This window comes from Phyllostomus discolor, chromosome 1 (genome assembly GCF_004126475.2).
Source record: "Phyllostomus discolor isolate MPI-MPIP mPhyDis1 chromosome 1, mPhyDis1.pri.v3, whole genome shotgun sequence".
In the NCBI taxonomy this organism is placed as follows: domain Eukaryota; kingdom Metazoa; phylum Chordata; class Mammalia; order Chiroptera; family Phyllostomidae; genus Phyllostomus; species Phyllostomus discolor.
The window spans coordinates 143,628,657-143,763,285 of NC_040903.2; the positions used below are offsets into that span (position 1 = coordinate 143,628,657).

Genomic DNA, 134,629 nt, shown 5'->3' on the forward strand with positions numbered 1-134,629 from the left:
AAAGAGTGAGGGCAAAACTGGGCAGAGGCCAGTTTTGTGTAAGAGGCCCTTCTCCAAGCTTCACAGCTACCCTTTGGGACCCCTTCTTTTCCAGTACACACTTTTCCTTTCCCTAGGTGGCCCAAGGTCTTCCTTCATGTCACCCCATTCCGGCAAGTCTAGCCCTCCCCTATCCCCTCTTGCTCCATGGAGACACTTGTCCCTGGGGGCTCCCTCTCTCTCTGTGAGGTGATACTTGCTGATCTTTCAACCTGGTCCAATGCAATAATGTGAGTCTTTTCCTGAGCAACATGCATTTATTTTTAACCTGGGCAGTTCACCTGTCTTAACCTTGTCAGCCACTTTAATGCTAGGAACTCAGATGCTCAGACCTTAGGGAACTTGGGAGACTTTTGGAGGTCACTGAAATCACAGCTGCTTAAGCATTCATTTATTAATATAGTCACACAACAAATCTTTGTGTGACCATTGTGTCCAAGAATCATTCTATGTGCTGTGGAATAGCAAACTTATTCCTGAATTTTCCAACTCAGCACAGTCTTCAAATATTTTGTTCATTTTCCCCATAAGAATATTCATACTTGTCCACCCACTTGTCCTGAATTTTAATTCAGGCAATTCAGTCGCTACAGCTGAGGAGGTCCAAAAGGTGTATCTGACTCTTCCTTCAAGGAGCAGTAGTCTCTGAGCAGACGAAGGCAAGACCACAGATGGCACAGATGTGTGACCTTCATGGCATCACTGACTGGGACCCGATGTGGCTGGACTCCAGCTGCTGCAGGCCAGGGCTGAACCCGCCAGATCCCCGGAGCCCACGCATTGCCTGGTCCCTGAGTTTTCAAAAGCATCTGTCAAATTGAAGCACCAGAAGAGGCTGCAGACAGTGTACATCTGCTTAGGAGACACAGATAAACTGCAGCGGGTGGACAGAAGAAGGGCAGAACGAGACTGAATGTTGCTTTCTGCACATTATCTTATTCAAAGTTTAATTAAACAACCTGACCAAGTAGGCACGACTACTGCTGTTTTACAAGATTAAGTAGCTTGTCCAAGGCCATCAAGCTGGTGACAAAGGCAGGAGTTGAGCCCAGTTATCTCTGACACGTACCTCACTACCACGCTCAATCGCCTCCCTGTTGGAAAGGCTTGATGAAAGAGGTGGCTTTGAGCTGATGCAGGTTAAGAGTCAATAAAATAATACACATGCATTGCTTCAGTTAATACAAACAGGTAGCAACTGCAGGGGCAAGGAGAAGATTATCCTGCTGACCAGGGAGGACTTCTTTCTGCTCCTGAGCAGTTATGCAGTACCCAAAAATCCCCCAGCCCTTGACTGGCAATACTCTCCCCACCCTCCCTACCCAGCACGCCCTCCTCCCCTGCCCAAATACCCAGAGCACCTCTCGCCCTGCCAAACCCCTTGGTTACCAGGACACACGATGCCAGTACGCCCGGAACTTCAGCCTGCAACCCGGAAGGTGAGAGATGAGAGATCATTATCTCCCCACAGCCAAGCAGCAAATTCGCTCATTCCCTGCCCCCGGCTGTTTGCACACCTCTCTGCTTTCCCTAGCGCCAGTTCCCTCACTGCTGATGCCTTCCTGCTCTCCCAGGGTGGCGGACTGAGAGCAAAGAAGGCTCTCTGAGTCACAGAGCTCCCCATTTCTCTATCCTTACTTGCCAGGGGGGGTTTCAGGAGCTGTCCCATTGCCCTTTCCCTCACGACCTACACAACATGCTTGGACGACCTCGGGCGGCTCTGCCCCTCAGCTTTGTTTTCCTCATTTGTAAGGCAATGATAAAAATACTATCTGTCTTGCTTACCTTCCTACTTAATTCACAGGGAAACTATCAACATGAAAACGTGTAAGTCTCAAACACCAGAAAACGCCAGGCTTTCACCATCATCACTAGTATTTCAAAGTTGGGGAGGGACAGAACTTTTCCTCCAGGCCTTCCTGACAAGGCCCTGTCAGCCTGCGCACCCTCCCTATAACTGCACCTCAAGTCCTCTTCCCAGTCATGTTCCCTCTTCCTCCTTCCCCACGGACCGCCGCCCCCCCCCCCCCACGCCTGTGTCCCGCCCCTCCCCCCCGCCCCCTGCCCCACACCAGGGCTGTAGGAGGCTGCCCTCTGTCGGCAACCTGATTCCAGACCCCAGCAGCCCCTCAAATCCGCATTTTGGAACTATATTGCCACCTAATGGTCCGCAGAGGCACTGCTGCCAAACCGAATTAGCTCAGCTGTGGTACCTATTGCCACAGGGTCTTTAGAAATAGGGAAAAGGCAGAACAAATTTCCCCATCTGGTTCCTGAAATCTGTCTCTGGGATGTACGAAGATCTTCCCATGCTAGGTCAGGGCTTTTAGGGCTCAAAACCTGCACGGGAAGCTCCTGGGGTATTGTGCAGGTGGGGAAGAAGGGAGGAAGAGCATACTCCCTAGAGGGGTAACTTGCCTGACTTGTAGGCAGCCCTGTTTGCCTACTTTATTGTAGTGTTTAATGCCACTGCATATCCCCTCTGCATTTGCCCCACAGTGGCCTGGCCCTTGGTGTGCCTGACCTATAAAACCTCAAGCTCCTCACAGGGACCTCCTCTCCCCCACCCCACCCCCCACTCCCAGCATTTGCTTATAGTAAAAGAGCCAGTAACACATTTCTATTGTGCCTTTCTTCACTGAACCTATAGTCCCTTTTACAGATGAAATTCACTCAAAAGGTAAAAGCAGGGTCACAAACAGTGACTCTGACAGAAGGGAGTGGGGAGTACCCAAAGAAAAGGGAACGGAGGGGAGGCCTCCCATGAGACCAAAGCTACAGAGAGAAAGCCCTGAGCTTCTCCTGAAGACCCTGAAACAGAGCCCCAGGAAGAGGTGATGACAAAAGACAAAGGCTTCTCAAGCCTCACAAGAGGAAGTGGACCCAAGAGACATGCATCGAGGTCAGAGAATGGCCATGCAGAAGGAAAGACAGCAAACCGAGCTGTAGCGAGCGCCTGAGCCCTGTGGCCAGGGCACAGGAAATGGGGCAGAGCCCCAGGACCAGAGCAGGGCAGAGTTGCAGCCTGAGACTCTGGTAGCACAGGGCAGCTGGAAGAGAGAGGCTCTGGAGCCACCAGAGTGTGACAGTCAGTCCTTGGGTCAGTAACTTGCCTGGGCCTGGGGCACAGGGCTCAAGTCCTGACCAGGAGCTTCAGCCAAGTCCAGGCAGGCCCTCAGGGCCAGTGCCAGGCTGCTAAAGCTATGGGAAACGTGAGTGTCTGGGCTAATGCACAGGCCTTGTGAAAAAAACTAGCAAATGAGCAAGCTCTGAGCCACGACACAGTCCCCCTGCATCACTTGGTCTCAGAACCTATCAGTACTTCCTAACTTCCTAAACCCCTCAAACACCCCCTAGCCTGAACCAGGAGAATGCCCTGGAAGGTGGGGCTACAAAAGGAACTGACTGCCCCCAGGGTTGGGTGGAGCCCAGCCCTTGGGGGGGGGGGGGCAGAGAGAGGTGTGTCAGGGGAGGAGCTCAGCCCAAGCTGGGGGTCGGCACCGAGGAGGGTGTTCTCCGTTCATTCTGACTTGGCACCTCATTCTGCACAGAACTTTTTGGAAGTTGGAGGGAAGAGGACCCTCAGAGGGAGGTGTTGCCCTCAGCAAGGACTCTGGAAGACCCTGGACTCAACGGGGACTGGGAAGGCGTTCCCAGAAGCATCAGCTCCTGGGCAGCTCAGAGCTCTGGCTTGAACTCTAACCAAAGAGTGCCCCAACCGCTGAACAGGCTGGGGGCCCTATTTCTCTAAGGCCTGTATCCCTCCCTTGGGGTGCGCCCTGCCCTCCCTGAGACACCCCAAGGAGAGAGGGGAAAAAAGGGAAGAGAAAAGCTGCATTGACTAGAGAGGAAGGAAAAGGAAACAGCAGAGGAGGGAGGAGAGAGGCCACATAGGAGTGGGTGACAGAAGAGACTGAGAGGGCAGATCTAGGGCAAATCTAGGGCAGGGAGAGATCGAGAAAGGGCAGGCCAAACATCCCAAGGGTGCCCCTAGAGCAGGGCTCAGGGGCGGGGAGCCCAGGGGGCGGACCAGCCATGTCTCATGGACCTACTACGAGTGTGAGCCCCGGGCTGGCCAGCAGGCACTCGAGTTCTCAGGGGCCCGAGCGGGGCCTGGGGAGCTGGGGGACATGTGTGAGCATGAAGCCTCCATCGACCTCTCTGCTTACATCGAGTCTGGGGAGGAGCAGCTCCTCTCTGACCTCTTCGCTGTGAAGCCTGCACCGGAGGCCCGAGGCCTCAAGGGCCCTGGAACCCCCGCCTTCCCTCACTACCTGCCACCTGACCCTCGGCCCTTTGCCTACCCCCCACATACCTTCGGCCCAGACAGGAAGGCCTTGGGGCCTGGAATCTACAGCAGCCCAGGGAGCTACGACCCCAGGGCCGTGGCTGTGAAGGAGGAGCCTCGGGGGCCCGAGGGCAGCCGAGGGGCCAGCCGTAGCAGCTACAACCCGTTGCAGTACCAAGTGGCACACTGCGGGCAGACAGCCATGCACCTGCCCCCGGCCCTGGCAGCACCCAGCCAGCCCCTGCGTGTCCTCAAGGTAAGAGCAGATCGTTTCTCCTTGGGGCTGGAGAGAGGCCGGTATGGATGGGGAAACTCTGAGCTTCCTGCTTAAATTCTTAATTGGTCTGTGTTTGGCGTTGCTTTGTGAAATTGGCCCATCCCAAAGCCCTCTGCACCCACCACCCAACTATGACCCTGCTTTCCTTCTCTGTGAGTTCGCTCCCACCCTGGAGCCTGCTGTGTCCTGCAGTCTCTGTGCCCAGCTGAACTGCCTTGATCTCAGGCCTCCACCAGCTTCTCTGCTGCCCACCTCCTCCTTTTTCTCTGGAACCTACTTCTAGAAGAAGAAATGCCCGCTGATCATAGAACTGGAAACAAGATAGATTGAACGAAAGCATCCTCAGAGTGTGGGAGCATGAAAGGAAGTTTTAGTCAGAACAGGGACCCTGGGTATCTAGCAGGGCCAAGGCTGTTCTGACCGGGAACCAGGAGCTGGCTCTGCAGCCCACATCCCTTTGAGGCCTAAGTGTGCTCTGGCTGCCAGCACTCTCACCCTGCCGCCACCCTGCTTCCTGGCCAGCCCTCACCTCTTGTCCCTCCGTGCCTTCCCCACCAGGCACCTTTGGCTGCTGCTGCAGCCCCCTGTAGCCCCCTTCTCAAGGCATCCTCTCCCGCTGGCCCTTCGCACAAGGGCAAGAAGGCAGTGAACAAAGACAGCCTGGAGTACAGGCTGCGGCGGGAGCGGAACAACATTGCCGTGCGTAAGAGTCGGGACAAGGCCAAGAGGCGCATTCTGGAGACACAGCAAAAGGTGCTGGAGTACATGGCAGAAAATGAGCGCCTCCGAAGCCGCGTGGAGCAGCTGACCCAGGAGCTGGACACCCTTCGCAACCTCTTCCGCCAGATCCCTGAGGCCGCCAACCTCATCAAGGGTGTGGGGGGCTGCAGCTGAGCCCTGCTGGTAGACTGTGGGTACCTGGAGATCCCTGCTGGGGTCCTAGAACCCCTCACAGGCCAAGCCTGAGACATGGACTGTGGACAAATGGCAGTGGGTGGCAAGGGAGGAGGGCAGACCTCAGCATATGATTCTACAGCTGAATAAAATTGCACTGTGACTCAGTACTGGGGCTGTACACTGGGCCTGGGCCTGTGTGAATGTATGTGTGGGGAGGGGGGCATGGCCCTGCAGAAGGAAAGACAGCAAACCAAGCTGTAGTGAGGGCCTGGGAATGCATGTGACTACCTCTTGACTCCATGCCCAAATGAATATTTGGGAATTTTCCTGAATATTCAGCAGACATGCTGCTCATAGCTCTCCCCCAAGACAGCACCTGGCCAGACAGCATCTGTCACTCTGTTCTTCACCCCCAACCCTACTCTGTCCTCTGGGCACTGAAAGCACCTTCCTGCCACCATACAGGACCTGGCTCAGCCTCTGGTTACTGTCCTAACAGAGCTCTGTGGCTTAGAGGGAGATCCAGCACCACCCAGTCCCTGCTGACCCCAGCCCTGTTCTCCCTCACCTTGAAGTAGCATCTGGGAGCTCCTGCCCCAGGTGACCAAGAAAATTCCAGATGACTCTGCCATATTTGTGGACCATTAGCTCTTCATCCAGGACTCAGTCCCCTATCTCCAGATCCTTGACTTCAGTCCACCAGATTGACATGTCCCCATGGCTCCCTCCCACCCCCTCCCATCTTGGCCCTCACCCCCTGGGGCCCCAACACATGAGCATTTGAGTGTTTGGGAGAGGAATCTGTTGGAAGAGTCCTGCTTGTATGTGAGAAAATTGATAGCGTGGAAGATGACAGCTGCCTGTACCAGTGAAAGTGCGCATTTAGAGCATTTTCCCTTCCACAGAACTCTCACCTAGGAAGCACAATAGTATAGTGCTTGAGAACCTCCGTTTGAATCTCCCTCTGCCACTTCCTCGCTGTGTGACCAGCAGCCAGTTACTTCCCTCTGTGCTGCAGTTTCCTCATCTGCAAAATGGGAGCAGTGCTGTTCAGTTCATAGATAACAGGGCCTACCTACAACAGGGCCGGTGTGAATAGCTGTTATTATTCCATTCTGCTAGAACTGAAAGGACCTCAGAGATCTCATCTACACTTCTCATTTTGCAGGTGAGAAAACTGAGGCCTCAGAGAGGGGAAGGGATTTACTCAAAATTACAAGATTGGTTAGGGGCAGAACAGAAATTAGCTCCATAAAATCACAGATCAAAAGAGGTGCTGGGAAAGACCTCAAGCGATCATCCGATCATCCGGTGGGCTTTGCCCTCAGAGAAGCAAGATAGTGTGAGCCACATTTTATAGATAAAGCAGTTGAGGGGAAAGAGACATTCTCCCGAAGCTCACTCAGCCCCTTTGCTATCTCAGCACAGGGCACCTGCTTGTGTACCCGGAGCTCACACCTCCCCTCAGAGGCACATAGCACAGGGCAGGGCAACTGAATTTCCGTCACAAGTGATCAGGAATGCCCAGCAGAGACAGGAAGAGAGACACAACACAGGCTAGAATTTCTCCTAGACCACCAGTTTTCTGAAAGGCAGAGAAACTGGGGTCTGCACCCTCACTTCCTCTCTCTGTCTCTCTCCCCCGCTCCCTCTCTCTCTCCACATTCCCAGTGTCAGAGCCTTTCCACATCTTGGGCATTCTTGTGTGCCATGACTGCCTTTCCCAGGACTCATCCCTCTCCTGCCTTTGCCTCAGTGTCTCTTGGCACTGGCTGCCCTACATCTGTGCCCTGGATCCCCTGCCCCAGGTCTGGTTTGGGCAGCCAGATCTGAACCCCACCCCTGGAGCTGCCTGAATTTGGAAGGGGGAGGTGCCGATTTCTGTGGATGCCTGGAAGAATCCTGCACCTTCCTTTCAGCCCAGGGGGATGGGTTGCATGGCGGGGGGGTTGTACAGAACACACTGGGTGACTCAACCTCTGGATTTCCTCCTCCTCGTTCAAGACCACTGCCCTGTGACTTATCTTCAGTGTCCTGGGTGATGGGACCTGGGTTGCTTCAGCATCACCCCCAGGCTTCTTTCCCACAGCTCTGAAACATGTCTCCTCCCAGCTCCGGTTGCCCCAGTGGTTCCTCAGGGCAGGTGGCTGGCACCAGAACTGGAGAAGAGCCACAGCCCCAGTAGGAGAGAAGGGCCCAACCAGCCCCAGTGTGACACAGAGTGGAGAGCACACCCCAATCCTCTGCAGCAGATCATATCCAGGGCGGGGGTGGGTACAACAGGTAACCAGATGTCATACTTTGTGAACAAGGCTTTTACCCTGACCCCAACTGATTTGGGCCAAAGTAACTTACCAGGCAAGTGTTTGTTGAGCATCTTTCCTGTGCCAGGTCCTCGCAAGGTGCCCAGACCACTGCGGTGACTAAGACAAATGCAGCTCTTAGTTGAAGGAGCAGAAAGAAAAAGACAACAAACAAGTGTGTGGAGCATCTTCTCTGTCCCTTCTTGGTCATCCTGCTATGCACCAGGTGGAACAGGAGAGTGCGGTGAGGTGCTGGTCCCGAGCCCCTCCCTGACAGCACAAGTACCCTCCACAGCTCCTCCTCACAGAATTCCTGCCCTAACAGCCTGAGGAGGTGAGGGCCCCCCTGCTGCTACCACCCCATGCTGCCTCCCCTTAATCCTCTTCGTTCACACCTCTGTAAAGCACCTTTGTTACGTTCATTAATTACTCAATTTGAATAGGCCCAATGGGGAAACCGAATAAACAAGCAGGTGGGAAGGCTATTTTTAGCTGGAGCGGCCAGATATGGTCTCTTTGAGGAGTAACATTTAAATCGAAACCTAAAAAATCTCAATAAAGAAGCAGATGTGCTGTCTTGGGGAAAAGGGCGAACAGAAGGGAGAACGAATGCCAAGGCCCTAACGTGTCGGGGTGATCAGGAAAAAGGAAGGAAGCCTAGGGAGGCTGGTGGAATGGAAAGAAGGAGAAAGGGGATAAGCAAGAAAAAGACCTCCCTTCCTCCCTCCAGACACTCTTATCCCTCTTCTGGGGAGGACCGTCCCTAAGAAGCTGGGGTGGGACAAAGAGCAGGCTTGTCTCTGCTCCCACCAAAAGGCAGAGCTAAAGCCCACGGCCCAAAGGAGGAGTCCCCAGGAAGGGAGGCCGGTTACCCCCGCCTCGGCCTGGGGAAAGGCCCGAGACCTGGAGACACAGTAACTTGGGAAAACCTGCAAGTCAAGGTGCAAACAGCACACACAGGCATTCCTTTTGGTTTAGAATCTACAGCTCAGGCCCACTTTTCCTCCATGAGCATAACTGGGAGCAGCATAAGAGTTCCGAGCTGAGAGATAGGATCTCAGGCCCCAGGGAAGCGGCCCAGGAGGAAGGCTGTTTGGAGATACTGCGGAGAGGGGGAAGCTGCCCAAGGTGAGCCTGCCAAGGTCAGTCATGGTGGAGGCCGCTTGTGAAAGCCTCTCCCCCTGCTCCGTGCACACCTCCCCACCCCACCCCCACAGATTGCCACACTCCTGGGCCCCCAGGGCCCCCATCCCAGTGTTGCAAGATCCCGGTTGGGGTTGTGGGGGTGGAAAGGCGCCTCTTCACCTCCACCTCCTACCCTACCCCATGGCAGTGAGGGGACTATGGCATGGAGGGGACCGCACAGGAGATGCCAAGGCAACAAGAGCCAGGGCTGGCTAAGGGTCTGTGCACCTTCTCTTCCACAGCCAGTCACTTCCCAGCACCCTCACCGGCCCCCAGCAGGCAGACCTCTCTCTCCTCTTTGACTCAGCCTGGGCTGCTCCAAAGTGGGAATGGTTCACCTGGACAGGACTCCTAGCTGGCCACTGTCAATTTCTCCTATAAGCAGGCCCGGCCTGGCCTCAGAAAAAAACTTCCATGGCACGTAAAAAAAAATTTCCCAAGGCTAACCCACGGGGAGATGTGTATTTTCAGAGGAAAATGTCTGCACCTGGCCATCAATTCTGACTTCAGGGAGCAGCAGAAGTATCCTAGGACTCAGGAAAAGGAAGACTTCCTTAAATAGGGACAGACCCACCTGCAGAGCCTCCCCTTTCTCTTGTATAACAGAGATCTGAGGTAGGTAGAGGCAAGCCATACACAGATTGGGTCCATCCCCCACGCCTCAGAAGCCAAGCTTCCCCCCAAGAGAGCCCCAAGCTGTCCAAACCCGCTGCCCCCACACCTAGCACTGTCACCCCTGGCCAGACCATCCAGCCCTGCTGCAATCGGGACGGTTTGCAAAACGCCTGCTAGCTCCCGCTTTGTCACCATCTGAGGTTAGGGCTGTCCTCGGGAGATAAGCCCCCGCCCCGCCCGCCCGTCCCAAGTGAGACTGCCGGCCTGCTGCAATCGGGACGGTTTGCAAAACCCCTGCTGGCTCCAGCTCTGTCACCATCTGAGGTTAGGGCTGCACCCCAAGATAAAGTCTTACTCCGCCCACTGGCTCTGCCTTCAAACCTCACAAGCAGCGTGGCCAAGAGACAGAGTTCCTGGGAAGTCCACTCAGGGTCTGGGGGGCTTACTCAGGCCCAGTGAAGACCCCTGGTCCTTTCCCCACCTCTTCTCCCCTCCATCCCTAGCCTCACCTTTGCTCATTGTCCTTGTCACCGTCCTCACCCCTCACTCTCCATCTACTCTCCTCACCTGCCAACTTCGATCTTCATCTTTCCTCCTCCCTCAGCTCCATCCTGCCTTTTCACTACAGTCATTCATTTGCTAAAAAAAAATACTTAATAACACCGACTCCATGCCAGGCACTTTGCTTCTTATGGGAGCTATGGGATAAAGAAGGAGGACGGCCTCTGACCTTGTGGGGCTTACAGATTCGTGAGGGGGACAAACAGAATCTCGCAAAGAAATATATAATTCTAAATTGTGGACAGTGCTATGTGGCAAAAGTAAAAAGGTGATTGTGACAGATATTTAAATGCATCAGGAAAGGCTTCTTTGAGCAAGTAACATATAAACAGGTATCTCATGGATTGAGTGCCAGCCTGCAAACCAAAGGGTCACCAGTTCAATTCCTGGTCAGGGCACATGCCTGGGTTGCTGGCCAGGTCCCCAGTTGGCAGTGCACGAGAGGCAGCCATGCATTGATGTTTCTCTCTCTCTCTCTCTCTTTCTCCCCCCTTACCCTCTCTCTAAAAATAAATAAATAAAATATTTTTAAAATATAATAAAAGGTAAGTAGGAGTCAGTCTGGCAAATGTGGTTCCCAGCAGAAAGAAGTGTATGCAAAGGTCCTTAGATGCAGACCCTTCCTGGCAGACTGGATTGAGTGGGGAGATGAGGGCAGAGAGGGGCTGAGACCACATCTCACTCCGATGGATGGGTCCAGAGCACCAGCGGGAGAAAACACCTTCCAAAGGAAGAAGACATTTCCTCTCCTAACGAGAAAGAAGAGGTGGTGGTAGACACAGGTAGGAACACAAACAGGTTTGCAGCAGGCTGGGGCTGACTCCTATTTCACCATGAAAGAAGAGGTGATTGCAAACGACTGAGCAGGAGGCTCAGAGAAGGAGGCTTGAAGGTATAAATTCCTACTTGCTGAGGATAGAAGAGGAAGCTGAGTGCTGAGATTTCTGGCTTGGGAGCACCTAAAAAATTTAGAGTGACAGCAGTCTGTCCTCTGGGCAATTTCCTTCAGTGCTCCTTAGCTGCTCCGCAGCAGGTGGGGCTTACTCAGGGAGGCAGGATGGACAGGACAGACTGGGAAGGGGAGCTGAAGGCACTTACAAAAGAGGGATTTAGTGGTAAAGCTGGAACCTAAAGTGGACAAAGAGAGATGAAAAGACAGGAAGGGCTAATGGTTCTTCGATGAGCTTGTAGAACAGTTGCAGTGAGCCGACTTGAGCAAACACAGGGAAAGGAGATCATATCAGAGAGTGGGATGTTTGATTCAGTTATTTCATTGGTGCTACAGTTTCTGGTGATGATAAGGCTCTGGGCCTGAGTCTGGGAGTGGCTTGCTAAGGTGGAATGGAGAAAAGCGTTAGAGATAAAAGGGTGAGGGAACCCAGAGATCAGCGTGCTCGATAGCCTTACAAACGATACACAACCTAGGACAACTGCTCCGCTCAGCTCCCTCCTCTCTCCACCTCACACGCACGTCCTCCTACCTCCCACAATGTTTCCTCCACTTCCACCCCTTCCTCATCGACACCCCTTCTCCTTATCCCTATCTAACTTCCTATCCCTAGCTCCACACCCTTTCTCACCTTCATCCCCATCCCCTCTAACTTCCATTCTCCTAACTCCACCCTCTTTTACCATTGCCTTCACCCTCTCCTTCTCAGGATCTCTCCTCACCTCTACCTTTTCTCCTCAACCTCATCTTTCTCATCCTGTTCCTCTCATTGCAGCTTTATTTCTCCTTCAAGCTGTGCACTTAAGAAGCACTATTGCATGATGGGTTAAAGCCTGTGCTCAGGAACCTAACTATGTGGATTCAAATCCCACATTTTCCACCTACCCATGTTGACAAATTTTGCTGTGCCTCAGTTGTAAAATTGGGACAGGTTGCTGAAAGGATCACATGAGTGTAAAGTGCTTGGAACAATGTCCAGGCACAAAGAAAGTGCTCAGTAAAATGATTGTGATCCTCACCCTTTCTCCTTACCTCCTTGTTCTATCCTCACTTTCATCTCTTGCCTCCACTACTTCTCGGCAACTATTTCGCACCTTTTCAAAGAAGCAGGGATGAGTCAGACTCAGCCCCTGCCCAGAGTCTAACAAGGAAACAGACACAAAAATAAATGTCAGGAGAGTATAATAAGAGCTACTTCAAAGATGTGAAAGAAACGCTATTGGAGAACAGAGGATATGCAAACTAACTCAGCCTGAGGAGGAAAGTCTCAACAGGCAGATAACCTCTCAGCTGGATCTTGAGAGATCAGGAAGAATTTGCCAGGCAAATGTAGGAGAAATGTATTCCAGCAGAAGAAACGTGAGGTGTTTCTTGGACTTCCTCTATAAGAAGGCATGATGTTCTACTAGCTGTTGTGAAGTTAGGGTGAACCCCTACCCTGGTGGGGCACACCGTGCTCGTTATGGCCACAAGAGGGCAGCAAAGCATAGGAGCCAGAAAACATGAAGTGAGCCCCACAGACCTTGGGGTCCATCACCCAAATCCTGATCGGAAAACTTTGTTCACAGATAGCCCATCCCAACCAGGAGATAGCCCATCCCAACCAGGAGAGAAAAAGATTCCAACACTTGGAGGGAAAAAAAATAAGTTTGTAGCCCTGGCTGGCATAGCTCAGTGGATTGAGCATGGGCTGTGAACCAAAGTGTCGCAGGTTCGATTCCCAGTCAGGGTCCATGCCTGGCTTGCAGGCCATGACCCCCAGCAATCGCACATTGATGTTTCTCTCTCTCTCTTTCTCCCTCCCTTCCCTCTCTGAAAATAAACAAATAAAATCTTTTTTTTAAATAAGTTTGTTTTACAGAAAGAACAAGAGTCCCCTAATGATTTGTACACGTTGATAAGAGGAGAGTATTTCTCCAGAGTTAAAGCGTCTCTAGAATATACACACTTTACTTGACTTTGTTTTTATGAGCCAGACATTGTTCTCAGCACTTTGCAAATCTTGCTCCTCATAACAACCCTATCAGACAAGTGCAACCATCCCCACTTCTGCGAATGGAAAAGCTGAGGCACTTGGCCAAAGTTGCATAGATAGAAAGGGACAGAGTTGGCTTGACTCAAGTTTGGATGCCTCCCTTGTAATGGCTAGTGCCAGCCACAGTTCTGGAATGTCAAAGTATAAAATTCAGCCTCCCCAGCCTTGTCCGTCACTAATTAGCTATGTTGCCTTAGTCACTAAACCCCTCATCTGCCTCTTCAAAAGTTAAATAATAGGGTTAGGTTCTGTTCCTTTGTCCACAAAATGAAGACTAAGTCTTCTGGTCTATGCTGAGTGCTGTGGACACAAAGCCAACCAGGATGCAGGCCCACCTTGAAGGAGTGCAGGATGTGGAGGGAGAGCCACTAAGCCAACAATTATAAAAGACATGACAAATGTTCTGTTTAGAGCAGTAAAGAAAGGGCACCCTCCCCCTCTGGCAGGTGTGGAATTTGAGCTGCAGGTGTTAAGAAAGACTTCCCAGAGTAATCACAGGGAGGGTAGAAATTAAGCAGGCAGGCAGGGAAGGAGGGGTATTCAGGCAGGGTCAACAGGATATGAAAGCACAGCAGGAGCAAAGAAAACTGAGGGAGTTCCAAGGGTTCGGGAAGGACATCTTTGAACATCTTCACTTAGTGTCCATTTAAAGAGTTTACAGTTCACTTTCCCTCCTGGATATGCCTATTGGTGGCTTCTGTGAGGCCTCACAGAGCTAACACAGCAGCTTCTCGTTTGGAAGTATCAGTCAACCAATGTCTAGTTTACGGTACCTACTAAGTCCCCTACACAGATGGAGGAGATGCCTACATGTCTGGCAGTTTAGAGTCCATCCGGTTCTCATGTGGGGCTAGTGAAGTGCAGGAACTTTGTTTGCCCATCTCTGTGAGCAAAGAATGCCCAGCTACACACACACACACACACACACACACACACACACCATTATGTTAACACCCATGTTTTAGTTCTGAGAAGGTTCCAAGGTTGTCCACTCAGAACATCAGGGGAATTAAGATGAGAGAAGGAAACAAGGTATTTGAGTTCCTTCATTGGTGGGGCAGGGTCCTCTTTGCAAAGGTCAGTTTAGGCCCTGGGAATAACACTGCCCTTTCCCCAGCTCTCCTCCACTCCTGGTGCCCTGCACCCCCTACCCCCCTACCCCCCTGGGGCGGAGGCAGCTTTGGCCTTTGTGGTTCACATCCGACCTCCTGGCAGGAATTGTAGTTAACACTTAAATCTTGAAAAATAAGCAAAAGTGGAGGAGGGGACAGGTCCAGATACAGAAGAGAAAGGAAAGTCAGAAGTGAGTGAGGCAGGGAAGGGAACACAGGCAGTACCAGGGCAGGCTGCAGGAGACACAAGAAGGGAGAAGATGCTTCTGCTGCTACTCCTGGGGGCTGCCGCAAGCAGATGTCTGCATGATGAGGCACAGAAGTCTGTGAGCCTTCTCAGGCCCCCTTTCTCCCAACTTTCCTCAAACTTCCGCTCTTCCTCCCTCACTCTCCCTGGCTCTCATGATCCTCAACCCCTCCGAATCCAAACCTGCTATATAAGAGACCCTGTGTCAGATGGAGCTGGGGATCCTGAGGGAGATGGGATGAGTGGGGAAGCCCAAGCCCTGGCCGCGGTGAGAGAGGCTGCTCAGCAACTACAGGGTGTCCTAGCAGGTAAGTGGGCGAACAGAGGAGTCGGGAGGGGTGAGGAACAGAAGGATCTGAAGCGGACGGCCTCCACAGAAAAGGAACTGAAACTCTAAGATACTGAGGTAAAATGGACCTCTTGTCTTATTAAGTGCTTCCAGTGCAAGGACCCCTGCTTCTGAGCCGAGACCCTGCACAGTACTGCCATGCTGTCTGGGGAGACCCAGACACCCCAAACTACCACAGGTGAGTTCATATCATTGTGAGTGTATACAATTCCTCTTCAGGGGTACCCAGTCTCCAGCTCACCTGCAGATATTCATTCTTGGCAGGTGTAGCCTCTTGAATCCAGGGTACAAAGGAGAGAGTTGCCTGGGTGCAAAAGTAAGAGCAATTTCTCAAATTTGGGGATCTGAAGATCTTCAGCCTGCCTAGACCTCTGCAAGACTACCAGCATTGCAATTACCAAATGTGCTCCCTAACAATACAGCCCTGAACCCCCCTCTCCCCCTGAATTTATTAAGTAGGAGATTGGTGGTGGGGATGCTAGAGCTCCCTATTCTAGCCAGCTGCCTCAATGACACTAAGGCAGACTAAAGATAGAAACTCTCCACCCCTCACTCCTAGTACCTAGTTTCCTATGGTCCTATCCTTCCAGCCCATCTACTATCCTTGACACCACATTTCACTCCCTGCCAGATCCCTGAAGCCCATCTCCGCGGTTATGCCTTGTGGCCAGAGCAGGGTCCCCTGCAACCAGTCCAGCCAGATGGGCCTGGGGTCCAAAACACGGATTTTCTCCTGTATGTGCGGGTTGCCCACACTTCCCAGTGCCACCGAGAGGTGAGGTTCCAATCAAATCCCTTTTCCCTACTCTGCTTCTCTGAATCTTAAATATGAGGGGTAAGGACATAAAGCAGTTTTTATTAAATTGTGTTTATTTGAGGTAACTTGGGGCATGTTGATGAAGTTTGGATGGGGATTAAAAACCCTCTCTTCCATTCCTTGGTACCATTGGACCTTCATTTCCAGGAAGATTTCTCCTGTGTTATCTTACTTCTCTCCTTTCCTCCCCTGCGTTGTCCTCACCCATCCACAGCCCTCTCTCATTGCCTATGCTGCCTGTTGCCAGCTGGACTCAGAAGACAGGCCCCTTGCTGGTACCATTGTCTACTGTGCCCAGCATCTCACCAGCCCCAGCCTCAGCCACAGTGACATTGTCATGGTGACTGCTGCATAATGACAGGTTGGGGGAGGTGGGGAAGGTCATGCAGCTTTTCCACATGAAGTGGAGGAAACTACTAAATATGGAACAGGAGATGCCTCAGGTTCTAAGTGCTGGGGCAGAGGGGCTGTGGAGTGGCTGGGCAATCCTGCTGCAGACCCAGTCTCCCTCACTCTGCTGCCTCTGTCCATAGGCCACACTACATGAATTGCTCCATACCCTGGGTTTCTCTGGACAGCTCTTCAAGAAGTGGCGGGATTGCCCCTCAGGACCCAGCGGTAAATGAGAGGAATGAGGAAGAGGTCTTCCCACGATGTTGACTGGAGGGAATCACTGCTATCTCCTGAACTTCTTCCTTCCAACTCTACCTCCCCCTTCCTAAGTTTTCCTCTCCTCCCATTGCCTCTTCCCCTTTCTCTGTTCAGTTCGAGAGAACTGTTCTACAAGGCAACAGGTGACAAGGCGAGATGAGTGGGGACAGCTGCTTCTCACCACCCCAACTGTTAGCCACAGCCTGGCCAAACACTTGGGAGTGCTAGGAGTTTCCCTGGGTGCCCCCTTGGAAGAAGAGGTAAGAATAAGAACAGCCTAGGGTGTTGGAAGGAAGAAGCAGTAGCCAGGTGGCAACCAGCTACCTCCTCCAATAGGGCCCTTTGTCTTCACACTGGGAGGCCCGACTACTCCAAGGCTCTATAATGACTGCTACCTTTGACGGTGCCCAGCGTGCTCGACTAGACCCAATCACTCTTGCTGCCTTCAAAGACTCAGGCTGGTACCAAGTCAATCACAGTGCTGCAGAGGAGCTGTTGTGGGGCCAGGGTGAGAAATAAGGGAAAAATACAGAAGGGCACACATGGCCGGTCAGCTTGGGGAGAGTGAGAGGCTGGACACGATTATCTACAGCTTAAGGTGGAAGGGAAGTTGTAAGCACAACCAGCACTGAGGGATGTCTGGGTCTTTATTTGTCCTGAGGGCTCTTTCTTGTCCTCTCATGCAGGATCTGGCCTGGAATTTGGCCTGGTGACCACATGTGGTACTGGCTCCTCAGACTTCTTCTGTACTGGCAGGTGTGTGTGCTGAGTCACTGAGGGACTATGCGGCTGTCAGTGATCCTAGTGTCACTCTATCATCCCTTCCCTACAGTGGACTGGGCTGCCACTACCTGCACCTGGACAAGGGAAGCTGCTCCTCAGACCCTGTGCTGGAAGGCTGCCGCATGTACAAGCCCTTGGCCAACCGAGTAAGTAGACTAGAAAACAGAGTGAAACTGAGTGGGCCTGGCGAGGAGTCAAGTTCTAAGACATCGATATAGACACTATTTTACCTTCTGCCCTGCTCTTCAGAGTGAATGCTGGAAGAAGGAAAATGGACTCCCACCTGGGGCAGCGAATCCCCATGGGGAGATCTACCATTCCCAGAGTCGGTGCTTCCTTGCCAACCTCACATCACAACTGCTCCCTGGGGACAAGGCCAGGTTTCCCTCTCAGATCCCACACCTGCAGGAAGCAGAGCTCGCTGGCCACTGCTACTTACATCAATGCACAGAGAGGGGAGCCTATAAGGTGCAGGTGGAGGGGTCCCCCTGGGCCTCATGCCCTCCAGGAGAGGCTATTCAGGTGGGTGTTATAGGTGAGGAAGCTGTAGCACCCTTGCAAAAAGAAGTTTGGAAATGCTTATACAGTGGTCCTACCCAATCTGTTTTATGTTCATTTTTTTACTAAGTACCCACAGAGCCCATGACTTTGACATAGACTTTACATTTTCCCTAGAAGGAAGGTTTGAGCAGGTAACTGAGGCTCTAACTATACCCTGCTACGTTTCCTTGTAGATACCCAGGTACCATGGTCTTCTCTTCTGTCCCCGAGGTCGGCTGTGTCAGACTAATGAAGGTACAGATTCTGCTGTTACTACCCCACCTATGAGTCTTTCAACCCAAGACCTGTTATTCAGGCTGTCTTTAGGATTAGCTGGACCCCCAGGCCATTCCCTGGGGAAGGAAGAACGAGAAGAGTTGACTGAAGCAATTCTACAGGCTCTGGTGAACAGAGGCACTAGCAGGTAAAGGGACAGTTTAGGCTGAGGATTTTTACTATGTGCCAGGGAGAATGCTAAGTCCTTTACTTCACAACTGTCCTCTGAGACTTTCTGTTCATCCCACTCCTAAGCCTGCATATTTCGTAAGACTATCTTCCAGTATACCTCCATTAAGAGACCCAAATGTCCATTTAGGTGCTACTTCCACAGCCCTTCAATTACCACTAGCCTGGTATTCACTGTACATATATGGAAGTCTCCTGGTTGCCAAGGACCTTCAGTTAGTATGCTGCACAGGGCTCTGACCCTGACTCTCCAGAAGAAGCCTCTAGAAGTATATTATGGAGGAGCCAACTTTACCACAGAAAACAGCAAGTAATATTCCAAGTAGTTTTCTTTTTCAAATTCCTAGATTCTAGATATTTGAAATTGCACTTACTAAGCAGTTACTCATTTCAGAAAACAAGGATCCCTGACCAACATTACCTCAAGCCTATCATTATGGGACACTTCTCCACTCATGAGTGGAGTCCCCCCAACTCTAGGAAATAGGGGTCCTAGCCCCCTTCCTTTCTTATGTAGTACCTAGGCATCATGTCTAGCTACCTAAACACCAGTCTAACCCTTCCCTTAAGCCACTTCCCTCACTGCCAGGTTAAATCTCCTTCCAACAATCTAAGTTGCTGATGAGTTGGAATTTTGTCTTATTCCTACTTTCAGATTCTATAGTCACTCTGATTTCCTGTTTAGCTCACTGTTTGGATGAAACAGGGTTTTATGAGCTCTGTGTATTATAAAGGTAAAGCCCTTCACCTCATTGGCCTAGCCATTACTCCAAGCCAACTGTTACTTCTATGTTCCCAGGTTGCTGGTTACCTCGGGCCATAATGCCTCCATGACCCATCTAGGTCTGTCCACAGGGGTCTGCCTAACACTGCTTATCCTGGTGGGTGCACTGGGAACCGTGGCCTATCAGAAACGAGCTACTCTTCAGGTGGGCCCATCTGCCCCTTACCATTCACCAGAGGTCCAAAACACAAGGGGCTTAGCTGGAGGAATAAGGGAGGTGTGATATTACTAAAAGCATGATGGGGCAGGACACAAATTATTTCAAGACAACTGAGTGGGCCCTGGCTGGTATGGCTCATGGACTGAGTGTCAGCCTGTGAACCCAGGGCTCGCTGGTTGATTCCCAGTTGGAGCATGTGACTGGGTTGCAGGCCAAGTCCCTGATTGGGGGGCATGTGAGAGGCAGCCACAAATTGATGTTTCTCTCCCTCTCTTTTCCTTCCCCTCTCTCTAAAAATAAATAAATAAAATATAAAAATAAAATTAAATTAAAAAGACAGCTGGATGGGAAGTCAATCTACTATCTACCCTTAAGTTCTACTTTTCTCCCAGCCAGGGTATATTCCTGAGTTGCAGGCCAGAACCCCCAGCAACCGTACATTGATGTCTGATGTCTCTCTCTCTCTCTCTTCTTTCTTTCTATCTATCTATCTATCTCCCTCCCTTCCCTCTCTAAAAATAAATAAATAAAATCTTAAAAAAAAAAAAAAGTTCTACTTTTCTCAACATACCTCTTTTCATACTGGGTTTGCAATGGAAAAAAAAAAGGTAGACTTATCATTCTGAAGATTCTTTATTTTGATACAAAAAATAAACCCTTCTACCTCTAAAGAGTATCATTTGTTCTCATGTTGCTGTAGAGCAAGCTTACAGAATAAGAACATCTGCTAGCAGCTCCAAGGATATCACATATGCTTTTGAAAAAGTCATTGTTATTTGGCTTCAAACACACATCAGTGTGGAGGAAGGAGTAATTAATTATCTCCCTCTTCTAATTTTTCCATAATTTTACTGTATCATCACAGGAAAGCTAGTGGTCAGGATGTCACATAATTATGCCAGAATCTGCTAAAGGTGGTGAAACCAGCCATCTGAATCCAGCTAAATATAAAAACATGACCTTTTATTGCCCTTCTCTTCTGTTTATGGAGTAGGAGGGCTCTGCTTTATAACCCCATGGGCCAGTAGTAGGCTTGAGTAACAATGTGTAGGTGCCTTTTGGTTATAGTTACAAAAGAAGCCATTAAATTCTTGAGGGTTTGACATCTCTTCAGGCAGACTGCTGATCTGGATTTGCTTAGATTGAAAACATTCACACTAGGAGTCCAGCTAACACTGAAATAACCAGGCCTGTGGTGTTCAGCGACTTTAGTCAGCAGTTCAGGATACCATTCCCAGACCTTTAAGTGACAAACCTGAAGTTCTCACTGTCAAGTTGTGGCTTTGACTCCATCAGCTCTGGTTATCTTCTCTGATTTTAATGCCTATCAGTCTTTACCAGCTGTAGCAGCCACTGCTTGGTAAAACTTTGCCACAAAGTCTGGCTCATTGATCTCCAGCTGCCTGACAAATTCATTGCGTTCCTCCTCAGCCCAACCTCGAAACCACTGATCCCAAAGACGTAGCTGGCACTCAAAGATACAAGGTGGCCGGTTTCCTCCAGACACACTAAGCTGCTCCAGACCTTCTAGCAATGGCTGTAATTTTCCTGGTACTGCTTTAGCTACCAGGTCCTGTAGGAAACGTTCACGCTGAGGACCTGACCAACTGGCAAACCAGTGAAGAATACACTTCATTTCCTGGGAAGTGATGTAAGACATTGGGGGAGGGGAAGAGTTAGTAAAATTGTCTGGCACCGAGGGTAAAGGTGACGGGAAGGACAGTTGCATTGATGATGAAGATGAGTCCAGTGGCATCCTGAAACATAAAAGCACGGTTATATACTCTTTAGACAAAGCAACCAAAATACAACTTCCCAACAAGAAATCTTATCACAATCAGCATCTATAATGACTTTTCACCAATACAATTTACAATAATTAGGTTATTATCAAACTACTTTAGAGAAGTCATCCAAGAATAATTTTATTTTATACTTGCCAACCTTCTTTTTCAAACCAATTTCCCTCCCCAACCACTGTTTCCCTCCATCATTCTTTTTTTTTTAATATTTTATTTATTTTTAGAGAGGGAAAAGGAGGGAGAAAGAGAAACACTGAAACATTGCTTGGTTCCCTCTCACATGTCCCCAACTGAGGACCTGGCCCACAACCCAGGCATATGCCCTGGCTGGGAACTGAACCAGCAACCTTCTGGTTCACAGGCTGGCACTCAACTCACTGAGCCACACCAGCACCAGCCAGGGCATCATTCTTATTTAAAAAAAAAAATCTAAAAATAACTTTTTTCAAGTGACCAAAAATTTTTGACTAACCATGACAGTCTCCTCTGTTTATTAGACTTTGGTGATTAAAAACAAGCAGCCTTATACTGAACAGTGAAAATGCCAAGGGTGAGGGTAGCTTACACTTTTACTGTAGGATAAATATATGTTTTTTTTTTTTAAATTGTGCATTCTACTAATGTAAACTCTTTACATTAGTATATACCATGGCTGCTATTTTTTTTTTTTTAGATTTTATTTATTTTTTAGGGAGGGAAGGGAGGGAGGGAGAGGGAGAGAGAGAGAGAGAGAGAGAGAGAGAGAGAGAGAGAGAGAGAGAGAGGAGAGAGAGACATCAATGTGCGGTTGCTGGGAGTTATGGCCTGCAACCCAGGAATGTACCCCGGCTGGGAATCGAACCTGGGACACTTTGGTTCCCAGCCCGCGCTCAATCCACTGAGCTACGCCAGCCAGGGCTGATAAATATATGTTTTCAAATAACATCTCTCCCTTTGGCCATATCAGTTCAGATCATCCATATATACATTTTAAAATCACTTCTTCACTTCTCCAAGATCTATCATCATCTATATCTGGCCATTTTTCCAAAATGACATCAATGATGTAACCTGTAAAGCCTCCTTGAATGATGATTTCATCTTCCAGTTACTGAGGCACTACAGAATTTTTTAGCAAAAAAATCTTTGTGCTTCTTTTTAAGATCAATTTCAAAAGTTGCAAGGCCACATACTCTCATTTTAAAATTTTCATCTGAGGATATATTTACTGATTTGGGCAGGGGGTGGGGAGAAGAGAGAGAAAAAGAACACTGATATGAGTAAGAAACATCAATTAGTTGTCTCCTCAAGCGCCTGAACTGCAAATCAAACCTGCAGCCTTTTGGTATATGGATGACCCTTCACCAAGTAAGCCACCCAGCCAGAGCAAGGCCACATACTCTTATATAGTTCTTCTTTGCTCTGGGAATTTTGGCTATCATAACTTTTTTGGGCAATCATCTTCTTTTTTGTTGTTTGACCACTTCTACATCTCTTTTGTTTTTCCTTTTCTTCCTCTTCTGCTGTTCCTTTACCCTCAATAATTCCAGCTTATCCAATACATTTTTCATTTCTGCTTCCTCTTCTGCTGTTCCTTTACTCTCAATAATTCCAGCTTATCCAATACATTACTCATTTTCTCCTGCCTATTTCTATGTTCCAGGTTGAGTAAAGAAAAAAATGATTAATGTTGGTCCATCTTATCTTCCCTAAGTGAAAAAAGGTACCCGTTTTTTAACCAAGTATATACAACTGGTCAGGGAAGGCCCAATGCTAACCATTCCAGAGCCATCAACAGTGGAGGAGAAAAAATACATCACATATAATGAGTCTCCTTTGCAACATACACATAGCTTCTAAAATATGCCAACAGCCCTGGCTAGTGTGGCTTAGTGGATTGAGCACTGGCCTGCAAATTGAAACATCATTGGTTCAATTCCCAGACAGAGCACATGCCTGGGTTACAGGGCAGGTCCCCAGTTGCGGGCATGAGAGAGGCAACTGATCCATGTATCTCTCACATACTGATGTTTCTCTCCCTCTTTCTCCCTCCCTTCCCTTCTCTCTAAAAGTAAGTAAATAAAGTCTTTAAAAAAATAAGCCAAGAAATTGATAACATCCATTGCTTCTTCATATTTCCTGTAAATCACTAGGAAGAAGGGCAGAAGTGATGGGCCCTGAATCAAAATAAGATAACACAGAAAACCAAAAGGATAGTCACGTGTTTATACAAGACTGAAAGAAAGCAGAGTTGGTTTGGTGGCTTACGGATCTAACAGATCTAACAAGTGTTACACTGCTGCAGATGTATAACAATTCACGTGTTTCAACTGTTTTCCCGAATGTTCAACACAATGCCTACTGATGCCCTATCACTGATGTGCATCACTAATGCAACTATGAGGTCGGCCAACCTGAATAGTTTTCAAGGACCACAGTTTGAATCTCTAACAATAAAAACCTTAAACTACTACTGTATATAAGCTATTGTACTGTTTGTGCCAAATGGATTATTTTTAAAGAGAAAGGGACCTCTAAGCAATTAACATCAGTTCTGTACCAACGAGCCCTGCAAGGCTGTCTTTTTTTCCGTGGCCCTGCAAGAAGCAATTTCTCCTAAAAGAACTGTATTCCCTTATTCGGGGAAGTGAATTTTTCCCGAGTCTCCCGATATGACTTCCACTGCAAACTCAAGTTCACTAGTCATGAATTAGTTCAGTCTGAGTCCGAAGGCACGCCACTGCCACTTTCCCACCTTGGAGGCCCACAAGCCCGGCATTTCGAGGTCCCAAAGAAAAACGTAGCCTTAGATGGGAGTGGCGGGGATTAAGAGGACGGGAGGCAAGATCTGTTTCCGTAGAAGAAATTTGCTCCACGAGGGTGACCCGCAAACACCGAGTCTGACCCAGCCCAGACAAGGACTTCTACGCCGCTTACCTCCCCTTTCCTCTCACAGGGAACCGAGAGACCATCACAAGAGTACTTGGGCTCCATCTACCGCCACTGCTTCCATGTTTCCTGAAAACCCTAAGCAAGGCCAACCAGGCAGCCCACGCACTTCCGGTCCCGGACCAGCCCCAAACACCCAAGCGCCCCAGCGTTTCGGCGTTAGGTCCGGAGAGAGCCGAATAACTCCGATCTTGGTTATGCCAGAGTCGAGGGCTTCCGAATACATTCGATTCAAAGCCTCGGTAAAACGAAGATAACCGAGCTCTGAAAGAGGGATGAGGGAGGGGGGAAGCGTCTGACAGGATGGAAAGAACCGATTGGTGCCGATGTGGAGACGGAAACACCCGAGCAGTTCCGGAGGAACTCGGGGAGTTCTGAGTGGTAATCGAGGGGTGGATTATGGCAGTGGGCGGAGTCAGATCGGTACGTTCGAAGGGCGTTAGCGGAAATTACCGAAGATGCCCGAAGCCTTCGGGACGGACCCGAGTACCTCACGCAAGATGGCGGAGCTGGAGGAGGTGACTCTGGACGGGAAGCCTCTTCAGGCGCTGCGGGTGACCGACCTGAAGGCCGCACTAGAGCAGCGAGGCCTAGCCAAGAGCGGGCAGAAGAGTGCCCTGGTCAAGCGGCTCAAAGGGGTGAGGAGACGGCCTTGCCGGAGTGTCGGAGGGGAGCGGACCCGGTAGAGACGAGTCTCTGCTGCGGCGCAGGCGCAGTGTCCGGGCTCGGCGCGAGCTGGCTCAGGCCGCCAGCGCGAGCCTCCGGAGCCGTGCGCACGGAGGTTGGCGAGGCTCGCGCTGGTATCGAGATAGCGCCAGTTCCCGCCTTAACGGCAGCAGCGCGAGCACAAAATGGGAGGGTGCGCGCTACTCTCCCAGAGTGTCTTAAGCTCCTTCCTTCTTTCCCCACCCCCTCCTTGTTTGTGTCTGTGGTTTCGGCGCATGCGCTGCAGAAGGAGTTAAATCCCACTACTACCGCCGGTGTTGCCGGCCTGAGCGGGGGGGGGGGGCTGGTTGGGCTGGGTGGGAGTTTAGGGGTATAGTTGCTGGGAGAGGTTGATGGGGTTGGTATCGATATCCAGAAAAATAAGATTGGGGTAGGGTAAAAATGTCTGTCTGATTACATTAGGAGCTGTGATGAAGAGAATCCTTAATTTGAAGGGATATGGTTATAGAGGGGTGTATAATTTATAGGGCATCCACAGCAATTTGGGTAGATTAGAGTTTGATGACTATTGGTGAGAGAGGTGAGGCAGGTTGGTATATATGTTGAGGGTTTTGAATCGGTTTGAGTAGGTTAGGGTAGGATAGTCATGAGGTGGATGTATGGATTGGTGTGTATGGGATTGGTGTAAACGGAGGGAAGATGATGTCTTGGTTTTAAGTGGGGTGAATTAGGATATGTGGTGGGTAGTACAGCTTAGGGCTGGGTTGGCTCAAGGGTTGAGTTGGCAGATTGTTGCTTTATACATAAACTGACAATTTCATGGGGAGGGTCATTAAGTCAGACCACAGTTTACAGGTTCTCATTTTGTTCTGTAGTCTCTTCTTTAAATTTAGTAAATCTAGGTGCCACTCTTTTGGAAAGAATCTTAAGTAGATCTGGTCCTGGGTAACTAAATGTAGTCCTGGTTAACTGTTTGACCAAGTAATTCAATCAGACCAAAACCAGCAGCCCCATGGTTTCATGTATTTGGAGCTGGTTTGAGTATTTGAATTTTACCTGCAGTGTCAGGTTTAGAAGGGGCACTAGTCAGAAGTCCAAAAGACTATAGAGGTTGTATTGTAGTACTGACTCGGTCACTGTCACTGATTTCGTTAGGTCACTGATTGTCTCATGTGCCTGCATTTTATCTCTGTACATTTGGGAGCAGTAACCATGGCTACCTTTAAGGGTCTTCTGAAGATAAATGAGAACAGTATTAGTAAACGGCTTTTAGGTCCCTGGAAAGAGTACAGTTTAAGTGTTTATGGGTAGTTGTTGCATTTAATGAAGAGATTGGGGGAGGGGTGGCCTTTTTCCACCTGATTTCTGACTTTTTGCCCTTCTTTACACCAGGCTCTAATGCTAGAAAATTTACAGAAACACTCAACACCCCATGCTGCATTTCAGCCAAATTCCCAGGTAAGAAAGAAGGTTCATTAGAGGGGGTAGGCTCTTTGGATACACAGACACATGGAAAGACATGACATATACTTGATCCTTGATTTCTTACCAACATTTCTTAAGTTCCCTGGGTCAGAAGTGTTCTTATACCAGGAAAGTTGAATTCTAATAAAAGAATTCAAGAACAGAATCAGAATCTTGTTAATAACCAAGATCAGAGCAGAATTAAACAACATAGAGACTAAAAGCACAATTCTAAGGATCAGTAAATCCAGGAGCTGGTTCTTTGAAAAGAGAAGAGCTATTAGTTCATTTCTAATACATACTTGAAATGGTGTATGCAGAAAGATGTGGCTCCAACTTAAGTGTTGTACAGGGATCTGAAGCCATTTATTTGCCACTGATTTGGGGGATGTAGTAGTCTTTGAATGTGGAAATAAAGTAGACAGTCACTAGGCAATGTAGGAAAATACTTGCTGAGGAACTCTCGTATTGACTTAGATTTTTCAAGAATTTGGTCCTTTGGAAATCATCCACCATTAAAAGTGCTAATACTCACCATGCAGTTACTCCTAAACGTAATTAGTTGCTCTGTTACTTAAGGCAAAATAATTCACCTTTGAGGCCTTGGTTTCTTCAGTTTCCCTATGTGTAATATAAGAGGTTGGACCAGATCCATAGTTTTATACCTGCTCTGCTCAGGTTTTGTGAAGCTGCTTTTGGCATCTTCCTAGGAAATACACCTTTTTCCCAAGTGAGCAAGGGTTCACACTCCGCTCTTAAACTAGATCAGATGATCTATTTCTGTCTGCTTTGTATATTGAGTTTTTGCATAAGACTTTAGAAGTAATCATTTTACAGTTTTCTTTTAAAATAAAAAACCGTAAAAACTAAAATTTTAGCACTATTTTAAACTGCATAATCTCTTAAGATTTTTTTCAGTTTTAAAATTCCCTCATTGTAGTGTATCATGCATTTAAAGGAAAAATCCAGATCTTTGTTAATGCAGTAGTGTGCAGCTCAAGTCCCAAGATACTGTGGAAAAATAAGAGAGCCTTCCTCCTACCTTGTTATCACCTCATTAAATTGTATCTTAATCCAGCCAGTTTACATAGGTTTAGTTAAGTACTTTAATAAGCATTAGAAACTGTGTAAGTTAATCAGTTTATGATTATATTCCTTTTGCATTTTAGTCTTTGAAGCTTTGCTTTTATTGACATAGGATTTTTTTTTTACATAGGATTTTTTACAAGATTTTATTTATTTACTTATTTTCAGAGAGGGTAAAGGAAGGAGAAAGAGAGAGAAACATCAGTGTGTGGTTGCCTCTAACGAGCCCTGGGGACCTACCTGGGCCTGCAACCCGGGCATGTGCCCTAGGCTGGGAATTGAACCAGCAACTCTTTGGTTTGCAGGCTGGTGCTAAATCCACTGAGCCACACCAGCCAGAGCTATCATAGCACTTTTGCAACAAATATATGTATTCTCTAATACATGAATTCACACTTCATCAATGTCCATTGAGTACCAAGAAACTATTTCTACTTTAGGTGAAAGCGAACATTTACCATACTTATGAAAGATAACTAGTAATATAGAAAGTATGTAGACTTTTTTTCCTTTTTCTGGAGTTCTAATAGGACTTGCCCAACAAGAATGTTCTCAGGAGGAAGATTTGTGAAGAGAAAGCTGAAGGACAAAAGATTGATGTGGGGGTCTGTGTTGCAAAAAAAAAAAAAAGCGGGGAGGATGAAGCCTTTGGATTTTGAATATTGTTACCACAGATTTCTTATCACCCAAAGAAAATGGAGTTAGAACTCTGTCTAAAAGTTGAATGGACATCCTTTTTTTAATTTCTTGCTTTCATACTTTTAAGTACTATTCTTGCATTTTAAAGATGTTTGTCAAAATGTTGCCTGGATAGGTTGAGATTGGTCTTCTGTTAGCAACAAAAAATGAACTAGAATTTTTTCGTTTCATTTCTTGATGTTACTATCATAAGAAAAATTTAGATTTTCCTTTTAAAAGGTTTTATTTATTTATTTCTAGAGAAGGGAAGAGAGGGAGAAAGGGAGAAAAAATCAGTGTGAGAGAGAAACATGGATCAGTTGCCTCAACCGGGGACAAACCCAAAACCCAGGCATGGACCCTGACCAGGAATCGAACCAATGACCTTTTGCTTTGTAGAACAACACACCAGTCAGAGCTAGATTGTTTTTAGATAATATTTTTTATTATCTAAAAATTTAGATTAAAAGATGTAGTTTTACAGGAATTTATTTCTTTTATGTTATTTATGCATCATTCTTTGGATGGGAACTGAATATTAAAATTAAAAAATTACATGAAGTTCCGCACTTTGCCATCTTTTGTGGATCACAGGGCTATTTATTTTGGTCCTCAGCATAAAAGTAGCTTAAAAAAGGGCCATCTAACATTTTAATCATCTTTCTTGAGTCCAGTAAGGGGTAAGACCTTTGGACCATGGAATGTTTTTCCTTGCATTTTCCTAATTTGCCTTCCTAGACTTTCCTTTTCCATGTCCTGTACACAGATTGGCGAGGAAATGAGCCAGAACAGTTTCATAAAGCAGTATCTGGAAAAGCAGCAGGAGCTACTTAGGCAGCGTCTGGAACGTGAAGCTCGAGAAGCTGCAGAACTTGAAGGTAAGCCCAGAACTGTCACTTCTTACAAGGAGTTCTTCATTCTTATTCCTGTAACCGAGTAGATCGGCCTGTTTAGGCAATTCCAGGAATAAGTCAGTCTGAGACTAACTACTTATTTGTTTTGGTAGTTTATGGAGCCAAGAACGTTACTATTTACTTTTTGTCAGGGCAGAAGACACTTAATTTGACTATCTTATTAGAAGAGGATTCCTGCCACCAGGAAGAGTTATAAGTAAATTAAGCCACTCTTTAGATGAGGTAGAGCTTAATCCTAGGGAGTTTTTCTCTATGTACAGCGCTCTTTTTAGTAAATACTCTGTATCCGAGACTTTGCCTGACCTCCTTCACTCCTACATATTCCCACATGCTGAGCCCTTCACTCCCTCCCTGCCCCGACCCAATCTGTACTTTGCAGAAGCTTCAGCTGAGTCGGAGGACGAGATGATCCATCCTGAGGGAGTGGCTTCCCTGCTGCCTCCTGACTTTCAGAGCAGCCTGGAGAGACCAGAGCTGGAGCTCAGCAGACATTCGCCCAGTACGTATCTCCCTCCCCACTGCGCTGTTTTGTCAATCCTGCGTAGTTGGTGGGGGGAGGTAGTTACACCTCCTTTCCTGCTAAGCCTCCGTTAGTTAAAGTCCCAGGGAAACTGTGACTTGATATTTGACATGTTTTTTATGGAAACTATGTCCTTTTTGAAGTCTGCTTTCACCACTATGTTGTGTTAACCTCTCAGAGTGTTTTATGAAGCAGTTTGATTTTTCTTTTCCTCTGTACCTTTTCAACCTCTTCTGCCTCTGAATTTAGCAACAGTCACAACTTTTTTTCACCTCTTTACCAATTATGTATGAGGTGCGCATCCCATCACCCCCAAGAGGGCATTTACTACAGTTTTTTAATTCATAATTTTTATTGAGCATCTGTTTATGCCAGGCATGTGCTAGGCACCAGGAATATATTAAAGAAAGAGCGAAGTCTCTGCCCTAATGAAACATATAGTCTAGTGAGGAAATGGACATTAAACAAATTATGACATAATTAATTACAATTGTGCTATGTGCTATGAAAGTCAGTGCAGAGCATTATGTGACCCAGTATGTGGACTAGGTTCAGCAAGATTAAATTTTTCACATTATTAGGCAACCAGTTTTGCACAATATCTCATGCAAAAGTATAAATGCAGCCTTTGTCAGGAAATACTTATCTAAGTATCCTTTCAGAAGAACATGTGCATAAGACTTGTGTACAATAAATAGCTATATTTTTATAAAGTTTTTATAGGGAAAGAGAGGGAGAGAAACATTGATTGGTTTCCTGTTGCATGTACCCCAACCAGGGACCAAACCCACTACCTAGGCATGTGCGGGAATTGAACAAGCGAATCAGTTTATAGGACAGTACTCGACCAACTGAGCCACACTGGTCAGGGCAGATAACTATATTGAACCAATGCATAAATTAACAAGTTTTTGATTGATTTTTTTTAAAAAGATTTTATTTATTTATCTTTGGAAAGAGGGGTAGGGAAGGAGAAAGAGAGCTAGAAGAACATTGATGTGTGGTTGCCTGTCATGAGCCCCCCACTGGGGACCTGGCCTGCAACGCAGGCATGTGCCCTAGACTGCCAATCCAGCTGGCAACCACACATCAGGCCCACGCTCAATCCACTAAGTTATGCCAGCCAGGGCTGAATCATTAATGTTAGTGGTCATGGTTAGTTGCTGGCTCTTCTGATTGATACAGAATTTCTTCTTTTTTTTTTTTTTTTTTTAAAGATTTTATTTATTTATTTTTAGAGAGGGAAGGGAGGGGGAGAGAGAGAGAGAAAAACATCAATGTGCAGTTGCTGGGGACCATGGCCGGCAACCCAGGCATGTGCCCTGACTGGGAATCGAACATGCGATGCTTTGGTTCGCAGCCCGCGCTCAGTCCACTGAGCTGTGCCAGCCAGGTAGAATTTCTTCTTGAAAATAGGTTTTTAGGAGGTGTTTAATGGTTGGAGAGAAACACACTCTTTTAGAGACTTTCTTCTCAAATATAAAAGTGGCAGACCCTCAATTGATTCATTTAGCTCTTAGCACTCTTTTTTCCCTGATCGTAAAGCCAGGAGTAGGGGGGAAACTCTTATAAATTAGTTGTCAGTATTTCTTCTCAAATAAAAACCACTCAAAGTATTTATTGATTTCTGCTATGTACATATCTCCATACTAGAGTGTATGGGGAGTTAGCACATTTGTAAAAATCTCTTTAGGGAGAGAGAAGACAATTGCACATAAAACTAATAGTAGAAGACGGTATTTTTTTTAAAGATTTTATTTATTTATTTTTAGAGAGAGGGGAAGGGAGGGACAAAGAGAAGGTGAGAAACATATAAAGTCCTCTTGTAGTTCTGTTCTTCTGGGACTTGACATTTTTTTAAGTCCTCTTACTGTTCTGTTGATCAACTCAATTTATGAATGACTAACTGAAAGAATAGTTTTTCAGTATGTTTAATCATGATCCTGGGTTTATATTTCAGCAGCCTCCTATCTATGTGCTATAGACAATCCCAAATAGGAAGGAGTTGGTTTATAAAATCCTCCCTGACTCTCCTCCTTGCCTTCCTGTCTATCACTTTCTTCAGATTTTCTTAGGTATTGGGAGTCAGTACCCACCCTCTAATAGTCAGAGGTTGTCTGGAGTCCCTTTTAGATCATGACTGGGTATACAAATATCATATGTTAACTTTTTTCAAAAAGAGCCCAATCTAGGAAAATTAGGAGGGAAAAAAATGCCAAAACATTTAAAAATGAGTGTTTAGAATACAGGTTCTTTAACAAAGGAGTAGCCCCAAGGGATCTTAGCGAGGCTTTTGCTTACAGAACATGTAGTGCTTATTACCTTTTCTCATATTAAATCTGGATGCTGAGATGCTAGAGAAATGCTAGATAATGTTTAACGTAGACAGCCACCATGACTCAGATTTAGGTTTGGCATCATTGCCAGGTCTCCATTCTTTTAATTCCTGTATCTTATTCAAACCCAGATACCCTTTGGCTACAGGGTTTGCTGTTATCTTTTATTTTTTAAGGCTTTATCTATTTTTTTAGAGAGAGGGGAGGGGGGAGAAAGACAGGGAAAGAAACACCAATCAGTTGCCTCTCACACACTCCCAGTTGGGGATGTGGCCTGCAACCTTGGCATGTGCTCTGACTGGGAGTCAGACCTACAACCTTTTAGTTCACAGGCCAACACTCAGTCTACTGAGCCACGCCAGCCAGGGCTTGCTGTGATCTTTAGCTACCTTACTGGGGTCCTGTAAATCCCCTCTAGAGATTTGTCTTCTAGGGTGAAGACCCTACTCTCCAATATGGTTTTTCCATTTTTCAGTTGAATACGTTATACATTGTCTAGCAGCTAGTAGCCAGCCACCTTGTCCCTTGTCCTGAAGGCATCTGGCTTTGGAATCTTGGAAATCTTAACATTTACCCTGACTTGCTTTTCAATTCCTAAAATAGATTCATTAACCCATCCCCACTGTTTGCTCCACCTTTTACTAAAGGTGCTCAGTTTCTACACATATTATTCACATCTGGCTTAGAACACTTATGTGGCCCTGTGCTCATAATGAAAAGATGGTACCTTTCCCAAAAGCTTGTCTGCATCGTATCAGCTTTATACAAAGAACTAGAAAGAGATTCTTCATCTCTTATATTTTGTTTTTCTTACTAAGTAAGCTCTTGTTTCATATTGTCACATTTTTTTAAGGGGGGGGAGAGATAAATGTTCGTTTGTTCCATTTATTTATTCATTCATTGGTTGACTTTTTTAAATTGAATTTATTTGGGTGACATTGGTCAATAATAAAATTATAGATTTCAGGTGTACAATTCTGTAATACATCATCTGTATATTGTATTGTGTGTTCAGCACCCCAAGTCAAGTCTCCCTCTTTTGTTTATCGCCTCTTTACCCTCTCCTACCTTCCCCAACCCTCATTTCCCTGTGGTAATCGCTGTACTCTTGTCTGTCTAGGAGTTGTTTTGTTTTGTTTTTGTGGGGGGGAGTGGTTGGTATTTTTTTCCTTACCATTTACCTCCCTTGTATCCCACTGCCTGCAATCATCACACTGATGTTCATGTCCATTAGTCCTTTTGCCTCTTTCCTCACTCCCTCTACCTCGTAATCCCCATCCTGGAGCTGTCGCCTGCTGTCTATGAGTCTTTCTATTTTGCTTGTTAGTTCAGCTTGTTCATTAGATTCCACATATGAGTGAAATCACATGCATTGGTTGACTGTTATATGTACCCTGACCTTACCCACAACCTTGCTTTATTCAGACAACACTCCAGCCAGGTGAACTACCTCACCAGGGCTATTTATTGATTTCTTACAAGTTATTCTAAACTGTTTACTAAAAAAATATGGCCTGGTACTGTATATCTTAACCATACATCCTGTACACACACCTGTAGTACAAGTCTTTATTCACTAACCCAGATAAAAAATGGTGTATGTGCACAGATCCTGTTAGTTAAGTGATCATAGAGTAAAGTTTTACAAAATATGTGCAGTCTTCTAGTTCATTTTTATAACTTTCTTTTTTTAATTTACTGAAGCAAAGACTAGTTCATTTTAGATTGTTGAGATACAGAAATAAGAGGAGATCCTGGATCAGAGCTCACACCACCTGCTTTATTTACCACCATTTTATATACTATTATTGTAGAGCATAGCTTTGTGGATCGTTTAAACCTTTTGTACTGTATTAAAATGGAGCCCAATCTAGCTGGGTGTATATCTGGAATGTAATGTTCTTTAGGCTGTCTTCTATATACTGTGTTCTCATCAGTATTTGCATTGATGCTCTATTTAATGTTTTTTTTTTTAAGATTTTATTTATTTATTTCTTAGAGAGGGAAGGGAGGGAGAAAGAGAGAGAAACATCAATGTGCAGTTGCTGGGGACCATGGCCTGCAACCCAGGCATGTGCCCTGACTGGGAATCGAACCTGCAACACTTTGGTTCGCAGCCCGAGCTCAATCCATTGAGCTGTGCCAGCCAGGGCTCTATTTAATGTTTTAATACTTGTAGAAAACTTAGACATCTTCCAGCCCATTCCCTCCTTTTTCTCAAGTCAAGTCATTGTGACCAAGTTACCATGCTTTGTAAAATGTGAGAAGAAATTTTTCCAGTTTTACATGGAGTATTTGCAGTAACCTACACTAACAGTTTTCAAGCTTTCTTTTAGTAGAACTTATTTTCCCTTAAAAAAAAATCTCACCTTGAGTTCCATATATAAAACATAATTGAAAAGGACTCTTTCTGAAACCCTGTCCAGTTTGCTTCTAGTAATTTCTAAGTACTTTAAGGCCCTGAAAACTGTTTAAGTACTTACTTCATTAAGATTGTTATTTTACAAACTGGTACATTAATCATAATGTATTGGTCAAAACTAGTGGTAGCAATCCAAAAAAATAGTGAACATAGTGAAGTCTTGAGTTTTGATTCAGATTAAGAAAACATTTTATAGAAATAAGTGCATTTTGTATTTGTACATCTCTGCTAGACAGTTTTAATGCCCTGGTAGTTATTTTAATTTATTTGAGTTATTTGTAGTAAGTGAATTGGTTTTGATATACTAAAAATATTCCAGACATACACAGCAGGAATTATCAATAATACCCTGACCCTTAGGGCTTTATAAGTCTTTTCTTCTGCATAGAAGTCAAATAAATTGATACCAGTATGTATTGATGAGCTCATGTGCTATGATTGACTGAATTTAGAAGAAAGCAACCTTGAGCGAATGTTCATGTCATGAGTCTGACTTGATTTTCTTTTGTTTGATAGGGAAAAGCTCCTCTATTTCTGAAGAGAAAGGCGACTCTGATGATGAGAAACCAAGGAAAGGAGAAAGACGATCATCCAGGGTCAGACAGGTAACTCAAATACCTCCTAAAGCATTCATCACCTCTTTGGGTAATGCTTTGGATACCTCCTCCTTTCCTTCTTCCTCAAACTATTTTAGAGTTGGCATCTCTAGATTTTTATGCATTCATCTTCTCTTTTTCTTCTTTTTTTCATTTTTTGTTTTTTAATTTAGATCTGCTCTGGCGTTCAGATTTCTGAGTGAATATATAAAAAATAAAACTTAATTGTGAAAGTTAGTATTCTGGTATATATTCCTGGTATATAGTCTTTTCCTAAAGCACAGTATTTAAAAACATATAATTAATTATTCAATTAAAACCTTAAAACTATTTGATATATTAAGTGAGCAAATATGAAAGTATATGTGTAGTATAATTGTGACTAGAAACAATGGGAAAAATTAAATATACCAAAATATAAAAAATAATCACATTAAATGATAATAGGCCGATCCCCCTTCTTTCTAGATTTTAATTTATATTTATTTTTAAAGCTTGAAGCTAAAAAATAAACTGGAAGTTTTCATTATTGTATTTTTTTTGGTCACTCTGATTCAGTAAGAGTCCATGTTTGTCATGTTTGTTTACTGTCATACATTTCTGTGTTGCTGAAAAAGACATGTGTCATTTGAGTTCCTCCTTCCTGTGTGTTTCTCGTGAGATTTTTTTTTCTCTTTTGATAGTGAGCAAATATACTTGAAACCATTGTAGATCTATTTTTTTTTTTTTTTTTTTTTTTTAGGCAAGAGCAGCTAAACTCTCAGAGTGCAGCCAGGTTGCTGAGGAGGAAGAGGATCAAGAGACACCTTCCAGAAATCTGAGGATCAGAGCAGATCGAAATTTGAAAACAGAGGAGGAAGAAGAGGAGGAAGAGGAAGAGGAAGAAGAGGAGGAAGAGGAGGAAGAAGAGGAGGGAGTAAAATCTAGGGAAGCACCAGTTCTGAAACAGTTTGAGGAAGAAGAGGGGAAAGAGATGCTGAGAGCAAAACCAGAAGAGGTGATGGATGAGAGACCCCAAACCATAAGATCACAAGAACAGGAGGGGTTAGAGAAAGGAGGGAGAGTTACAAGGTCCCAGGAAGAGGCTAGTAGAAAAAGTCACCTGGCCAGACATCAGCAGGAGAAAGAGATGAAGACAGCTTCTACCCTTGAGGAAGAAGAAAGAGAAACAAAATCTTCAAAAGTCTTGGAGGAAAAATCAAAGTCTCCTTCCCCTCCTCGATTGACTGAAGATCTGGAAAAGGCCCCTCTTATGCTACAACCAGAACAAACTGCCAGTGAGGAGGAGACTCCCCCACCTTTACTTACCAAGGAAGCGTCTTCACCACCACCTAATACACAACTTCAGAGTGAAGAAGAAACAGAGCCCATGGAAGGCCCAGCCCCCCCTGTTCTCATTCAGTTATCTCCTCCTAATACAGATGCTGAGGCCAGGGAGCTATTAATAGCTCAGCATACTGTCCAGTTGGCAGGAGGCTTGTCTTCGTCAGGTCCTGCAGACACCAATGCAGAATCTCCAGCTGAGAAAGTGCCAGAAGAGAGTGTCCTGCCTCTAGTTCAGAAAAGCATACTAGCTGACCCCTCAGCCCAGAAGGGTCCTGAAACTGAGTTGGACAAATCTGCTCCACCACTCCCTCTAAAAATTGAGGAATTAGCACCAGCCAAAGGGATCATTGAGGAATCTCTGAAACAGCCATCTTTGGAACAGAAGGAAGGCAGAAGGGCTTCTCATACCCTTCTCCCAAGCCACAGATTGAAACGGTCAGCTGACTCATCCTCTAGCCGATCCTCCTCATCTTCATCTTCCAGTTCTAGATCAAGATCTCGCTCTCCTGATAGTTCAGGCTCTCATTCTCACTCACCTCCAAGATCTAAACAGAGAGATATAGCTCATGCCAACCCTCGTGGTAGATCCAAGATGGGCTCCAGATCAACATCAGAGTCCAGGTCACGTTCCCGTTCACGTTCAGCATCAAGCAACAGCAGAAAAGTAAGTGTGGGAGTATCCTGGGTGTTTTGATGTTCTGTCTGTATGCCAGTGTTTTTCAACAGCAGGAGAAACTATCATTTTCTGGCAGAAATAGGAAAAGCTTCCTTTAGTTGCTAGTTCAGTGATTACTTTTCAGAGTCTAATTTTCAATTAATTGATACCTAAATAGGGTCCTTTTTTTCTTTTTTGAGCCCCTTTACAAAAAAAAAGAATTTGATTTACACACATACACACTTCATTTACCCACTTTTTCCACTAGACTGTAAACTTCTTAGGGATATGGACATGTCTTTTTACATGTGTATTCCAGTACCCAGCACCTGGTTGGGACTTAATAAGTAATTTGTGGAATAATATAAGAAGTTAGGGAGATCACTACTAACAAACAGGAATAAACACAGGGACAAAAAATTCCAAAGTATTAAATTGGGTCAGCAGAGGTTGGAAAACTCAGTGATCTACTGAACATAGACCACATAAAATAATTTGCATTATGTGTTTCATTTCTTCAGTCTCTGAGCCCTGGAGTCTCCAGGGACAGCAGCACCAGCTACACTGAAACCAAAGATCCCTCTTCTGGTCAGGAGGTTGCAATTCCACCAGTGCCACAACTGCAGGTCCTTGAGCCAAAGGAGAGGACTTCCACCTCATCCTCTATTCCAGTGAGGCCTATGAGCCAACCTGAGCCAGCCGAAAAGCATGTGACACAGAGGGTACAGCCTGAGCGGGTAGGCTATATTCCCTCTCCCTAGAGGGAGATGGAGGATTAGGCATGATTTTCCCTTTTGTCTTAACTATAAAACTGAAAGATCAGTCTGGACAAGATTCACTAGAAATGTAGAAGGTTGGGGGTACCTATTAGATTCCACTTAACTCATTTCCAACTCCCTGGTTCATGAGGCTGAGTTCTCAGCTCCAGGAGGATGCTCAGGGTCAGTTATTCCACAGAACTCTTCCCCCCCCCCCCACCCACCCACCCAAAAGGAAGCCTTTTCTTGTTCCTTTCATAGTAGAATTCTAATAAAATGATTGCTGACATAGAAATTTTTAAAGCAATATTCCATTCTATTTTGTAAAATGAAATAAAGATATATAGGGCTGAGTGCAGAGCTGGTGTATGGTGTATGCCCTGCTCTGCCTTTTACCAGCTCCAGGTTAAAGAAAAGGAACCCAGCAGATATAAGTACGTTGCTATGTTTGTTTTGCTATGTTTGTCCTGACAGGGGAGTCCAAAGAAGTGTGAAGCTGAAGAGGCAGAGCCACCAGCTGCCACACAGCCCCAAACCTCAGCAACTCCAACCTCTCACCTACCAGAATCAGAAAAGATTCATCACACTGTGTAAGTGATATACCTCAACTGGGGTATAACAAGGAACTAGAAGTGTGGGATAGCTCTGGATAGTTCTTTTCCCTAGGGTTCTTCGACTAAGCGGTTCTAGTTTTCTTTTAAAACATGAAGGTAGAGCTTTATCTGGACAAAGGCTAGACTTCAGTTACTATGTTGGGACCTGCCACCAGACCTCTTAAGGTAGTCTGAAAAGTGATGGTGAAAGCATAAAGAAACCCATATCTGGGATCATCTGACCAAAATAGTCAGTTTCTTTAAGAAGACAGCAGAGGCTTCTGTTACCAAACTCAAGACAGTGTAAGGGAATTAACCCAGGACATCTTAACTGAGTCTGTAACTCACATTTACCAGTTACATCTAAGCCCAGGAATATGAGTTAATAAAGCATATGGAGGGTCTACAAAGAAAGGCACAGGAGGGTGCTGCTGTGTTTTGATTTCTGTATTTTTCTTGTTTATTAGCTGTCATTTTATTAAACACAATCTAAGTTAGCTCTTACACCTTACAATAGAGCAAAAGGTGAAGTCCATATCAAGTCGGAGGTTTATTCCTCATCTCAAAGACCTTTGAATTGACTTCATCATTCATACAATTAAAATGAGTTTTCTATTCCTTACATTAGTTCTAGAAAAATACTTATAACAAATCTGTAGTTGAATAGTTATCCATTATTCTAAGCTCTTAAGTATTACAAATTAAGAAGCAATTGAACCACAATTTCTGGCTTCAGATTCTCACGGGAAATGAAAAAGAAAAGCATTGTGGAAATAAAATGCTTAGCTTTTAGACATCAGGAGTCTGGTACTGCTTCGGTGAATGTTCTTTGTAGACAGTTGGCCTGAAGTCGTTCCATGTGTTATGTGTCATTTTAACACTATACTGCCAGTATGATTTTTCCCTTTATGTAAAAGTCTAATAATTTACACTCTTCTAAGAGCTTTAGACTATCTTTTTGCTTCTGATTTTGGAGGGTGGTGGGCCGGTGACATGATTTTATTATCTCATTTCCTTATGACTTTAATAATAGTTTTGTACTCTTTACTAGATAGCTCTTGCCTTGATAATACCCTTGCAACTGTCCATTCCAATATTTTTGCCTCTGCCGCCATCTTGTGGCCATTTCATTTTGGGTTTAAAAGCCAAAAATTCGTTCTACTTCCTTTGAAAACTTTTCGTTTTTCCTTTTTTGGATGAGTACATTCTCCTTTGGAAAAGGGTGTTTCTTCTAGGACCATAATGTGAAAACCCAGCGGATTCTGGAAGTGTTCAGGATTTCCCCAGCTACACACCATCGATGAGGAAATGGGGTGACACCTTCCCTTCCATATCAACCAGAGATAATACTTGCCCCCCCATCCGAATCCCCATCCCTTGGGGGTACAGCATGTCCTTTGCATAATGGCAATTTCAAAGTAGGTGTTGACAACCTGTTACTAATTGGGCATGAGGAACTGCCTCCTCTGCACCTTGAGAAGCAAGTAATTTTCTAAAATGCTCTATGCTTGCCCTTAAATTCTGTGGGTCTATGAGGTCCTGGCAACAGAACGGTACTTTATGCTGTTTTGAAGCACCTTTATTTCTGGACTTTTGCATGCAGTCCAGGACAAATAAGGCTTGGAGTCATATACAATTTTTCTCTCCAGGTAAAGGTGGCTTTGATCTTCATTTTATGACTAAGGTAATCTACATGATTCTGGCAAGGTGATAGGCAAGTGGCACTTTGCGTAAACACTGAGATTGTTCATTGTTGCCTTGGCAAGGTTCAGTGGAGGAGCCTCTAGATTAGAAATGCATTGAGAGTTTAGGAGTAGCTCACACATATCCCTCTTACCCACTTTCCTTCTGCCTGCCTTTCAGTTGGTTTGTTCAGCAGCCTAACAAAAAGGCATACTCAAAGGCCTAAACCCATAGACTATTCTGGGATTGGATTTGGTAAATAAACCTTTGAGAAGGTTGCCTACATTTCTGGAAGTCTTGATACAGTTAATTCACAACACTCTAGTCTTTCACCAGCTTGAAGTCCTAGTGTTCAGTTTGGGTGATCTCGGGAACGCTGGCCAATTTTAAAAGTGGGATCAACAGTTTTAAATGGAAAAGACCGTTTGTAACTTAACCTTGGTTTTACTGTCTGTCTTGATAAGAAGTCACATGACTTTAATAAAAACAGGGCCTAAGGCCTGTTGATTCAGTAAAGTGTTAAAAAAAATTAGATTTTTTACTTCAAAGACCTCTCATCACTTGGAAGAGATTTCCTAACTTTTTCATTGTGCATGGTTAAATCCATCCTGATTCTGATTGTTCCCTGAGGAGTTTTAGATTTATGAGGTAAAGTATCTTTTTCATTGTTTGGAGCATTAATTTGTGAGCCCTCAGTTCTATTTCAGCTGATCCCTATTCAAAAATACAATCTTTTTTTTTTAAGATTTTATTTACTTCATTTAATAGAGAGAGAGGAACGGAGGGAGAAAGAGAGAGAAACAGCAGTGTGCAAGAGATGCATGGATCGCTTGCCTCTTGCACACACCCAAGCAGGGACCTGGCCTGCAACCAACATGCCCTGACAGGGAATCAAACTGGTGACACTTCGGTTCACAGGCCAGCACTCAATCCACTGAACCACACCAGCCAGGGCCCAAAATATAGTCTAACACTTGCTTTGAATATAACAAAAATGTCCTCATGCAGCAGAAAGTAATGGTATTCTGTTTCTACATTTTAAAAAAATAGGAAAGGCAGGGGAAACTTTATATGGGCAATTGTATCATCTAGCAGTAGTTAATTCACACCTGAATTTTTCTAAAGACAACCTTCCTGTGTATACAAACCTTGAAATAGCAATTTAGGGCTCTTGATACTATGTATATTTTATCTCTTTGCCTGAGTTGGAGGAAGGATATGGGTCCTTTAAGCCAATATAACAGTGTAATTGATACTCCCCACAGGACCTGCAGGGCCAATACGCCAAATGATGCATAATAAAAAAGTAAAGTTTACTATAATCATTAGAGATTGCTCACCGAGAAATTGGTATCTAAGGACATAATCCACCAAGTCCTACTGTCCTTGGTTGTCATGGAACTAGTATGCTCCTGAGGATATTCTATATTTAAATCTCACTGCCTGGGATGGTTAACTTCCACTATTTCTTACTGACTTTCACATCAGGTCCTCACCTCCTCATGAGTTTTCTACAAAAACTAAAATTCAAACATACGTGCCTGAAAAATTTCATTTTCCATTAGCCTATCTGAATCTCATTCATATTCACTTATGAACTGTATGTGATGTTATTTAGCCCCCAAGTAGTTCTATCCTTTTATTCTGGGTTACAAATGCTTTATGTGCTATTCCCACCCCCTTACCCCTACTCAGCTTCACATGTATTTCAGAGATATCAGAAACATTTGTGTAAGAACTTAAATAAGTGGGAAGGGAGATTCCTTTTGTCTTTTTAGAGACTACAAGGAGAAGCTGCGTGGGGCTCTGACGTAGTTAACAAGGCTTCAGGACTAGTCCTGCAAGTAGGTTGAATCCCCTTTTGCGGCAATTTTAAGGATTCTTCTTTTTCTTATGAAAATAAAGCCTTGGGGATTTTTGGATCCCACAGAATTGATCATGGGGAAATAGCACAAACTTGCTGTGTCTTAAGGCCAAGGATAACATGGTAAAATTCTTACTCTTAAAAAAATGAAGTACAATTTCCAGTAAAAGAAAATGTTTTTCTCCAAGGAAACTACTTCTGGAGAGGCATATTGGCAGCTGAAAGCATTTTAGGACAGTTGATGGACAGGGAACATTTATTTGGATATATAAAGGTAACATTTTCTATGGGAATTCCAGCCAAAAAAAATTATTTGAGATGAAAACTTTTAGTTTAGCAAGCACGTATTAAAGTGTCCACTTTGTACCCAAAATGACAACCTAATTCAGAAATAGTCACTGAGCATTTCTCTGTGTTAGGCCTTGAGCTAGGGGCCAAGGAATACAGTCTCTAACCCTCAGGAGTTCTGTAGGATGAAGATGAGGGGCAAGTAAACCATGGATTGTTAAAAGAATGATAGGGGCATTGCTGAAAACCTGTCAGGCAACTTACTGAAAGTCTTCATATCAGAGAGAGCATCCTACTCTTTGAGGGAGCCAAAAGTTCCATAGGTGGCATCCAGTGAGATAATAGCCTAGTAGGACAGGTGTTTATGCATATCCTTACCTTGACTGTGAGTGTCATTCAAGCCAGACCTTTAAGAGTGAACCTTTATCACATTGTTCCATGAGTTAGGTATTGTTGTTATCCCCACTTTACAATTAAGAAGCACAGAGAGGGTTAGGAACTTGCCCAGTCTCACACATCTTGTGTGGGGGTGGGACTGAGGCCAGGATTGGGCCCTTGCCAATTTGACTCCAAAGCTCTGTCTTACTGAGGAGAAAGGGGACTTTTACAGCAATATATAAAATAAACTGCATGACCTTTTTAGCATGCATTTGGCACATAGTTTAAGACTTTAAGCGGCAGAGAGAAAATTTTATTCCTGGTTATAAGCTCTGGTATTACAAATGAGATAAATAATAAGGTTGTTTTTTTTTTAATATTTTATTTATTTTTAGAAAGGGAAGGGAGGGAGAAAGAGACAGAGAGAAACATCAGTGTGTGGTTGCTGGGGGTCATGGCCTGCAACCCAGGCATGTGCCCTGACTGGGAATCGAACCTGCGACACTTTGGTTCGCAGCCCACACTCAATCCACTGAGCTATGCCAGCCAGGGCCAATAAATAAGTTTTTGGTTAAGCCCAGAAGCTTGTCTTAGTGTTAAACCTCTACTGCCACTAGGATACAAAAGGAGCACCTTTGGAGTCCACCAGTGAGCATTTTGAGCATCTGCTGAGTGCTTTATGAATGGTTAGAATCAACTTTCCATTTCACATTTATGCTAATGAAGATGCCCATAATTAATTTCTATTTAATCACTTTCTGCCCAACAGGTAGCCCCCACCTCACATAACAGCTCTCTCTCATTTCAGTTTCTCAGCTACTTCAGAGCCTTCACCTTGGAGCCCTCACTCCAAGAATTGCCTTTGTGCTTCAGCTGCCCAAGGTCCCCTTGCCCTGTTTATCTTTCTTTTTTGTGGCTCCAATGGACTCTGGGGCAGGGTGACCTTATTAAAGACTCTGAAACAAAGTTGTCTGTCATCTCTTCAGAGACACCTCTCCCCCGCCTTCTCCCCCACTAGTAATTCAAAAAGGGTCTCTGCTTATCCACTTCTTCCAACATCCCTGGCAAAATGGACAGGTTAGAGTAGAAACACATGGTCAATGGTAGGGATGAGCAGCCTGTTATTGTAGTGATTGGATACTGCCAATTCTCATCCCACCTTGACCAGCTGATTGGCTGATCTGGTTTCAAGGTTTAATGCCTGGTCTCTTGGGGAGAGGGAGGTGGGCATAAAAACTGGCCTAAGACTCTCCATTCTGTCTCTCAATTCTGACTTTGTTATCTGCCCTCTTTAGTTGTTTTTCACTCCCAGCTCTGCTGTTTTCCTTACCTCTATTCTCTGGAATCTTCCAAGCAAGCAGCTGTAACTTTGTATGTCCTCTCTACCCGGCCCCTTCCCCGCCCTCTGGGAAGATGAGAGAGCACCCTCTCCCTGCGGGGTTAGGCCTTAGCTGTTGTAACCTGAGAAAAGAAGGAAAAAGGCCATACCTACTGAGCCAGCAGTGAGCTGCCTGTGGCCTGCTAGAGGCTAAGAACCTTGCTCACTCAGGGCCCTCCCTCTTTTCTTTCCCCTCCCCTGCTGCAGCAGGGCCCTCCCCCATCCGCACACACAGACTGCTGGGTAAGTGGCAAGATGGCTCCCCTGCATGTCTCCGGCTGATCGCCGCTGCTCCGCTAATACAATAGAGCCAGCCACTACCAGCAGCCTGGCCCTCTCCTTCCTCCTTCTCCAGAGAGACCAATCCAGCCGAACTCGGGGTTTGCCGTGAGGACTTAACGCTTATCTCTTAAAAGCCAGATCTATTTTAGTCTCCCCTCACCACCACCACCTCCCCTTCCATTTACCATTTTTTTTGGATCCCCAGTTGTTCCATCTCAATTTTCTCTCTGGATTGGGTGGCTGGGGAGGAGGTGGTGGGATCTTGGGACAAGGAAGGTGTTTTGTTTTGTTTTGTTTAATTTTTTAGGATTTTTTGTTTGGTTTTTGTTATTTCTTCCATTCCAGAAAGGGATAAACAGCACTTCCAGGGGGAGAAAAAAAATCATGATATCAGAAAGCAAAGAAGGGTGAGAGCTTCACATTTCCATGTATCCCCTTTCCCTACCACTCTAGCCCACCTCATCTTCCTCTCTACTCCATCCATGGGTTTCATTCTGTTTTTCATTTTGGTTTGTTTTCAGTCATTCTGCTTTCCCCCTTTGTCCTTCCTGCCTGATTTCTAATTGGCCCCACTTGCCCTCTCTCTGTAGGAAATAGGTATTTTTTTGATAAGCCTTTTTTTTTTTTTAGATTTAGAGGGTTGAATCTTGTGTTTCTGTGGGGGCCTGTTAGCTGGGGGCACAGTTCTGACTTTCCCCTCCCCCCCCCCTTCCTGTGCATCCCTGCCTGCTCTGGGAAAGCTGTTCTGACCTCTGAGTGTCAGTTCGCCTGTCGGGAATGCTGAATTTCCTGGTGGTGGCTATCAACCTGGGGAGGTTTGGTTTCCCTTCTGAGATTTAGGCCCTGATCTTCTCGATTTGAAAAAAAATTTTCTTAACCCTAGTGTTAGAGTGGGAGTGGGGGCGAGATTAGAGGTAGAAGTTAGAGATGAAGACAGAAAAATAAGAGAGGAAAATAGTTTATCTGAAGTGTATCTGTGGGATTCATTGCCTGAAATGAGAGATAACTTGTGAGGTTGGAGAGTGGGTGGAGTGGGTTCAGTGTTTGTGGGGGCAGAATGCATGGTCGGGGGAGGGTGTATCCTGACTGGGAGGCCTGCTCTCTTTATCTTTTGGAAGTTGGAGTGAGGGAATGGGAGAAACTGGGCGAAAGCAGAATATAAGAACAATTCCTACACCTCTGAGCAGGTAAAAGTAGCCTGAATTTCTTCTCTGAGCTTTCATACTTTCTCCAGCAGTTTTAGTTTCTTCTTTTAGATGAGAAGGTGCTTGTTGAAGCTTGAACCTTCACCAGCCCTACTTTCCCTGTTGCCTCCACCCTACCATCTCCCTTCTGGTGTCTCCAGATCCTATGGGTCAGTAGGCCTTATTAAGCAGTTGATTAAACATAAGTCTGGGATCATTCACCATGGCTATGGTCGTTTTTTCTTGTCTTTTTAAAGAATCAGATTTCTCTTAGTTTGTCATGCAATTTTGTTAAATAAAGGTGCCTGTGGCCACGGGACAGAGAGGCCAGAGTTTGGGGGCAAATCACAGTCACTTTTGAGGGCTGTTTTGGGTGGAGGGGCTGTTTGTTTTCATGTAAGAGTACTTTGGTTAATTACCTAAGAACAAATGGACCCCAGACCCAACAAATCACAGCTTTATCCCATCCGGGCTGTGGGTGGATATGGTTGCCTTGATCTTGTACTTCCCCAAGGAAAACAGTTTCCCACTTTCCTGAAAGGAAAAGATCTCTAGTCTGATGTGAAAAGTAACTCTCCAAACCCACTCAAGTGATGAGGCCTGGGGGTTTCCTGACCCAAAACCTAACATTTTGTTCTCTTTTTTTTCCCTTGGTTTTTTTCCTGCCCTTCCCTCCCACCTCTCCCCATACTGTCAGTGAGGAGAAGGAGGAAGTGACCATGGACACAAGTGAAAACAGACCTGAAAATGAGGTGCCAGAGCCCCCCATGCCTATTGCAGACCAAATCAGCAATGATGACCGCCCAGAGGGCAGTGCTGAAGATGAGGAGAAGAAAGAGGTAAATCTTCAAACTACTCGTTGGGGTGGGTGGGCAGGCAGCAGTGGAGCTAGGGGAACGAGTGGACCAGTCTGATGATCCCTCATCCACAGTTGGATAGCTAAAGAAGGGGATAGGCAGAGACTCCCATCAGGATAGGGCCATGGGAGAATTCGCTGGTTTAGCAAGGGAGACCCTTTGTGATGGGGAACAGCGCTCATTCTTACCCCTTTCCTTAATGGGGAAGTAGTGCAGTCCAGACTCTGGAAGTTTGTAACAGGAAAACAGTTAATGACTCTTTAAGACCCACTCAGCTTTCCCTGCCACTACCTCCAGCCCCCACCCCCCCCACTCCCCCCCTGCACTCAACTGCTTTAGCTTTCCCTCCTTTTTAAAAGCCTGCTGTTAGCTAAACGCCATCTAGTGGGCTTTGGTGGTTTTCAGCTGACCAGCCATGCTGTGGAATTTTTGTTTGGCATCTGCCCCCCAGTGGTCTCATTACAGAGATGTAGCTACTTAGAATTCACCTAGGGTGATCCCAAAACCCCTTTTCCATTTCTGTGACCCCTCTACCTACTTTTTTGGCATATATATTATCTAGTATTCTGCACCCGATTCAGGGGCCTCCCCCATCAGAGCCAGCGAAGTCTACTTGGCTCTTAATAGAAAAAGCATTAGCTGGGTTGGGAGTGGGGTAACAGGGTGGGAGGGACTGTTGTGTGTGTAGCCTTTCTTTGATGTGTGTTGCGGGGGTGGGGGCCGGTGAAAGTGATTTGATGTGCAGAATATTATTTATTACAAGGTCCTTCTTAAAACTTTGTCCAAGTACCTCATGTACGGTAATCCGCCCGTAAAATATAACCCTGCCCAACTGGCCAATCGCTGATGCCGCCTCTTCCTCTGGACCCACCCGCTGCTACTGAGCTGCCCAATCAGAGCCGAGTCTGCTATCCAGGCGTCTTGGCCAGAGGGGGGCATGTATATGGGATCCTGTGATGGGCCCCCTTTTGCCTCCCTGCCTTGCTTACATCAGGGGGCCAAGAAGAGCACTGTTCTGGAGAGACTTGTATTGAGAAAGCAAAAAGCATTTGGAAAGGGGTGGACTTGCACCATCTCCCTATTTGGGACACCCCAAGAAGAGCTTGTGTCAGTGCTGGGGCGCCTGCCCACATGCCCTTACCCTTTTGAGGACTGTGGGTTATCTTGTTTGCTACAGACTGTTGGGATCCCCTTCTAGGGCACCAAGACCTCCTAAAGAGTCAAATGTTTGTGATCACAGTGCCATGCTGTAAAATATCGAATGGGGCTCTCGGCTTAAGCAGTGACGACTAGGAACCCTGCAGAGAAGTCTAGGGTCTGAGCCCAGGGATTTAATGCTGATGACAGCCCAGCCATGTATCACCACTTGCTCATCAGATGGACTTTCCTTTGGTCCCTGTTATCCATGGTGAAGGGCACCATGTTGGTTGCTCCAACTTCTCCTCCATCCCTGGAGGCAGGGGCTCATTCATCCACCTGACTGGAACCACTGTCACAGCTGGAGTCCCTGAGGAGATGCCACCTACAACTCTCAGAAGAAAAGCATTCTGACCTTGCTGCTGAATGTGTCCTGGGGCTATCCACCTTCTATCCCCAGGCTGCCTTCTGCCTTCATCAGAGGTTCCATGATCCCACTCGGTGAGAGGACCCCCCTCCCCAGTTACAGGCAGGGGAGAAAGGGACTCTGGAGTCATCACCTGAATTCCAAGTATTGGGTGGTGGTATTGCTGCAACTTGCCACTGGTGGACATAGGGTCCTGCCTGCCTCTCACGTAAAAGGCCAGGACCATTTCTGCTACTCACAGGCCATCTCATCAGGGACTGCAAGATGATGCCCCTACAGGGCTGGGACTGATGTCTCTGCCCCTTTTCCCCTCTGTGTACCCCTCGCTGAGCCTGACCACCACCAGTGAACTGTCTTGACATCATGGAAACTGGGCAGCGTCCCCCCACACGTTTCCCTCCCGCCCCCCCTGCGCCCCTGGGAGGACTCTGGCAGTGCCGTGCTGACTACCACGCCGTGCGCCCACATTTTTGCCAACCCAACCCCCCACCAATTGCACAGCGCCTAGCAGGGAGGGCTCATTCTGATTGGACCGGCGGTTGACTAGATACAGTACACAGTGAGGTGCGATTGGCTGAACTGAAGATCCCAGGTGTGAGATGGTACCTGGAACATTTGTCATATTCCTAGTTTATTTTCCTCTTTATTTTCTTCTTTCTTTTTTTTTAATCTTTTATTTTATTATTTTTTTCTTTATCTTTATTTTTCTGATTTCTTATTGGATTTATTTATTTGGTTCATGTTTTTCCTGTTCTAATTAAGACTTTTTTTTCCACTAACTTACCCATCAAGAACGGTCTGGCTAGGGGTCAGGCTGGCCCTTAACAGAGACCAAGGAGACTTGGTTAGATGACACAAACGGGGCTGGGGGTGATGGGGAAAGGGGGTTTCATCAAGAGGGTACTGCCCTGCCCTTAATAAGGGTGGTGGTTCTTAGTTTTTCCAGAAATAAGCATTAAATCTAAAAATGCTCTATTCCCCTTTTCTCCTCTTCCTCTTTTTGCTTTGTCCATAGTCTTTCCTCTTCAGTGTTTGGGACAGAAGCTTGCTTGAAAAGCAAGTTTGGAAGTTTCTAGTCCTTGCAAGAGCCCCTAAGGCTTAAGCTCTGGGTGGGGAGGAAACAGGAAGGTTTTAATAGAGCTCCATACAGTGATTGGAAGGTCTGAGACTCTCCTTGGTGGGGACAGTCTTTCATAAAAGTCTTCCTTTACTGAAGACACCTTTAAATTCTTTCTGGGGGCACTTTGCTCAGGGACCTTATCTGCATTGGCTGTCCTTTTCCACAGCGTGATGGGAGTCTAGACAATCTTGACAGTCAGCTGTCTTAATGACTCAAAGCCACTGTGACTAGATGTCAGGCTGGACATTGAGAAAAGGAAGATAATTACCTTGTTAAAGTTGCCATCCCAGGGTGGTTTTCTTAATTTCCTCATGTTTTCTTCAAGTTAGCAAGAAAGACCTAGGAGGCCAAGTGACTCAGTTCTGGTCATACCTTGAGCTTGGCATTCTCTCACCCCATAGAGACAGTGGAAGGGGTCATGACTGGTGCTTTTGAAGGGCTGGGAGGCTACTGAATTCCTCTTCCAGCTTATTTCTGGTTAAGCTAAAACATAGTTGTGGTATATGAACTAGATGACTTTTCCCTGCTCTGATGTTTGGTTTTATTTATTTATTTTTTTTCTCTAACTTGCATTGATTCTGCTTCGTTTTTGCCGTTTGCCGCTTCTGTTTTGGTCTCTGTCTGTCTCTGTCCCTCTCTTTCTGTGTGTCTTTGGAGCTTAAGCTAAGACTGCCTCATCTAACCTCCTTCCCCCCTCTCTGTGGGGTGTGTCTCTTTCTCTTTTTCCCCCTCTTGTTCTCTCTACAGAGTTCGCTGCCCAAATCATTCAAGAGGAAGATCTCCGTTGTCTGTAAGTCTAATCCCAATCCCTAATAAAGGCCAAGAATACCATAAAAATCAGAATTCATAGAGAAATAGATTCCCATTTTCTCTCAGTGGCATTCTTGGGTCACCCCTCCTTCGCCATCACCTCCACCCATCAAATCTGGGGTTTTTTGTTTGTTTGTTTGTTTGTTTGTTTGTTTGTTTTAATTCAAAGCATTAGACAATCCCTGTCATTTTTTCCCCCAGTCACATTTCTTTGCTAACTCTAGGGAGATTGTGAGGTGTCTCACTATTTCTTATGTAGTCCTAAATACATTCTTTTATTCAGATATATGAATCCTCAAGACCAGGAGTGGGTTTGAGGGACTCTTCTGTAATGTTTACCAGTTTGTACTTTATTCTAAGAGAGCATCTGAGGAGATGAAAGTGCTCCACACTTCAAATAGTTAACTTTTTGTTTTTTATCATTTTTTAATCCTCACCTAATGATATATTTGTTGATTTTAGAGAGAGAGGAAGCGGGGGAGAGAGAAACATCAATCCGTTGCCTCCCACACATGCCCTGATCAGTGATCGAACGTGCAACTTTTTGGTGTATGGGATGATGCTCCAACCAACTGAGCAGCATGGCCAGGGCTCAAACAATCACATTTTAAACATTTTTTTCAATGTGGCTCTCTAAATTGACAGAAGTATAATAGATCTTTATAATTTAAATACCAATATGTAGTGTGAAGATTTACCTAAAGCATGATCAGTTTACATCATGATCTAAATTAACTTAGATTTTAATATCACATTCTTCCCCTCCCTGCCCCCTGCATTCTCATATCTTTAATCTTTCTTCCCCGATACTTTATACACTTTTACCACTAAAAGTTTAAACTGGTTAGCCAACCCTGTTGCCTTCAGAGATGAGTAGTTTTCATCTGTCAAAAAGTGGTTACAGTCCTTTTATTTTTAAGCATGGTTTCCCAGTTGCCAAATATAATTTCCCTAAGTTAACCTTTTAGTAAAATTCCAATCAAAGGCTATCTGTGGGTGTTGTAGTGTGAACCAGCAGAGAGCCTGAGACCATCTTAAGTGTTGGGTCCTATTTCTTGGGGACAGCAGCTACCAAGGGGGTGCCAGCTGGAAACAGTGACACAGAGGGGGGTCAGCCTGGTCGGAAGCGGCGTTGGGGAGCCAGCACAGCCACCACACAGAAGAAACCCTCCATCAGTATCACCACCGAATCACTCAAGGTGAGGTGGGAGAAGCCAGGGAAGGGAGGATGAGACACGTTAAGGTGGGAGTAGACATGGGCCCAGTGTAACGGGGTGGGGGGGTATCTGTGTCCCAGAGCCTCATCCCCGACATCAAACCCCTGGTGGGGCAGGAGGCTGTTGTGGATCTTCATGCTGATGACTCTCGAATCTCTGAGGATGAGACAGAGCGTAATGGTGACGATGGGACTCATGACAAAGGGCTGAAAATATGCCGGACAGTCACTCAGGTAAGGCTCCTTCACCCCTGTGTTGGGAGGCATGGTCAGTAGAGGCAGAGCAGGCAATTGAAGAGCTGTGGTAGAGTCTTAAAGGGGAAGTCTCCCATCTCTGCAGAGGGTTGGATTAATTGGTCCTTTTAGGGATCGGTGGGCTACCAAATCCAACCTGTTGCCTGTAATAAAGTTTTATGAGAACACAGTAATGCCAGTTCATGTACTCTTGTCTGTGGCATCTCTGTTCTATAGAGTCAGAGTTGAATGTTTGCAACCAAAAACTGTATGGCTCACAAAGCCTAAAATTATTTACTCTTACCCTGTACAGAACAAATCTACAAGACTCCTTCCTGCCTTAGTTTTCCTCGTGGAAGAGCTGAGGCATTAACAGTCCCAGGATCTGGTGGAGGTGAACTTAATGATGAAATAAATCTTCCCCTAGTGGAAGGCACATGATAGGTTGACTGTACCACTCTCTCTCACCAGGAAACCAGAAGCTGAAAAGAATGTGCCAGTGTTTAAGAATTCCTCTATATCTGATACTTCACAGGTAGTACCTGCAGAGGGCCAGGAGAATGGGCAGAGGGAAGAAGAGGAAGAAGAAAAGGAGCCTGAAGCAGAACCCCCTATACCTCCCCAGGTTTCAGTAGAGGTGGCCTTGCCTCCCCCTGTGGAGCATGAAGTAAAGAAAGGTGGGTGAGCCATTAATGATTGAAACAGTACAGCTCCCTGAATTCCCAGAGCACTTTATTTGGACTTCTTTTAATGTTTTCCTGCCTTTTATTATAGTATCTTACGTAGCTGTTATCTCTGCCTCTCCTAGTTGTTAAGCTATTGTACTTGAGGGCTGTTTGACTCTTTAAATCTATGAGTACCCGTAATGAGGTTAGCCTAGACAATACCTGGCACATTATATGTGCTTAGCATGTTTAGTTGGAAGGGTAGGGAGCAACGTAAAAGAAAGTTAGATATGTTGCTCCCTACTGAAAACCATTTGTGTGCTCTATTTGATAGTGACTTTAGGAGATACTTTAACAAGACGTTCCATTAGCCAGCAGAAGTCTGGAGTTTCCATTACAATTGATGATCCAGTCCGAACTGCTCAGGTGCCCTCCCCGCCCCGGGGCAAGATCAGTAACATCGTGCACATCTCCAATTTGGTAAGTCATTGTTTCCCACAGTGCAGCCCCGTTGAGTTTGAGCTTTGGATTCATGATTCTTAGGCTCAACTCCTAAAGAGACATCAACTCTGAGTGAATTTACTTAATTTCTTAACCTGTCTCATCTGGAAAATGGGGAGAAAAAAGTATCACGTTGCGGGGTTTTCTTGAGAATTTATAGAGAGCCTGGTACATAATTCCTTAACAAGTGTTGCCACTCTTCTCACATTCCTACTAGAGGGTTCTGACTCTGCCTCCATCCATAGTTTGGAGCTGTACTCCTATGACAGCGGCTTGGGAAATCTTCATAGTTATATGAGTGTGGTTCTTCCATTTCCATTCACAGGTTCGTCCCTTCACTTTAGGCCAATTGAAGGAATTGTTGGGACGTACGGGAACTCTGGTGGAAGAGGCCTTCTGGATTGACAAGATCAAATCTCATTGCTTTGTAACGGTGAGGGGCAAAACTGTAGGTTTTGGCATGTTCCCTTTTGTGACCAACATGGCCAAGTTTGAGGGTGTTGTGGCAAGTGGGAGAGATTAAAGGCCTATCATGACTGCTCTGCCTTCTCCCTTCCTCCACCAGTACTCAACAATAGAGGAAGCAGTTGCCACCCGCACAGCCCTACATGGGGTCAAATGGCCTCAGTCCAATCCCAAATTCCTTTGTGCCGACTATGCTGAGCAAGATGAGGTAAGAAATTTAGGGAGAGGCAGAGAGGCCATCCTCTCCCAAGATTCCCTCTCTCCTTCCTCTTTGTTTCCTTTAGTTGAACCATGGGGCTTCAAAGTCTCTGTCCATTGGTACCTGGGCTCCTTCTGTGGGGGTGATGTCTCCATCCTGAGTATCCTTGTCTTTCCTCTACCCACAGCTGGACTATCATCGGGGCCTCTTGGTGGACCGTCCCTCTGAAACTAAGACAGAGGAGCAGGGGGTACCACGGCCCCTGCACCCTCCACCCCCGCCCCCAGCCCAGCCACCACAGCACCCCCGGGCAGAGCAGCGGGAGCAAGAGCGGGCAGTGCGGGAACAGTGGGCAGAGCGGGAACGGGAAATGGAGCGGCGGGAGCGAACTCGATCAGAGCGTGAATGGGATCGGGACAAAGTTCGAGAAGGGCCCCGTTCCAGATCACGGTCCCGTGACCGCCGCCGCAAGGAACGTGCAAAGTCTAAAGAAAAGAAGAGTGAAAAGAAAGGTACTTAGCCGTGGGGACACATGTATTCACTGGTACATGGGAAAGGGGACAAAATGGGATGGGACATAGGGTCCTGTGCATCAAGTCTGACTCACTTTCTTCCACATCAGAGAAAACTCAGGAGGAACCACCAGCCAAGCTCCTGGATGACCTTTTCCGCAAGACCAAAGCAGCTCCCTGCATCTACTGGCTCCCACTGACTGACAGCCAGGTGAGCGCTGGCCTTCCTGTCCTTCTCAAGAGCTGCAGCAAGGCTGGGGACACTGGGGGGTCATAAGAGCGTCCGAGGGAGGAGTCCCAGGGAACAGCTTAGGGCAATACAGAAAAAAACTAGGCATCAAGAAAAGTAAATGTGTTTGCCTGGCCTAGGAAAGTGGCTGTGCCAATCATTCTTAGAAATTAATTTTAGGTAGCAGAGAAATCTCCTGTTTTGTAAACTTACCCATTTCTTTTTTTTTTAATACTTAGTGTTTTTTGCTTTTTAAATTTGTTTCTTTGTAACAGGCCTTTTGGGAATTTTAAGCTTATGCTACTCAAGTAGAGATTGGTTCACATGTAGACAGCTAGGGAAATACCGGTGGCCCGCATGAATGGTGCCAGTACTCGTGGGTATAAAAGGCAAACACTTAGAGGAGCTGGGGCTCTGAAACAAGGACAGATGTTATTGCTCCTCTTCTCCTGCCTCCCCCCCCCCCCAACCACCCCACACACACACTCTGCCCCCCCCCCCCCCCCCCCCCCTTAACAGCAAAGCCAGCTGTTATCCTGAGCTAGGAGTACTGGGTAGAGGTGCAGATAGAGTGGGGCTGATGTGAGCTGGGCTGAGATGCCTATTCTCTGCCTTTTCTGCTGGCTACAGATTGTTCAGAAGGAGGCAGAGCGGGCTGAACGGGCCAAGGAGCGGGAGAAACGACGAAAGGAGCAAGAAGAAGAAGAGCAAAAGGAGCGGGAGAAAGAAGCAGAGCGAGAGCGGAACCGACAGCTGGAGCGAGAGAAGCGACGAGAGCACAGCCGAGAGAGGGACCGGGAGAGAGAGAGGGAACGCGAGCGTGACAGGGGGGATCGAGACCGGGATAGGGAACGGGACCGGGAACGAGGCAGGGAGAGGGACCGCAGAGACAACAAGCGCCACAGCAGGAGCCGGAGTCGGAGCACACCTGTGCGGGACCGGGGTGGGCGCCGCTAGCTGGGAAAACACTGGGGAGAACTGCAGGTATCAGCCACCCTGCTCCCGGGTGGGGGCGCAAGGCCACAGAGGGATAGGTACAATCTCCACCACCTTGGAACCAGGGGTCTTTCACACCATTTGCCCAGTGCTGAAGTATGGCTGCCACCTGTCCCCACATACCAAACGGAGCAGCGGCCATCTTTCTCCCATACGCCCCATAACCAATCTCTTGGGATTTAGCCCTGTCCTTTCTCACATTTCCCATGAGGTCTGTGAGAGGGAAGAGCTAGGTTAGAGAGAGGTGGTTGGCCTAGAGGTGGGGAACAGCCAGGACCCCCATCTCTTTCATTTTTTCCTCCATATTGCTCACCACGTCCTGTGGGTACTCACACCTCTTGGGAACAGCTGGGGCTGGGACTGGGTTACCTATGAGCTGAATCAGCCTCTCCTGAGTCCCAGGGCCCCTGCAGTTCCCAGTCTCTGTCCTGCAGCCTTTCCCTCCTGCCCACCGGTTCCACTTTATAGCCACCTTTTCCTTTTGTTCAATTTTTATTTTTATTTTTTTTATTATTAAATGATGTGGTCTATGGAAAATAATAAAAATCTGACTTAGTTTTAACTGTGTGAGTGACTTTCATTGGGCAGGGCCTGGGTGAGAGCCAAATTGAAGAAGATAGCTGGAACCAGCGTTTCTTGTGCAGGCTGCTGTATCTCGGAGTCGGAGTAACTCCCTCCTTCCCTGCCTTGGGTCTACCCACACCACAGCTGTAGGGCTACCTCGCTGGTGGGTAGGAGGGAAGGGACAAGTGGGTCTCAGCTAGAGGTATTTGGTCACCTGCTTTTCACCTTCAAGGTGCCTCCCACAACTGCCACGAGGGGGCGTCAGCCGCTTGCTCGGTAGGCGTCTATAAATGAGCTTCCCTAAAAGGCTCCACTCCCTCCCGTGTCGTGTCGTGCCTAGGTCTCTGACCTGTTCCTAGGCCCAACCCACGGGCTCTGAATCCTTATGAAGTCCTGAAGCATACCCCAGCCGGCCCACTCCAGTGCCCCGCAAAGGCTCCCCAAATGCTGCTGTCCTGCACCCGGGGTCCGTACAAGCCCCCGAGGCTGGTCTGCGAGCGCCAGCCGGTCTCTGCAGTGGTTCCAAATTCCTCCACCTCGCCGCGCGCTCGCCCTTCGCCCTGCTGAGTCGGGGCGGGGGGATCCTCCCCACCAGCTCTGGGGACTGACCTGGACCTCCTCTTGCCCAAGTGCCCCCCCCCCCCGGGTGCTGCGGGCCTGGCCCCGGAGGGGTGGTACATCTGTATGCGCCTGGCGGCGGGCAGCATCACCACCACCCCCCGCCGCCCCCTCCGCTCAGCCCGGGCTGGCCGGGGAGGGTCGGAGGCTGGGCTCTCCTCTCCCGCGCGCGGGTGTGGAGCCGCCTCGCTCCTCCGCAGGCGGAGCCTCCTTCCCCCGCCCCCTCCGTCTCGCTCCCTTGTTCTCGCCGGGGCCGCTCAGACCTGCAGCGGAGCCGCGGCGCCCGCTCCTATCGCGTCGGGGCTGTGCCCCCGGGACCCGGTGACAGGGGCGGACGGGGGGTGCTCTTCGCCGGGCTGGGCCCCTTGGCACTGCCAGGTAAGGGCCTGGTCTGGAGTCCGGGGTTGGGGGTCCGTGGAGGGGCAGGCAGGGGGCCCGCCAGCCTGCGGGTGTCTTCAGAGCAGTGCGCTCCTCGGCTGGGAGCCCACTGCCGGCTCCCTTCTCCCTTCTCCCGCGCTCTACCTCTTTCCGTTCTTCCCTCGCTACCCCCCCCCCCCGCCCTCTTTTTCCCATTTTCCTCTCCCTCGATATCTTCACCCTGCCTTCTCTCAGCCTGTTTGCCGTCTCTGCCCCTTCCCTCTGTCTCCCCAAGCCTTCTCTCTGTCCCTTGCCCTGTCTTTCCCCATCTCCACTTCCTCTTTGCCTTTTTCTTCCTCTACCTTTCTCTCCTTTCCTGTTCTTCCTCTTTTTCTTTTCCTGCCCTCCTTTGCGTTCCCTGTTCCTTCCCTCTCCTGTCCTCTTGTCTTCCCTCCTCGCTCTGCTGTTTTCCACTCCCCTATCGCTTTCCTTTTCGTCCCGCCTCCCACTCTGGTCCCCAGCTTCGGTCAGTCTTCCTTCTTCCCCGGGAGGGAAAGGACTGTCAGGTGTGTGTCTGCTCTGAGGGAGCAGGGGCACAGCCACAGACACCTGCGAGGGTTCCCTCATCCTGGGAGGAGAGGGAGGAAAGAGCAGTGGGAAGGGTACTCTGTCCACCTCCCTTCCTGCGGCCCCTCCGAACCAGCCCCTCTCCCGGAATGAAGTTTTGGCGGCCTGGTCTTATGCCCAGAGCTGAGGGCTGCCCTGCCGGGGCAGGGCAAGAGGCCCCTCTTCCCCCTCCTTCCCATTCCCCAGACTAGTACCAGTGGCTCCTGTCTGCCTTTCAGAGATCAGGCAGCTTCCTTTGATCTCTCTTTCAGTCTCTCTCTGCCATTCTGTCTCTGTCCCTGCGGGACAGTCCATGAGCCTCAGTTTCTCCCTCAGTCACACTGTGTCTAGCTTGAGTCTGCCTCTTCCCCCTCCCCAGTCTCCTGGTCCTACCCCCAACTCCACCAGCTCTTCTTTCAGCTCTGACCCCCCACTCAGCCTCATGAGCCCAGTTCCTCTTGAAGGACTTCAGATGGCAGTGTGGGCTGGGGGCAGGTTTCTGGGGAGGAGGGACTTTTCACAGGCTCTCAAGCCTGCCTTAGGTTGCACTTCTTGTTATTTCAGCCTGACCCTAGACAACTCCGTGAATCCCAACCTCTAGGTTGTAAGCCTTTTCCAGTAGCCCCTACCTCCCCCAGTCCCCTACTGCATGTCCCACCTGAGAGGACATGGGCCACATGGGGCTCCAGGCCCTCCCAGCATCCCCTGTCCTATTTTCTTCCCTAGCTTCTCTACTCAGAGTTGACTGGCTGGAGATTTATCAGCTTGGAGGGCTGGATGTGAATACAGGCAGAGCCTGGGAAGAGGAAAGGATCAGACTGTCTGCTCTGTCTTCGACTGCGTTCTGGGCATTGGGAGTCTGGTTCCTTAGAGGTTGGCTCTTCAGCATCTACCTCTGGTGGGGTGGAGGGTTAAGGTTCCCTGACCCTGAAGAGCTACCTGTCCTGCAGGTGTGGATCCATGGGGTAGCCCCAGCACGTGTGGCCTCTGCCCCAGCCAGCTCATGCCTCAGCACCTAGGGACAGTGAAAAGAGCCCTAGCTAGAGCCCAAACATGTGGGGCCTAGTGAGGCTCCTGCTGGCCTGGCTGGGTGGCTGGGGCTGCATGGGACGCCTGGCAGCCCCAGCCCGGGCCTGGGCATGGTCCCGGGGGGGCTCAGGACCAGCACTGCTGCGGACCCGAAGGAGCTGGGTGTGGAACCAGTTTTTTGTCATCGAGGAATATGCCGGTCCAGAGCCTGTCCTCATTGGCAAGGTAAGGATCAAGCCCTCCCATGGCTACCCTGACTCTGTAGCCCAGCCCTGCAACTTCATCACTTCTGCAATGACCTTGGTCCCTCAGGATTCCCAACGCTCCACCCAGTCCTAGATTCAGACTCTTGAACTTTCTGTTCCTATGTGGAACCACCGTCATTTTCCCCTGACCCTTACAGCTGCACTCGGATGTGGACCGGGGTGAGGGTCGCACCAAGTACCTGCTGACTGGGGAGGGAGCAGGCACCGTGTTTGTGATTGATGAGGCCACAGGCAATATCCATGTCACCAAGAGCCTGGACCGGGAGGAGAAGGCACAGTATGTGCTACTGGCCCAAGCTGTGGACCGAGCTTCCAACCGTCCTCTGGAGCCCCCATCAGAGTTCATCATCAAGGTGCAAGACATCAACGACAATCCCCCCATCTTTCCCCTGGGGCCTTACCATGCTACAGTGCCCGAGATGTCCAACGTTGGTGAGTACCCCTAGTCTGGATGCCCAGATCCTTCCACCTCCTGGAGTGCCCTCTCCTCTCCTTCCCCCATTGCTTTCTACCCCAGAACCCAGTCCTTTGACTCAGCCCTGCTCACGTCTGGGTTCCCCTCATCTGCTACTCTTCCCCTCCTGGCCTTGCCCCTGCTGAGTTGAGTGCTGGGACCCCCCACAGGGACATCGGTAATCCAGGTGACTGCTCACGACGCTGATGATCCCAGCTATGGGAACAGCGCCAAGCTGGTGTACACTGTGCTGGATGGCCTGCCTTTCTTCTCTGTGGACCCCCAGACTGGTGAGGGTAGGGTTCAGGAGCGGTGGGGCAGCCGCAGGAAGAGGAACCCCCTAACCCAGAGTCTCTCCCTAGGAGTTGTGCGCACTGCCATCCCCAACATGGACCGAGAGACTCAGGAGGAGTTCTTGGTGGTGATTCAGGCCAAGGACATGGGCGGCCACATGGGGGGGCTGTCGGGCAGTACTACAGTGACAGTCACCCTCAGTGATGTCAATGACAACCCCCCCAAGTTCCCTCAGAGTAAGCGTCCATTGCTGCTACCTGGGCCATCCCTTGACCACCCCCCTCATCCCTCTCCTAGCCAGGCCCCAGAAGAAGGAGGTGCTGGGGGAAGGAGGAGAGCTGGGGACCTCTCTAAGAATGTCTCCCCTCCACCCACCCTCAAAGGCCTGTACCAGTTCTCTGTGGTGGAGACAGCTGGGCCAGGCACCCTGGTGGGCCGGCTTCGGGCCCAGGACCCGGACCTGGGTGACAACGCCCTCATGGCATACAGCATCCTGGATGGGGAGGGGTCCGAGGCCTTCAGCATCAGCACAGACGCCCAGGGGCGAGATGGGCTCCTCACCGTCCGAAAGGTTAGCTTCGTGTTGCTGACACTTGTAGACTCACTCATACTCTCCTCCTGCCCCCCCATGACACACTCATAACTGGTCCAGAACAGACTCAGGAACCTATGTTGGCACTTAGAGATCATGGTCATCCGCTTACCTTTCAGACAAGGGCCTGGGACCCAGAAAGGGGGCGTGATTGGCTCAAGGCTTCACACATCAAACCTGTGATAGAGCTGGGGGCACACCTAGAGTTACTAAGTCATCTGCCCCCACCCTTGACCACCAAGGCCACTGCCCCTCTGGTACACCTCTCCTCTGAGGTGGGCTGAGCACTGGAAGTTTGTGGGGAAAGGATTCCACCTCCCGGGAGCCTGGGCCTGCCCTGGTTTCTACACATTTCAGCCACTCCACCTCCCCTTGCCATAGCCCCTAGACTTCGAGACTCGTCGCTCCTACTCCTTCCGTGTGGAGGCCACCAACACGCTCATCGACCCAGCCTACCTGCGGCGGGGGCCCTTCAAGGATGTGGCCTCAGTGCGCATAGCTGTGCAGGATGCCCCAGAGCCACCTGCCTTCACCCAGGCTGCCTACCACCTGGCGGTGTCTGAGAACAAGGCTCCAGGGACCCTGGTGGGCCAGGTCTCAGCCACTGACCTGGATTCTCCCGCCAGCCTGATCAGGTGAGTGAGGGTGTGTCCAGGCAGGGCCAGGCCTGGGGGAAGGTGCCCAGGGGCAGTCTAGTCTCAGAGAGGATGTCTTCTTGACCGTAAATCACACTGGCCTCCTGAAGGAGGTCTCCCTCCCCGGGGACCTGGGGCCAGGTGCAGGCTGGAGGGCCTGGCTCTACACTCCCAGGCTCTCCACCCATCCCTCTGGGTGGGTAATAGTGGTGCCTCCCAGTGGCAGTGCCAGCAGATGAGCAGATGTAACCTCATCTACTGAGTGTGATTGATCCTTGATCACTATGATCAGTCCCCCAGTATGTCATACTTGACCCACTGGCTGATGTTCAGTTCTCACAACTGCCCTTTGAAGTAGGTGTTTTCATCACTAGTCTTTCCAGGGGCTAGGCCCTGTGAGGTTAAGTAACTTGACCAAGGTCACCCAGTCAGTAAGGGGCAGAGCTGGGATTTGAACCAGGATGGGCCTGGAGAAGAGCCACTCTTTCCACCTCCCAGCCAGCACTCCTGTATCCCTGTCATAGCACTGAGGGACATGCTGGTGTCATTCCCTTTTCGTGGTTGAGGAAGCAAAGGTTAGATGATTTGCCCAAGGTCATGTGGCTGTTCTGAGGCTGAGTGGGGCTAGAACATAGATCCCAGAGTCCCCGGAACAGAGCCCAGAGTCTGAAAGATAGGCAGTGTCTCCCCCTTTCCACCTCTTTCTGTCTCTCTCTCCCACTCCAAGAAGACCCTGTCTCCCTGAGTCTCAGGACAGGTATTTAATGTTGATGACTTCTAAGAGGACCCTGTGTGAGTTATGGTTCTTAGCGCACGGGGCAGGTTCTGCCCCAGGAGCCCAGGCCCATCCACTCAGATGAGCCAGGAGGCCCAGTAAGAGGAACAGGAGGAAGGGAGGCAGAACAGCAAGCTGAGGACCTGCCCCCAATCCACCCCAGCTCCTCGGCTCTGTCTTCCCCAGATACTCCATCCTCCCCCACTCTGACGTGGAGCGCTGCTTCTCCATCGAGCCCGAGGATGGCACCATCCGCACAGCTGTGCCCCTGGACCGTGAGGCCCGAGTATGGCACAACCTCACAGTGCTGGCCACAGAGCTCGGTGAGGAGTCTGGAGCCCTGGAAAAAGTAGGGCCTCTTGGCAGGGGGGCTGTCCCTGAGCGTGGCATGGGGGAGGGAGGTCACTGCTGTCAGACCCTCGTCCCCAGCCTGGATGGTCACCATGAGGCAGGCCTGCTGTCCTCAGCTGGGTTGGGCTGGGCACAGTAGGTCTACCAGAGCATTCTTCTGACCTTAAGTTCACTCCTCTACCTGCTTTTCCCCATCTGGAAAATAACCCTAACCTCAAATAGCTTCCAACTTCTAACAGTCCCAACCTGCACCCTGGCTGACCCTGTCCTGCCCACTCTCTGCTTCAGGCTAAAGCCTGGGGCCAGGGAAGGGCTGGGACCTCCTTTGGGGGGTGACTGGGGAGCCATAGCAGTCACTCCCAGGGAAGCCCTGTGGGGAGCCCTCTCCTGCCCCTGTCAGGACCCAGTCACCAGCTGCCTGGTTCAGCTGCTTCTCTCTGGGCAGCTCAGGCTCACGGAAGCAAGCAGGCCCTTCCCCTCCGTCAGTCTCCCCATAGCACCCCTGCTCATGTCCGAGGGTGTCCACACACGCTGTGTCCTGTCTGTGGGCATTGCTCCTGTGTGGGGGGATGTTTTGTACATTGTAGTCAAGAGCTAATGTGTATGTATGGTGAGCACCTATGTGTGTGTTATTCCATGTGTGTGAAGATCACATGTACATACACATGTATGTTTGTGAGTACATATCTGTAACTGTTTCTAGAGTTGAGTGTGTAGAATTACATTTCCATTGCTTATGCATGTGTGTAACTGAATGGGCACAGTGACAGGTACACAGAGCTGGTTGTGTCTGTTGTGTATGTGAGTGCTTGTGGACGGTAATAATAATTTATTATTGTGTATCAGGTGCTGGTCTCAGCACCAAATGCGGGTTTATTCATTTAATTGGCACCATAAGTTCATGAGGGAAGTATGGTTATTTCCCTCTTTTACAATGAGAAAACTCAAGTGAAGGGAAGTTAAATAACTTGCCATGGTCGCAGAGAGATGAAGTGGTGGAACAGGCTGCAGAGTCTGAGCTCTGTCCCTCACCACACTGCTGCCCTGTGTGTTCAGCTGGACACGTGTGGATTTGTGTTTATGTCCCTGCAGAGGTGTGTTATGTGGTAGTGCATGCATGTCTGTCTGTGAGTGGCCCTGTGTGCTGTGGCTGCCTGTGAATATGTAACTGCTATGTGTAGTGTGTGTGCTTCCCCTCACCGTCTTCTCAACCTTCTGCCAAATTCTGCTCCCCACCCCTCAGAAGCTCAATACTGACTAGCAGACCCTGGGCCCTTATTGCAGTGAAGGAATGGGACCCTGCCGCATCCTGTCTCTGGGGTGTCCCAAACCTTTAGTCAGGTAGTCCACTTAGCCTCCTTGCCAGGCTGCAACCTTCAGGGCCCACCGGGGGGAGACTGAAGGAGCCAGCCTAGGAAAGGTGAGCACCAAGGTGGGCAGGGGTGCACATTTTTCATTCTCTCTTGGGTGCCCCGGCAGTGAAGAGCAAGGCAGGGTAGTGGTGGGAGCCACCTGATGCAGGGATGTGGGAAGAGGGGCCTGCATCTGCCTGTGGTGCCCAGGCCAGCCTGGCTCTGCACCCTGTGCATCATACAGCTCCTCCCTTCCCAAGGTCAATGCTAAGTGATGCTCATTGCTGCACCACAGCCCTCCAGACCTCTGACGGGGCATGATGTGTGTGTGTGTGTGTGTGTGTGTCCTCCCATTGATGCTGTGCATGAAAATGCATTCTCTGGACCCTGGGTGGGGGTATACTATTTACTGTGTATACTGAATATCCACTTCACGTATCTTGTATTTGTTTTAAATGTTGAGTGTCCTTCTAATGTATGGTGTTCACGTGTTTGTACATTTCATGGCTATTGTCTAAATGCAACCTGTATGCACTTCTGTCTAACCTTCACTTACGGTGTATGTACCCTACATGTGGGTCCTTGTTTATATATATCATGAGTGCTATCCCTGTTAAATGTGTGTTGTATATTGTACATATTTCGAGTACTACATGAATGTTGTGTGTGCTTTGTGGTGTTCCATTCATTTCACAATGTTTGCTACATACAAATCACATGCATATTTCATGTGTTGCATGTGAATACTATATGCTGCATATGGCACCCATGCCCATGCACCACATGTGTTGTGTGTGGGTGTGTGGGGTGTGTGTGTTCATGTTCTGGCTTCAGACAGTTCCGCACAGGCCTCCCGTGTGCAAGTGGCCATCCAGACCTTGGATGAAAATGACAATGCTCCCCAGCTGGCTGAGCCCTATGACACCTTTGTGTGCGATTCTGCAGCCCCTGGCCAGGTGAGCTGCTGAGACAGAGGGGTTGGGACCTCAAGACCTCCAGCTGCCCACTCCATACAAGACTGTCATTTTCCTCCCAGCTGATTCAGGTCATCCGGTCACTGGACAGAGATGAAGCTGGCAACAGTAGTCGTGTCTCTCTTCAAGGTCCTCTGGGCCCCGATGCAAACTTCACTGTCCGGGACAACCAAGGTGGGTGGCCTCCTATAAGCATGCCCATGCCTGCCTCCCTCCCCCTCTTCTCCTCCACCACCCCAGTCCAGCCGCCTGGCCCCCACCCACATATCTGGGCCCTCCTCCTAACAGAAAGAAGATGTGGATTTCCACAGGTTTGTTGATTGTAAACCTTCCCCATGGAAAGCTATCTCCATGGTCCAGACTGACCCTACTGGTCCCAGGAGATGCCCTAAGAATTTTCCTCTACCTCAGATGGCTCCGCCAGCCTGCTGCTGCCCTCCCGTCCTGCTCCACCCCGCCAGGCCCCCTACCTGGTTCCCATAGAACTGTGGGACTGGGGGACCCCAGCACTGAGCAGTACTGCCACCGTGACTGTCAGCATGTGCCGCTGCCGGCCTGATGGCTCTGTGGCATCCTGCCGGCCTGAGGCTCAGCTCTCACCTGCCGGGCTCAGCACTGGGGCCCTGCTTGCCATCATCACCTGCGTGGGCACCCTGCTTGGTGAGTCAGGCCACAGTGGGACACGGATGTCGGGTCCAAGTGTCTGGGGGTGTGGAGAGGAATCAGGATCCTGGACACAGGGAAATCCACCCTGGGGTTTACAGGAACCCTTGTGCCTGGATCGTCCCACTGGCTGGTGCTTCATCCGAGAGAAAAAGCTCTGGCTTCATATCTCTGACCTGCTGGTCCATAATGACAGTAACAAGCCATAGAAACTGCTTATTGAGCCCTGACTCTGGGCCACGTGTGGCACTGGGCACATCACCTATGGTATTCCATTTCATCCTTTCCTCAGCCCTCATTGGTAAATGCTTTCCCTGTTTTCCATACCAGTAATCAATCTAAGGGTCAAAGAGGTTTGGAGGAGCTGGGCAACTTCCCATGCTCACACAGCAAGTAAGGGGTGAAGTCATAGGAGGTTTGCCAGACGTCAAACCTAGGGCTTGCCACCCCTAGGCCACACTGCCTCCTCTGTCACCCAACCATCTGTGCCTGCTCAGGGCGCTGACTCAGCGCCTGTGTGGCCTCTCCCCCAGCCCTGGTGGTGCTCTTCGTGGCCCTGCGGCACCAGAAGCAGGAAGCCCTGATGGTGCTGGAGGAGGAGGACGTCAGAGAAAACATCATCACCTATGACGACGAGGGCGGTGGTGAAGAGGACACAGAGGCCTTTGACATCAGCGCCCTTCAGAACCCGGACGCGGCGGCCCTGCCGGCCCCTGGCCCCCTTGGGCGCCGTGACGTGCTACCACGGGCCCGGGCGCAACGCCAGCCTCGGCCTCCTGGCCCTGGCCCTGCCGACGTGGCTCAGCTCCTGGCACTGCGGCTCCGTGAGGCAGACGAGGACCCCAGCGTGCCACCCTACGACTCGGTGCAGGTGTATGGCTACGAGGGCCGGGGCTCCTCCTGTGGCTCCCTCAGCTCCCTGGGCTCTGAGGCCGGCGGCGCCCCCGGCCCCGCAGAGCCGCTGGACGACTGGGGGCCACTCTTCCGCACCCTAGCCGAGCTGTACGGGACCAAGGAGCCCCCGGCCCCCTGAGAGCCGGGCTGCCCTGCCATCCAAGGTGGGGTAGCCCGCACTGGCCCTCTGAGTGAGCCCCAGGGTCCAAGCAGGTGGCAGCAGCCCAGGGGCCCCAAGCCTCTTCCTGTCCCTGTGTTCCTCCTCCCAGCTCCCCCAGCAACCCTCTTCTCACCTCCCTCTTCCTGAGTCTTCTGTGTCCTCTCCAGGATCTCTGTCTCTGTAGCACTGTCTGGGTCTCCGTTGTGTGGCTCTGACTCTGAATCTCTCTTTTCTGTCACTGTGATTCCACCTTATCCGTGGCTCTGCTTTTGTCTCTCTGGTTCTAAGTCTCTCATACATGCTCTCTCTGTCTCCTTTGCCCCCACACACATGTTCTGTGTCTGTTTCCTGCCCACATCTGCCCCCTATTTCTCTCTGGGTCCCTGTGGATTTTTTTTTTCCTTTCATCCCAAAAGCAAGAGACACTTCCAGCCACTGCTGCCCACCTTCCTGCAGGGGATATTCTGCCCCAGGTCAGTGCCCCTGGATTGTGCGCCAGCATGGGTGGCCTGAAGCCTACCCCCACTCACTATCTCTAACTGGGCTCTCCTGTCTTTACAGACCTTCCTGCATGGTTCCATCCATCACTCATGGCCTCATCCTGGCTCTACTGGCCTCCAGCAGAGAGGGGGTGCCAGCCCATCTCCCAGGGGAGAGCTCCAGCCACCCCCCCCATTTGGCTGCCTCCCTGGAGCTCTGCCCAGCTATTGGCATCCCAGCTCTGGGCATTGTCTTGTGTGCTTCCCAGGCCCCAGGGGAAGAGTAGGAGAAGGAAAGAGGGAGGCAACTGGGGAAGAGAAGAGGAAAGAGGGAGGAAGGGGAGGGGCCTCCATCTCTAATTTCATAATAAACAAACACTTTATTTTGTAAAGCTAGAGCCCTGTTCTGCTTTTGCACTAAGGTTTCTGTATGGAGCCAAAGATCGAGAGGAGAGGCCTAAGCCTATTCCCTCTGGTTCATTTGTCCTCCCTTGGGAGCTGTTCCACTCCAAGTCCCTCTAGAGAGAGGGGGGTTTGGGTTAGTTCCATTCAGGGAGTAAGTACCCCACTCTCACCATCAGCTCTCTGAGTTCCCTGTTATTCTCAAACTGTCCAAAGAAATTAAGATGTAGGGACTGGCCAGAGGGAGGGGTGGGAAGGAGACGTAGAAGGTGGGGGCTACAGAGAGAGAGGAGGAGAAGAAAGGAAGAGGGACTCCAGGCTGAGAAAAAATGCAGGGGGTGGGGCAAACCAGTCTCTCTGGGCCTGTGGTGCCCTTAAGGGAAAGGGTAGACCACTGAATCTGGGCCTGCCACCCCCACCTTTATTTCTCTCCAGTCCCTTGTCTTTTTCTTCATGGAGCACCAAGGAGGAAGGAAGAAAGGAGAGGACCAGGAAGGCAGAATCAAAGCTCACAGGTGGGAGCTGAGCAGGAGCAGCCAGCATCTCTCAATGCCCACTCCCTAAACAGAGAAAGGATCCACTCAGGAGTCAGCAGGAGCACCCAGGCCTCCTAGCTGTAGGCAGGCCTCCTGTAGACTCAAATAGGTGAGTCAGGACAGGTCCTTGTGCCCCCCCACAAAGTGTGGGGTGCTGGCAATCAGGGAAAGCTGCTTCAATGGGAAGATGCCTTCCCTCATACCTTCCACACCTGCTTGATGAGGACAACCAGGTGGTGGGACAACAAGGACCCTTGCTCCAGTGCTGGAGTTAGTTCCTCTGCTGAAGACTGGGACTGGACCCCTGATTGCTCCATGGCCTGTGCAAGAGCAGACTGTCTGTTCCCTGAAGGCCTCAGGAGGCAGCGCACCTCACAGGTGTCGGAGGAACAAGGTCTTCTAGTTCAGGGCAGGACAGGCCAGACCTTTACCCCTTTGGTCTCACCCTGATATCTGCATCAACCCTTCAGGAATAAATGGAGAATAGGAGAGACTGACCATGGGCCACTTTAGGTAGCGAGGGGTACGCTGACATGGATGCACACCTTTGCCTTTTCTTCCAGCCCTTCTTAGCATCCTCTTCTGATCCTCCCTGACTCACTAAATTTAGAGAAGAAAACAAAAAGGGCATAGGGAAACGGGTTTGTCAGCAAAACCCTCATCTCTAGTCTCAAATGCCTCATCATCTGGAAGGACAGAAGCTGTCAAAGGAGTGAACAAGGGCAGGAACACGACAGAAAAAGGAAAGGCAAGACAAAATGGGAGAAGGAGGTGCAAGAAGGAAGGTTGCCGCCCTGACCAAGTGGTTCAGTGGTTGGTCATCCTGGAAAGCAAAAGTTCATTGGTTTGATTACTGGTCAGGGCACATGCCTAGGTTGTGGGTTCTGTCCCAGATAGGGTACATACAAGAGGCAACCAATTGATGTTTCTCTCCCTCTCTTTATGTCTACCTTCCTATCTCATTAAAAAAAAAAAAAAAAAGAAGGAGGAGGAGGAGAAGAAGGGTTCTCCTCCTGTTCTGCTCTCTTTGTCTGGGTTTCATCCTTCCCTCCCAGTTTATGGGAAGTGGAGGGGTGCAGAACATCCCTGGGGAATGAGCTACATGCAGTTCACAGAAAGCCTTCTGCTGGGCTTAGGTGGCAATCTCAGGCTGTGCTACTCCCGGCATTTCTCACGGAAGTAGTGAACTGGTGGGAGGAGCCTTGACCCCAGACCCTCTTTACTCTGAAGCATTTTCCCAAAATAAGTGACAAGGCCTGGCATTCTCCCCAATAAGGGGCTGCTTTCCTTATCCAGGCATTGCGTCTTCTCCAGTCTGTCTCCTGTCTGCACACAGGAACCACACATACATCACCTGCCACATTCACACACTCCTATCCTGGATCACTCACACCGAGACCCACACACATCTCTGCACATGGAAATGCACCTTCGTGCCTGAGTCCATCACACGCTTATACCCTGGACAAAAGCTGCCCCTCCTCCAATGCTCCTCTAGGACTAGTCTGGCCAGAATCTGTGACCTCCTGCTGTCCTTCCCAGAGTCCCACCTCTCCCTTCCTGAGCCTGAGGAATGGAAGAGGGGTGCAGAAGGGTTGCTGTAGAGGCCACTGGCTAGGTCCTGGACCCTGGCACGAAGGCTAACCCTACTGTCCTGGGCACCTTTCTGTGGCTCCTCCCCACTGCAATATCTCCTCTGCCCCCACTGCTCTCCTTCCTAGGGCTTCCTGACCTTTCCCCCCTCCTCCCCATTCATCCCCCCGAAGGCCAGAGCTTGGAGGTTTCCTCAGAACGGCCAGCTCCTGCCTGGAGTAACCCTGAGCCTGAGGTTCAGGGTTGGAACTCAGGGATGGGCTGGAGGCTAGGAAGAGTGGGATGAGAGAAAAAAGATTCAGCAACCTTCCTTCAGGCCCCATCTCTTGGTTAATCGTGCTTTCTCCCCTATTTGTCCTGGGGAGGAGAAGGGAGTGGGGGTTGCTGGGAGATGTCAGCCTGCATCTCCAAGTCTGGGCTCACAAGGGAGAAGGAGGGGGGCAGGAAGGGCACAAGATGTGCTAACCTGACAATTCCCATGGGCACAGCCACCTCCCTGTTTTCTGCATTCCCCAGAAGGAGCTATAGGAAGGAGAGGCTGGAAAGCAGGCAAAAGGAGAAGGAAGTAGGAGGGGAAGAAAGAAGGAGAGGTCTGGCAGCAGCAATGACATACCCCAAAGAGCAGTGCACAGGTGAGCTGTGGCGATGGCTCCAGGCCCTGGCAGGCAGGGCACAGGAGGCTCCGTGGGAGCGGTCTCCCTGAGCTCATCCCTCCAAGTCCTCAGGATCCACTGGGTTCAGTCATCCCTGGCCACCAGGCATGGGCTGGGCCCAGCTACCCTCCCCCACCTCCCTCCCCAGATGCCTGCAGGGCTCTATCCTGGTGGCAGAGAGGAAAGTCAGGGAGAGGATGTGGGAGGGGAAGCCGTGCTAAAGGAGCATTGCTCTGGAGCAGAAGGTCTGGGTCCAAGCCTCACCTCTGCCACTTACTGTGTGACCCTGGGCAAGACTTCCTCTTCTGTAAAGTGAGGATAACTTTTACCTCAAAGAGTTACCATGAGAACTGCACTCAGTAAAGGAGTAATCATTATAGTCATTAGAATGAAAGGTGGGGCAGAGGAGAGCAGATGAGAAGCCCATCACCACCCACCAGGGGTCCGCAATGCACTGCCCTGCCTCTCCCAGCCTGGGCCCTTCGGAATACTCCTCACCTCATTTTCCTCCTTGGCTACTCCGCCTCATCAAGCTGAGAAAATGACAGACTCTGAAGCTGAGATGAGGACTAAAGTGGGAAGAAGAAGGAAGACTGGGGATAGGGTGGAAAAAGCAGAAAAGAGGATGGCAATTAAAAAGGGTCTAGCACCTAGCACAGCGTCTGGCACACAGCAGGCATGCAGTAAGGCTTTGCTGAAAGGAGGACTTGGCACCGAGAAGGGGGCTGGACCAATCTATTGGGTGTCAATAGGAACACGCTGGGCAGAACCATCAATAGTTCTGGGCGGCAGAAAGCGATGGAATTGGAACAAATGCAACCAGCCTCCCACTAGGGCTGGAGCCAGATGCTGTGATGCTGCTCATGCCATATCCTCCACCCACTCTCTGCACTAGGTCCCCCAAGTCCTGCCACTTCTTACAGAGTCTCAGTCTCTGTGGGGAGTCCAGAGTCTCCTGACACCAGTCCTACAGAGAGTTCTCCACCTTCACCAGCTCTGTGCAGGAGTGGCAGGTTCAGGATGGACCTGGCTGGCCTCCTTCTCCTCTTGTTCCTCCAGCTCCGGAAGCTTCTGCAGCTCTGAATACAGCACCCAGGCATCGTTGCGTGACACGTACTCCCACCCACTCTCTCGCACATGAAAGAGGTCTACAGAACCCCCAGAGTAGGCGTCACGGTGGGTGGCATGGGCCACGGCACAGCGAGCCAGGGCGTAGGCCTCCTGAGTGGTCATGTCGTAGCGGTAGCCTCGGTCTAGCACGCCATAGGCGTAAGGAGACCCAGAGCCCACGGAGAAGATGTCCCCCTGCAGGCGGGTGCCATCGCTGTAGACATAGAAGAGGGCAGGGCCCGAGCGATCCCAGCCACACAGGGCAGTAGCCACACACAGATCCAGCCCCCGGTAGCGGGACATCATGGCTGACAAGAGTTTGGCAGCACTGGCCACACTGGGCAGCTGGCCCTCCCTCAGTGCCCGCAGCCGCAGCTCCCGCTGTAACACCCGGTACCATGTGGTGCAGTCAGCGGAGGTGCCAGAGGTGGTGCCCAGGAGGTGCTGGTGAACAGGGATGACCTTGCGTGAGGCTGGACATGCCACGTAGTTGCTGCAGGAGGATCGGGTGTCAGCCGCAGCAATGACTCCATGACGGAAGCGGAAGGCCAGGGTGGTGGTGCCATGAGCCAGCCTGGGGCCCTGGGTCTGCAAGAAGGTTGGAGGGTCACAGCCCCGAGGCACAGCCCAGCCACCGGCCTGAGACAGGTGAGGTGATAGCTCCTGGGTGTCGGGGGCCTGCCACTTGCATACATCCTGCAGAGCCATCCTGGGGCTGAGTGAAGCTTAGAAGTAGGGAGACAAGGATTTGTGAGCTGGATCAAGTAAGGGAAGAGGGACGCTAAGGAAAAGCTTGGCTGCAGCCAGAATTGGCAGGGAAAGCATGTGATTTGTGGCTTCGCTTCTCCCTAACTCCAAATTAGGCTTGGGGTCTGGCTGTTGGAGCAGCCCCCTCCTCCTCAGAGGACCACTGAGGGAGGACAAGATGAGTTTCCAGCGCTGGGGAGACGCTGCCCCTGATACATCTGAGCTTCACCTAAGGAGTCCCCTGTCTGTCATCCTCCAAGGAAAGGAAGTGCAAATGAAGGGAACAGAGCTAGGTTCCTCTTGTTTTTCCTGTCCCTGCCCTGAAAGATCTCACAGCCTAGGAGGAGGAATAAACACACATCAGTGCTCTAAAGTAGTCAGAATAGAGTGATGTGGCCCCATGGAGACAGGAGTTCTAAATATGAGGTTCCCGCCTCAGAGGTATGGGGCCAGGGAACTATGATGCTCCCTCACCTCACACTTTCACCTCATGGTCAAGGTGGGAAAAGAGAAATAGATTGAGACAAGGACAAAAGAGAAAAGAACAAGAGAGCCCTGGGGTGAGGGTTTGGGGTGGAGAAACACAAATACCTTTTGGAAAGGCAAGGTAGTGAGGGGACAGGGGTCAGGAAAATTTTCACTTGGAGCTCTCTTCCCCCTCTGCTTTGAGGGTAAATGTGAATCTGCACCCACACACAGAGATGGCATTCCTGGCAGTTCTCCAGCAGTATCTTCTCTACTTGTGTTACATAGTTCTGTGTATATAGCTGGAAAAAGTCTGATGACCTTCTCCGTCCTGGTTCCCTTTCTGCCCAATAGTTCACAATGACAAGAGATTGGTTCACAGTTCCCAGGCAGGAGAAACAACTGACTTTGACCCTAAAATGCTGAGTCTAAGTCTTAGACCAACCAGGTGTTGTCAAGGGGATAAGGATGTTGAATCCTGACAGCTGGCTCTTCAGAAAGACTAAGTAAACAAGAGCAGAGTGACAAGCTGCAACTACTTCTAGCACCACATGGAGTATATTTTACTAAACATTGCAGCTCAAAAGGTTGCTATAGGAGTAGGTTTATTCAAAGAAACAGACCCACACACAAAGGAAAGAGCCTGGACCCTCCAGATATCATGATGGTAGGGCTGTGGTATCATAGATGCCTAGGGTCTCAATTCAAAGGGCAAATGCAAACATGTCATGGGAAGACTGGAGAAACCAGGAGGTCATGCTAAGGTCCAACCAGCTCTTCTCCCTTCCTTTGTGTAAGACCACATGGAAATCTTACTAAAGAGATAAGAATGTTTCCTCTTTCTAAAAACTACGTAAGTCTTAGACTCTTTATACAAATTTTTTTATGTATTTATTTTCAGAAGAGGGGAAGGGAAGGAAAAAGAGACATCAAGGGAAGAAAGAAACATCAGTGTGTGGTTGCCTTTCATGCACACACCCCCGCCGAGGATCTGGCCCACAACCCAGGCATGTGCCCTGACTCAGAATTGAACCAGCAACCCTTTGGTTCACAGGCCAGCACTCAATCCACTGAGCCACACCAGCCAGGGTAGTCTTAGAGCCTTTATATATGGATAGATGGTCACCTCCCTAGGTCAGGCCATTGTCAAGTCAGATTTGGACAGTGGAATGGCCTCATAATTGGCCACCCTCCAATTTCCCCATGTAATCTTATCTTCCACACTGACATTTTTTCCTAAGGTATCACTCAAATCTTGTGTTTCCTCTACTAAGAAACCTTGAAGGACTACAAGATCAAATCCAAACCACCTCTCCACCCCAGGCCAGCATTTAAGCCCTACTATGGTCCAATCCTAATCCATCCATCACAACCTCTTTTCACACTATCACCCACCTCCCCTTCATTTATTTGAATCCTATCCTTCAAAATCTGGCTTAAGTACCACCTAGTCTGAAAATTCTTCCCAGATGTGGGTAGAGAGAGAAGAGTCTGTGGGTTTCAGGAGCAATGGGACCCCACTGGCACGTAGGGATATGAATCCAGACCTCCTTGGCAAAGCCTTCCTGGATACCAAACCTCACCCTAATTTATACTGACCTCCTCTCCCACCTGTGAACTGACAGCATTTATCATTTTCCTCCCCCCACCACCTTATTGAGATATAACTGACATATAACAGAGTGTAACCTTAAGGTGTATGTACAATGTGATGATTTGATACATCTATATTGCAAAATGTTTACCACAATATGGTTAGTTAACACATCTTTCACTGCACATAATGACCATTCTTATTATTGTTGTTACGGTGAGAACATTTTAAAATCTACTTTCTTAGCAACTTTCAAGTATAAAACATAGTATCATTAATGCTGTACATTAGATATCCCAGAACTTATTCCTCATAAATGAAAGGTTGTACCTTTTGACCAATATCTCCCCATTTCCCTAACCCTTGCCCCTGGCAACCACCACTTTATTCTGTTTCTCTGAGTTCAGCTTTGTTAGAGTTCACATAGGTAAGATCATATAGTATATGTCTTTCTCTCTCTGACTTATTTCACTTAGTATAATGCTCTGAAGGTTCATTCATGTTGTCATAAGTGACAAAGTTTTCTTTTATATGGCTGAATAATATTCTATATATATATAGTTGTTTCCAGGTCTTAGCTACTGTGAATAATGCTACAATGAACACTGGGCTTCAGATATCTCTACGAGATAGTGATTTCATTTCCCTCAGATAAATACCCAAATGTAGGATTTCTGGATTATATGTTCTATTTTTATTCTTTTCTGGCAGCTCCACACTGTTTTCCATAGTGGCTGTTCCAGTTTACATTCCCACCAACAGCAGTACCTCCCCTTTTGAGGTCTCCACTTAACTAGGTAAAATGTAAAAGCGCCATAAGAGAAGTACAAATGTTATTAGTGTCAAAGTGAAAGAACCACTGGGAGAAGTCAGTAGGAGGACTAGTTGCATTGCACAGGTGACTGCAAAATAATACCTGCTAAATACTAACCAGGTGTGAGACACAGATAAGGATCTTCCGCTTCATTACATTCTGATGCTGGGCTTGGAAATGGTTGCCAAATTTCAGCATTAAAAATACAACACATGCAGAATTTTCTGAGGAAAGGAAGGGGCTGAGTTTGAGTATTAGAGGAAAGTGAAATTTAAATATTGATCCATGTTGCTTGCTGTTAGAATCCAACAGGGAAGGCCGGACGGACACTGACTTCATAAAACCATAAAGCAAGAGGCAACATTTCATACTTTTGCCCACCTCTTTTCTTGTTATCGGTCCCAAAATGCTTGAAAACTGGAGGTACGTGGAGAGAGGGAGAGACAATGAAATATAGCACATTCTGAATCAAGAGCTTGTCTTAGCAAGCTTAAGTTAGAGAAACTCTTGGTACATCTTTACCAAGCCCCAACTCTCCTCCAGCCTCTGACACGGTAAATGACTCAGCTATTCAGGAGATGAACTCAGAATCTAGATTATGGATTAACTGGGCTCTTCGCTTTTCTTTCTTTATTCTTTTACCTGCCTTTCGGACACTTCATTACCTACTAGAATGCCCACCAGAGGGTGGGAGTAAAGAGAATATTGAATCTTAAAAATTGGTACTGATAGAGAACGTGGGTAGGGTGGTGATTAAGACTATCAAACAAGAGGTATAGCACTTTTATTTTGTTGCGCTTTTACCACAAGGAAATGTGGCTTAACTAATTTCACAGGAAAATTACCTTAGAGTAGATCATTATTTTATCCAGTAAAACAAAATGGTAATTTCAATAGCCTTAATAGGGTGCTGAAGCAGTAGAGATGTAAACTATTGCTTGGACACCTGGCTGGGCGGGGATAACTTACTGCTAAGGGTTTAGAGCAGATTTTCAACCAGTCACGCCCTTCTCAAACATGGCCGGCCTCACTTCCCTTACTCAACAAGGACGTTTCCAATCGCTTCTAAGGAATTTGATCTTAATGTAATCCAATACTGTTTGCCTGACAAAACCTAAAATGGCAGAGATATATGCCTTTAGAATTTTAGGCCAATTTTCTCCCCCGTTTGGCGAAGATGGTCCCTTGCGTCTGGCTTTTGTTTTGGGGGGCGTGGTTGCCAGGAGTTAAAATGGCTCCTTTCTGGGATAGATTTAATGAGAAGAGAAGCTGTGTGGGCAGGGCGTTGCCAGGCCGTTATCTACAAGGCGTTCCGGGAGGCAGCTCATTTTGCCCTTACTAAACATGGCGCTGGCCAGTGTGTTGGAGAGCTCGCTACCGGTGAACCGGCAGGGGTATTTCGGATTCGGGGGTCGTGCGGATCTGTTGGACCTGGGTCCAGGTAGTCCCAGTGATGGGCTCAACCTGGCCGCGCCCAGCTGGGATGCCCCAGAGGAGCCAAGAATCGAAATACTTCATGGAACCACCACCCTGGCCTTCAAGGTGCGGACGCAGCTGTGGAACCGGATTAAGTCCCGCGCGCCCAGACCGGATCCCGCAGTGGCGGCGGCCGCGAAACCCAGGCTGAGCCTCGTGACTCTTGTCCCGACTCCGGCAGTTTCGTTGTCTTATTGCCCCGGGAGGCGCTGGTTCTTGCTCTGGCCGGAAAGAGGGACGGTGGGGATGGGAGTAAGAGGGAGAAAGAACCCGAGGCTGCTTGCTTCGATTCCTAGGCGACTTCAGGTTGCGTCTGCCGAGAAAAGGGGAGGCTGCAGCCGCACCGAACTTAGACAAAGGGAAGGCAGTTGTAACCATTCACCAAAGGTTTTGGAAACTGGCCCCTCTAGGCCAGGGTAACCGAAACGCTACGACTAGAGAGGGATCTTGGAAGGGAGTTCTGTACTAGGCCAGACTACCGGGATTCCTGGCCCAGCTTTGTAATAACTTGCCGTGCGATCTTGGGCCAGTCTTTCTATCTCATTAAACCTGTTCCTCATCCATGGGATATGTTTAAGCCCATATCACGGGATTGATGTGAAGTTCATGTGACATTAATATGTGGAAAGATGTGTTACAGCGACTTTCAGCCCTTTTCATCTCATGGCATAAAAGTAATTACAAAAATTTTGTGGCACACCAAAAATAATATTTTTTTAAGATCCGACAAAAATAATATAATTTTTATTTGTTCACACCAGGCGGCTAATGTGTTGGCTGTCATTTTTTTACTTGACAATCTAAGGGAAAAGAGGTCAGTGTCCCTGACTAAAAAGCCAGGAATTGCATATTTTAAAAATTCTTGTTAACACACCAGTATGCCTCTTGTGGCACATGGGTTGACAATCACTGGTATATTGTGAAGTATAAAATGACAAAGGAGATGTTTTGGGTTGCACTGATATAAAAGTTAATGTCATGACTTTTTGTGGTCTAACCTGTGGCCTGCTTTGTGTTTTCCCCTGATCTTAACAGTTTCGACATGGAGTCATTGTTGCAGCAGATTCTCGGGCCACAGCGGGTGCCTACATTGCCTCCCAGACAGTAAAGAAGGTGATAGAGATCAACCCTTACCTGCTGGGCACCATGGCTGGGGGTGCAGCAGATTGCAGCTTTTGGGAGCGGCTGTTGGCCCGGCAATGTCGAATCTATGAGCTTCGAAACAAGGAACGCATCTCAGTAGCAGCTGCCTCCAAGCTGCTGGCCAACATGGTGTATCAGTATAAAGGCATGGGGCTGTCCATGGGTACCATGATCTGTGGCTGGGATAAGAGAGGCCCGGGTGAGTTAAGATTCAACCACATAATTCTTGGGCTGACACTACAGAGAGCAGGGGTTGGATGAACAGATGCGAGAAAGAAAAGGCTTTATTTAGGTCAGTGCTGAGGATTTGTTGATTAGTTTCTCAACTCTTTGTTAAAGGAAGGCACTGTAGTGTAGAAGAGGGCATGGTGTTAGACCAGCTGTGTCATTGACTACTCATGTGACCTTAGGCTGGTTGCTTTTTTTCTCAGTACCTGTTTTCATATTCTGTTACATTGGTTAAATTATGTAACACACATAAAGCACGTAGTTACTGACACATAATGTTTTTGCTTCTATTCTCTCTCCCATAAGATAATAAGACCTACAAAAAGTGTATAAGAGAATTGAAGTACATAATAATAGACGTAAAAACTCTAGTCAGTGTCATCTAAGAGAAGTATAATATGAGCCACACATAATTTCAAATTTTCTGATGGATTTTTTAAAAAGTAAAAAGAGCCTTGACTGATGTGGCTCAGTGGGTTGGGCATCCCTTGTAAACCAAAGGGTCACTGCTTCAATTCCTGGTCAGGGTACATGCCTGCGTTGTAGGCTGGTCCCCAGTTGAGGTGCCTGTGAGAAGCAACCATTGGATGTTTTTCACATCGATGTTTCTCTCCCTCTCTTTCTCCTTCCCTTCTAAGAATAAGTAAATAAAATGTTTTTTAAAAGAATAAAAAGAAAAGGGTGAAATTTTAACAATTCATTTAATACAAAATACCTAAAATAGCATTTCCACATGTGGCATTAGTCCCATTTCAAGTGCTCAGTAGCCACATGTGGCTAGTGTCTCCTGAATTGGACCTCGAAACTAATACATAGGAAGTAGCAACTCAAAAGTTAGTCATTTCTGTCCTTTTTTTTTCCTTTAGGAATCTTTGACCTAGAAGGAGCCTTGATGCTAATCTTTCTTTGCTTGATATACTCACCATAGGTCTTATTCTTATCATCTTTGAAAAGAAATTCCTTAGCCTAGTTTCCTTTCCAGTGTATAAAAACTTTGTCAGGAAGTTCAGCCTTGTATCAGATGTTAGCACCAACTTTAGTCAAGTTGGAATACAGGTAGTCATTTTTTGTGTAATTGTCCCCCTTTATGTTTAAAAATAATTATTTCTTCCAGTTGTTTTTGTTTCATCCATTTATCTGCTTATTAAATGCCAAATTTTTCTCTGTGAAATAATTGTGGGATACCCACCACTTTTTCACTCACTTTGGAGAATATTGGTTCACTACTCAATGGAGGATGAATGAGGAGATTAAAAAGTGGATGTGGGAGAGGAGCTTAGTTTGTTCCTTTGAAATTGAGACACTTTTCTCTTTGAAAGGTGTGAAAGAACAGTTCCATATACCTGGTCTATTGGTATATATAGACCTGTTCAGCGCTGTCCAGCAGAAATGAAATGTGAGCCATACATGTAGTTTCAAACTTTATAGTAGCCACATTTTAAAAATAAAAACAAACAAATTTTAGTAGTATATTTTATTTAATCCAATAGATCCAAAATATCATTTCATCATGTGGTTCTAGCTTCATTTCACATGCTCAGGAGTCACATGTGACTACCACATTGGACTGTGCAGATCTTTTATAATATGATTTGGAACCCTAGGCTTTATTATCTATTGTGTGATATATGTCTTATGCCCCAGATAGTCTAAACTTTGAGGGCTAGGATTGTTTTAAATATTATTTCCCACTGATGTTCTGTGCTTGAAACCTAAGTCATTCGAATTATACTTGCTTTTTGATTATACATAGAAGACAGATAAGGCTGTTACTACAATGTGAGGTGAGATGGGGTGATATGTTGTAGAATCCTGGAGTCTTAGTATTTATTTGATTCCTTTGGCTTTTTATTTTTTTAATATTTGTTTATTCAATTATAGCTGTCCCAATTTTTCCCCCTTTGCCATCCTCCATCCAGCCCTCCCCTCGATCCCTCAGTCCATCCCCACGAGACCACTGTCCATGTCCATTGGTAATCATACATGTTCTTTGACTACTCCCTTTCCCTTTCTACCATTCCCCCCCCGCCCTTTCCTCTGGTAGATGTCAGTCTGTTCCCTGTTTCTATGTCTCTGGTTCTGTTTTGGTTGTTAGTTTATTTTGTTCATTAAATTCCTCTTATAAGTGAGATCTTACAGTATTTGTCTTTCACCTACTGGCTTATTTCACTTAGCATAATGCTCTCCAGTTCCATCCGTGCTGTCACAAAGGGTAGGGAGTTTTTTCTTTCTGCTTTGTAATATTCCATCATGTAAATGTACCACAGTTTTCTAATCCACTTATCCACTGATGGGCACTTAGGCTATTTCCAACAATTGGCTATTGTGAATAATGCTACAATGAACATTGGGGTGCATCGATTCTTTTGAATTGGTGTCTTGGGATTCTTAGGGTATATCCCAGCAGTGGAATTGCTGGGTCAAAATGCAGTTACATTTTTAATTTTTTGAGGCTATTCCATACTGGTTTCCACAGTGGCTGTACCAGTCTGCATTCCCACCAACAGCGCACTAGGGTTCCCCTTTCTCTACATCCTTGCCAGCACTGGTGGTTCGTTGATTTATTTATTAACGATAGCCATTGTGACAGGTGTGAGATGATATTTCATTATGGTTTCTTTGGCTTTTATTTTTTTAAGTAACTTTATAACAGTGCTTTTCTCTTGTATTTTTATTGGTCTCTCCTAGGTTTCAAGAGTGATAGAGCCCTGGCCATGTAGCTTAGTTGGTTAGAGCATTGTCCCAATGTGCCAAGGTTGTGGGTTCAGTCTCCGGTCAAGGCACATACCAATGAATACACAACTAAGTGGAACAACAAATTGATGTTTCTCCCTCTGTTTTTGCCTCTCTGTCTCTCTTTCTCCTTTCCTCTCTTTCTATAAAGTCAATAAACAAAAATTTTAAAAAGAGGGAAAGAGTTCTGTGTCATGGGGGATGAATTAGACGTCAGAAGGAGTGGTCATTTGTTTTCCTGCTAACCTCATCTCTCTTTTCAGGCCTCTACTACGTGGACAGTGAAGGAAACCGAATCTCGGGGGCTGCCTTCTCTGTAGGTTCTGGCTCTGTGTATGCATATGGGGTCATGGATCGGGGTTACTACTATGACCTAGAGGTGGAAGAGGCCTATGATCTGGCCCGTCGAGCCATCTACCAAGCTACCTATAGAGATGCCTACTCAGGAGGTGCGGTCAACCTCTACCATGTCCGTGAGGATGGCTGGATCCGAGTCTCCAGTGATAATGTAGCTGATCTACATGACAAGTACAGTGGATCTACCCCCTGAAGGAGGCGTTTCTTGGGGTGACTTGCTAGTAACATGGATACAGCTCCGAATTCTATAGTGGAAGGATCCCCAGTTATATTGATTGTTTTTTTTAAGCTCTGGTGCATTGACCTCTATGTGTTACCAGTTGTTAATGAGCTGCTACAGAGGTGATGATTTGTTTTACTTTCTTGATGTTAACATTACACTACTCGACCTTAGCCTGTGTTGTGTCTTTTGTCCACACTGTCCCTCCTCCAAGCACTTTACAGTCAAATAAGCTAGGACAGTGGGAGGGAAGTGACAGGAAATTACAGGAAACAGTGATGTGAAGACATTGTCTAGTGAATACATTAATGTCCCCACTTATGAAGCTAATAACAAAGGAGAAGGAGAGGCAAGGAGGAGGGAGAGACTTCCCGATTCTGTTTGCAAAGAGATGAAAAGTTGATGAGGCGGAAAGATGCATAGGGCTGGACCAGGCAGAGCTGTAGAGGGAAAAGCTCTTACCCTGTGATGGGGGAGGGTAGACTGATGCTATATGCAGAGCAGAAAGGTGAAGAAGGTAAACCTTGAATCTTAAACCAACTGGACACAAAAAGCTTGGACCCTGTGAAAAGAGAGGACAAAAAGGTGAGTGTGAAAGCAGTAGTGACCACAGGCTTGGTAGCCCTCCAGCGTGCATGTCTGTTGAGGACAGGGAGGGATGATGGCTTATATCCTCCTGGGCAGGAGGTAGCACAAAACTCACTGGAATGGAGTGGGTGGGGAAGAAGCCCTGCTGAGAGCAAAGAGATGGCTGATTTATCATTCCCAGCACTGAGGGGGCTCCCAAGCTATGGTGCCAGCAGATGGCAAGGTCTCTTGTTAAAGAGAAGGCATAGACATAGGGAAGGTGGGGGTTGATGGGAGAGGAAGGCACGAACAATACTGCTTTGCATTTAGTTAGCAAGAAGGAAGAAAGTGGTGGTGAGTGACAACCCAGTGTCGTGTTTTGAGGCTAAGGGCTTGGGAGGGCTCATTCATAGGAATAGAGGGGTAAGTACTCCTCCATGTGCTGTGGATACCTTCCCTTATAGCTTCCCTTCCCCCTCGGCCTGTGTAGTCGCCTTATTGATTGATGAGGGCTGTCCGCCAGGAGCTGATCAAGGCTTGTTAATTGCATTTGTCAAATGCTGGGAAATTGGGAATTAGTGAGATTGGAGAAGGGAGTTTGGAAAACAAATGACTCTCTTGCCTAAGAAGATTCATTTTGCCGAAAAGTGCCTCAGGAGCCCCTGGAGTCAGGGAGCTGTTGGCTTGTACCTGAACCTATAGAGCAGGGAGGAGCTATTGGCCAGTGGTGAGCTGTGTGAGAGGCAGAGGTACAGTCACCATCCTCTCACATAGGACACTGGTGTACAGATTCTTTTTAAAGCCTCACTTGAGGATATGTGTATTGATTTTAGAGAGGAAGGGAGAAAGAGAGGGCAACATCAATTTGTTACATCTTGTACGTGCTCCAACTGGGGATCAAACTGGTAACCACCTGAGCTACTTGGCCAGGCCAGGTTTGCAGATCTTTTTAAAAATTAGAACCCTTCTTTAAAATGAACTCTTATGAGAAATCCCAATATCTGAAAGAAATCAAGTCAAGTTTAAATAGAGCTGAGGGGCTCAGAGCCTTAACCACTGAGCATCCCCCTCCCTGGAGCCACTTCCCACATAACTCCCCTCTGCCCTAAGGAACACAGTTTGAAAATAACTGCCCTGGAAAATAACCTTGAGAGTGGAAAGAAAGTTGAAGATTGGAATTCTTTTAATTTTTTCCCTAAGATTTTGTTTATTTTCAGAGAGAGGAGAAAGGGAGAGAAACATTGATGTGTGAGAGATGCATCAATTGTTTGCCTCTCACATGCCCCTTACTGTGGGCCTGGCCTACAACTCAGGCATGTGCCCTGACCAGGAATCAAACTGGCAGCCTTTCCATTTGCAGGCTGGTGCTCAATCCACTGAGCCACACCAGCCAGGGCTGAATATTAGAATTCTTTTACTTGACCCCAGAGATCATGAGACTGCCTAGGCTCTTAGCTTATGAATAGAAAGTCTGGAGAAAAGAGATGGTCTTGAAGCAGTCTGCCCTTGCCCTGTTTCTGTCTCATGCCTGGCTTTGGCAGTGGTTTGACTGCCAAATGGTTTGCCAAATATACACAGTTATTCTTCACTAACTGAGTTCTTATGTTCAAGCAAGAAATACACTCTGGCTGGTGTGGCTCAATGGATTGAGTGCTAGCCTGCAAACCAAAGAGTCACTGGTTCAGTTCCTAGTTGGGGCATGTGCTTGGATTGTGGGCCAGGCTCCCAGTTGGGGGTGCATGAGAGGCAACCACACATTGATGTTTCTCTCCCTCTCTTTCTGTCTCTCTAAAAATAAATAAATAAAATCATTTAAAAAGAGAAAGAAAATACATAACCAACAATCCCATGTTCTATTCTAGCATATCCCTGTTTCTCTCCTCTTCTGGATCTTGGATAAAAGCAAGACTCACTTAATTGAGGAGATCAGTTTGTGGTAGGTTTTTTGGAAAGAAATTAGAGCAGAGATAGAGGAAAACTGCAGGACTTGAAGCCCAGTGCTATCCGCTGTGTGCTGTCTGGTTTCTCGCTGCTGGGGACTCGTGGGTAGTGGCTTTGTAGTGATGTTGTATGTCTCTGTTTGTGTGGGATGATGGATGCCGCATAGGGTTGGAGAGATGCTGTTGAGTGGAGTGTACCAGTTCAGGGACTCCCATCAGATTCAATTTCCCAGTGCAGTCCTCTTGACAAAGGATGATGGAAAAGAAATAGCCTTAAATAGCTGGAAGATTAATTTCTCTCAGCTGTTCCCAGGCATCCAAGGGACAGGGCACTTTAAGTGATGTCTGACAATTTCTCCTCCTTCCACAGATAGCACAGTAATACCAAAATCTAACTCCTCAGGGTAGGTGATGGGACTAATATGATTAAACAGGGAGCAAATACTCCTTGAGGCTCCATGCTTTCTCTTGCTAGCAGGGAATGCTGTGGAGTTGAAGGCAAATGTGCCATATAGCATCTCCACACTAGGCAAGGGAGGGCTGTGGGGAGTAGCATCGCACTGCAGACAAATAGAGTGTTCATGAGGGACAGTGAAAAGGTAGGAGAGTACAGGGGATGGGGGAGCAAGGGCACAGTGAAAGTAAATCAGGGACTGAAGTGGAATAGTTACTGAAGGTTCTGTCTTCAGGCAAAACCAGGAGATCAGTGTCTGGATACCCTCCTCAGCTAGCAAATTAGAAAACTGTCAAAGCTATTTGGGGAGTGGAAGGACATACTCTTTGAGGAGAAATAAAACAATGGATTTATTCTGGTACATGGAGTCTATGTGGTCTGCTACAAGAGACAAGGGAGTAAAGTGAAAAATAGGTGGAGAAAAACTTGGGGGAACATGTCTTTGTTTCAGAAGTGAAGAGGATGACTGGGTCAATGGAGAATTTACTTGAGCCTATCTCATTTGGTGAGTACAGTTAGGTTTTTTATTTTGTGTTATTTTTGTTCTGGTAGAAGAGCCATAAAGATTGGGTATTTTGAAATTGACCTGCAGCAGTGATCTCAAGACATGATTAAGTGATTTATGATTTAAAATACATGTATATTGTAACCAACCATCTCTGCTGTTTTTTGTTTATTTTTTAAATGCTAGTTTCCCTTCAGGAAGCCAGAATCATACTGGAAAAGCTTTAATTATAGTGAGCAAGAGGAGAGAGCAAACGCAGCAGTCAGAACTACCCTGATCAGCAGCTGTTGCCACCTCCTGCCTAACCCAGGCCACTGCCTCTGTTCCCCGCTCCCACCCACATCAGCTGACTGTCCACATTCCTGCAGTGCTCTCCCCGGGCTTGGCCTCAGAGCCAAGTCCTTGCTTCCAGGGGCTATGCCCTACTGAAGCATTTCAATAAAAACAATTTCTAAAATGTCTCATTCGCAGCTGTTAGTGGGTCAGGCAGAAGAAATTCTACCCGTGTCAGCTCCTTGGGTTTGTTCAACTCATTTCTCCCTGAAGCTTTTGCCTCTGAGTTAGGTGCCAAGCCCAACTTGGTACCAACCCTTTATTGTTCATATTTAACTGTCAGCGGCCCTGGATATCTGACCTAGCTTATTTGATAGGAAGTCAGACATGGATTCAATCTTTTCTGATGCCTCCCCCTACTCCTTGCCCTCATCATCCTCTCAGGCTGCCCCTTCATTTTTTGTTTTTAAACATTTTATGTATTTATTTGAGGGGAAGGGAGGGAGAATGAGAGGAAGAAAAAGTCTGTGCAAGAGAGGTCATTTGGTTGCCTCTCACACCCCCCCAACTGGGGACCTGGTCTGCAACCCAGACATGTGCCCTGAGTAGGAATTAAACTGTTGACCTTTTGGTTCACAGGCTGGCATTTAGTCCACTGAGCCATACCAGCCAGGGCCACCACTTCTTTCTCATCTCCCTTTGCTTGGGTTCATGTTTTCTCTCTGCTCTCTCACTTTAAAAAATTCCCTTTTCTTTCCTCCTTAGAATTTAAATAAAAAGCAATCAATCAATAAACCAAGTGCTGCTTATGGACTTAAAATGTAACAAGAAAAGGTTATCATTAGCTTCTGGGTACCCCAAAAGCTGCTACTAACAGAGGCAAACACAGATGGACTGCGAGAAAGTGAGCTAGAGAGAACAAGAGACAAATGAGAGGCAAACAGAAAAGCGACTCGGACATCGAGAGTAAGATTGAGGAAAGTGAAGAGGGAGACATGGACATGGCAGAGAAGATGGATGGAGACATTGATGGGCAGAGGTGGACTGTGAAGGGAGGTCAAGGAGTGGGAAAGGAGACTCTGAAGGACAGTGATAGAGTGGGCAGAGAAATAGGGAGGAAGGAAGTGGCTGGAAGCTAATGCGCAATGAAACATGTCTCCCTGGAGACAGATAATTTCTCCAGCCATACATAATGAGCACGTGCCTCTCTGTGTGTTGCCCCTGTACTGTCACAGTCACTTAGATTCTGCAAGAATCTGTCCATGTCTACACTGCTTTGTGCAAGGTTGGAAAGATTTGTGCCCTTTCAGAATAACTTCAGTCCAACCATGCCAAAGACCGATAAGTAGAAACCTCTCTCAGAATAGCAGAGAAAGTAAGGATTACAGATTCAGTAACTTAAAACATTTTATTTTTATGTTCATGAAGAGATCCTCTCTCCCCTCACCCCATACCCCCTGGCCTCACAGCTCATACATCCCTAACACGTCCCCTTTTTTCTATGCATGCTCAGGGCCATGGCTGTTCACATAAAGAGAAGGGGACACAAGCTCCCAGGAAGGCAGGAATAGCAGATACTTTCCATGAGAAGGCAATAAACCCAAGTAGGGATGTGGGCAAACACACAGGGCAAAGTCAAGGAGATATTTTTGCAACTACTACAGCTCTCCTAGCCTAGCCTCAACCATCACCATCCCTGGACATCATACATTCTGAGCTCCCCCATGCACACAGAGTACTACATAGGCCATTTTTCATGGCAGCTTATTTCAAGTGGTGGCACATGGTGTTGTCTGATTAGCAGGAATTCACTGAGCACCAAAGTTCTGTGGAAGGGTTCATAATCACCCTGCGTCCCTTGACCCTCGAGGCTGCATTCACAGCTTAATCTTTAGAAAAGAAAGCAATAGAGCATTTTAAACCAGGAGAACAGATTAAGCATAGTCCCACATCCCTAAGTACCTCCCAAAGAGGAAAATGTGCATAAAGGTGGGAGTCAGCCTTGAGTCAATAGAGCTCAAGTGTGGTCCTGGGCTAGGTTAGCAGTGTTCTACATCTCATTTAAATAGCCTTGGAGGCATGTGCTATATTGAAGAGCATCTATGTAGGGTCTCTGGTTGTTTAATGATATGCCTGTCTTCCTTTTCAGTTAAACAGTTACTATGTTTGTACTTTGTTCCCCAGTGTCTAGCATGGTGCAGGATATTCAGTAGAGATAATATAATAGATGTATTTTTAAAGAACAAATGAATGAATGAATGATTTCACTATGATATCCTTGTACCAGTGATCCTTACTTACCTTTTGAGCATTGTGACTCCATACTATTGTTGAATTTCAAGATGTTATTTGCAGTTCTTAAACATACTGTGAAAGAGATTAATTTTTAAAAATTAGGACAAATTAAAAATTACTTGCTTTGCCCTGGCTGGCGTAGCTCAGTGGATTAAGCGCGGGCTGCGAACCAAAGTGTCGCAGGTTCGATTCCCAGTCAGGGCACATGCCTAGGTTGCAGGCCATGACCCCCAGCAACCGCACATTGATGTTTCTCTCTCTCTCTCTCCCCCTCCCTTCCCTCTCTAAAAATAAATAAATAAAATCTTTAAAAAATATGTTATTTAAAAAAAATTACTTGCTTTAAGGAATTTTTAAAAATGTTATGCCACCCTGGCTAATGTGGCTCAGGCGGTTGGAGTGTCACACTGTGGATTTGATTCCCAGTGAGGACACACTCTTGGCTTGCAGCTTCCATCCCAAGTGAGGGCACATGCAAGAAGCAACCCATTGATGTTTCTCTTTCACATCAATGTTTTTCTCCCTCTCTTTCTCCCTCCTTTCCCCTCTCTCTAAAAATAAATAAATAAATAGATAGATAAATAAATATTTTTAAAGGGCCAAATCTAAATGTCTAAAGCGAATATATTGGGGAGAAAATATAGACAACTATAACTGAACAACAATAACAAAAATAAAGCAAATATGTTATTTATATTTTAATTTTGAAACTTTTCAAAACTTCAGAAAAGTTGAAAAATAGCACAACAAATACCCATAGTCCTCCTCCACTTTTTTTGCACTCATTTCTTATATTTTTTATTTTATTGCATTTTAATTCTTTTGTATTAATTGTATTTTACTGGTCTTTAAAGAAAAACTTCCCAACCATTTATATAATTTTTTTGCATGTAATAATCAGTCAAGTTTGGAACTTTTTTCTTTTAAAATCTAACCTGCCCTCATTCCTGCTACAATATAAACTCCTTTCTTTACTATTCTTGAGTACTATTCTGGGCTGCCTGCTGTCTTCCTTATTTTTCCCTTTGCATTATCTTTCATCTTTCTGTAACTTTAGCCCTGGCCGGTGTAGCTCAGTGGGCTGTGTACAAAAGGATCACTGGTTTGATTCCCAGCCAGGTCCCCAGTAGGGGCCATGTGAAAGGCAACCACACATTGATGTTTCTCTTCCTCTCTTTTTCCCTCCCTTCCCCTCTCTCTAAAAATAAATCAATATTTTAAAAAATAAGTAAAATCTTGCCCTGGCTGGCATAGCTCAGTGGATGGAGCGCGGGCTGGGAACCAAAGTATCCCAGGTTCGATTCCCAGGCAGGGTACATGCCTGGGTTGCAGGCCATAACCCCCAGCAACCGCACATTGATGTTTCTCTCTCTCTCTCTATGTCTCTCCCTTCCCTCTCTAAAAAAATAAATAAATAAATAATATCTTTTAAAAAATTATAAAAAAAAATAAGTAAAATCTTTTTAAAAAATAAATAATATATCTCAAGAAATGTCATAGGGGGTTACAAACACTATTGATGATCAGAGGAAAGACAGCTTGACTTACATGGGTTCAGAACAAGAGGACAAAAGAGGATAAGACAGCAAAACAGAGCAGATTTTAGTGTAGGCACAGACTAGTGAATGCTCAAAAGCGCAGCTTCTGGAGTCAGTGGACCTGGATTCGAGTTCTAACTTCACAGTGTCATTAATTCAATCACCTTGAGGTAAATCACCTTCCCTTTCTGAGTCCCAGTTTTCTCATCAATAAAAGAAGCAGTATAATAGTACTTGTCGCATAGAATTGATTAAATATAGTGCCTGGCATCAAGTAAATCCTCAGTAAATGTTGATTATAGCAACTGTTGTTAACAGTTCTGTTTGCCCTTCATCCTAACATTTATGAAAATAATCACTTGTACACTGGAGGATAGGGGTTGTCCTAGTATATTCCTATCAAAAGCTAATGTTCTCTTGGTGATTTCCTGGCTGACTTGTATTATTTTTAAAAATTAATGGAAAATATAGGAAAGGAAACACTGCCACCTCACTTTCATGTAACAGGGAAAGCTGTTGCCAGGGTTGCCTGCAGCATAAGCTAGGGTCCTCCTAGGGCAAAAACAACACTAAAGGCAATGGGTCTTTATGCTGAGAACAAGATCCTATCAAGACCATGCTAGCCCTGGCTGGTATGGTTCAGTGGATTGAGCGCTGGCCTGTGAATCAAAGGGTTGCTGGTTCCATTCCCAGTTAGAGCACATGCTGGGTCAAGGACCAGGTCCCTGGTGGGGCAGGGGGTGCGCGAGGGGCAACCACATGTTGATGCGGTTGATGTCCCCCATCTCTTCTCTCTCTCCTTTCCCCTCTCTCTAAAAATAAATAAACTTTACAAAAAAAAAACCATGCTAGATGCTCTAGATATAAGAATTTGTAGTAAACTGTTCTCTGGTTCTCGTTTGTAAATGGGGATGCCAATAATCTGCCTGTTTAACACTGACACAGTGAGATTATCTAATTTCATATTTCATTTATCATTCATTTTTACCAATTATCCTGGTAATGTCCATTGTAGTTTTTTTTCCTGACCCAGATTCAATCAAGGATCATATTTTGAATTTGTTATATCTCTGTATTGTCCTTTAATTCGGAAGAGTCACCTTTGTGTGTAGCTTCCTTATATCCATATTTTGGAAGTGTTTAGGCTATCTACCTTGCGGAATGTTGTGAGGATGAAATCAGGTAATATTTTTAAGAGCAGTGCTCTTGAGGCAGTGAGGTATAGTGGTTAAGAACTTAGGCTCTGGAGCTAGATTTTTCTGAGTTGAAATCCCAGGTCTCTTTCTTATTAGCTGTATAACTTTAGCAAAACTATAATGCCTCTCTGTGCTTTAATCTTACCTATAAAATGGGGGTAATCATGCCCACCCACTACTGGGGAGATTAAATAAGTAAATGTAAAATGTTCACAGCAGTCCCTTCATAGTAAGTACTCATCAACTGTTAGTTACTACAGAAGGCAATTTATTCATTTATTTGAGAGAGGGGAAAGAAGAGGGAGGGAAGGGGAGGGAGAGAGAAACATCAATTTGTTGTTCCACTTATTTATGTATTCATTAGTTGATTCTTTTTTTTAAAAGATCTTATTTATTTATTTTTAGAGAGAAGGAAGGGAGGAAGAGAGAGAGAGAGGGAGAAACATCAGTGTGTAGTTTCATGTGGCCCCCACTGGGGACCTGGCCCACAACAAAGACATGTGACAAAGGTATGTGCCCTGACTGGAAATCAAACTGGTGACCCCTTGGTCCACAGCCTGCACTCAATCCACTGAGCTACACCAGCCAGGGCCATTAGTTGATTCTTGTATGTGCCCTGACCAGAGATGGAACCCACAACCTTGGTGTATTAGAAGGACGCTTTAATCAACTAAACTACCAGCCAGGAATAGAAGACAAATTCTTTTTTTTTTTTTAAGATTTTATTTATTTATTTTAAGAGAGGGAAGGCAGGGAGAAAGAGAGAGAGAAAAAAAAACCCATCAATGTGCGGTTGATGGGGGTCATGGCCTGCAACCCAGGCATGTACTCTGACTGGGAATTGAACCTGCAACACTTTGGTTCACAGCCCGCGCTCAATCCACTGAGCTACGCCAGCCAGGGCTAGAAGACAAATTCTTTTTTTTTTTTTAAGATTTTATTTATTTATTTTTAGAGAGGGAAGGGAGGGAGATGAGAGAGAGAGAGACAGAGAGAGAGACAGAGAGAGAGAGAAAGAAACATCAGTGTGCGGTTGCTGGGGGTTATGGCCTGCAACCGAGGTATGTACCCTGGCTGGGAATCGAACCTGGAACACTTTGGTTCCCAGCCAGCGCTCAATCCACTGAGCTATGACAGACAGGGCTGAAGACAAATTCTTGACATGGGACTTAAATTTCCAAATTTGTGTCTTAGCTAGAGAAAACATTAACTCATTTAATTATAAGTGAATTTTTTCAGCATTTACTAAATGTCTACAATTATGCCAACTGGTGCAGTAATAATTTAAAAAATGATTCTGTCCTGGCTGGTGTAGCTCAATGGACTGAGTGTGGGCTGTGAACCAGAGGGTGGCCAGTTCGATTCCCAGTCTCAAGGCACATGCCTGGGTTGCAGGCCAGGTCCCCAGTACAGGTTTCAAGAAAGGAAACAGGGATATTTCTCTCTTCTCTTTCTCCTTCTCTTCCCCTCTCTGAAAATGAATAAATAAAATCTTTAAAAACAAAACAAAAACAATTCTGAGTGGAAAAATAAATTTAAGATCTTATCTCTGATCTCAAACAGCTCACTAGTATGAAATTACTAAACTATGTCAAACAATGAAGGTAGAGTTAGGTGCTGCTATCCTGAGTAAGCATGAAGTTCATGCTGATAGAACAGTAGGAAGTGGTCCGTGTTGATAGGAAAAGCTGAAGAATGGATAAAAATTGTCTAGTCAGAGAAGAGGAGAGCACTTGAATAAAGGAATAATAAGGGATGAAAAGGTGAGGGCAGTGGGAACTAAGACAAATGGGAATGAGATCAGATTGTGGGGGACTTAAAATCCAGGTACTTCCCACTTCTGGGAATATAACCTAAGAATCCCAAAACACCAATTCAAAAGAATATTCACAGCAGTACTATTTACAATAGCAAAGATCTGGAAACAGTCCAAGTGCCTGTCAATATGAGAGTGGATAAAAAACTGTGGTACATTTGCACAATGGAATACTACCTGGCAGTAAAAAAAGAAGGAACTCTTACCCTTTGTGACAGCATGGATGGACCTGGAGAGTATTATTATGCTAAGTGAAATAAGCCAGGCAGTGAAAGACAAGTGCCATAGGATCTCACCTGTATGTGGAATCTAATGAACAAAATAGAAACAGGAATAGATACATGGAAGATTGACAGCTATCCAGGGTAACGGGGGAGAGAGAGACTGGAAGAGAGACGGTGAAGGGATTAGCCAAAGAACAAATATTGGACAGGGACAATGGTGTAATGTGTTCTGAAGGAGGAGGGAGGCTGCTGAGTGGAAGTGGGGAAAGGCGGGGAAAGTAGGGAAGACTGTAATAGCATAAACAATAAAAAATAAAGAAAACCGATTAAAGTTTAAAAAATAAAAAATCCAGGTATAAGCAACCAAGTCTTTATGAGGGCGTTAAGAGAAGTCATTTTAGGTTCTTGAGAATGTAGTCTTAGTCAAACAGAAAAACTGAGGACTCGGGATGAGCAAAAACGCCACCAAAACTGTAAAACTACTTTCACCTGAAGGATGTCATAGGCTTGTATAAATATTTATTTAAACATGAGCTCGGCCCCACAGACCAAATCCTTGTGGCTTAATCCCAGTCTAGAATGTTACTGACTAGTTAACTAAGTTTAGCAAATTTTCAGAAGGAAATCGCTAACTGGATTGTTATTTATAGTGGTACGAGGACCTCTTTGCACTTAAAAAAAAAAAAAAAAAAAAAAGACGGGTAAGGGTGAGAGGAAGGTGAGAAAAATGCAAGGAAGGTGAGAGAGGTGGAGAAGCGGATACGTGAGACCTGGGCCACCAGGATCCCGGCAGAAGACGGTTGGGGTCGGGGGTCGGGCGGCCCTCAGAGGGCCCCAAAGGGCCAGCGCCTCCCGCGCCGCGCGTGTGCTCACGGGCGGGGTGCCCCGCGGCCGCCAGTGGCCAATCCGGGCGGGCGTCCGGGGAGGGGCGGGGCTTGCCGGCTCCGGCTCCGCGCGTCCTCCTTTTTGCACACACACGAATACAAAGAGCCATACGACCTTCGGGTATCCTTTTTCCATTTTTTCCCTCTTTAATCTTGTGTGTGTGTTCAAAATTTTTAAAAATAGACATCTTTGGCAGTGTTGGGGTGAGGAAACTTGCTAAGGGGAATTTGCGCTTTCCCCCATTTCTTTTCTGTCTCTCTTACCCTTTCTTTTTCCTGGTAAAGGTCTTAAATATACCAAGAAGTTGAGAAGCAGGATGTTCGTGTACAACTGTTTCCAGCCTAATTTATAGAGATTTTTTTTTTCTTTTTGCTATCACATTTTAAGAACTGGTAATTTTTTATGGCCGAGGGATTTAAAAAAATTAGCCGCTTGGGAAGTATAGATTTCGTTTTTTAAGCGGGCTGAAGGGATAATGTAAATTTTGCCTCTGGCAAAGTCGAAGAAAGCGGAGATTTAAGACTCCTTCACTAAGCTGTTCGCGTGCGTTTTACACACTCACGCAGAACCAAAACCAAGTGGCTTTAATATGGCAATTGTCCAAGGCCAATAGGTTACAAATGTTTGGCTGTTATAATTGTGACACTCATTTCCCTGGGGAGTGGGTCAAAGCCCTTTTTACAGTGTGTCTGACACGATTTTCATGAGTACGTGTGTGTGTTTCATGAAGCAAATAATATCGTAAACGTGTGTCTTGGGATTTTGTGCTTTGTGTATATGTACCGTATGTGTATACGTGCCATATTAGATTTTGTTTTCAAAAGTGATTGCCTTTGGTTTTAGGTGTGCAAAGTAACCCCTAGGGTGTGAATTTTTTTTTTTGTTGTGTTCCCAAGTATGTGATCAAAACAGGGTTGTGTGCAAATTTGAATTTAGAGGAATTCCTATACTTAGCATACTCAGGCACTTTCAGTCTGTGTGCATTTACTATTAGAATCAGATGGGTAAATAATTAAATAATTGCCAGGGAGTATACAGTCCATGTAGTAAATGAGGGTAGGCAATTTATTGAATGTGTGATTCAAAGCCTTTTTTAGTGACTGTTTCAACTAAGTGGTTTTGCTTATTATTGTCTCCTGTTCTTAAATGTACAGCTGTACATATTTTAGCCTTTATGTGTGGTTTGGTTGGTGTGTTCAAAAAGGGAAGTTCTCTCTTGGCTTTTTGACAAAATTGTCGTTTATAGGTTGGGATTTGTTTGAAAAGTTCTGCAGCTGGCAAAGTATCAGGAAAATAATCCAGTCAAAGCCAATTGTCGAAAACTGTTCATGGTAGTCTGTTGTGAGGGGGAGGGGTCAGAGGAGGCAAAAGCAAATAAATAATAGGAGGGGTGAGAAATGCTTTTTTATCATGTTGCATTTTTGGAATTAAAACACTGCTTGTGTCTAAGCCACAGAGCAAAGTATATAAATTAGAGGAAGAGCTTAGAGCAGAATCTCCAATTACATGAGTGATCTTCCCACTTCATTTTGTTACAGAAGCACTGTCTTTTATTAGGAGTCATACAGAAAATATCTATATTCAACTCTGTTCGCAGATTGGAGTGAAAACATTGAAGTATACCGGGTGATGAGGGAGAAACCGGAATGTTGCAAGTGTAGTAGCAATCGGGAGATAAAAAAAGGATATACTGTGGAGTTCAGATTTCATTACCCCAATGTGTATGATGATAATACATTTCTATTCTTCACCTAGTGTCCTAGTTTCAAGCAATATTTGAAACACCTAAACAACTGCGGCTATGAAATTATTTGTATAGACCTTGAAACCCATTACAATGAAAGTGGCCCTGTGTGGGCGCTCTGCGTTTCTTATCTGGACTGAATGTATTTTTATTCCCTAACAATGCAAGTCAGATCAGTGCTTAATAAACACTGTCTCAAATGTGGATCATTCTACAGGTTTAGACCTGCATGAGTTGGAAATCTAGTCAGATTCTAGTGACTTTTGTGATGCTGGCAGTGCTGGAAATTTGTAATGGAGTTTCATTGCCCTTTCTAATTCTTTTCCGCAGAACTGCATGTCATCACATACACTTTTTGCCTCACTTTTTAGCTTCCCAGAAAAGGGAGCTCTTCCTAGAGCGGAACACAGCCCAAGCTCCTGACTCCCTAGGCTATTTGATTTTTTTACTAAGATTGTAGAGTCACATCTAATGTTCTTGCTTTGAGTTTATTCCTCTCACGAATATATCTTGGTGTGGCCATCCTACCAAAGCAAAGCTAAACTTAGTTGATTTTACGTGGGAATCCGCGAGGGCCCTAGAGATAAAAACTTTGAACTAAGGGGAACTGCCACTTTGCTAGTGGTATCTTAAAATTTGTAACCAAGGCCGGCAGGAACGAAAAGCCTCCCACCAACAAAAGTGTGACTTGTGAAAATCACAACAACAAAGAAACTGATTTGTGGCCACTGTACTTGTAATCTTGTACACGAGGCTTTGTAAGCAGCGGAGAAACAAAAACGAGAAATGGAAAAACAAGTTAAAGATGGCGCCTGACGGGCCTTGAAAAAGCCTGCGGTTGTGTCCCTCCCTTAGGAGGCCCCTCCCTTCCCTGGCTCGTTGAGTGACTGTATACTGGAGCCAGTAGCGTCCCTGGCTGTGCTGCCCCCCCCTCTCCCGTAGGGTAACCGCCAATCACAGGGAGACAGAGCCAGCGGGGGCGGTGCTTCCCGGAGTGCGCGCGCGCTGGTGCGGTACACGGACTGGCGCAGCGTTCTCCCTCAGCCTTCGGCGCGCGGAATTTGGCATCGCTGAGTCAGCTGGCGCAGCGGTTCCGGGCACACGTGGTGGAGCACCGAAGGGCTGCCATACCCCGGCGGCAGCGGGAGCTCTGCTGCCGTTCTCAGCTAAAGTCCGCAGCGTCTACTTACGATGTCCCAGCTAGGTGCCGGAGCGCGCCTCGGGACACTGCTGCCTGCCTTGCCCTCTAGAATCGTGCCTTTCCCGGGACTCCCAGGACAGGATCTGCGATTGGGTTCAGGGGCGAGTCGCCCTGTTCCCTAGGGCTTCCGAGGCAGTGCCGAGCTCTCCTCCCCCTCCGCGTCGCTGGGTCGCCCTGCCTGTAGCTGAATCACACTGTCTCTTCGGAAATGGTTCTGTTCCTGGTGGCCACCTTGTCATCTTTGACTAATGTTTAATCAACTAACATTTACCAGGGGTTTCCTGGGCACTTGATACAGCTTTAGTTTTTCATTTTTCAGTTTCTCCAGAAATGCAGGAAGAATACTTTAACATCAGACATTTATATGAAAAGCTTAAACCGGAAAATTTAGTTTTGCCAAATTGCATTTTACTAAATGTAAATAAAGATGGTGCTACACCGAGTTAAAAACTTGTACCACCCTACAGTTAGACTTGGAATTTTTTGGATTAGGTGGAATCCTTTTTTTAGTATGTTTATTGATTTTAGGGAGAGAACCATCGACTGGTTACTGGAGACCCAAGGCATATGCCCTTGACAGGGAATCAACCCAACGGTGTGTGGGAGAGTGCTCCAACCAACTGAGCCACACCAGCAAGGTGTGGCTTTTCACCACCAAAAGGGCTAGGTGAAATTGTTTTCATTCTGCCGTGTAGGTCTATATCTTTTTCCCTCTCTCAATTAATTTTAGAGGAAGGGAAAGAGGAAACATCGATTTGTTGTGCCACCTATTCATGCATTTGTTGGTTAATTCTTGTATGTGCCCTGACAGGATTTAACTTGCAACCTTGACATACGATGCTCCAACCAATTGAACTACCAGGTCAGGGCTCTTTCTTTTTTACCCCTAAAAATGAGATCTTAGATTTTCTTTACAGGACATTAGTACTTTATGGTATATGCTTACCTACTCTTGTGTGATAGAGCTCATTTCTGATAGAAATAGATTTTCAGAGGACCTTTTAACAAGTGAACCATTTTGCACCTTCAAGTGGAGGACTGGAGCTGACCAGCACAGCAGGGGCTTTAAGTGGCCGTTTTCATTTTTTATTTCTTAAAATGAAAATTATGGCATGAATTGCTATGCTTTCAGTAATCAGATCTCAGGAAGTCCATTGCTAGCATGACCCTGAATGAGTCAAGGGTCCATTATAAAAACGTATATCATCTGAGTGATACCATATCACACACATCTATTAGTGAAAATCTTTATTTTTTCATAGGTTGGAGGTGAACTCAGTCACGCAGAAAATTCAAACTCAGAATTGGTAGAAAGCAAACAAGTGAGCTGCCAGAGTATGATATATTTAGTTTTAACAAAAATAAGTGTGACTTGGGAGAAAAGGGAAAATTAAGATTATGGACTGTCTCACACTGAACTGTCTGTCTAAAGAAGATGAGTTTGATTTCTTTTTTTTAATCCAAATATTTGTGAGGAAAATATCAAAATTATGGAAAACTGCATTTTCTAGGCTCCTTTCACATGCATTAAAATTAGACCAATACTGACACAACCCCAAACACATATTTCATGCAAACTTAAGTTTGACAGATGCTGTCCTTTTGTGTTGGCAACTCATTATAACACTGAAAATCTTTTTCAGAACACTCAATTTTAAAAGTTGGTAGCATTTTGCAAAAGGCATGTATATTATTATATGGTGGTCAGTCTTAGTTTATTCCTATTTTTTCTTTCTTGAACAAAAATATGAGTTCAGTTTTAAAATAATCTGAAATTGCAAAAGTTGACAGTATCAATGTTTAATAATAATATTATTGATACTCCCTGGTTAATTTACTACAGTTAACCATAGCTTTGCCAAACATTCTACCTATTGCTTCATAGGTTATTAAATTAAAGTTACACATTTTGAGAAGTAAGGTAGCAAAATAAAGTTTAGACATGTTAACAATGTAGCAGGGTTAAGGCTTGAGAACCTTAAACTAGTGATGGAAAAAAGAATAATTATGTTAGGTCTGAACTGTTATAAAAGAACTGAACAGGTTGTAACAACAGATAATGCAGCAGTGCCTATAATAAAGTTCTGTTACCTATTTGAATTATTCGTACTGCAGAAAGTCTGCCTACAAAGTAAAAAGAATGTCTCTGTAGTATACAACTTTGTCTTTCTCCACCTCAACAAATCCTTGTCCCTGCATTTGTTTTTCTTCTCTGCAGTCTCAGGGAAGAGTTCACTTTCCTTCCTCTCATATTGGGAGGATTCTTGCTAGGAGAAAACTTATATCCTTTTCTAATATCTTTTTTTTAAGATTTTACTTTATTTTTAGACAGAGGGGAAGGGAGAGAAGGAAACATCCATGTGTGGTTGCTTCTCGCATGCCCCCAGCTGGGGACCTGGCGCACAATCCAGGCATGTGCCCTGACTAGGATCCGTAGTGCCCCTTTGGTTTGCAGGCCAGTGCTCAATCCACTGAGCTACACCAGCCAGGGCCTTTTTTCCCTAATATCTTTATTCTTGACTTTTCACTGGACTTTTTCTTTCTGCATTTTAAATATACTAAAGCTCTGGAGTCCCTACTCTCCTATTTCCTTTCTTCCTTTCATAACCAAACTAGAGAAAACTTGACTTCATGTCTTCCTTCCATTTTCTTTCCATCAATTCCTCTTTCATCTACTACATAGTATTACTTCTACTACCAAAAACAAAAAACACTCTCTCTGACCATCACAATTTTTTTTTCGTCTTTTTTAACCATTCTGCTGCACCTGTCATTGTTGATTAGGTCCACTTTCTTGACATTCTGTCTCCTTTGGCTTTCATAACACTTTTTCTCCCACCTCACTGACCATTCTTTTTAAATAAAGCCTCTTTCATGGATTGGCTTGAAGTGCTGCCCTTGGCCTTTGCATTTCACACTTTATATTTACACCTCGGTGAACTCAATCACTCTCAGTTTCAACTACAACCCTTCTCCTAAAGATTTCAAATCTGCATTCCAGCTCTGACCTTCCTCTTGGTTGTGTTTCTCAATCTTAGTCAGTTGCTTTCAGTACATTTTATTTAAAGATGTTGCCATCAGTTGAAATTTAACAGGTTAAATAAATACACATTTCTAACATGCTAGTGCCTCCTCTCAACTTCATTTGTACTGTGTCAGTGGTACCATCTTCTAACCTTCAGGCTTATAATTTTGAAGTTGTCTTCAACCAATATCCTTCATATCTATTAAGTAAAGAAATATTATCAGTCCTGGCTGTTGTGGCTCAGTGGTTGAGTGCTGGCTTGGGAACTGAAAGGTTGCAATGTTCAATTCCCAGTTGAGGCACATGCCTGGGTTGCAGGCCAGATCCCCATTTAGGAGTGTGTAAGAGACAACCGAAATGTTATCAGTTCTTCCAAGATGTTGAACCTTTATGTCCACAGCCCTCTCATTCTCATCAACTCACCCTGGATTATTTAAAGAGTCTCCTAATTGCTAACTGTTCCACTCTTAGATTTCTAAAATGGGTCAGCAAACTATAGCCCATCAACTAAATCTGGCCTCCTGCCTGTTTTTATATGGCCCACAAGCTAAGAATGGTTTATATAATTTTAATGTAAATATTAAATATCATATTTTATGATATTTCCATGTCTATAAAGTAAGTTTTGTTGGAACAGCCATGCTCAATTTTTTTAACATATTGTCCATGGCTGCTTTGTGCTACAATTGCAGAGTTGAGTAGTTGTGAGAGAAAGTAAAGCCTAAATTGTTTTCTGTGTAATCATACAGAAAAAGGTTTGCCGACTCCTGCTCTGAGAGTTTCCTTAACTTGGTTTTCAAAGTCCTCTGTCAGCTTTCCTTACCTTTCTATGTAAGCCCCTTTGTTCTGACCTCTCACACGTGCCGTGTTAATTCCTGTAATGTTTGTTTTCTTCCTCACCTATTACGCCTTCATACTACACTAACAAGTTCATCCTATACATTACTCAAGGCTCAAGTAGAGGTTTTTCTTCTATAAGACCTGTTTCTCATATGATTTCATTTTGTTGCTTTTTCCTTATTTCGACCTAACTCCTCAGTTTTTCAGCCTGTACCATATTTTTAGGCACTTGTGGTATTGCTTGTTCTTTAGACATTCCCATTCTCACATAGGCTGTTAGCTCCTTGCATGTAGGGACTTTGCCTTGTCTTTGAGTATTTAGAAGTGATAATCCACTTTGGTGACTCATCCTTTTGCATGTCATTACATATAGGGAATTTTTAGAAATACCTCTTTTTTAAAAACAACAAACTTGTTCACCTTGTGTAATGGGAATATATGTAATTAATGAAATTAGTGTTTTGTTTTGTTTTTAATTACTATCCAGTATTTAAGTTATCTGGTTAGTAAATATTATAATGTGAAATTCCCTGCTGACCCAGTTTCTTTCCTTGTCCTTTCATTTCAATGTCTTAGAGTTCAATGGGAGACTATAGCAGGAGGCAGTGAAATAAGTATTTCAGCAACAATATTTATAGAAACCAAGAAAGAGTTATTTGAATTCCCATTGTGCCTACAGTGTACTGAACTTAATTCAAGAAAACACCAATTTGTTGTCCTGAATGTGACATTCTAAAATGAACATAGTATGTTAATACATAGAATAGAAAAGTAGAAAGAAATTGAGGAACAAAGAGAATTCACAATAGGAAAGTCTATTATTAAAAACTGCCAGAGTTGAATATTATTTAGTCTAAAACCAGATATTATAGTAAATAAATTGCAAATACTGTTTTCTTAATTATTTTTAATTTGCATGATAAGGTTTTATACCTATATAAATGCATCTTTGTAAACTTGAATTTATTCTTAGAAATTTGAGATTAAATTTAGGGGAAATCCCCCAAATTCCATTTCAAGCCATTGCATTTTTTTCTTTTTAAGATTAGGAAATCGGGATGGGTGTCCAGGATGGGAACCCAAGTGTTTCAGGAATAATCACTGTATTGTCCAGCTGCTGTTGTGGAGCACTGACCATGCACCAGCACTCAGTAGATGCCTTACTCTGTAAATACCAGCACTCTAGATAATTTTAACAAAGACACTCTGAGTAGGCAGAGATGAGAAAAAAAGTGAGTAACAGCCCTTAAGTGGTACAGCAGGATGAACCCCCCCACCCTCACCCCACCCAGCCTTTTAAAAAATTTCCAGTTCAGTGCTGTTTTGGAAAGATCATTCAAGGGGAGGGAAGGGCTCAAGGCAGGCACCTGTGGACGAGGGTTAAGGTCTCTTGTAAGAAAGTGTTTGGGGCAAGAGTGTAACAGACATCAGTTTGGTATTAGAAAAGATCCCCACCCAGTATCCCAGCTTGATGCATCTTAATTTCTGATTTTACAAATACTGATCCTAACTGACAAGCATTTGTATGTTATCATCTACTTAACTATATTTTTTCCATAACACTCATGTTTCAGATTAAACTCTTTGCATGATATGGATTAAAAAAATGAAAAAACCTGCAGGAGCAGTGTAGACCTTTATTTAGGAAGAAAAGGGATATAGAAATGATTCATCCACGAATTGACACAGGAATCACTTAATGCTTTCCTTTAACCTTTAGTTTTAATTTGGCTTTAACCTTTAGTTTTAGGTTTAGTTGTGCCTTCCAGTAACTCTAATGACAGAGAAGCTATAATGGATTTAAGTTCAGTTCTTGCAAGAGGTGAATATTGCACAGAAAAGCATTTCTTGATATAAAAGGTGGAAAGAACAAATTGAAGACTTCTTTCATAACCAAATGTAATGAAAATGCATTGTCAGATTTACACCTGCCTACCTCAGAGGCATTGATGTTACCTGTTTCTGAAATGGATTGCTGATTCAAAAAAAAAAAAAAAACCACCCCAAATCTCAATATATACAAAAATTTCCTAACCTCCTCCTCTCCTTTGAATTGTGATGTTATAATTTGCAGAGTAAGATAGAAATGTATCTATTAAGGAAATTGTAAACATACTTAAGATTTTGTCACTAAGGGAGCTTCAGGCAGAGTGATTCTTTTTTCTAAAATGACAGTATGAAGTTCCTTGGAGTGTTCCCATTGGTACCAATCAACTTTCCCACACCTTTTTTCCTTCTCTCTCTCTCCTCAAGTAGTGTAGTTGCTTAACTACAGTAGTTCAAAAGAGAGGCAGTTTGGTTTATCATTGGTATTCTGGTTTCTCCTTTTATGGGGGCTCATCATGTGGGTAATGTGGCCACACTTAGCTATTTAGACATTCCTGTTGAGCTTTGCCTCCCCCTTAAGGAGCATGAGAAGTGGAGCTGAGGGACCACAGAGGTGATCTCTCTGGGCTACATACTGAAGGAGTCACAGAACTTTCTTTTGCAGAGGTAGAGGCCCGGGTGTACAATAGAACAGGGGGCTCTGTGGCCCTGGGTTACTGCAGCTCAGTCTTCTGATCAGTGATCAGTGTATTTCTTATTTAGGAGTTTTACTCTTAATGCAACTGTATGAAAATTATAGAGGATAGAATCATGATTCTTTATGTCAACAAAAAGTAGTCGATATAAGGAACTGGTATCAGTTCAAAAAAATAAACACTAGATTGAAAATAGATAACTGGATTCTGCTGTCTTCCTCTGATATTGAAAAAGATAAATAACTTATTCACGAGTCTTTTCTCTGGACCTGGTGTAATATGTGTTTCCTAGGGCTGCTCTATGGATAAGATAACCTATGTGAAATGTTCTGAACTCCTTAGGGAATGATGTCAAAGCAATAAAACACACTACTGTTATTATAGCAAAGATAGTGAGGAGGAAGAGACAGATCTACATTTTCTTCCTTAATCTTCTAATGTTTTCAGATACTGGTGTGTCCTTTGAGTCCCTCCCTACTCCTTAGGTTAGAGTGGTAGGAGGTTCCATGCTTGTGTGCAGGAAGAATGCCTTCTACCCGATGAAACTGTGTTCATCAGGAAGGCCTTTGTAGGCACCACCCTATCAGTAAGGGGTGACTGTGACACCCAGTGTGTTGTGCTAGGAGAGCACAGGATCTGCAGACAGAAGAAGGCGTCTCTCTCTCCTCTGCAGGACGAGGAGGAGTAGCCATGGACTGTGTGCCCCTTCACAGCTTGCCTATTCCTTCACAGAAGATACCGCCCGGTGCCCAGGCTCCTCTGATCACCCTCTATGAGAAAGAAGAGTGAATCCAAAGAGGCTAGTGCTTCCTACCAAACTCGTGAAGTCCAGTTGACTGGGGATAGCTTTCAGAGGAGTCCAGCATTGTGAACGTGGTTGTTCCTCATTCCGTCAGCCATGTCCTTCAGTGCCACCATTCTCTTCTCCCCTCCCAGTGGCAGTGAGGCCAGATGCTGCTGCTGTGCCTGTAAGAGCGAGACTAGTGGGGGCAGCACAGGCTCTCAGAGCGGGAATCCTCCTCCTGGGACCCCTATCACAGTAACCGGACATGGCCTGGCAGTTCAAAGTTCAGAGCAGCTCCTGCATATTATCTACCAGCGGGTGGATAAGGCAGTGGGTCTGGCTGAGGCTGCTCTGGGTCTTGCCAGGGCCAACAATGAATTGTTAAAACGTCTCCAGGAGGAAGTGGGTGAGTTGAGGCAAGGGCAAGTGTCCGCCCCTGATGAAGATGGGGACAGCCGGGCACATGGTTCACCACTTGAGGAGCCTGGGTCTCTCAAAGAGAGTCCTGGGGAAGCCTGCAAGGCTGTGCCTGCCATGGAAGAGGAATGTGACAGCGTGGGCAGCGGTGTGCAGGTGGTGATCGAGCAGCAGCTGGGAGCAGCCCTGGCTGTAGGGCCTGGGCCTTTGGGTTTCCCAGCCGCTCAGAGAGATATGCGGCTCCCAGGATGTGCCCTGACTGCCAATGAGGGGACCTCGATGCTCACTCCTGTGAGTATGGCTGCAGAGCAGGACATGAGTGTTGTTCTTTTTCCTGGCCTTTCTCTTTTCTCTCTTTCTGTATTTGTCCCCCTCCTTAAACATTTCTATTGGTTGTATTTGTGATAAAACAGAACAGTACCACATTTCCCTTGCCTTCAGGGATAATCAGCATTCCTGTTTCCTTCCTGAACCATAGCCTCTTTGGCAGGAGGTCATTTGTGGTGTGTGTGGTGGTGGGGGTGTCCTTCCCGCCCTCTCATTAGCTGTGCGGCACCTTCTCCTCCACAGCTGTCTCTGCTGCTCCGTGTGCTCTGCCTCTCCCAGTGAGAATGCCTGCCGTGCACAGACGGCTCATTTATATTTTATCATGGGCCCTCTGTTTGCCAAGAGGAATTCAGTATGGAGAAATAGAATGAGGGGAGAGAGGCAAAGGTAGAGAAAGAGATAAAGAGAAGGAAAAAGTGAGAGGGGAAGGACAAAGATTATAGTTAAGCAGGATAGGGAGGGAAAGAGGCAGGTGGAAATGAAGGGTTGAGGAACAAGAAAAAGTGAAAAAAGGGAACATAAAAGAAAGGTGAATCTAAATGGAAAGAGAATTTATGCAAGAGAGAATATGAGGTAAGGTGGGAGGAAAGTAGAGGAAAGGAAATAAAATGAGGAAAGGAAGTAGGCCACCGAGAGTTAACAGCAAGAGAATAAGGAAAAAGGGAGGCAAGAGCATATCTGTGAACAGGGAAAGACATAGAAGTACAATACTTTGTGCTATTTCAGTTTCTTCATTGCTGAGGGCCATATGAGCAGGCAAATCCTGGCTGAGTAGAGTAAAAACTGCAGAATGTCACACATAGAAGTATGGAAAAGGAGATGGAACAACTCTAGAGATCATAGAGATGGGAAAATAACAGATGTGTTGCTACTTGAGAGACAGTGGGAGGTCTGTCAACTCTCCTTCACCAGCTTCTTCCTCTGCCCTTTCCCTTCTTCTCCTCCCCGCCACTACAAGGCTCAGTCACCCAGTAAAGAGCAGAGGAACAGGACACACAGGGTGGATGGGGATGGAAGAGATGCAATGCCCAGTTCATCTGCTGGATCTGAGAAAAGAATATAAATTCCTCTGTTCCCTCCAGTGTCACACAGCAGCTGGTCACTGCTCCCCAAAGGCCTAGTCAGGTGGGTGGGTGATGGCCACTGCTGTTTTCTCCAATCTGTGCCTGGCCAGGACTATCAGTGGTTTGAGGCTATGGAAGGAGGAATTAGGAAGGTGGGAAGAAGCCGGAAGTACCAGGCTGGGCGATGCCCTGAGCTCTGGTTCCTTCAGGCAGGGAAAGCTTCCAAGCTGACAGGATGGAATTACATTTCCCAGTGCAGAAAGCAGCTCACAGGTCTATAAATCTCAGCCTCCTCCCCCGCTTCTTTCTGTGTTTTTCCCCCACATTCACTGTTTAGTTTTCTTGGTGCAGAAATCCCCCCTCCTTTCTTTCCTTGTTCTCTCTTCCACCCTCCTTCCTTTCCCTGTCCTATATGTCCTTGAGTGAGGGCACAGGTAGGCAAGTAAATGTCAAAACAGTGACAGTTGGATGTGGCCAGGGCAGGATTAAGGTGAGGGCACAGACTGGCCCCACAAAGGAATGGTGGTGGGAGAGTTGGTTTGGTGGCAGCCTCTCTAGAGATTTCTGACTTTGTACTCCGCTCCTTTGCTCCCATTTTTTTCCAGTTTCTCTTCTTTATTAGTGTTACCATTTTACTTTCTTGCTCCTTCTCTTGCTTGGTTTTCCTTTCTTGTCATCACTTCCTCCCCCAATCCCTTGTTAGATGAAACACTTATCTACCTACACTTCTTATACCCAAGAACAAATCATAAATGACCCCTCACAAATGGAGTGTCAGAAACATGCTTTATCCTTATAATCAGTGCTATGGTAATGACCCAACACAAGAGGCCTTGTACACACAGAAATATCTGCCCAACACTCCCATAGGAGTCCCAGAGAAACAAACCATTGGCCATTAAAGGCTGTGCTAGATACCCCCTGCTTTCCACTCTCTGTTCATTATCCTTGGCCAAAGATTGATGGTTAACCAGGTTCCCCTAAGCCTAGCTGGCTAATAGGCTATTCTTTTTTATGTTCTTAGCTGGTGGATGATTATGTGGCCTCTGAGGGTGCAGTACAGCGAGTGCTGGTCTCTGCTTATGCCAAACAGCTCTCACCAGCCACACAACTGGCTATCCAGCGGGCAACCTCAGAGACAGGGCCAGAAAATGGAACCAAGCTGCCACTGCCTCGCCCTGAGGACATGCTCAGTGCTGCCGCTGCGCTGGAAGGTGCCTTGGAAGAGTCAGGCCCAGGGGGAACTGGGGAGCTGAGACACTCTCTAGGGTTTACTGCTTCCCCATGCAGGACCAGAGGGAGTGGGCAGAAGAACTCCAGGCGCAAGCGGGATCTGGTACTCTCTGTGAGTGAGCTCAATTTCTATGAATTTTTCTTCAGTCTGGAAAGATAAATGAGGAGTGAAGTGTGGGTTGATTTTAAACTTCCCTTATTGAATGAATGGTATCCTGAATCTTACTGGAGTGGGAGGGGCAAGAGGAGATTTTGTTCCATAGCTCTAGGGGTAGGCAGTCCCTCTGCTATCAATGGGACTTTTTAAAGCCTTTTCTAGATATATTGATATCTTTCTTTTAAGAAGGGGGGCATTATATAACATCTCCCAGGGATCTAATAACCCTAAGGGGAAGATCTTTAAGGGAGTGAGCAGTGTGACCACTGAAGGGTGGCACTGGAAACTACCTGCAAATTACTAGTGTTCAGGGTAAGCCCTTTGGGCACAAAGGCCAGGGTGTCCTGAGGGGGCCCTAATCCCAAAAGAAGCAGAGGACCACAAGGCACTAACCTCACTTATAAAGGTTCAGGGATTCTGGTGAGTCTAAGAGCTCCTGGCAGAGAAGGTACTGGCCTGAACTGGTTCTGTCTAAAGCCTTGATGTGGCATAATGATGTGGTATTGAGCCCTAGGAACATTGCTCAATACCCTACAGTGCACAGGACAGACCCCTACAATTATCCAACCAAAAATGTCAAGTGCCAATGTTGTGAGACCCTATTCTAGGGTGATTATAGTCCTTTGGATCAACTCTGTACCCCAAAATGTCTTTCTGATAACCACAGAGATGTTCTTTAGCCATCTAATGTTCAGATTGCCTGTACTGGTTTCTATTCCCTGGACAATGGCTAGTGAAGTAACTTGGGAGTTCTGGTTAGCAGTGGAGATCCCTACTCACATACAACAGAAATCTTATCATTGTATTGCCCATTTCTTCTTGTTACAGTCTTAGCAAAGATTGAAAACATTTATACCTCCTTTATTTACATTTCTTCTTTCTCCCTTTTATTTTTTCTAAGAGATCCTACTCTTACTCTCCCTTTCATTTGATTTGTTTTTATATTAAGGAATTCTTTTTCTCCCTAGGAAGGAAGGCACCATAATGAACTGGTTTCTAACCTTCATTTCAAATTTTGGTTGTGTTCAGGGATATCTCATCACTTATCAAGGACAGGATATAGTACTCTGGCTGATGTGGCTCAGTGGATTGAGTGCCAGCCTGTGAACCGAAAGGTCACCGGTTCAATTCCCAGTCGGGGTATATGCCTGTGTTGTGGGCCAGGACCCCAGCAGGAAGCATGAGAGAGGCAACCACACATTGATGTTTCTCTCCCTCTCTTTCCCCCTCCCTTCCCTTCTCTCTAAAAATAAATAAATAAATAAATACAAATCTTAAACAACAACAACAACAAAAAAGAACAGGGAATAGGTTTAGTTTCTCCGTCATGGATTTCTGGCCCAGGAAGTCCGCTTTTGCTGCCAGTGGTAAAAATGGAGGCATTTCAAGGGATTTCCCCAAAACTTACAGTGTTTAAGTTATGAATAAATGTATGATAATTCTAATTTGCATAAAATCAGGGTTTTCTATCACTTCCGTTCCTCTCCTGTCTACTGCCTCCAGTAACAGGTGTTAATAATGAGGCCTGGCCCCTTCCTGCCCTTTGAAGGACTTGGTGGAACAGCAGACCTTCTGGGAGAACAATATGTTCACTCATTATAGTACTTGAAAAGGATCTAGAGGACCAGTCAGAGAATTTTGCTGCCCAACACAGAGGAAGGTTTAAGATGTTCTTGTGCCAGACTAGGTTAGAGAGAGAGGGATAGATGCAGATCTTCACTATTCCAACCTTTAGCTCTGGGGAAGGATTGGAGAGGCCTCTCTACAATCTGCTGAGATTGCTGTGGATTGCTGCTAGGATCCAAAGGACCAAACCAGAACTTTTGATTCCTTGGAACGCTGTGCATTCCAGATACCCCTTGTAGAAATCCATTTATTTTTAGCTCACTCAGGGTACAGGTGAGCCAGCAGCCTTTACAGTCTTAATACTTATTGTTTAGAGTATTTTCCCTTTCTATTTCAAGACTGGCTTGATTTTTATCAGCTCATCTCTTCTAAGCCACTTGAATTGGAAACTATGTAACTCCTTTTTTTTTCTTTCTTTTTTTGCAACTCCTTGAAATTCTCACTAAAGCATTCACACATCATCCTGTGATTCCTTAAGTTTGGACTTTTTAGAAGTAAAATAACTGTATCAAATATGAAGCTTGTATAATATATAGTCTTTTATAGAATGGAGGCCCTAGCCACAAAGAATTAATAATAATTTCCTAAGTTGATATGGTCGATCAGCTATAGAGGCGGAAGGGTAAACTGGGCATTTCTGAATACAATGCTAAAGTCTTGAGGTCAAGATATGAGTCCATCAGCTTGGGCCTGGGTAACATCCATTGACTGTAGGAGTTTGGGATGAAAATAAAATTGGAAACAACAGAACTAAATTTAATAGGAAGAAATGTTAAATCCTGCATTAAAATTTTTTAAAAAACTGCAGAACTACCATTACTATGGTAGATATAGTAATCCATGTGAAAAGTGAACTTGAGTTGACTGCGAATGAACCCTGTAACATTGTGAGTAGGGATAGGGTTGCAAAGAAAGGTAACACCATCTTGGATTTAATTCCTAGAAGTACAGAGTTCCACTGGGGAAGTAATGCCCGTTTTGGTCAGACCTCAACTGACGAGTTAGATTCAGTTCTAGGTGCCACATCGTAAGAGGGTCACCAGCAAAGCAGAGAGCCTCATAGTTTCATGATGAGTGTGTCTGGAAACTCTGTCATGAGGAATGGCTAAAGGATGTGGGAGTATTTAGACTGGGTAAGAGGAGACTTTGGGAGTACATGAAAGCTGTCTTAAAATATTCTAGGTGCCATTATAGGCAGAACAAGTCAGATTTTGGAGCATCTGAGGCAGAAGTTTTTAACAGAGACATTTAACAGTAGAATAAGATGACTCAAAAACTACTGAGGACTCCTCATTAAAGGTGTATAAGCAAAGCTGAAAGACAGCTTGTTTAATGATGTGAAAGGGTGGCTGAGTGATAGAGTCTTCAAGGTCCCTTCCAATTCACAATTCTGTTATTCTAGGTTTGTGTTTTTCAGACCATGGTGTGTGTACCCCTGGGATTTGTGGTAATGTGCAAATGGTATACCTGGGCATATTTCTGTGTTGTCAATTTTACTAGAAAATTTTAGAAAGTATATTTTTAAAAAGATATATTATTAAGACATTTTTAAAATTTGCAAGAGTAGGAGGCTTCAAGAAATGTCCACTTGCAATAGCCCTGGTGCGTATTCACATTCTCCTGGCTATTGGGAGTAGGTTTGTGGAGACCCTCTGCTCTAGTGATCATAGTCCTTAGGTGCAGAACACCAGACATGATCTTGGAGCCTTCACACAAATTAATTGAAAAGGTGGGGGGAAAGGGCCCCATTAGAGATACTAACTTGGGTAGGCTCTCTGGCTAAGAAGGGACATTGACAGAAATGGTTCCCAAACTGTGGGAAGGATTCAGGCAGAGAACCCTATGGGGACAATGCATAGGGACCCGAGGAGGGTTTCATCATGTCCACTCCTGGTTTGATTCTGTGCATATTTGTTTTTTTCCCCTAGAAATTGGTCCATAATGTGCATAACCACATCACCAACGACAAGAGATTCAATGGGTCTGAAAGGTATGATCCACTTGAAGGAAAAGAGTCATGACATACATGATTGGTGTGCCTCAGTGGTTGAGTGCTGGTCTGTGAACCAAAAAGTTGCTGGTTCGATTCCCAGTCAGGGCACATGCCTGGGTTGCAGGCCTGGTTCCCGGTGGGAGGCACTTGAGAAGCAACCATACAGTGACGTTTCTCTCCCTCTTCCTCCCTTCCATCCCCCTTTCTCTAAAAATAAATAAATAGCTAGCCTTGGCTAGTGTACATCAGTGGATTGAATGCCGGCCTGCAAACCAAAATATAAATGAAAAAAAAGAGAGAGAGAGAACCATGACATACTTTGCCAAGGAGAAGGAAGTGGAGAGGGCTGCTCTATCGCAATGAATCTAAGACTTGGGATACACCATTGCCTCTTGTACCCTATCTTGGCCACAGGGGAGTTTACCACAAAGTTGATTAAAACTGGGAATCTCTATTTGTCTAATTTCAAAAATGCTGACTGCCTTATTCACTCTCTTTCCTTTGTGGCAGCATCAAATCCTCATGGAATATTTCAGTAGTGAAGTTCCTTCTGGAAAAGCTCAAGCAGGAGCTGATGACCAGTCCCCACAATTATACTGATAAGGAGCTGAAAGGTGAGAAACACCAAGTTCACTCCCATTTCATCTTTTCTCCCTATTCCTGGTCAGTGGAGAAGGGGCACAGTGGAGATGATTCAGGTGGTTTTGAAAATAGCAGATTAAAAAAATTTTTTTGTTTCTTCTCACCTACAGTATTCACAGGATTATCTCTAATTGCCTTTTTATTGGCCTACTCAGTCTGAACTGAAAATGGGAAAAGGAAAGGAACACCATCTAGGGTGTTAGGAAAAGAAGATCAGAATCCAGGCCTGCCGTTGTGTCCCTAAGTATTAGGTCCTGGGCTTTCTGTTTTCCTTGGTATTATGTTATTTGTCTATAGGTAACCCTGGGCATTAAGGACGATTCTGCAGAAGATAGCCAAGGTCACAATCCAGTAGAGGGCAAACTTGATATCTGTCTGAGTCAGGAAGACTCCTAGGAGTCCTCATTGGCAGTGCTAATCAGAAAACAGACCAACCAAGGGACAAGAAACAACTTGTTTAAAAGCACCTGGCAAGCCAGATACAGAACCAAGATGGGGCCAGAGGATCAGTCTACCCTAGTCCAGGGCATACCACCATATTACATGTCAGACCCAGTCCTGAGCAGAGTTCTGACACCTCCCCTACATCTGGTCTGCTTGACCCCACCCATGGGAATGCTAGGTCCTCTGGCAGGCAGGCAACAGTCCCCAGGCTCATGGGCTCAAGCCTGAAGCCCCTGCCTGCAGCCTGTAGCCATTGGTGGAACCTTGAGACTAAGGCACAGCTCTGTGGTTAATGACCACAGTGGAGGAAACTGACCCCTGTTTCCAGGGGCTGTCATTGTGTATGCCAAAATGACATATCTGAGATAAGGTGAATAAGTGACAAAGCCACCTTTTTACCAAAAAAAAAAGAACACCTCCACTGAAAAAGCACTTGTACTCCACTATCAGCAGAGTAGAATGGGAGTGAGTTTAACTGGGGCAGGGGGAAAGGAGTTACAAAAACACTGGAGTTGTTTTTTTCTAGTGGGAGATATGGGAGGAGTTAGAGTTAGAGACAGATGTAGGCAAGAAAAGCTAAACCAAAGACAAGGTTTGAAAATAGTGGATTGATTTTTTTTTTTTTTTTTTTTTTTTTTTTTTGCTGATGGGAATGATTACTTAAGAAAACCCAACATCTAACTAGTGATTCTCATTCTCCCATCCAGTAGTGTTCAGGCAGAACAAAGGGCTGAGAATCACTGCTGTTTGCTTTCTCCCCTCTCCCTACCTGCCAGGAGCCTGTGTAGCCTACTTCCTTACTAAGAGGCGTGAGTACCGCAACTCCCTGAACCCCTTTAAAGGCCTGAAGGAAAAAGAGGAGAAGAAACTTCGAAGTCGCAGATACCGGGTATGTCTCTAGGCCTTCCTTTCAAGATGCTAAACTTTAAATCCTAATAAGCTACAGTAGGAAGGGCCAGAGGTCATGGCATCTGAGAACAGAGTTGAGAGCCAGAAATGTAGGCAGATAGAGGAGGAAAAGGGTGAGCTAGTTCTAAGATTTGACTTGGGGCTAGGTTCTCTCAGGCACAGATTTTACAGAGCCTTCTTCCTACCCAAACCCTCTCCCCACACCTAATCCGTAGTTTGTTTGTCTTCCTAATCTCTGCCCTTGGCTCATACCACAGCTTTTTGCCAACCGATCCAGTATCATGAGACATTTTGGACCTGAGGACCAATGCCTGTGGAAGGACGTGACAGAAGAGCTGATGTCAGATGAAGAGGACAGTCTTAATGAGCCAGGTGTCTGGGTAGCCCGGCCTCCCCGTTTCCGGGCCCAGCGCCTCACGGAGCTCTGCTACCATCTGGATGCCAACTCTAAGCATGGCACTAAAGCCAACCGTGTGTATGGGCCTCCCTCAGACCGATTACCTTCTGCTGAGGCCCAGCTCCTTCCACCAGAACTTTATAATCCTAATTTCCAAGAAGAGGAAGATGAAGGAGGTGATGGAAATGGACCAGTCTCCCTGTCTTTTGACCAATCCCATAAAACCTGCTGTCCTGACTTGAACTCATTCATTGAAATCAAGGTGGAAAAGGATGAGTGAATTCTATAATCAAGAGTAGCTGTGGCTTCTGCCACTCCCCATGTCCCAGAAACAGGTGGCTATGGGGCTTCCCAGAATAATGAGATGTCCTCTGCAGTCTGAGAAAGCAATTCTGTCTCTTTTCTTACACAGTCCCTGCAGGAAGTGGAAGATGGCAGCTCTGGTAGAATAAAAGGACTTATCTGAAACTCCCTGCTTTGTGAATGGCAAGCCAGAAAATTCCTAAGCATAAACAGTGCCTCAGAAGAGCCTGGGATGAGAGAAGGACGAGGATGGATCTAAGAAACATGAGACCTTCTTGACATGCCCTGGTCTCTGAGGTTATTTTTGTTGTTGTTATTTTTTTGGTTTCACTCAAAGCTCTAGGGAAGCAGCTCCCATTGCACCTTCACCTTCCAGGGACTGCTGGTCTTGCTCTGCAGTGGAAGCAGCACAGGACCAGTTCAGGGTAATACTGCCACCCGGTGGGCAGTTTCAGTCATGGGCTTGATTCTTCTGAGCTGAACAGGGAGGGGCTCCATCCCTTTTTGGGATTTAGGATATAGATGTAATAGCTTTATTGAATGATACAAAGTAGATTTTATTATTTGCATCTTATACATGAGGGAGTAAGGCTTAGCGTTCCCATGCCCCACTGGCACCTGCTCTCCCACTGTGTGACCAAACAGTATATAGGACTCTGTAGTTACTTCTTAGTCCTATCAGCCAAGGCGTATTTTGAGGAAGGGATGTGTGTGCGTGTGTGTGCACATGTGTACACACATAGTACACAAAATTTGTGCATTTTGAAAAGATTGAGAAGTAAAAATGGCTTTCTATTCAGTCATTCATATGACAAACATTGCTTACTGGGTAGGTGTCAGTTACTGTGCTATAGATACACTGTTAATCAAGGTAGATACTGATCAGAGGTTTTATTATCTAGTCAGAAAGCTAGGCAGTTTAGCAGGCAGTAAAAAAATTGTGATAAGTGATAATTAGGCAGTGTAGGGTACACTGGCAGTATACAGCAGGGGTAGCTAACCTGCTCTGGTGGTCTGGAAAGGCTTCTCAAAGTGGTGTTTAAACTGATACCTGAAAGATGAGGAAGAGTTAACCAGAAGGGAAGGGAAGGCCAGGAGAGTGTTTCAAACATAGGGAACATCAGATACTAGAGAGCACAGGCAAGGTAAATTTTACAATTCTACTGAATAGTTGGGGAGAGGATGATGCTGAGAGAAGAGGCTGGAGAGGTAGCAAAACTTTGTAAAACATCTTAAATAGTTTAGACTTAAGTTCAGGGGCAGTGAGAAATCACTGAAAGGTTTTAAGGAGGGAAGTGGGATGATCCTTTCTGTGTTTTAGAAGAATCACTTGACCTCAGGTTATGAGATGGCCTGGAGGGAAAAGGCCTTGGCAGTGAGACTTCTGCAGTGGTTCAGGAGAGAAAAGATGGTGGCCTGGCAGGCATAGTGATGATGAAGGGAGGGCAGATTGGAGGGATATTTAGGAAGAAGAATTGATAGGATTTGGTGACAGGACTTAGTTGGATTTGAGGTTAAGGGAGGAGGACATAAGGTTGATGTTCAGGTTTCTGGATTAAGCAGCTACGTGGTTAATGATGCCAATTTACTCAGGGAATGCTGGAGGAGCCAGTTTCAGGAGGCAGGGAAGGTGAGGTCAGTGTAAGGTGTTGTATGACTTTGAGACAATCAAGTAGAGATGCTAGTAGTCAGGTAAAATTTTTAAATCCAAGAAAGTCAGGTTGGAGATATGGATTTGGCAGTCCCCTGTATATACAGACCTTAATTAAAGTCTTGGGGATGGACAGTACCGCCCCATGGAGCTCCCAGCTCCAGCTCAGGCTATGGACTGGTTGCCCTGAGGTTGTGGGCACTGCTGGAGCGTGCCCTCAGGGAACCCCTCTCCGCTACTTCCTATGATCCCTTGAAAACACAGGCTGTTGATCCCAACTGTGCTCATTGCTGCCACCACCAGCTCCTGAATGGGCTTCCTTGAATGGCTTTTCAACTTTTCATAATATTTATTCTCCCATCCTCATCCCAATGGAGCAAAGCTTCCAAATATTAGAGGCTGTGGGAATATTTTGGATGTAAATAATTAGAAGGAAGAATTCAGTTTCTCCTTCCCCATCTGGAGACAAAAAAGGAGGGAGAGCCCTACACTTAATTCTGAAGATGCTGCTCATAGCAAGTTTAGGGTGCAATCTGATAGCTCCTCTCTATTACTAATGCTTTCAGTCCTCCCTGCTTCCAGTCTGATAGTAAGCTCTCCTCTGGATCAGAGAAAAGCTGTAAGCCTGACCAGGGAAAGAGAGGCTGATTCTCAAGAGAGATGAGGTCAGGGAAACAATTCATGCAGCTAGGACAAAGAAGCCAAGTAGTTGGTGCCAAATTAAGTTCACAAAAGATATTAACCTCCTTTCCTTCCCCATTCCCTAAGGCTACACTAAGATTATAAAAGGTGTTCAAAATGTTGAGCCAAAAGTAGTATGTATGATTTGTTTGCATATAATTTTCATATTCGTTTACTATCTGAATACAAAGGACTCACTTTCTTTCTCTATCCTACTTCCTCCATCCCTTGCCCCTGATATGCTAGTCTGGGCAAAATCAATTGGCTGGTATTTGATTGGTTATGTTCAGCTTTAGCTATAGTTTCTTCTTTTCCTTATTCTTGATCCTTCTAGTATGGCCAATGTCAGCCTCTCTTCCTTTTCCACCCTGATCATTTTCACTTGCTATCTCCTTTAAATGACATCTATTCCTCTTAATACTTATTCTTTATCATCAAGCCCCTGTGGGCCAACCAAGGGGGAGGCGTTTCACTAGCCCTAAAACCAGACCTTCTTTCCCCACAGTCACCTTAAATATTTGCTAAATATCTCATTTCCCAACACCAGGGGGCTATGCCTCAATCTGTCCTAACCTTAAAGGTACAGATGAATTCCAAACCTTTTCCTCCTTCTTCGTAGACGCTCAAGTTCCTTGCCTCCCTACACACAGCTTTGGGTTCAGAAAATGTTGTCTTTTTATTTAAGTTTATTTCTTTATCTTTCATTCTCCCTGGACTCACACAATTTTTTCTTTTTCTTAGCCAATTCTTTTGGTCTCTGCATCACCCTCGATCCCCTTTGCTCCCTTTCCTCTCGCTACCTGTCTCGCACCTCCTCTCTATATGGGCTTCCTACCCTTTGTGGACTCAACGTAGGCGTCTCTGAACCTCTGTATGTATCTACCTTTCTGGTTTCTCCCTGTCTCATTACTTCTGCATCAGTCTCTCTCCAGCTCTTCTAGTCCCCACGGTAGGAACAAAGTCCTGGTGTTTGCGCAGAACATGCTTCGCGTCGCCTTGTACACAACCGCCACATTCCACCGTGCCCCTCCGCGCATTCCAACTGTAGACAAAGAGTCCCACCCTAACTTTTTCCTGTCCCAAACACTGAATGATGTAGTAGCAGCTGCCCAAACTTGCCCTCCTCTTCAGTCGGCGGATCTCCACTTCCAGGACAGTTAGTACTAGCTCTCACCGACCCCGTCAGCGCACCAGAGATCCCTGCGCAGACACTTCTGTTTCTCCTGTACTCGTCGCTCCGCCCCTCCAGGAAAGTAGATCCGGCCAGGCAGACAAAAGTTTGGGAGAGAAGTCCCGTCGGTGCAGAGTGTGCGAGTGAGGGGGGCGGGGGCTGAGAAGAGGAAGAGTGGGGCGGCTGGGCGACTTGGTGCGTGAACAGAAAGACCTGCGGATGGGACAGCCGCGGCCATAGGCCCCTCTAGCCTTGCTTAACCCCCTGGTGCGCGGGGGGACACAGCCCCTCTTGCTGGGGGATGCTGTGGGATTCCTGGCATCCTGCACCCGGGCCGCCCGCTAAATCCCGTGTGCCTACTCTGTGCCCCTGGGGAACCGGAGTCCGGCCGCAGGGAAAAAGAAGCGGCGGCCGAGACGCAGCAGGGTGCTTGTCGGGGAAGGGGCTGGAGGCCCCAGGCCCGAGGGTATGGAGCGGTTAGGAGAGAAAGCCAGTCGCCTGCTGGAGAAGTTAAGACTCTCGGACTCCGGCAGCGCTAAGTTCGGCCGCAGAAAGGGTGAATCTAGCCGGTCTGGGTCTGATGGGACCCCCGGACCGGGCAAGGGGCGACTAAGTGGGTCGGGGTTACCTAGAAAATCAGGGCCCGGCGGAGGTGCTGGGGGACCTGGGGATGAGCCGTTGGAGTCAGCCCGGGAGCAAGGCCCCCTGGACGCTGAGCGGAACCCGCGCGGCTCCTTTGAGGCGCAGCGCTACGAGGGCTCCTTTTCCGGGGGTCCGCCTGCCACCCGGGCCTTGCCTCTACCTCAGTCATTGACTCCAGACTTTCGGCTGGAGACCACGGCCCCAGCCCTAAGCCCCCGCTCCAGTTTCGCCAGTAGCTCAGCCAGCGAAGCGAGCAAGCCGTCCAGCCCCCGAGGCAGCCTGCTGCTGGACGGGGCGGGGGCCGGCGGAGCCGGAGGTAGCCGGCCCTGCAGCAACCGTACCAGTGGCATCAGCATGGGCTACGACCAGCGCCACGGCAGCCCCCTGCCCGTCGGGCCATGCCTGTTTGGTCCACCTCTGGCAGGGGCTCCGGCGGGCTATTCCTCGGGAGGGGTGCAGTCCGCTTACCCCGAGCTCCGCGCTGCCCTGGACCGACTGTGCGCTCATCGGCCCCCTGGGTTCGGCTGCCAGGAAAGCCGCCACTCGTATCCCCGGCCTTGGGCAGCCCTGGGGCTCTAGCCGGGGCTGGAGTGGGAGCAACAGGGCCCCTGGAGAAACGAGGGGTGCAACCCGGACGACACTCGGTGACCGGCTACGGGGACTGCGCGTCGGGCGCCGGATACCAGGACGAGCTAACAGCATTGCTTCGCCTGACGGTGGGCACAGGTGGACGCGAGGTCGGTGCCCGTGGGGAACCCTCTGCAATTGAACCGTCTGGTCTTGAGGAGCCTCCAGGTCCTTTCGTTCCAGAGGCCACCCGACCGCGAATGCGGGAGCCGGAGGCCAGAGAGGACTACTTCGGTGAGTCGTTAGGGAAAGGAAGGGACCCGTCACTGCATTGGGTTGCTCACCGCCCCGACAGCCCTAATTGCCGACGCCGGGTAGTCAGAGGCGGAGACGCGGGTTCTAGAAACGAGGTTAGAGGGACTTCTTACTGGGTTTCACATGGACTAGGGGCTCCTTATTCCTGCTGAATTCTAATCCCCCCGATTATATCTGGAGTCCCAGTTCGCCAAGCTTTAGTGTCTCGGTTTTTCTGCGAAGCAGGCCTCTTAGGGAGGGGGCCATGGGGCAGTGAGAGCATCCCTCCATCCTGCCCCCCCTTGGTGGTGGTGCCCCTGCAGGCTTCTGTGCGCTGAGCCCCCACGCGGGCCCAGGCTCCGCCCGCAGGAATTCGGGGAATTCGCAGGGGGGGAGGGGACGGGGCGGGCGCGCCGCGTGCGTGCCGGCTCCTGTCCCTACGTTCCAGGTGCCCGCGGGCGGGGTGGGGCGGGCTGTGCAGTGCAGGGCGGAGGGGTGGGGTGCAGCGGAAGGGGGGCGAGGGAGTGCTCCCAAACACGCGCGAAGCTGTGGCCGCGGTTGGGGAAATGGAACGTGGGGGTGGGGTGAAGCACTCCGGGTCGCAAAGTAGGGAGCCTACTGTTGCCGGCCCCAGACCTGCTGGCTCGATGCTTGCGTGGGCAGTTAAGGGGAGACCAGGTGGTGTCGGCTTCTCTTTTCCCCCGGTCCGGAAGTCGGGGCAGAAGGCATGATCGCTGAGACACCATCGTCCCTGATGGACAACAACCCTGTGTAACTGCCCGAACAACGTGGTCTTAAGTTCTGGCCATTACCTGCTCAGAATTCAGGCTAGAAGTAGCTTCTTACTTTTCTGTTGCTGTTAAGGAAGCCTGGTCGTTGTCTCTCTCCCCTCACGTCTTTAAGAAGTATTGATTTTATGTTTCAGCTGTGGGGGGGGGAGGGATATTAGGGTCTTGAACTCTTAGCCAAGACCTACAGGCAGCACTTCGGTATATAAAGAAATACTAATTTGATTGGGACAGGAACAACAGAAAGAAGTGGAGGGCTCACCCCCAGGGCTATGGGCCTCTTCAGTTTTCCAAGCATCTCCTCATCTTTCTCCCTGTCCATGTTCCTGCCTTGGACCCCATGCTCTAGACCTCTATGGCTAGAAATGTGAGTAGCAAGAGAACCCTAGCCAGAGAGGGAAGGTTGGAGAGAAGGGACAGAGGCAGCAGGGCTGCAGGCTGGAGGGCCATGCCTGGTTTAACCCAAACCCTTCCATGGTTTTCCCTCTACCCTTAGAGGGGAAAGCCCAAAACAGATGAAACTTTGGTCAAGGGAGACAATGTAACAGGATCCTTTTTGCAGTTTTCTTTTGAGCCCCAGGAGAAATAGTTGTTTGGTGGAAAGAAGTTTCTTTGGCTAAGCCATCAGAGCCAAAAGGAAAAAAGAGCTCAGAGAGGGTGTGATAAAATGGTAGGAAGAATCTAGGTGTGGATATCCTGGGTTAGAGGAAGTGAGGTCGACATGCCTGAGCAGTTTGCTCTTGCCTTTCCATAGTAGCCAAGTCTTTGCAAAGAAATAGCTTCGACTGTGCCCCCTGGTATGGCAGTCTTCAGGCAGAGCTTCACTTCCACGGGGAGGCCACGTTTTGACCCCAGAGGTAGGGGCCTCTTCTCCCTGTAGATCAGGTTGCCTCCTCTGACAGAACCCCCAGCCTAACTGTACCCTCCTACTCCTGCCCTTCATAGGGGCCCTCTTCCTTGGCTACAGCTTTGCCCAGCTGCCAGAGGGTGGGAGCAGGACAGGCCCAGGCCCATCAGTTGCTGCAGCTGCTGCAAGGGCTTCCAAGCCCCTGGGCAAAGACGGGGATGGGCCCCAACAGGCAAGGAGTGTGGCAGTGTGCCGAGGCGTAGAGGTGGGGTGGGGTGAGGCAGGCCCGTTGGGATCTGCTCCCCAAAGACAGGCCCTCACCCTCACTCATGGGCCTGGAATTGGGGAGTGGAGGGAGGGAAGGACACACCCAGGAAAGGCGTGTGCCAGAGCCAGATGTACGTATTTTAGGGGGGATGTTGGGGAAAAGCAGTTCAGCTCTGTCCCTCTCATGATAGAAGATGACAAGGAGACATTAGGGGTTCTGCCACCCTTCCCCCTTTTCCTATGCAACCCCCCTGGGAACACACCCTGCATTCTCAGCAGCCACCTCCCTCCAGGAGTCATGCTCACATGGTGTCCTCTGCATAGGATTCATTGCTGAGCCAAATCCTTCCTTTTCCATTCTTGGAAGCCTGGAGGTTTGGAGCAGTGAGAAGTCATTCTGTAGCCGAATACCAACTCATTTCACACATGGGGAAACAGGTCCCAGAGAGGCTTTTTGGGCCTGGCCTGCTTTCTCTGGGGTTTTTTTGGGTTTGCTGCTGGGCCTATATGGACTGGCATCTACGACTATTTGTCCCACATAGTGCAATAGGGATTGTACTTTGCCTCTTTAGTCTTTTCTCCCCAATAGAAGGTAAGCATTAGAAAGCCATAGAAAAGTCAAAGCATTATCTTTGACTTTTGTCCAGTTTTCACAGTGTTAAACAATAATTTGCTAGGCACAAGACAGATACTCAAAATATCTGTTGATTAATCAATGAATAGGAATGGATCTGCTCAGGCAAGACCTTGCTGCATTCCATTTCTCACTATGGTGTTTTCCCAGAAGGGAGCCCATAAAAGGGGTACTCTGACTGGTGGTCCTCTGGCACAATTAGAAAAGAGCAGGAATCCCTGGTTTTGAGCAGGGCGGTGGGGTGAGGTATGATGCTGACAACATCTCTCCCCTCAGGCACCTGTATCAAGTGCAACAAAGGCATCTATGGGCAAAGCAACGCCTGCCAGGCCCTGGACAGCCTCTACCACACCCAGTGCTTTGTCTGCTGCTCCTGTGGTGAGTGCTGCCCCCGGACCTGGACCTGGACCTGGACCGAGGCCTCGAGCACTTCCCACACATACACAATCACAAGTGCCTAGGGAAGCAGGAGCAGAACTTGTGCCCCTTCATTTGCTCTCAGAGCAGCTGTCCCCACCAAGTGTCTGGACATCCACTACTGCCCTGCCTTCTCTCTTGCTTCCCTTCTGTCTCTACCTGGTTCTCGCACCCCCATTTTAGGTCTGCTTTCTGGAATAAGCCTTCCCTCTGTTCCGCCTCTTTCCTCCCCTCTGTTCCTTCCTCTTCTGCCTCCCTGTGTGCCCAGCCTGGACTCCCACCTCTCCTTAGTGGGGTTTGGTCTTGGGCAGCCCAGTTGCCTGGGGCTACGGTGAAAGATTGGAATGTGGGAAGGGGGGGCGCTGGGGGAGTGGGGGACTGTGGGGGGCAGCGAGGGGGGTTTTCTCTTGGCTGGTCAGAGTTCAGCCACCTCGCTAGAGTGCAGGCCACCGGGCCATGCCAAGCTGATGACATCACGCTCCAGGAATGCCTGCTGTTAACTCAGGAGGCCCGAGGCAGGGGGAGGGGACCTGCTCCCAGTGGCCTTAACACCCCAGCCCTTCTCTCACGTCCCTCATTACCTCCTCCCCACTGCTTACCCACTCTGATTCCTTTGCTAAACCCTTAATCTCCTATCTCTGCCTGTCTGACTCCTGGTGCTCAGCTTTTCTCTCACCCTCCACCCCCACCCACCAGCCTCTGGCTGCTTCTCTTTAGGTTCATCTGTCTGTCTGTCCTTCTCTTTATTGGGCCTCTTCCAGGTAGCTCTCTCCCTGTCTACTCCCCTGTGTGTCATAGGTTTCTAAGTTAGCTTTTCTGACCACTGGGCAGAGCTGGGAGTGGAGATTTTGATGAGAAGAGGGCAGAGGTGGGAGAAAGACCCATTCTCCACCGTGGTCTCACTCCTCCCCGATTCCTGACAATGTAGGTGCCCTGGAGTGGTGCCTAGGTGTTGGTTACCTGGGAAATGGTCCTGCCTTTTCTGCTCATAGAAGATCCTGAGCTGCCTCTGACCCTGGAAACTCGGTCCCTCTATGCTTGGGGAAGCAGCCTAGTGCAGCAGGAAACACGACCAACTTTGCTCCCATACAAAGCACTTTGTCCTCAGCAGTAACTCCAATTAAGTCCTGACCTCTGTAGAGACTATCCCTGGAGGGAGACAGATCAGGCTTGGAGAGCAGGATAGCTTTGCCCAGGCAAAGAGGCTCAACTCTTAGTTTGAAAGGGCAAGGTCTGTGACAGTGTGATTGTGATCATCTCTGTGCATTATACACCACCTTCTTCAGAGCTCCTTTAACCACATACTCAGCCTGTGGTTGGCTTTGTTTTCCCATTTGGCTCCTTGTGCACCGGGTGCTGGAGAGGAAGGCAGGAGCTAGAGGAGCAGTGAGCAGAGAAGAGGGGAGATTGGCAAAAATGAGTCTAAAGCAGATTGGAATTGCATCAGATGGGGGTTTTTTTGTATGTGGGGACTGAGAGCAGACAGCAGTTGGGAGGATTTAAATGCATCACACAACATTGGAGAGCACTGAGTGGGGAAGCCCTGTTCCTGGATACCAGGATAGGCTCCAGCCCCTTCTCTGCTGCTTCCAGGGAGAACTTTGCGCTGCAAGGCTTTCTACAGCGTCAACGGCTCTGTGTACTGTGAGGAAGATTATCTGGTGAGTGAGAGGGGTCCCCTCCCTGGGCTTAGAGTTGACTCATCCACTGGCACCTTCATTTTTGTAGCCCATTAAGATTCCAGCCATCAGGTCATTCTCAGCTTGTAACATCCTCCCTTGGTCTCTAGTTTTCAGGGTTTCAGGAGGCAGCTGAGAAGTGCTGTGTCTGTGGTCATTTGATTTTGGAGAAGGTAAGTAAAACATTTTCATCAGAGACTGTAAGGCTGAGCGGTAGAGTCAGGGACTAAAGGAATAATGAGAAAAGCAGGGGGGCAGCACCTACCACCAGAAAGTCACTTTCATCCATTCTTCCCCAGAGCAACTGTTTACAGTGGCTTCTCTCTGCCTCTGAGATCAAGTCTGGACACCTAACCCTGCCGTCCCTAGACCTGTGTGATCTGATCTCCCTTAATTCTGCAGGCACAGTCTGGCCCTCCAGCCCTGTTAGGAATATGGGGTTCTGGGTCTTAATCCCCTTTCTGCTACTGGATAGAATCAGTTGGAACTGTTTTCTTTTCTGTAAGAAAGAGTGATTGAATTGGACCAGTGGTGCTCAGCCCTGGCAGCCCAGCAGATCACCTGAGAAGGAGTAAAGAAAAATATCGGTGCCTGGGTCATCAGAGAGCCTGTGGTGAATGCACCTGGATAATACTTCTGGGGTGGGATCCAGGCTTTGGTGGTCTTTAAAAGCTCCCTGGATGATTCTATTATGTAGCTAGGGCTGAGACCCACTAGGCTGGGTCCTCTCTAAAACCTTTTCCAGGGTTTCTGCCTCCACTTTAAGACTCCTTGGTTGCCTCAGATGTCATAGCATTGTTCTGGGAGGATAGCAAGGGGTTGGATGAGTTTTGTGGGAGCAACAGGGAACATCATGGGTAGCTGAAGAGCTGGGACTAGGAGGAAACTGATTCTCTTTCCACTCCACGGGCCAGATCCTACAGGCAATGGGGAAGTCCTATCACCCAGGCTGCTTCCGATGCATTGTGTGCAACAAGTGCTTGGATGGCATCCCCTTTACTGTTGACTTCTCCAACCAGGTGTACTGTGTCACTGACTACCACAAGTGAGTCCACCCCTTGGGATATGGTATGGAACTGGGCTCAGGGATTTCTGAATATCAGCTCATCTCCACCCTCTCTCTTTCAGAAATTATGCTCCTAAATGTGCAGCCTGTGGCCAACCCATCCTCCCCTCAGAGGTCAGTATGTCTGGGTTCTCCTGCAGGGCAGCCAGTGCTGCTGCCTCTGGGGAAGGGATGGGGACATGCTGCCTGGCCTCCCACGGGATACAGTGGTGCTGAGGAATGTACTCTGTGAAGATTCCCGTGTGACTCTGCTCTCAGGGTCACCATCCTGACCCTAACATCCGTGCCTGGACATGTCTGGCAGCCTCACTGGGCCTGGGCTCTGTCTCTTCTCCCCCAGTCCAAAGGAAGAGACTTGCTTTGAGGTCAAGGTCACCGGATCCCAGATGTAGGGGCTGGAAAAAGGTGGGAAGAACCCTCAGGGCTGGTAGGAAGGTATCAGAAATGATTTATGCTGGGTGTGCTAAGGGCATGCCTAGTCCAATGAGGAACCAGACCCTATTGGATCTCCTTGTCCTCAGCTTAGCCTACCCCTTTCCCTTCCTTTTACTTCTCCTACAGCTGGGAGAGGTAGGGAAGGCCAAGCCCCTGAGGCCAAGGAAAAGGAGGGGGGAAATTCCAGTAGGACTTGCATACGCCACCTGAAAGCTACAGAGGACTGCAGAGAGGCTCTGGAGGCCTTTTTATCGTTTTATGGTCTTCCAATTGCGGGGGGGGGGGGGGGGGGGGGGGGCGTTGGGATTGTCATACTGCTCTCATCCCCATGGGGGTCTGCATTATTTCAGGGCTGTGAGGACATTGTGAGAGTGATATCCATGGACCGAGATTATCACTTTGAGTGCTATCACTGTGAGGTGAGTGTTGGGGCCAGGGCTCCTGGAGAATTGGTATAGGGCCCAGGGAAGTCAAGTTCTAGGACTTAAGTGTAGGAGAGTATAGAGTATGGAACACTAGGAAGTGCTCTGATCTATTTCGTCTCTTTCTCATCCTCCAGCCAGTCTCTCTGGTCCTAGTTGTTTAGTCCTTTCTGAATCTGGCTTACCTAAAGTCAAGACTCTTGAAACTATAGGGCCTCCTGGTATCCTCTGGAAATGGAGCCTCTCATTATTTCTACTATAGCAGCGACACCTGGTGTACAGCTGAGGTATTTTCTCTGGTTTCTATTCTGGGAGTCAGTCCTGTTCCCACTCACCCTTTTTCTTCTAGTCATTAGAAGTCTGGTGTTGAGCATGGCAGAATTCCAAGGTGTCCAAGGTGCCTAGGCTGAGATCAACTAGATGTCCTCTTTCCCTAGGACTGCCGGATGCAGCTGAGTGATGAGGAAGGCTGCTGCTGCTTCCCTCTGGATGGGCACTTGCTCTGCCACAGCTGTCACATGCAGCGGCTCAATGCTCGACAGCTCCCTGCCAACTATATCTGAGCTGTAGTCACTGCTGCTGTCATCACCACCGTTCACAAATTCCTCTGGCCAGTGGGCCCCCCCTGAGGCCATCTGAGGCAAAGGATGTACTTTGCAGGCCTGGTGGAAGTCCTTTGGGGAGGGCCCTAAGGGCCAGAGACCCAAAGATCATGACATTCCAAATGGATTGTGGAGGAGGAACCTTCCAGTTACCATGGTGGGGGTGACTGGCCTTCTTTCCACATGTGCAACCTATGCGGTACCATATACTTAGGCACACACAGGCAGGTTCCAGTATCCTCTAAAGGTCTGATTTTAGTCTGATCTCCAGTGTATGTCTGTGCATAAATCAAACAGTGTTCTGGTTCTGGATTATAGGAAGAAAGGACATCATGGGAGTTTCTGACTGTTTTGTGCCCCACACATGGGGTCAGACGTGGGATCAGCCAGATTCTTACCACACCACAGTATCTTATTTCTGTATCTACATGAAGAGGTGGGCCTTGTTAATGAGTTATTTCTTGGCCACCTTCTCTGCAAGGACTAAGATGCTCACCTCTCTGTTGGGAATGGAGACCAGCTCCAGGTGGGCCTGCTGCCTGTGTTGCCTGTTTCTCAGGGACTCACGTGGGCCCGGGGTGCCTATTCTTGGTTCCTCTTCTCAGCTGGGGGAGGAGGTAATAAGTGGGTCTCTGGGTGTGAGGTTGCTGGGGGAGATGTTTAGGAAGTTTCAGGCTATCCACGCTCCCTAGGTGTAAGTGCACTGAGCCCTTCCCCCCAGTATATGCACCCGTGGGCATATTCTCCCACACACCTACTCACTTCCCTTCTTCTCAGGTCACTCTTACACTTCGTTGCCTAGCAGTAGCTCACTACTCCAGAGCTGCCACCTTTCAGAGGGATCCAGGATTACGTATACTGCAATTCCCAAACTTGGAGGTTCTGGGGAGCCAGAGGGGCAAAACACTTTGACTTGGTTCTAGTCAGTTTGGCTGAAATTGGTTCACCTAAAAAAGCTAGATCTCATAAAATCAATTCATTGAAAACTTGTGTTTAAATTTTCAACCACTTTTGCCAAAAGTTCAAATCCCTTTTGGGTTGTTTGTTTAGCCTTTTAGGTGTTCTGTTCTTTTTTGTCATGCTTTGAGTATTTCAAAGATTTATATCTCTTCATCCAAGAGTACTGAATTATCAACAACATCAATTTATCAAATTTGCAGCAATATGTAAATGATGAAATTGCTTCCTGCTACCTTTATGGTATCTGTCTCTGTTACCTACTTTTCAAACACTTTTTTTAAAAAGCTTCAAGTTTCTAGTAATAAATATAATTGGTACAGACTTTTGTGTATCATTTTTTGTGTTTCTTAATCCAATATTCCTTTACAAATTAGATGCCTTAAAAAATGTAACAAAGCTCAATATGATTTTATGCTTTGGTCTAACTTCCATATCCATGCTGTTAAAATGCCAATATATTCTAAGTAAATGAACGGGCATGTGGCATATTCAGTTGACTAACAATTCAAGGTTATACAGACAACAGCAATATAAAGTGGAAGGGTAAATCTGCTAAATCCTTTTGAGAATGCTGCAGATTTGATAAATACTTATTTTAGACTAATTGTCTCTAGGTAAATTGGTTTTAGGCAAATTAATCTGATAATTAATCTTGAATCCTTAGTCTTCATTCTTGGTCACTTAGAATGTCATAGTAGAAATAATGACTCCTGAGAATAGAAATTCCTCATTTAAGCCCTGGTTGGGTGGCTCAGTTGGTTAGAGTATCACCTGGTAAACCAAGGCTGTGCATTCAAGCCCCAATCAGGGCACACACTACAGGCAAGCTGTGAATGCATAAATACATGGGTCAACAAAACCGATGTTTCTCTAAAAGAAAAAAAAAACACATTTAGGGGTTAAGATGACTGCCAGCCATCCTGGGAATTGCATAGAAAAGGCCTCAATGAGACAATGAGTGAGAGTAGGAGTTCAGATTCATACCAGCGGGGCAAATGCACTTTGGAGGAATAAATGTGCTGATACTAGACTACTTGTTGTACAGCTGGAGTTATAACTATTATTATTAGATTCTGTGACTGGGAAATTTTCTCAGCAGGGTGCTCCAGGTCTGGGAGATCCATAGAAGCATGTGTAACTTTATATCCATCCCTTCAGTATTTTCTTTACTCTTGGGATCTTATCTACTTTGTCATTCTGACCCTTTGTTTCTTACTCTGATTTTGACCTCCATCTGCTGCTGACTGGCTGATTCTTTTCTTGGTCTGTACTCACCAAGACTATTCTTGCCACTGTGGCTACTTTCTGTTCTGGGGAAAAACAGTCCTGACATCTGATGAGGACAGACAGACTCAGGGAAGGCAGGCCATGGCAGAATCACAGCCCCAGCTACTCCCACCACCGACAAGCTCTTCTTCCTACTCACTGGGAGATAGCTCATCCTTAGTAGTTGTATTTAACATTTACAGTTGATAGTGAAAAATTCATAGGGTGCTGCCAAGGATACAGCAACAGGTAGATCGTGTTTGGCAACTCTCCACCTGATTGCCATCAACAGCCACTGAGATGGAGTAGGGGAGAAAATGGAAGAATTATGGATTCATTTTGTGTCTTTTTAGGCTACAGTCAAGGGACAGGGGTCAGGCTTTTATAGATGACTTTGGCTATTTGCTCTGACTAGTCCCATTTGTCACAGGCCTGAATGTGGTTTATCAAGGCTGGGGGCCCTGGCCAACTGGAGCACTGTCCAGTACACCAAAGGTTGCAGGTCTGATTCCAGGTCAGGGCACATATACCTAGGTTGCAGGTTGGATCCCTAGTTGAGGTGCATATGGGGAGTAAACAATGTTTCTCTCTTCTTTCTCCTCTCTCTCTCAGACCTCTGAAATCAATAAACATATCCTCAAGTGGGGATTTTTTTTTTAAAGTTCTTTAAAAAATAAAGCTGGTGGTGGCTTTCTGCCTTACTCCTTAGAGATGTTTCCCCTTTTCCTACCTGGAGCTCTCAAAGCCAGGAAATGGTAAGATTCCATTCATAATCAGGCTGGAGACTGTCCTCAGCCACAGAGGAGGACAGTTTTTTTTTCTATTATGTTTGTTCATTTATTTTGTACTTTAGATTCCATGTATAAGTGAAATCATATGGTATTTGTCTTTCTCTATCTGACTTATTTCTAGGGAAAGAGCTAACTCCAGGCACATAAAGCCAGTTGGGAAGAGGTCCTTGAGATTGTACCTTTACAGAAGGGAATAAAACGAGGAAGGAGACTATAGAACTGAAATAAAAGCATTTTTATTTCGTTTTTTAGAAAGATCCATACCATACCTCAGAGCTGGCCTGGGGTCATTCAGAGCCCTAATGGTAAGGCTCCACAACAAGGGCAAAAAGGTCCAACCACTCTCAGCCCTTTGCATCCTCTCCTCCCTTGCATTAAGAAGACCTAAGACTGGGCCTCTGCTATGACAATTGCTTGTACAGGGCCCTTGAAACAGCCACACTTGGCTCTAGTTGTAAACAATTAAGGTTTGACTTTGGAAATACGAGAAAACTTACTGGGATGTGTAGATTAAACAAGTCTAACTGTGATGGGAGGAGAGTCATCAGAGGCAAATTCTGTGCCTGTGGGTATTATTTCACCTAAGCTTAGAAAGGATACTGCTGATGGTGAAGGGAGCCAAGGTGCTGTCCAAGCAGGGCACAATGGGTTGGGAGGAATACACCAGAAGCTACTAATTATGTATGTATCCCAGAGACTTAGAGCCAAGCCAGGTGTGACTTTAGAGATAACCCAGTCACCTCATTTTACTGAATGAAGAAATAGAAACTCTGAGTGATGACACTTTTGAAGACCAATAAAGAGCTTATTTTCCCTCTTTCCTCCCACTCCATCACAGGTATTCCCACAGCAAAGGTAAACTGGAAATGTGATAAGCACATCATTATGATATATATTTAGGGAAAGTTTAGTAGTACAGGGAACACAAAAAGCAGTGATGAAAACATTTGGTTTTTATCAGTGCTTTTTGTTGTTGTTAATTAGAATTAGCAGTAGCCAAAGTAACTTTAAAAGCACATTAGTAGAAGCAAAAGAAATATACTGCAGGAGAGTCCCTGCCTTTGAGAAGGTCACTGTCTAGCCAGGGAGACAAATACATAAAATGCCTTCAGAAGATTACAAGCAACATGTCAACAAGTGCAAAGTAATTGAGTGTTACAAACAAAAGACCTAATACTGCAGGGTACAGATGACAAGGGTGAGATTTTGTCTGGCTTAGACTGTATATCAGAGAGTGGAGGCTCATAGGCTAAATCCTGCTGCCAGTGAGTTTGGCCCACTGGCAGCTATTTTTTATAAAATTAATTTGAACCCTAGTTGAGAGGAAAATGCCAGCTAATAATACAGAAAGAGTGATAGAATTTGACAAACAGCATTTTGTGAACTTAACAAAATTATTGATCTGGCAAAGATTATTAATTAATGTCAAAACCATAGGTGAAATGGCTGGTAGACAACTGAATATTCAATAGTGTAACACTATTGATTGTAACACTATCAGGCTAGTCTTGAGGCCAGAAGCGTAATTGTGTTGGAGGGATCACACTGTCATCACTTGTTTCCTAGAATGGGTCTTAGTATCACTAACCAGTAGACCAACAATTCCAGTGTGAGGCAAATACATAACCAAACCCAGTATATATCCTAGCTACTTCTGATCCCCCAAAAGAATTATTAGGTGTAATTTGCAGTTTACAGGAAATGCTGGGGATAGAGAACAAACTAAAGGACACTAGGAGATAGCAACTAGACAAATCCACATGGTGAGGCATTCCGTAGGGCACCTGGCCAGCTCTCTTCAGCAAGTCAGTATGACTTTTTTTAAGTCAAAACTACTAGATTAGAGATATTTAAGGTATATACCATATCTTTTGGACCATAAGATGCACCTAGGTTTTAGAGGAGGAAAATAGGGCTAACAAATATTTGAAGCAAAAATGTGGTAAAATATTTAATAACAAAATAATATTTCACCAATGTAAATGTAAACAGAACTCAACAGCAGCATTAACAACCATTATTCCTCCCAAAATGGGGGGGGGGGGGCGTGTGCAGAGTGCATCTTATAGTCCGAAAAATACAGTAGTAACAAGATAATGCATGGTCCTGAATTTCATATTAGTTTACACAATTCGCTATTAAAGATAATTGGGGTTAATTGGAAAATTTTTAACATGGATCAGATTAGATGAGGTACAAATTATTAAGACTTCTGGTCAAGATGGTGGCATGGGTAAACATGGCTCACCATCTTGCACAACCACATCAGAATTACAACTAATTACAACTAAATTATAGAATAACAATCACTCAGAACTGGCAGAAATCAGCTAAATGAAAGTCTGACAACTACTGAATTAATGAAACCACATCCATCCAGACTGGTAGAAGTTGCAGAGATGTGTAACAGGCTGGTCCCACATGTATATGTGGTGGATAAAAATTCAGGAGGGATATCTTTGGAACAAGGAGTCCCAGCCCCATACCAGGCTTCCCAGCCCAGGGTACCAGTGCCAGGAAAATAAGTCTCTATAACTTCTGGCTGCAAAAACCATCAGGGATTGAGTCAGTGAAAGAAACTTCTGGAGTCCCAAGCAGTTCCTCTTAAAGAAACTACTCAGACTCATTCCCTCTGAGCTCTAGCACCAGGATCTTGAAAGTCACCAGTGGCATACAGAGAGAAATTGAAGTGTCTGGCCTCAAGGTGAGAGCTGGGGGACAGCTTTCTCCCAAACAGAAAGGTGGGCAGAGCCAAAGAGCCAGAAGGCAGGTGCCACATCTGAGACTCCATCAACCCAAGAACAGAGACATAATCATGGATATGAAGAGCTTTTTGATGGTTGCAAATGGGGCGGGGGTGAAGAGGAATGAGTGAAGAGGTGAGGGGATTAAGAAGTACAAACAGGTACTTGCAGAATAGCCATGGGGATGTAAAGTACAGTATAGGAAATGGAGTAGCCACAGAACTTATACCCATGACCCATGGACATGAACAATGGTGTGGGGATTGCCTGAGGGAGTGGGGCGGGGGTGGAGTGGAGGGAGGCAAAGGGGGAAAAGTTGGGAAAACTATAATAGCATGATCAATAAAATAAATATAATTAAAAAAGAAAGGTCAAAATCATTAACACTAGTTCCAAAACCATATATAGAGGGTAATCATATTTTGTTTTTAAAATGTCTACATATTTATGGAAAAATGATCTGAAAGGATATGCACTAAGGTAATCTATGGTGAAAATGTTTTATTGTTAGCCTACATTTTCTATTTTTATACAATACATGTGTACTGCCTCTGTAGTAAATTATTACAAATAAAATAACTGGCTGCCAACATTGGTAATTTAGGATACTTCACATAAAAATCTGTGTATTGTATATGAAGAGCTGGGTTTCTAAGATTTTTAGAATAATCATATCTGTCACCTCTAGACTTCCATTCCCACATGACAGCAATTGGTTGGAACAGAGGGATGGCTCCTCCTTTATTCACTGTATTCTCTCGTTTGTCACAGTCCCTACCATTCCTTCTTTTGTACACTTCACAAATTGCTTACCTGCCTAGATCCCACAGGCATCTGAGTAAGTAACCCTTGATTTGGATGAACTGAATGACCTCCCCATCTGTACATCCTCTCATTAATCATTTGAAGGTACCAGTAAATTACCTGACCAAGAAAAGCACCCATTTTAGAATTATCTGTGCCTATTCTTATTTTTTTTAGAATTATTTATTTATTCATTCTTAGAGAGAGGGGAAGGAAAGGAGAAACATTGATGTGAAAGAAGCATTGATTGGCTGCCTCTCACACACACCCCAACAGGGATGGATCTGCAATTCAGGCATGTGCCCTGACCAGGAATGGAACTGGCCATCTTGCAGTTTGCAGGAGGATGCCCAACCAACTGAGCCACACCAGTCAGGGCTGTGCCTGAGTTTGTTTTGTTTTGTTTTTTTAATAAGGCAACATAGTCATAGGAAACCCCGATGTGATACTTCATCTACTTAGCTACCATGCTTGCATACTATAAATTAGTTTACCAAAATTTCTCTTTCATAAATACAAAATTGCTAACTTCCTTAAGGTTTTAAGGTTCTTATTTTTTGTCATAATGCCTTAATGATTATATTATTAATTATTTTTAATTATATTATAAATTAATTTTATTTTTTGGCATAATGCCCAAATGATTTATTTAATTTATAGGCTGACTTTCAAAATTTAAAATATTATGTTCTTCCCAAGCTGAAACTCCAAACGCCCTCTGGTTGGTCTATTTCTACCACTGGTTCTAATATAATTTTTAAAGGCAAAAAATCTCTTTCACATGCAACTCAGTATAAGACAGTGTCACCATCAATTTAAAATCCATACTTACCAGCCTGGCACTTGTTCTCTCACTACAGCAGGGCACTCAAATGTTATAACAAGAACTGTTCACCTTGTGTATCATATCTAGCTTCTCAAAATAATACTAGTTGTCTTCTTCTGAATTAATTTCCTTTACTGTCTCATATTCCTTTGGTAAAAATTGTTTCGATCTGTCCCATTTTTGGAGCTAAACTTCTCAGCTGTTCTTTCAGATCTAAAATTCCCTATTGAGCCTTGTTTATGTCCTCTTCACAATAGTGTCTTAAAGTAAAATCAGGCTTATTCCAGATTGTATGACAAAAGTTTCCATGAATAGGCAGGCAACCCTTGAAGCCACTAGGGTCTGGATTTGAAATCCCTTGGAAGGGTTGAGCAGTTGCAAAAATGGCACATTATGAACATTTGTTCTAAAATTTCCATTTGATGTCATAGGTTGATTACATATTGTCTACCCACTTGTTATCCCTTTAAATCATGTACTTAACAATGGGCATGAAATTTTCTAGCTTAATTATCAATAGCTGTGACTCTGAATACCTTTATTTTTCAGTGAACATCCTTAAAAATAATTCTAAAATCTCCTGACTGCCTGTGAAATTTTTAATTCCGGAAACTAGTTTCTGGGTCTAAAATATCATATATTCCCGCTACTTGTCTTCAGATACTTTCAAAGTGGTGTTTTGTTTTTTTAAAGTGTGGTTCCACAGTCCAATGGCTATTTTAGCTTCCTACCTTTGAAACTGGTTATTTAAGTCTATGTTTTCAGTGTGAGACATAGTCTACTCAAAAGTTTCCATTAATTTGACAAGTAGAATACTAAATACTCACCTGAAATCTCTATCTTTAGAGCATTATTTTGTTTCCTGGATAGAGTGTGGGAGGCAGAGGCCCTGCAATGTCTCAGCAATTCTCTGAAATTCTGTTTCTTTTTTTAAAAGATTTTATTTATTTAATTTATTTATAGAGAGAAGGGAAGGGAGGAAGACAGGGAGAGAAACCTTGACGTGCGAGAGATTTATAGAATGGTTGCCTCTTGCACACCCCCACTGGGGACCTGGCCTGCAGTCTAGGCATGTGCCCTCACTGGGAATCAAACAGGAAACCTTTCAGTCTGCAGGTCAGCACTCAATCCACTGAGCTACACCAGCCAGGGCTTTTCTCTGAAATTCTAAAAATGCAGCAAAGGAATGTCCAAGTCTGAAAGGTTTAAGTAGACTTTTTCTCAGAATCCCATTTACATTTTTCAAAAAATAGATACATGAAAAAAAGAAACATACATGGATATTTTTAAAATACTTGTCAAGAGCAACATCTTCAAGATAGTTGCTAGTGGATAGTGGATTGTGGGCTGGAGTTGTCCTAATTCATCTTTTTATAGCCCCTCAACCCTACACAAGAGTTTAGCTCAGGAATACTTGAGCATGTTCTTGGCTTTATCATTAAAGAACATTTAAGAAGTGAGTGACTGTATTTTGCATATGGCATAGCAGAAGGGGAGAGGAACAACACTGTTGAAGAGACAAGAAATAAAGGCCAAGCATTCCACAGAGCAACAACAACAACAAAAACAACTATACAAGGTATTAGCACTCTGGGAATGGTCAGAAATTCATTCTTTCAACAAATAAGTGCCTTTGTATGCCAAGCACTGAGATAGACAACCTTGGAATCTTGGCGGAAGCACATCCTTAAATACAAACCCAAACAAATTAAGGTGTTTTGTTTTTTTTCCAAATTAAGGTTTTTAAAGAGGATTCTGCACTACTCAGAAATAAAAAGACATGAATTTTAAAAATGAGTTATTGATACTAGCAATAACATATATGAATCTCAAAATTATGTTGTGAAATGAGCCAAAAAAGATTCCATTTATATAAAATTCTAGAAAATACAGACAAACCTATAGCGAGAGAAAGCAGAGCAGTTGTTGGGAATTGCCAGCGAGAAGAGTTACAATAGAGCAAAGTAAACACTTAGGGGATGATACACATGTTCACTGTTTGGGTTGTGGTGATGGTTTCACAGATGTATGGTTATGTGAAAACATAATGAATTGTATACTTTAAATATTGTATGACAAGCTATCTCAGTAAAGTTTTTTTTTTTTTTTAAGGCAGAACAAAAATGTAGGGTTGGGGGAGAGTAGGAATGGGAAGAAAACGAATCCTACAGATTCATGTAATTTTTTCTTGCTCAAGGACACCAGATGGTGTCTGATTGTAAGATCCTTTTTCAGTATTTTGCTTCAGTTTTAACTGCCAGGATGGTGTCTTGGCTTAACTTTCTAGTCTTACCCAGAACTGGCCTATGAAATACAGTGCTTCAGCTGGTCCAGTCTCCTCTTGGACCCAGAATGCAGCTTGGACTCTTTGTCTCCATATCCACTTGCTGGGATGTTTCCTCCATTCTAACTGATCCAAATTTTCTCTCCTTTCAGGCCTAGCTAAGATAAGTTATATTTCATAGTCTTTCCTATCCATTCCTGCAGAAAGAATTCTGTACCTTCTTCGAGCTTCTCTAGTATTTATAATCTAAACTGCTCTTTTGACACCTCTTTGCTGCTTATTCACTTTTCATGTGCATGTCTTATCTTCTCAACTAGATTCTGAACCTCTTCAGATCTGGGATTGGGTTATACGTTATCTTTATGTCTCTCCCAAGGCACTTAATAAGTGCTTAATATGTGTCAACTTTAAATCACCTCACTTTGATAGTCTTTCCAAAGTTACTTTCTCAGCCATTATCTCATTTGATCATTACATCAACACTATGAGATTGGAGAAGCTAAAAAATATGTTATTTCCTCCTTTTGACAGATAAGGAACCTGAAGCTCCAGGTCACTCAGTTTGTCAGAGACAGAGATGGCACAGATAATTGCATTTGAAGCTTTGATCCTATTCAAGGCTTCCCATGACTCTCGACTCTACCCTTCTACCTGAAGATAGGCCATTGATTGCATCCTTCACCTCCTCATTTCCCAAATACTTTAGAGCTGCTTAGCCAAAGCTCTGAGGTACCATACTAAAAACTTGACAAATATGGGACATGAAATTTCAGTAGATTCCTGATCAGCTCTGAGTCATCCAAACATGCCTCCTATTTTTCCCAAGTGCCATTTGTTAGGGGCATTATGACTGATATTTAATGATGCTGCACTACAGAGCTGAGGAAGCATAAATGATTTTTAAAAGCCTTAGAAAATGACAGCACTTTAGTATTAAGCATGAAAGGTGGCAGCTGACAAGATGACTAGGGATATAAAATTTCTGCACTGGATTGCACTATTCTATGTATTGCTAGAATAATTCTCTAGTTGGTACTAAAAGAAAAGGTTAAACTCTACCACCCAGCACACCTAGACTGAGATTCCTTCCCTACCAGCTAGACTATCAGCTTCTCTTTTGACGCAAGAGACTTGATACCTTGGTGCAATTTACTTAGCATCAAATATTATTTTTGAAATAATTCACCTAATGACAGATTTCCGTTAACTTGGGAAAGAAGACAGTGGTAGGGTTTAAGACATCCGGAAGCGGGGGGGGGGGGGGGGCGGGCGGCTTGAGAGGAACAACAACCTTAGGTTGAAGTCTCGAGCCAACCTGGGGTTAAGCCCATGGAGGAAGTCAGGGAAATTGTTCCCCTCCTCCATCATTGTCTCTCTCCCTCCAACCTATTCCTGGGACACCCCTAGGCTAAAACCAGTCAGGGAATATGGCGACCTTGAGATCCTTACAAGTAGTCCCAACCAGCTGCACTTGGCGTTGAAGGGCAAATTATGGATCTGGGCGGGGGAGGGGGCGCAAATGGAAGATACCCAGCCCACTGGTCTAGAGGTGGTCAGGTCACCTCTAGTCTGGCCAATGAAACATGGGAAAGTCTGGTGGGTGCTTCTGGGAAAGAATTTCTTGTCTTACTGTTATAGGAAGAATGCCTTTTCTCCTTCCTTCCTGTTTGGCACGTGTTGAGAAGTCTCAGCACCCTCAGCTCCAGACTTCTCATTAAGCAAACAATAAATGTCCATATATTTAAGAGAGAAAGAGAGAGATGAATGAAGGATGTGAGATAAAGAAGAGGGCAGAGGAGCTTGGAGGACGACTTTGGAGAAGCCCACCCAGGGGGCAGAGCTGGTGGGCAGCGCCTGAGTGAAGAGATTGAGGTAGGCGTGAGAGGCAGGTCTGAGAAGGTTCAAAGGGCCATTGGGTCAGGTTTCGACCCTAAACATTGGGCCAGCGCCACCCAGAAGAAGTCACTTAACGTCTTTGCGCCCTAAGTTTCCATTCGGTAAAATGGGTCTGATAGTGACTTCGTAGGACGCTGTAACTGAGGCGAAGCAAGGCAAGTCAAACGCTCCGCATAGTGCCCGACTCATCAAAGGCCCTCAGTAGAAGTTGGCA

At 46.4% G+C, this 134,629-nt stretch overlaps 9 protein-coding genes and 1 long non-coding RNA gene across 22 annotated transcripts; 7 read left to right on the forward strand and 3 right to left on the reverse strand.

The window, feature by feature from the left end:
• Window positions 1–1,302: 1,302 nt before the first annotated feature.
• On the forward strand, window positions 1,303–5,665 carry CEBPE (CCAAT enhancer binding protein epsilon). Its single transcript, XM_028506286.2, has 3 exons — window positions 1,303–1,478; window positions 3,965–4,583; window positions 5,163–5,665. The coding sequence occupies exons 1-3, from the start codon at window positions 1,303–1,305 to the stop codon at window positions 5,496–5,498; spliced, it is 1,131 nt and encodes a 376-aa protein (XP_028362087.1). The 3' UTR covers window positions 5,499–5,665.
• An 8,856-nt stretch (window positions 5,666–14,521) lies between these two features.
• On the forward strand, window positions 14,522–19,218 carry LMLN2 (leishmanolysin like peptidase 2). Its single transcript, XM_036015220.1, has 14 exons — window positions 14,522–14,816; window positions 14,951–15,035; window positions 15,122–15,173; window positions 15,489–15,637; window positions 15,822–16,014; window positions 16,208–16,292; window positions 16,440–16,585; window positions 16,662–16,833; window positions 17,012–17,081; window positions 17,158–17,254; window positions 17,358–17,630; window positions 17,843–18,072; window positions 18,244–18,423; window positions 18,913–19,218. The coding sequence occupies exons 1-14, from the start codon at window positions 14,522–14,524 to the stop codon at window positions 19,118–19,120; spliced, it is 2,235 nt and encodes a 744-aa protein (XP_035871113.1). The 3' UTR covers window positions 19,121–19,218.
• Window positions 19,219–19,671: 453 nt separating this feature from the next.
• On the reverse strand, window positions 19,672–23,929 carry C1H14orf119 (chromosome 1 C14orf119 homolog). Of its 2 annotated transcripts, none has more exons than XM_028505573.2 (2): window positions 23,776–23,929; window positions 19,672–20,814 (listed from the first exon to the last, which is right to left on the reverse strand). In XM_028505573.2, the coding sequence occupies exons 1-2, from the start codon at window positions 23,808–23,810 to the stop codon at window positions 20,385–20,387; spliced, it is 465 nt and encodes a 154-aa protein (XP_028361374.1). In that variant the 5' UTR covers window positions 23,811–23,929; the 3' UTR covers window positions 19,672–20,384. The 2 variants fall into 2 exon arrangements, with proteins under 2 accessions (XP_028361374.1, XP_035886131.1); XM_036030238.1 differs by lacking the exon at window positions 23,776–23,929 and adding an exon at window positions 23,403–23,761.
• A 175-nt stretch (window positions 23,930–24,104) lies between these two features.
• On the forward strand, window positions 24,105–54,788 carry ACIN1 (apoptotic chromatin condensation inducer 1). Of its 7 annotated transcripts, none has more exons than XM_028505565.2 (19): window positions 24,105–24,425; window positions 25,846–25,911; window positions 28,448–28,559; window positions 28,975–29,094; window positions 34,390–34,478; window positions 35,212–36,459; window positions 36,972–37,187; window positions 37,683–37,798; window positions 45,556–45,697; window positions 49,147–49,189; window positions 50,275–50,408; window positions 50,507–50,659; window positions 51,195–51,336; window positions 51,659–51,804; window positions 52,151–52,258; window positions 52,391–52,498; window positions 52,677–53,001; window positions 53,112–53,212; window positions 53,861–54,788. In XM_028505565.2, exons 1-19 carry the CDS (start codon window positions 24,246–24,248, stop codon window positions 54,185–54,187), a joined length of 3,876 nt encoding a protein of 1,291 aa, XP_028361366.1. In that variant the 5' UTR covers window positions 24,105–24,245; the 3' UTR covers window positions 54,188–54,788. The 7 variants fall into 7 exon arrangements, with proteins under 7 accessions (XP_028361366.1, XP_028361367.1, XP_028361370.1 ...); XM_028505566.2 differs by having other exon boundaries at window positions 50,543–50,659; XM_028505569.2 differs by lacking the exon at window positions 36,972–37,187.
• LOC118501535 lies at window positions 49,758–67,398 on the reverse strand. Its single transcript, XR_004904157.1, has 3 exons — window positions 67,387–67,398; window positions 53,704–53,717; window positions 49,758–49,971 (listed from the first exon to the last, which is right to left on the reverse strand). It is a non-coding gene; the product is annotated as an uncharacterized LOC118501535 (long non-coding RNA).
• On the forward strand, window positions 55,600–65,210 carry CDH24 (cadherin 24). Of its 4 annotated transcripts, none has more exons than XM_028507731.2 (13): window positions 55,600–55,786; window positions 57,098–57,244; window positions 57,322–57,625; window positions 57,804–58,098; window positions 58,291–58,410; window positions 58,483–58,650; window positions 58,798–58,985; window positions 59,388–59,641; window positions 60,603–60,739; window positions 62,954–63,075; window positions 63,156–63,267; window positions 63,505–63,753; window positions 64,290–65,210. In XM_028507731.2, exons 3-13 carry the CDS (start codon window positions 57,425–57,427, stop codon window positions 64,787–64,789), a joined length of 2,346 nt encoding a protein of 781 aa, XP_028363532.1. In that variant the 5' UTR covers window positions 55,600–55,786; window positions 57,098–57,244; window positions 57,322–57,424; the 3' UTR covers window positions 64,790–65,210. The 4 variants fall into 4 exon arrangements, 3 of the variants coding, with proteins under 3 accessions (XP_028363532.1, XP_035886129.1, XP_035886130.1); XR_004904153.1 differs by adding an exon at window positions 63,858–64,057 and having other exon boundaries at window positions 55,602–55,786; window positions 57,098–57,625; window positions 64,290–64,358; XM_036030236.1 differs by having other exon boundaries at window positions 57,098–57,625.
• Window positions 67,399–69,221: 1,823 nt separating the features above from the next.
• PSMB11 (proteasome subunit beta 11) lies at window positions 69,222–70,291 on the reverse strand. The gene has a single exon (XM_028505371.2). The coding sequence runs from the start codon at window positions 70,289–70,291 to the stop codon at window positions 69,461–69,463; it is 831 nt and encodes a 276-aa protein (XP_028361172.1). The 3' UTR covers window positions 69,222–69,460.
• Window positions 70,292–74,519: 4,228 nt separating this feature from the next.
• Window positions 74,520–79,533, forward strand: PSMB5 (proteasome 20S subunit beta 5). The gene is made up of 3 exons (XM_028507059.2): window positions 74,520–74,745; window positions 75,715–76,021; window positions 79,047–79,533. The coding sequence occupies exons 1-3, from the start codon at window positions 74,548–74,550 to the stop codon at window positions 79,331–79,333; spliced, it is 792 nt and encodes a 263-aa protein (XP_028362860.1). The 5' UTR covers window positions 74,520–74,547; the 3' UTR covers window positions 79,334–79,533.
• An 11,572-nt stretch (window positions 79,534–91,105) lies between these two features.
• Window positions 91,106–111,423, forward strand: C1H14orf93 (chromosome 1 C14orf93 homolog). Of its 3 annotated transcripts, XM_036030257.1 has the most exons (7): window positions 91,106–91,173; window positions 100,833–101,877; window positions 104,002–104,322; window positions 107,922–107,983; window positions 108,497–108,600; window positions 109,849–109,961; window positions 110,239–111,423. In XM_036030257.1, exons 2-7 carry the CDS (start codon window positions 101,284–101,286, stop codon window positions 110,656–110,658), a joined length of 1,614 nt encoding a protein of 537 aa, XP_035886150.1. In that variant the 5' UTR covers window positions 91,106–91,173; window positions 100,833–101,283; the 3' UTR covers window positions 110,659–111,423. The 3 variants fall into 3 exon arrangements, with proteins under 3 accessions (XP_035886150.1, XP_035886163.1, XP_028361965.1); XM_036030270.1 differs by lacking the exon at window positions 104,002–104,322; XM_028506164.2 differs by lacking the exon at window positions 91,106–91,173 and having other exon boundaries at window positions 99,205–101,877.
• Window positions 111,424–114,166: 2,743 nt separating this feature from the next.
• Window positions 114,167–126,097, forward strand: AJUBA (ajuba LIM protein). The gene is given in 9 exon segments (XM_028506661.2): window positions 114,167–115,373; window positions 115,376–115,687; window positions 118,500–118,601; window positions 120,234–120,301; window positions 120,430–120,492; window positions 121,234–121,364; window positions 121,448–121,499; window positions 122,171–122,239; window positions 122,680–126,097. Coding segments are annotated over 9 exon segments (1,644 nt in total). The 5' UTR covers window positions 114,167–114,652; the 3' UTR covers window positions 122,806–126,097.
• The last annotated feature ends 8,532 nt before the right edge of the window (window positions 126,098–134,629 follow it).

What these genes read in the sequence shown, in the direction of transcription:
- PSMB11 (XM_028505371.2), bottom strand. Translation starts at nt 70,291, where the DNA reads ATGGCTCTGCAGGATGTATGCAAGTGGCAGGCCCCCGACACCCAGGAG.
- PSMB5 (XM_028507059.2), top strand. Translation starts at nt 74,548, where the DNA reads ATGGCGCTGGCCAGTGTGTTGGAGAGCTCGCTACCGGTGAACCGGCAG. An exon ending in CCACCACCCTGGCCTTCAAG is followed by an intron (nt 74,746 to 75,714) that starts GTGCGGACGCAG and finishes TGATCTTAACAG; the next exon opens with TTTCGACATGGAGTCATTGT. An exon ending in CTGGGATAAGAGAGGCCCGG is followed by an intron (nt 76,022 to 79,046) that starts GTGAGTTAAGAT and finishes CTCTCTTTTCAG; the next exon opens with GCCTCTACTACGTGGACAGT.
- ACIN1 (XM_028505565.2), top strand. Translation starts at nt 24,246, where the DNA reads ATGCCCGAAGCCTTCGGGACGGACCCGAGTACCTCACGCAAGATGGCG. An exon ending in TGGTCAAGCGGCTCAAAGGG is followed by an intron (nt 24,426 to 25,845) that starts GTGAGGAGACGG and finishes TCTTTACACCAG; the next exon opens with GCTCTAATGCTAGAAAATTT. An exon ending in GAAAAGATTCATCACACTGT is followed by an intron (nt 37,799 to 45,555) that starts GTAAGTGATATA and finishes CCATACTGTCAG; the next exon opens with TGAGGAGAAGGAGGAAGTGA.
- CDH24 (XM_036030236.1), top strand. Translation starts at nt 57,425, where the DNA reads ATGTGGGGCCTAGTGAGGCTCCTGCTGGCCTGGCTGGGTGGCTGGGGC. An exon ending in CTCTGTGGACCCCCAGACTG is followed by an intron (nt 58,411 to 58,482) that starts GTGAGGGTAGGG and finishes GTCTCTCCCTAG; the next exon opens with GAGTTGTGCGCACTGCCATC. An exon ending in ATTCTGCAGCCCCTGGCCAG is followed by an intron (nt 63,076 to 63,155) that starts GTGAGCTGCTGA and finishes TTTTCCTCCCAG; the next exon opens with CTGATTCAGGTCATCCGGTC.
- C1H14orf93 (XM_036030257.1), top strand. Translation starts at nt 101,284, where the DNA reads ATGTCCTTCAGTGCCACCATTCTCTTCTCCCCTCCCAGTGGCAGTGAG. An exon ending in GGACCTCGATGCTCACTCCT is followed by an intron (nt 101,878 to 104,001) that starts GTGAGTATGGCT and finishes TTATGTTCTTAG; the next exon opens with CTGGTGGATGATTATGTGGC. An exon ending in AGCGGGATCTGGTACTCTCT is followed by an intron (nt 104,323 to 107,921) that starts GTGAGTGAGCTC and finishes TTTTTCCCCTAG; the next exon opens with AAATTGGTCCATAATGTGCA.
- LMLN2 (XM_036015220.1), top strand. Translation starts at nt 14,522, where the DNA reads ATGCTTCTGCTGCTACTCCTGGGGGCTGCCGCAAGCAGATGTCTGCAT. An exon ending in GACACCCCAAACTACCACAG is followed by an intron (nt 15,036 to 15,121) that starts GTGAGTTCATAT and finishes CATTCTTGGCAG; the next exon opens with GTGTAGCCTCTTGAATCCAG. An exon ending in CTCCAGGAGAGGCTATTCAG is followed by an intron (nt 17,631 to 17,842) that starts GTGGGTGTTATA and finishes GTTTCCTTGTAG; the next exon opens with ATACCCAGGTACCATGGTCT.
- C1H14orf119 (XM_028505573.2), bottom strand. Translation starts at nt 23,810, where the DNA reads ATGGTCTCTCGGTTCCCTGTGAGAGGAAAGGGGAG. An exon ending in CCTGTGAGAGGAAAGGGGAG is followed by an intron (nt 20,815 to 23,775) that starts GTAAGCGGCGTA and finishes TTTATGTTTCAG; the next exon opens with GATGCCACTGGACTCATCTT.
- CEBPE (XM_028506286.2), top strand. Translation starts at nt 1,303, where the DNA reads ATGCAGTACCCAAAAATCCCCCAGCCCTTGACTGGCAATACTCTCCCC. An exon ending in TTCAGCCTGCAACCCGGAAG is followed by an intron (nt 1,479 to 3,964) that starts GTGAGAGATGAG and finishes CTGAGAGGGCAG; the next exon opens with ATCTAGGGCAAATCTAGGGC. An exon ending in AGCCCCTGCGTGTCCTCAAG is followed by an intron (nt 4,584 to 5,162) that starts GTAAGAGCAGAT and finishes CTTCCCCACCAG; the next exon opens with GCACCTTTGGCTGCTGCTGC.